Source organism: Leptodactylus fuscus, chromosome 2 (genome assembly GCF_031893055.1).
Source record: "Leptodactylus fuscus isolate aLepFus1 chromosome 2, aLepFus1.hap2, whole genome shotgun sequence".
Lineage (NCBI taxonomy): Eukaryota > Metazoa > Chordata > Amphibia > Anura > Leptodactylidae > Leptodactylus > Leptodactylus fuscus.
The window spans coordinates 138,766,070-138,902,482 of NC_134266.1; the positions used below are offsets into that span (position 1 = coordinate 138,766,070).

Genomic DNA, 136,413 nt, shown 5'->3' on the forward strand with positions numbered 1-136,413 from the left:
TTATGGTTAGATGCTAGTGCAGTGAGATCCCAGGAGTCGTATGATGCCTGAGACAGTCTTAGGCAAATGACTAAGGAGGCTTGCCAGTAGCTGGGCCCAATAGTTTGTTTTTTATAGGTATTCTGCAATACAGTTGTATTGCAGTCTATGGAACAAGCAATTTAATCATTGCAAGTTTAACCCCTTAGCGACCTTTGACGTACTATTACCTCATGGGCGTACCATGAGGTAATACTACATCAAGGCAATTGAGCGGGTGTAATCAGAACCGGGTGATAGCTGTCACTGACAGCTATTATCCATTTCCAGAACCTCTGGTCGGTTCTTTTACTGATCGGAGGTTTTAACACTTTGTTTGCGATGGTCAAACATGACACCGTAAACAAAGGATTTTGCGCTGTTAAATTCAATCTGCACAGCTCACTTCCTGTTATGCACTGGAGACACATGCATGCTGTGTCTCACATTGCATAATACAGGATTATATAAAAAACTTTGTTAGTCAGTAGTTGATACCTTTTTAATGGCTAACTAATAATGACAGATTACAACGTTTCGGAACACTCGGTTCCTTTATCAAGTAAATTTAAAACCATTTCTGAAGGATGCATATTTATATACAAAAAGGGCACATAGGCATAGAATTCCAGGAGGAAGGGGGGTAGAGGGTTGTTAGTAATTGGTAGAAACAATGTAAGCATTCTAGGTTCTTATCAGGTCTCAGGTCAGTGATTCCTGTAAAATGACATAAAACGATGTGTATTTGATAATGTGCACCAAATGTTCCACTGAAAATCTGTATGTTGGAGAGACCGGACAGCAGCTTAGAATGCGTATGAATTCACTTCGCCATACAATTATAGAAGAAAGACTGGACCTTCCCGTATCAAAACATTTCTGCAATAATGATCATATCACCGATCACATGAAAATTTTGGCTTTAAGAGTGAATTTCAAATCAAAGAAAGAACAACACATTTATGAGTGTAAATTTATGACCCTGCTTCAAACACTGGAGAGGGGGCTAAATTTGTCACATGGTTTTGTCATTTTACAGAAATCACTGACCTGAGAACTGATAAGAACCTAGAATGTTTACATTGTTTCTACCAATTACTAACAACCCTCTACCCCCCCCCCCCTTCCTCCTGTAAAATGTATTCAAGTTGTAGGCACCCAAAAATGGTGTCATTACAAAATGCATCACATCCCGCAAACAACAAGCCCTTATATGGCCACGTCACCAGAAAAATAAAGGAAATATAGCCTCTAGCAATGTGAGGACAAAAAAAAAATTGCCAAATTATTAGAACACAACTGGCTGCGTCAGGAAAGGAATATATAAGCTGTGCGAGCGGATATTGGCAGACACCCCAGATACAGCCTATGAGCGAAAAGACACCAGAAGTGACCCCGAGAGTGACTCCACTAATCCAGCGCTCTACAAAAACATGGCCCCCGGAAAGTCCCTCTAAATCTGTACCCCAAAAGCTAAAAAGCGCAGTGTCCCTTCCCTTCCGAGCCCTGCTGTGTGCCAGAGCAGCAGTTTACACCACATATATAATTTTTTTGCCCCTCGGGATGGCCCACTTAATAGTTTTAGGAGTCCAGGTCTCTGACAACACAAAGTGGGTGCAACATATTGGGCACCGAAATGGCATATTTCTTAAAATGCTTCCCAAAAATTAAAATTTTTAAAGTCTCAAAATGATAATACTCCTTGATACATCCTTGATGGGTGTAGTTTCTAAAATGGGGTCACTTTTGAGGGGTTTCTATTGTATTGATACTTTAGGGGCTCAGCAAATGCAACATGGCACCTCAAAACTATTCCAGGAAAATTTGCCCTCCAAAAGCCAAATAGTGCTCTTTCCATTCTGAGCCCCACCATGCTCCCATACAGCAGATTATGGCCACATATGGAGTATTGCTGTGTTCAGGAAAAATTGTGTAACAAACTGTGGGGGGCTTTTAATTCTTTAACGACTTGCAAAAATTAAAAAATATGGCACTAAATGGACAATTTATTGGCAAAAAAAGTAATTTTTCATTTTGACGTCCCAATGTTAATAAAATCTGTGAAACAGCTGTGAGGTCAAAATGCTCACTCTACCCCTAGATAAATTCTATGAGGGGTGTAGTTTCCAAAATGGGGTCACTTATAGGGGGTTTCCACTGTATTGGTACTTTAGGGGCTCTGCAAATGAGACATGTCTGCAAATCTTCCCTCCAAAAGCCAAATAGCGCTCTTTCCATTCTGAGCCCCGCCATGTACCCATACAGCAGATTATGACCACATATGGGGGATTTCCGTGTTCAGGAGAAATTGTCTAACAAACTGGGGGGGCCTTTTTCTTCTTTAACCCCTGGTGCAAATGAAAACTTTGGGGATAAAGTGATATTTTAGTCGTTTTTTATTTACACATTCCAATGTTAGTAAAAATCTGTGAAACGGCTGTAGGGTCAAAATGCTGACTATACTCCCTTGATGAATTCTGTGAGAGGTGTAATTTCTAAAATGGGGTCACTTTTTGGGGGGTTTCCATTGTTTTGGCACTCTAAGGACTCTGCAAATGAGTCATGGCGCATTAAAACTATTCCAGCACAATCTGCTTTTCATACCCCCAGTGTCGCTCCCTCCCTTTCGTGTACTGCCGTCTGCCCAAAAATCAGTTTACACCCACATGTGGGGGATTTCTGTGCACGGGAGAAATTTCATGATAAACTGCCAGATGCATTTTCTCCTTTAACACCTGGATCGTATATGCCGCGTGATTTTAAATAACGTGGTGTATACGATCCAGGCTCCCATTGAAATCAATGGGAGCTTTTACGGCACTCAAAATCTCACACTCCGTATACTTGCCGGGTCACGCGGCACGTTACTCTGTGTGAATGGACCCTTAGGCTGTCTCTTAGGGGTTAAACCTCTTGGTGGTGGTGGTGGGGGGGGAATCCAATAAGGATGCAGAGTGGACTGGCTGTTGATGCTCAGTATAACTTTAACGGTCACCAGTTATTAGAGGGCTTTTTTCTTCTTCTGTTGACAGAGCTATGTAGGGGCTCTTTATTTGCAGGGAGGCCTTCACCGTAGAGGATAACAGACACTATATTTTTGGATAGTACAGATTTATATGCACATGGGAGTTCCCAAAATGTTTTGTTTGTATTTTTTTTTTATTTTTTTTAATCAAAAGGTGGCTTAACTTATATTTTATACTTTTTATTTGTAACTTTTTTTTCTTTTGATACTTTCCTACTAATACTAGGTTCACACTAGCGCCCGGAGTCCGTTCTGAGCTTTCCGTCTTCTGCATGCAGAAGACTGAAAGCTGTCAGACCGGGTCCGGCTGTGTGTGCCGGTGAGCGTTTTATGCTCTCCGCCGCGAAAACTTTTTTTTTTTAAACCGGACACAGTACTGCATGTCCGACTCTGTGTCCGATTTTAAAAAAAAAACTGTTTCGCAGCGGAGAGCATAAAACACTCACCGGCGCTCACGGCCGGACATCTTTCCGTCTCCCGCTCAGTTTTGTGCAGGAAACGGAAACCTGCATGAACGGAGACCGGGTGCAGATGTGACCGAGCCCTAAATTGTTCAGCCTCACTTAAGGATAGATATGGCAGCAAAATAAGAAACAACTACCGATGTAGAGGCAATGACCTCCACCACAGCCCCAATGTATGTTTACAACATAAAACTGGTGACAGAACGTTGAAAGAAAAGTAGACCAAAGTTCCAGTTGAGAGGTGTAAGAAGTATATGGAGTACTGTGCCTGCATGTTACACTCGTTTAGTTATCGAATCAAGATGGCGGGCAGAGCATGTGCTGTCGGCTCTGCCTGAACCTGAAGAGGCAGAGCTGACTGCGCACGCGTGGGATTTCGATCCTGAAGATAACGTTGGCTTTTGACATGCGAAGAGGTCAAACGGAGCAGGGGGTTTGATGAAAATACAAATAGGCGGTGTTGTGGGGGCTGATGAAGGGGGAACGCCCCTGTGCTTTCTCAGCTTCATTAACATAAACCAAAAACAGGGAATAACATGAAAATGGCGGGGAGGACAGTGGAAATAAAGGTAGGAGATGAATAGCCTTTATAAAGGCTATTCCTATGTGGTGATGTTAAAACTACAAAAATCCAATGATAGAATCCCCCTTAGCGACCCATGACGTACTATTACTGCATGGGTGGCATGGGGATGTATAATACAGCCAGGACCTGCCACTAACAGCAGCGGTCGGTGCCCGAGCCGATCGCTGCTGTTAACCCTTTACAAACTGCGGTCAAACGCGACCGCAGCGTGTAAACGGTGCAGACGGCACGGGCGCCACCATTTTCCGCCCTCCTGAACGTCACAGCAGGGCGGTGATCGGTTGCTATGACAGCCGGAAGCCTATTGAAGGCTTCCAGGCTTGTCCCTGCATTAGTTCTAATTAGTCTAATAGAAGTGCTGGGATTTTGCTATTCACTGCAATACAGTAGTATTGCAGTGAATAGTATGAGCGATCAGACCCCCTAGGTTTCAAGGTACCTAAGGGGTCTCATCATAAATATAAAAGAAGAAAAAAAAAGTTTTTAAAACTATTAAAAACATTTTTTAAAATATAAAAGTTCAAATCACCCCCCTTTCCCTAGATCAGATATAAAAGTAAATAAAGAACATTAAACATATTAGGTATTCCCGCACTCCAAAATGCCCGAACTATTAAAATATTAAAACATTTATCCCATACTATGAACGGCGTAGCGGCAAAAAAATTAAAAATAGCCAAATAGCGTTTTTTTCAACACTTTGCTTCCTATAAAAAATTGAATAAAAAGTGATCAAACCATCAGATCTTTCCCCAAATGGTATCAATAGAAACGTCATCTTGTCCCGCATAAAAAGACACCGCTACCAGCTCCATACATGGAAATATGAAAAAGTTACAGGTGTCAGAACATGACGACACAAATTTTTCTATTTTGCAAAGTTTTTCATTTTTTAAAAAGTATCATAACATTTCAAATACTATATAAATTTGGTATCACCGTGTTCGTACTGACACGTAGAACACAGGTAACATGTCATTTGTACCAAACAGTGAACGCTGTAAAAATTAAACCCCTTTGAAAATGGCGCAAATGCATTTTTTTGCCAATTGCACCTCATTCTGAATTTTTTTCCAGCTTCCTAGTACATTGCACAGCATATTGAATGGTGCCATTACAAAGTACGATTTGTCCCGCAAACAATAAGCTATCATGTGACTCTGTGAACTGAAAAATTAAAAAGTTATGGCTCTTGAAATGTGAGGAGGGAAAAACGAAAATGCGAAACCAAAAAAATGGCCTGGTCATTAAGGGGTTAAATAGTTTTCCCTCTCTGCAATAGTAATTATTACCTAGGTGTCATTTATTATTGTATTGCCTGTGATGTGGATAGAGGTTTTTCCTGTCACTTTGTTTTATTTATTTATTTTTTACACACTGCGCCTTTTGGGGTACGTTAACATTCCTCCTATGGGAGTCAGTTTTGGCTTGCAATGATGGCATATTGGATGTTTCAAGGACAACACTTGTATTTCTAGAAGGGTTTATATAAAAAATGTTAGTACATAAACTATATGTTCCTACAAACACTACACTACTTTACTGCACAAGCATAACCAAGCACAGAGACTAACCAGAAGGCTGGTGGATGACTACACCTAAGTCAACCATACTGCTCGTCCACAATGACTATATCTAGGAAACGAGTGAATAGAATACATTTTACTCGATATCAAAGCTCAACAAGTCAACACTATGAGACATAAAATGTACTATTCAAGCGCATGAGGAGCGCAAACAAGCGCAAAATCCCTGTCTCGGCCATCTCTATCGTACCCCGCTAGGCGCATTCTCCCCTCTAGGGGTCGGTAGACTTCATGCGCGCGCACGCTACTGACGTCAAAGGGTAAAGGTAAATTCCGTACAAGATGGCGGCCACCAAGCGAGTGCTGTACGTAGGTTAGTAGCAGTGCATGTGACTGAGCGAACCGCACGATATTGGGCTCAGTTTAGACGGACGTGTTGATATAGACTTGCACTGGAAGTTGCTGCTAGCAGCGGTATAGAGAGGACAGAATGGTTTCTCTGCGAGCTGTTCGTAGTCAGGGCTCTACTTACATTACAACTGTTCCCTCTGTATTACAGGCGGCTTGGCTGAGGAGGTGGATGAGAAAATCTTGCACGCAGCGTTCATCCCCTTCGGAGACATCACAGATATTCAGATCCCGCTGGACTATGAAACTGGTGAGTAACAACATCCAGCGAGTGTACTAACCAAGATTGACTTAAAAGGGTTGTCCCATCACAAGGATCCTATCTATACTGCTTGTTAATGTGGATGTAAGACTTTTCCTAAATACACTGCTTTAGCAAAACTACTTTGTTTGTCCACTATCTTACTTTATTCAATTCAAATGTTCCAGCTGTACTGTTTCCAGCTCTTCTCTTGAAATGAATGGCAGCAAGAGTGCACCTGTGTTCACTGCAGCTACATTCACAATGGGGGTAAAACGTCACATCTATTACTATTAGCGGTGGGGTGGTATAATTTTTTATTTTTTTTAAAAGAAAGGGACTGATAAACTCAACATTATAGCAATCCACGATGCTGTGAGTTCCAGTCTGATTGTAGGACTACTGGGAATGTCTCAAATCGTGTATAAGACAGTACCCCCACTTTCTACAAACATGCTAGAACACACAGCATCATAAATTACTATCATCTGATTAAGGGAACAATATATTTATCACACTGCTCAACAGAAAACATCACTTGCAGTTTAGTTTTTAGTCACAGTGGACATACAACTGAAGAAACAGTTATAAATCCGAAGTAAGCTAAATATTCTCCAACTAGGATGTTTTCTGTGATCTGCTATGTTATGCACATCTTCACCTGCTTGTTCGCTCAGCCACTGCACCTCCATGACATTCCCTGCCTCCTGATTGCTCTAAAGCTCGGCTATATAATCGCTGAGAGGGAGAGGTTTGCCATGTACAGACCTGAGCAAGGCTTCAGTGTTTACATACGGCAGGCTCAGGTCTACAGACGCTGGACAAAGGAAATAGAATGCCAGTGGCTATAACAGAAACTATTCAAAAGTGATTCACAATGTCCATAAACCTTAAGGCTGTGTTCACACGGGGTATTTTGGTCAGAATTTTGAAGCAGATTCGGATTGAAATCAAAGGAAGCCAGTCAGTTCTTTTCTCCAGGAGCCGTTTGTTCCGGCTCCCGGAAAAAAAGAAGCGACTTGCTCATTCTTCCCAACTAGGCCCATTCATTCGGGCCTAATCTGGATCGGAGTTGCGGCAACCCGTATTTTGGACTGGAACCTGAGGCGGCCTCCACGTCAAATTCTGGTCCTAAATACCCCATCTGAACTCTGCCTAAGGCTGCTTTCATACGAAGTAACGCTCCGCTCATTCTGACATGTAAACACGTGCACATCACATTGAATGCAATAGGTAAAAAAGCCTCCCATTGAGTTCAATGGGTAGCACACGTAAGACCGAACCCATTGAAGTCAATGGGATTCTGTTTTACTGTGCTCACTGACACGTGTTTACGTGTCAGAATGAGCGGAGCGTTACTCCGTATGAAAGCAGCCTAAGAAGAGGAAGGAAATCTGACCTAGAGATAGCAACACTCAATACAGAGGAATGCACTGATACTAATTTACTAGCGCCATCATATTCTGCTGCACTTTATAGATAGTAAACACTGTCCCATATAGAGCTTCTAATCTAAACTCCCTATAACTATGGCTTTGAAGTTTAGGAGGAAACCCTTTCAAACTCCTTGCAGATGATGATCTTGAGGGCTAGTTCACAGGGGGGCAAAGAGGCTGATTTTGACAGCGGATTTCGCTTCAAAATCAGCCCCTTTACAATAGTGGTCTATGAAGACTGCTAGCAGAAAAAAAAGCTAGCAGTCTACATAGACCACTATTGTAAAGGGGCTGATTTTGAAGCGAAATCCGCTGTCAAAATCAGCCTCTTTGCCCCCGTGTGAACTAGCCCTTACTGGTTTTAAACCCAGGACTTAAAGGGGTTTTCCAGGCATTTTGCCTAACACTTCCTTGAATAAAGAATGGTATCTAAACATTCTCCAAGAGCAATTTCTTCCAACAATCCAAGAACAGTTTGGTGTGAAATTCCAAGCACTGATTAGACAAGAATGGGTTGGCATAAGTCATGATCCGGTCCAAAAAGCTGATATCCATCATGTCAAGGCGAGTTGTAGAAGTAAAAAGGGTCAACGCCATAAATACTGTGTCTTTGCATAAACTTGATGCATTTTCCAATAATAGTTAGAGATTTCATCCATTCTATTGGAGTGAAGACAAGATGAGGGGTAAGCAAGGAAAGCTCCTCTAATTCAGGAAAGAAAGGCAGTAACAAACCACAAAAAAATAGGCATCAATGCCCCATGATGCAGATGAATCCACGTTTCTCTGTCATTTCATTCAGTTTTTTGAGGCTTCTTCTTCATAAGGAAGCGACTTTGGGGCTTTTAACCCATTTGTTAAAATAATTTACTGCTCTACTGTTTTCAAATGAAATGTTCCTTGGCTAGTATTAGTTTACTGTGCATGCACATGTTATCACCGACAGAGTTCTTGACGTCAGAGCAGTGGAACTATGAACTCCCTTTGATCAGGGCATGAGAATGGGAATGGTAGAGCTTCAGTACTTGAGGCAATTACCTTAGTTCACCAACTGCCTAGTTTTCATACAGATTCAAACATGCATGAAGCTGACAATTGTAACAAAGGTATCATATTTACTGCTGTATGGCTAGGTTCATATCTGTGTTTGGGTTTCCACTTCTCCCCCCGAATGGAAACCTAATCCGTATAAAAAAAGCAGTTACCTTAGGAAGCCTGCGGACCCCATAGAATATAATGAGGTCTCTGTGGTTTCCACACGATAAATGCGGAGCGAAAAGTGCTGCTTGCAGTGCTTTTCTCTCCACATATTTCATGTAGAGAGGGGAGCGGATTCCCCAAACGCAGGTGTGAACCGTGCCTTTACATCATCTCTAACCCTATGAAGGCAATTTAATAGAGTTAGGGAGATGTTAAACTTGCTTTAGGGTGAGGCCCGATGTTGAAGCGCAATGTTTTTTTGTTGCAGATTTTGCTGTGATTTTTTGAGCCAAAGCCAGGAGTGGATTGAGCAGAAGGCAGAGATATAAGTACTGTCTATATATTTTCTAATCCTTTTTTAACCATTCTTGGCTTTGGCTCAAAAAAAGCAGCAACTGCAACAAAAAAAGCAGTCTTTCCACATCGTGGGGCCTTAACATTAATGTCGATTGCTGTTATCCACAGACCAGAGCAACAGGCAGCCTATGATAGTGTGAAGTTAATCATACCTGTATTACCCTGAATGCTCCTTGGTTGGCAGTGTATTCTTTTTACTTTTTCCATTTGCTATTTACCGTATGTTTGTTTATTTATTTTATTTATTTACAGAAAAACACAGAGGATTTGCTTTTGTTGAATTTGAGCTTCCAGAGGTTAGTTGAATCACTTTTCCCCCATTTCTCAACCAAATAATTTGAGCTGCTTTTGTATGTGATAAAGCTACCAGGAATTGTTGTATGTAAGTACAACCTTAACTTTTTTTTTTTTTTTTTTTTCTTTCAGGATGCGGCTGCAGCTATTGATAACATGGTATTGTCTGCTTTTTTTTCTTTTTTTTTTTTTTTTTTAACCTTTATTTCTTGAAAGCAGTGTGAGGATTACATGTGTCTCACTGGTGTATTGATATAAACCATATCCACCTATAATGAGTATAATGATTGGCGGACCGGGAGAGGTAAGAAACATAAAAAACACTGTTACTTATCTCTCCACAATCCTGCCAGGCCTCCTTCCTGACGTCCGGGCCTGCGTCCCGGGTCATGTGACGTCCGATGTCATTGAACAAGGACAGCAGCGGAGAAGACCGTGTAGGAGCCGGGGGACAGGTAAGTAACAGTAGTTTTTTATGTTTTTATTCCCCCGGGGTCCGATTATTATACTCTGGGGTCTGAAAAGACCCCAGAGTATAATAATTGTTTATGGGTGTCCAGAGTGGGACATAATACTGTGTGCAGGGGACACTATTGGGGATAATACTGTTTGCAGGGGACACTATTGGGGATAATACTGTGTGCAGTGTCAAAAGTTCACCACGGGGCCCCGCCGTTCCTAGTTACGCCACTGATCTGGATGCTGATAAACATCCGGAAGTCCTTTTGTAAGGACTGTTTAAGATGATCTCTGCAATATCATCTTCAAAATACCAGGAGGATGATAATAGCCCTTACAGATCCAGAGCGATTAGCTGTTAAAAACACTGTCAGGAATTGTGGCTGGCAGATCTCCATTGCCAACAGTGTCATGTGACCAGGAGTCAGATGCCCAGTCCACACAGTTGGCAGTTTCTCCATTCATTCCTATATGACTTGCATCCGTCATAGGAATGAATGGAGTCTACACTTAAGATGTCTCATTTGCAGAGTCTTATTGCTGCTTACCTAACCTGAAAAGAATTGATTATACAGAAATACAGCCACCTTTAAGAAGATTACCTTTACTGCAATTTTATATCATGTGCCTTTCTAATGGGCCAGAAAATACATTTTTATTTTTTTTATTGTGGAGGTTCTACTTTAATACATTTTGTTCGGTTTGTTTATATTTTGTCCCACTTCTGGTGACGCTATCATTAGCATTTCTCAACCCAGTACTAAAATCAATGCATGTATTGTTTTTAGGTTCATATATCTCTATATCCTCTAGGTGGTGCTGTGCTCTTTGTATTTGTGGCTGTGGCATTGATTTATCATTGAAGCTTTCTATTCAGAAAGCCACATAACAAAGTTGAGTTAATCAGCAATTCTCCAAAAGAACTATTTACAAATTGTAGACTTGTTAAATCACTCTTAGGTTAAGGCCAAAAAAACGTAGAGGAAACGCATTGCAGTTTTTCCTGTGTAGTGATTTTCGCAAAGTCAGCAGAGTTGGGGTTTTTTTTTTTTTTTTTTTCCATCTGTGGACTTTCTGCTACAATTATACCTATACAGAAAACACCAGCGTTTCCGTAGGTATAATTGACCTACGCCAATTTGCAAAACTACAGCGGTTTTTGAAAATCACAGCGTGGTCCTTGAGGATATTTGTTTACAATGTGTGGGTGGGATTAGCCATAATCACATCCACTATGCAGCTACTCTAAAACGTTTAAACCAATAATTAACACATAGAAGATGAAGAAAAACAGCAACACTCTTGGATCTCCAAGAAAACCTTCCATCTTAATTTCCAGCTCTTAGCAGGGTAAATATATAGTTTCTCTTGTTTCTTCCAGCCCAGGTTCTCTGAGGATCCGCCATGACCACCCATGTATCTCAGCAATCGCATGTGTAATGACGCAGCAACATCTGTAGGATCACATGACTCATCCTAGCCTACATGACGAGTCCACACTCTGAACGCCCATCCTATACTCTCCACATAATTGGTCTACAGAATGCCAGGATCTGGACAGTGCATTAAGTGTTATAACAGCGCATTCACAGGAATTTGTAGCCCCTTTTAAACACGGTGGTGATAGCCCTCAAGAGTTGTTGAGACATGCGGTTAGATGGATAATGGAAACCAATGCTCCGAGACCCCTTTAGTCTTAATGATTGTAATGATCCAACTGTATTTGTATAATAGATATAACTTTTGTATAGAGTTTTATTAGAAATGTGTTTTAATAAATTCCTGTGAATGTGTTAACATGACAACGGCTAACGCACTGTCCAGATCCTAGCATACTGCAATCTAACTATGGGGTGTGTATGGGAACTATGTTCAGTGCATTGAGCCTTCCTGGAGACTAGGATGTGTCGTGATCCTATGGACATTGCTGTGTCATTACTCACACGACCTCTGAGATTTATGGGTAGTCATGGTGCATCCTCAGAGACCGTGGGCCAGAAGAAGTGTGAGAACGTCAAATGGCCATGCCTGTTATTTGCTGTAAGGTATATATCGATATAGTTACCCTGCTGAGAGCCAGAAATAAGATGAAAAGTTTTCTTGGAGGTACTTGAGTTCTGCTGTTTTTCTTCATCTTCTTTGTGTTAAGTAATTAAAATGTAAGCAGACTTTTAAAGATTTTTATTTTTTTTTCCTAATCATCTTAGAGGTCACAGTTTTTGTTTTTTGCCAGTGGATAAGATCACGACTGCAGGAACTTTCTACCACCCATGGTTTTTTTGTTGTGGCCAGATTGGTCCCTATTATGGCATATTGTGTCACTGCCTAATAACCTGTCTGATAAAGAAGTCATAGCTGAGTTTGACAAATTCTGGCACTTATGATCGTATCCATTGCTAACTGCTGAAGACAAATGACTATTAACACTAAAAGAGAATCTTTAAAACGCTGCAAAATTTTTAATTCCTTATAACCTTAGGCCAAAGACATGACCACATTGAGCGTAAATTAAATTCCTGTTAATCTTGTGCAGCATGCATTATAACTTTTTTGTGTCCTGTTCAAACTAATAACAGTTTTGTTTTTTTTCTCTCAAATATCTAGAATGAATCTGAACTTTTTGGTAGAACCATACGTGTAAATCTTGCAAAACCTATGAGACTAAAAGAAGGATCTTCAAAGGCAGGTGGGTTTCACTAATGTTCAACATATTGTTTTGTACTTTATTTCCATATTTTAATGTAATATTTTTTTGGAATGTAGTTTGGTCGGATGATGACTGGCTGAAAAAATTTTCTGGGAAAACACTGGAGGAGACTGAACAGGCTGAAGGGACAGAAGCTCCCAAACCTGCAGCACAAGAGGTAATGGTCCTCTAGCAGTCATAGCGCAATAACAAAGTACAGCTTTCAGTTATATTAGTTACAAAGTGTTACATAGGGCAACATTTAATGTTTAACTTGTGCATGTGAATTAACTACTAATTTGTCATATTTCTGTCATTTGTTTTATATGTATGCAGGGAGAACCACCTCTTAAAAAAGTACGAGCTAACCCACAGGTCTACATGGATATCAAAATTGGTAACAAGCCTGCTGGACGTATTCGCTTTTTGTTACGAGCAGATGTTGTCCCCATGACAGTAGGTGAGTGTCAAAATCTAATATAGAATTGTTTATCTGCGTGACAAGTAGAGGTGACACAAATATCATGTACTGCACCTGTTCTTACCGCATGAATTGGTAAGGCAAACTAGACAAGATGATTTCAAGTAGGCCTGGGTGAATATGCCTTAAATGAAATTCGAGATTAATCAGAATTGTAGTTCTATTAGGATTACTGGCACTTTTGATCACTCCCCTTTTAAACCGTGCCCTTTTACAGTATGATTAAGTGGCGAACCCTATGAAATGCGTTTGGACCAAACTGAATCTGTTGTTATACTCTGGGGTCTCTTCAGGTAATAAGCAGGAGGCCAGGGTAGGTGAGAAAACATAAATAAGTGTTACTTACCACTATGGAGCGACTCCCTGGTGACTTCGGGGCTTTTGTCTGACGTCGGGGACCTCAAAATGGGGCAGTTGTGACGCTTTGACGCAAGTGTCGCAACACCATATGACATCAGCCAAAATCACTGAACGGAGACGCTCTAGAGCACAAGAGCAGTAAATAACACTTTTTTTTTTTTTTTTTTTTTCTTTTTTTTTTTTTTGTTGTTGTTTCCTAACCTCCCCTGAATTGACACTCCCGAAATAACAGTTTTAGTTCTGTCCAAACGAAACTGCAAATATTGTAATAACCAACATGACCAAAATCACGGCAATGGCAAGTTGCCATTTGTGTACGATGCAGTCTCTTCAGCAGCTGATCAATGGGGTGCTGGTGGCGTACCCTATCAATAGGTATTTTGGCCTTTTAAGTTGGAAAACCCTTTTTAAAGAGGACCTTTCATCAGATTGGGCACAGACAGTGCTATATACTGCTGGAAAGCTGACAGTGCCCTGAATTCAGCGCACTATTGGCTTTCCCGATCTGTGCCCCGGGTAAAGCGCTATCGGTACCGTAGCGCTTTACAGTCAGAAGGGCGTTTCTGACAGTTAGCCAGGGACGCCCTTCTGCCCAGCAGCACCTATCGCGCTGTACTGTGAGAGCCGGGAGGAACGTCCCCTCCCTTTCCTGATAATACTTGTCTATGGATGAGCTGTGTGAGCAGAGGGAGGGGGCGTTCCTCCCCACTCACACTGTACAGCGCAATAGGCGCTGCTGGGCAGAAGGGCGGTCCTGGCTAACTGTCAGAAACGCCCTTCTGACTGTAAAGCGCTACGGTACCAGGACCGATAGCGCTTTACCCGGGGCACAGATCGGGAAAGCCGACAGTCACTGATAGCACTGTCAGCTTTCCAGCAGTATATAGCACTGCCTGTGCCCAATCTGATGAAAGGTCCTCTTTAATCTGGGTTTACATACCTGCTTGAAATCAGTTGGCTCAAGTATTATTTATAGACCATTCAGCTGTTCATTTAACGCTAAGTTTATATTAGCGTTGGACTATCTTTTGTTCTGCTTTGCTGGAGGACCAGAACAAACAGGTAGACTGTTACAACAGTGGACACATACAGAGCCTGACGTACTCCATTAACTAAATGGGATCCATTAGTTGTCCATTCTTTTAAATCTCCAGGACCTAAAAGTTGGCATTGAAGCTTTTTTTTTTTTTTTTTTACGCACACTGCAATAGAGACTCCACGACAGTTGTGAACATAGCCTTGGTGAAAGGTTATATTTTATTTAGAATATATCAGACTCAAGACTGTGCTTATGTATCTTTATTTCTAACTTGCAGAAAATTTCCGCTGCCTTTGTACACACGAAAAGGGCTTTGGCTACAAGGGAAGCAGTTTTCACAGAGTTATCCCACAGTTCATGTGTCAAGGAGGTGATTTCACAAATCACAATGGCACTGGAGGTAAATCCATCTATGGACGGAAATTTGATGATGAGAACTTCATTTTGAAGCACACGGGTCCAGGTAAGTAAACTTGGAAAGAACATCGTAACAATGATGTGGCATAAGTTTTCACTTCTAGATTTATTTATTTTTTTAATTACATGAAATTATTTATAAAATAAAAGAAATAGCCTTTAGTGTTGACATACAAAGTGGCCGGGCTGTCTAAAATGAAATAATCTCTGAGCAGGTTGTAGATGGAGACTGTCTTCTCAATCTGAGGCGATTCTTGGCGATCCATATAGCATCGTTTAAAGGAGATGTCCAGGATTTTTTTTTTTTTTTTTTTTTTTTTTTTTACATTAGCATGGGAAAAGTCTGAAAAGAAAAAAAAAAACATACTTTCCTTTCCCCAGTGGTAGTCTGGTGACTACTTGTGACATCCTGTGTCCTTTACTTGGGCTAAGCGGCCTAAGGAAAGGGACGTCACATCGCAGTGGGGACTTCCGGCAAAACAAGCCAGACCTGACAGCACTGGGAGACTGGAGAATTGAGGACAAGTCCCCCTCCATTAGTGCCAAGGTAATCTGAGCAGTGTGTCAGCGCTACCTGTTTTCACCGAGCAGACAGATTTCTCAGTGAATTGAGCAGTTTATCAGACATGAGTGAGGACTAGTTTCCTCTGGTAAGATATATTAAGTAGTTTCTTTCATTCAACTATTCATTTAAAAAAAAAAATTAATGAAACAGCTATTCTTGAAGACCTCTTACATTCCCAGGAGCTGTGGAACCCCAAAAGTTGCTAATTTTATAAAGGAGTACGCTTTCATTCTATGAACAGAAGTTCAAGAATGCACACTTGTTTTGTTCTTGAGGTGTGATTTCAATTAGGTAGGATTGAAAAGCAGATTAAAAACTTGAACAGCAACATAGTATACGGTATTTTCTGGCGTATAAGACGACTGGGCGTATAAGACGACCCCCAACTTTTCCAGTTAAAATATAGACTTTGGGATGCACCTGCTGTATAAGACTACCTCTCTTCTAATGCACATACAGTAAAAAGTAAAAAAAAACAAAAACATCAGAATTGATTTCGATATGGTAAATTTTAATTCAAAGCTTATGACATGCAGGTACTTAGCAGGAAAAGGCTGGTTGTCATCAAACATATAAACAATAACTTAGCATTACACATTGCCATTCATGTAAGTGGCCTTTCATATAATGTATACACTGCTTGCTTGCAGCTTTCCACTTTGGCTTATAAATGGTGGTCCTGAGTGTGGGACACCCATCTATGATACCTATTAAGCTGGGGTCACATATATCAATTGAGCACAAACCATTCTTTTATGTGGGAGCAGGACATAACTGATGACATTTTGATGCACTTTGTGCACAGGTTTGGCATCCATGGATGGAAAGAGACACCCACAACATGCTGTATTTTTCATTCTGTTGTTAGGAGGCATTCAGGGTCTAAACTAATGTGGTGGATGTCAAAAGAAATACTATAGAAAGAAATAGGATCAGCTCTAATTTCAGATCTCACTCCTGCAGTGAAGCTATGCAAAAAGAGAAAAATGGATGGGCCAGATGGGTGAAGGAGGCGTGGTTTTCTAAGCAAACTTGAAAACACACCACCTTCACCCGTCTGGCCCGCCCCTCCTTCACTGCCTGTGTGGCTTCATTGCAGGAGCGAGATCTGAGAGGCAGTGAAGGAGAGGTGGGCCAGACAGGTGAAGGAGGCGTGTTTTTTTCAGCAAACTTAAAAACACGCCTCCTTCACCCATCTGGCCCGCCCCTCCTTCACTGCCTTTCATATCTCGCTCCTGCAATGAAGCGACACAGGGGAAAAGGAGGGGCGGGCCAGACAGTTGAAGGAGGTGTGTTTTTTCTTGGCACAGCGCTGCTCTCTTTTTGCCATCCCCCAGGCTTTCAGGATGCCTCCAGTAATAGGATACAACGGCCAGAGGGATGTGCTCTGATAGTCCTGGAGACTAGGCCCGGCGTATAAGAGACTCCCGACTTTGGAGAAAATTTTCAGGGGTCAAAAAGTCGTTTTATATGCGGAAAAATACGCTACTTTAGTTCTAGACTGTTCAGCTCTAGATGTACAAGTCTAGGATTAAATGTTTGGTTTCTAACCTTTAATTTCTGTCTTTGTACAGGTTTACTGTCTATGGCAAATTCTGGTCAGAATACAAATGGATCTCAATTCTTCATCACATGCGACAAGACAGACTGGCTTGATGGGAAACATGTTGTGTTTGGAGAGGTGATGGAGGGAATAGATGTTGTACGGCAGATGGAGGTCAGTGTTGCCCAATTTCCTTCACAAATGCTCCTTTATTTATTTGCAATTACGTTTTAAGTATAGAAAACTATATGTTGTAGCCCGTAGCAACCAGTAAAGGCCCAGCTTTATTTCCTCTAGTGCTCTGTAATCAGGCTTGGACTGGCCCAGAGGTAAACAGATGACTCTCTGGTGGGCCCCTAACTCACCCTAGGCATGGCACAGTACACTATTGTACTTCAATCAGACACTCAGATACTCATACAGCATCTGTCGGGTTATGATTCTGTTTAATATGATGGACTCCTTTAAGAAACTGCCAAGTTTATTTTTATATACCGTAGAATTCTTTGCAACAGCCACCTCACTTCTCAGGTATCATGCATATATACTGACGACACAGAATCTACCAGTCACAATAGGGAATTTCACAGCCTGGGTTGGGTTCACACTACCGTTGTTAATGTCCGTTGCTGTAGTCAGTCATAGCCTGAGTGCGATAGAGATTAACTGTAGCAGTGTAATAGACATAGGCTGAGTCTTGGATGCAAATCTTTTCCTTCTGTCAAAAGCTTTCTTCCATCATCTTTCTCTTCTGCCATGTAGTTTTATGTTGGGGTGAGTGTACATGGACACAAGATGGAGAGGGCTCTGTCTGCATCTGCTGGTTAATGTCCATTGCTCTCATCCTGTGACTGATAAGAGCAATGAACATTAACAGAAGTGTGAACCCACCCTTTTCTACTCCTACCTCTTTTGCAATAACCTTTGCACAGGTCAGAACATGCCTAGAAAACTCTCCCATAGAAGTGAAATGGGTCTGCACCAGATATTGTGTTTATGACTTCATGTCTCTTGGAGATGGACCATAAATTATTTTAAGTTGGAATTACAAGATTTTTAGGATTTTTTAAATATAGATGACATGGAAAAATTTTTAAAATTACCAAAAATTTTGTATAAAGTTTCAAAATCTTTCATATTTTCCATGCATTCTATTATTGACCTGTATGTTTTGTTTTGTTTTTTCATTTTGGTAAAGGCTCAAGGGAACAAGGATGGAAAACCAAAACAGAAAATAATCATATCAGACTGTGGTGAATATGTATGATGTATTTGCAAGGATACTCACATCTACCGCACTAACAAGACAAATATTTCAAGACGACTTTACATTCTTCATAAAAACATTTTGTAAATTATTCATTTGTTAAAAATAAATATTTTGTTTTCTAGCTTGGGTTTGTCCAATGATGGATCTTTGTTACAAAAATACAAACTATTGTATTATTGTGTCATATTTAAAGGTTTAGATTAATTCACATTTACCTTTCCCAAAAGTACATTCTTCTCAACACTTGTATTAAAATTCCAAAAACCTGTCAGAAAATGTGACTTTCGTTGCAGATTTTCAGTTTATGGCTCAAGCAACTGTTGCTGGCAGACAACTCTGGTGCACTACATGCATTTTAATCCTTTAGTAATCTACCCTGTTTCTCCAAAAATAAGCCCTACTAAGATAATAAGCCCTAGTTTGATTTTTCCAGGATTTTTGGAGTAGGCTTGAAATAAAAGCCCCACTTCAAAAATAAGCCCTAGTTAGCACCTTCAGTACTAGTTTATGAGGACTGAGAAAGAGAATAGGCATACCGTAGCTCCCAACTGTCCTCGTCAAGTACCCCAGTACCTCCTGCCATAGCAGGGCAGAATCTGCATACCTGCTCCGGATTCCCACTGTCTGCCTTCCAAGTGCCGCCTCCTGAATCCTGCCTTTCGATTGCTACTATGCTGTGGACTTGGCTACCTCCGCAACCAGTCAGATATTCCAGACCATGAAAATCTTTCATGCGAGCTAACAATTCTATCCCTGTGTTCGGTTTTTAATATCCTTACAGTGCAATGAGAGTTTTAGCAGCAGTGCATAAGTAGAGAAAATCTAAAGGTTTCCCCTCCCCCACATTTCTAGGAGACAGATTCAAGAGGTAGGTCTAAGGGCTCAAGGGAACCCTTTGTATAAGGAGGGCATCCGTTATCACTTCAACTTCCTCTCAAAATCCCTGTAGCAGCAAGCATTCCCAGAATATGTGATAGAAGGAGCCCACTGAAGAGCAGCAATACCAGAACGTAGAGTGGTTGGTTGGGTTCAGAAAGTGATGCAGGATTGGAGTGTGATGCCAATGCATCAACAGTTTGTATTGTGTTTCCCGGAAGGTCACACAGGTAGAGGACTTTGAGGCTTGGGACCAAATAACCTCCCATTGCACCGCAGATATAGATTTGCCCATGGCAGCTCCCCAGCAGGAGCAATGGGTTTGTAGGACTCTACCCTCAGGGAGGGCTAAAATTTGGTATATGGTGGAAATCAGTCCCTTCATAGAGGTGCTGACTCTGCCTAGTTTCTCAATTTGAGTATGAATTGTGACTGTTAGGTTGTCATAAAGAGAGTATATAAAATGAATGAGCTGTTGGTAATGCAGCCACCCAGTGTAGAGGTGAGGTAGATAAGCGGCCTGGGCTCCAAGGAGATAGGGTTAATCATATAGGCAAGTCTAACTAAGCATACAGTAGACCAGGCGCGTACCATGGTCATATTCTCTGGGAAGAGGAGGTTGAACAAGAAGCTAAGGGAAACCATCTGCTACATGTGATGCAAATGGATATAGCGAACCTAACAAGGCCCAGTAGAGATAAAGCAAGATGAGGGAAAAGGAGGTAAGAAGGTCCATAAGAGCGTTGGGGTGTATGGGCACAAGTCATAATTTTTCAATTCCAACCCATTTGGTATATGAGAGTAATGCCACCGAAAACTAGATGCAGTGAAGATGGGCTGCCCAATAGTAATGTAGAATGTGAGGGACCAGATACGATGACGTTTAGTGTTCCCTATGAAGTGGAAAATGGCCCTCCTGAAGGCTGTGAAGCTCAGACCTTGGGATTGCTACTGGCAATGTCTCAAAGTAGTATAGTGGTTTTGGCAGTATTGACATCTTGACTGCAGCTACCTGTCCCATGAGAGATATACGGAGGGGACACCATTTTTCCAGATGTGCTCTAAGTTCCCAGAAAAGCTGGGGGTACTTTGCTGCATACAGAGTGAAGTAGGAGGGTGTGATTCTGATCCCCAGGTATAGAATGGAGTGGGTCTTCCACTGGAAGTCATAATTATTCTGGAGGAGGGGGAGAAGATCATGGGGGGATATTAATCAGAAAAGCCTCCGTTTTAGAGGAATTGACTTTAGAAGTAGTCATCTAAGGTACGCATCAAATTGGACAGAGCAGTGTGGGGGAGAGTAAGGTTAAGCAGGACATAATCGGCGAAAAGGGCTACCTTAAATCCTCTATCTTGCACACAAGTACCTTTTCTGTCAAAGTCTCCTCAGATGTGGGCAGCTAACCATTCAATATAGAGCACAAACATGAGAGGAGAAATTAGGTAATCTTGTCGAGTCCCCTTGGAAAGGGGTCCAATGTGGAATGGAGGAGTTTTATTAAGGCAGAAGGGGCTAGTAAAAGATTGGAGATACCGGATCAGAGTAAGAAACGCACCTTAAAACCCAAACTCCTATGGGGTGGCCAGCATAAAGGTCCAGTCAAGGCGATCAAAGGCCTTTTCCGCGTCTAGAGCCAGGAGGAGAGATGGGGGTAGATGAGTGGTTGGCTACCTCGATCAAGTCCACTGTCCTTCTGGTGTTGTCTCCTCCCTGATGACTGGGAACAAAATCCATTTGGTCCTTGTGGACAAGAAAGAGGAATCAAACATTCAAACGGTTAGCCAGGATCTTGTTAAGCAGCTTTAAATCAGAATTTAGAAGAGCTATCTGGCAGCAATTGGAACATTACTGGGGGGCCTTTTAGGTTTAGGGATTAAGGTTATATGGGAGTTTAACATGGATTTTGACATTTGGAAGCCTGCTAGAAAGGAATTAAACAAATCCCGAAGGTGCAACTCTCAAGTCCTCCTGAAATATTTTGTAGAACAGATAGGTGAAACCACCGAGGCTGAGCACCTTGCCGTTTGGAAAGTTTTTCAAGACTCCCAACAACCCTTCTGACGTAACCCTTCTCTTGAGACAATTCAACCCCTCGACAGTTGTCGTGGTAAGTGGCAGACCCGCAGGTAGTCTTCAAACTGAGTCTGATTACCAAGCAAGGGCAAAGCATGATGAGGAGTATATAGTCACTTACCTGAATACCACCCCTGGATACAGCGTTTGGCTCCCTTGGTTGCCACAACCTTTCCTCCCCTAATGTCAGACATAATTAATTACCTGCACTATGGGGGGTGGCTTTACTATAGTCGTGGTGTTGTGGATATAATATATAATATTTCATACACTGTGTAGGTTTAATTCACATGCTGCAATTTCGCAGTGCGTATTTTACCACAAAGTGGGGATGGGATTCACTAGAAGCCTTGGAGTTTTTAGAGGCATAAAAACGCTTCCAAAACAGAACATTATATGCTAGGAAAATAACTGCTTCCAAGATAACCTCTTCAGAAACCTATTCAAAATCTGCCACATTGACATATATAGAAATACTTTAAAAAATAATCTGTTTTTTGTGGATTTCATCACATCACACTCCAACGAAATGCAGAAAAGCCTTTATTCTGCTGGTCGTACAATTATGATAACAAATTTATATAGTTATTTTTATGTTTTACTATTTTTGCACAACCAAATAATTTGTTTCTCCATTTGAGGAGCATAACTTTTTTATTTATCTGTTGTATCTGTCTGAGCATTTATTTTTTTCAAAACACACTGTAGTTCTCATTGAGGGGCACATAAAGATTTTTCACTACTTTTTAATCCATTTTTGGGAAAATGGGATGAGCAAAAAGCAATTTGCAATACTTTTAAGTTGCAATAAGTCGCTGTGCAGTATAACTGATGAGAACTTTATTCTGTAGTTTTATTACACTTTCTATATCTTTTTATGCTTTACTTTTTTGCACAATGAAATTACTTTTAAAAGCGTTATATTTATTTGTTCATGTCATCAGAATTGTGAACAAGACAGAAATTGAGAGACATGAAATGGGGCACGGTCCTGTTTTGCTCTTCAAAATGTCCTTTTACTTTCCAGGTATGAAGCACATTCTACATATTAGCTGTGCTTTATGCCTTTCCTGTATTATATTTCAGTTTGTTATGGAAACTGTGGATGCATATGATTTTGTCCACAGTAAATACGTGTTCATGCTGCTTTGTGTCTTTTTGTTACCGCTTTCCTAACAGGCTGTGTTCTGTATCGATTTCACCTCATGCTTCATGTTGTGTTTACCCAGCTCCTGTATGAATGGTTGTTTTCAGTCACTGCACAGGGTGACCTGCTGAACCAAGTGCTTCTAAATGAAAGCATACAGAACCAGGTAGAAAAAAAACAAGGCGTTTAAATTTCCACTTGGCAGTGCTTTAAGGATTGGTCTTGTTATTCTAGCCCACTTAAACTGCAAACCTTCATGGATTCAGATCACAAACTGACAGAAACACTGGCTCAGATCTTGAGGATGTGAAAATGGACTGATAGCTGAGGAGCAATGACCTGATGACTTGAGGCAAAGAAAATTCCTTCATATAGTAAATACATTTTACTTTTCTCTTTGAAACAGGGAGTGAGTTCAATAAGAAGTAGTCTGTTCCCCTCCTCTATCCATTACTACGTGTAATTTACGTGTAATTCCTTTTACTTGTAATTCTGCCAGGAGTAACTGTAAAATAGCGAACAATGGGGGCAACACGGTGGCTCAATGGTTAGCACTGTAGCCTTGCATCGCTGGAGTCCTTGGGTTCGAATCCCGCCATGAACAACATCTGCAAGGAGTTTGTATGTTCTCCCCATGTTTGCATGAATTTCCTCCCATTCTACAAAGACATATACTGATAGGAGAAAAAAAAAAAGTACATGGTGATCTCTATATGGGGCTCACAATCTACATAAAAAATAATAATAATAATATTAGTGAACAATGAGCATAATATAGGTGATCCAGGATCACTCGACTGCAAATATAGGCCAAATACATGCAGGCATGATACAGCTAAAAAAACAAACAAAAAAAAACAACAAATTTAAAGAGCAGTCTATAAGCACAGTCAGGAAAGCTGCTTTCTTTGTGTGAATTGTATCCCAAATGTAATCACACAAAGCACCATTCTCTGAGCTGATAAAAACATTGCAGACTGATGAATTGTTTAGTTGTATAACCAATAACCTTCTTCCACCCTCACTCCTAGAATTCTATTCCTATGTGTCCCTCTGTACATAAATATGCATCGTTCAGAAATTGTTTTTAGACATACCTGAAGAAGAAGCCGAAAGCTTTGAAACGTTGTAATCTGTCATCATTATTAGTTAGCCATCATAAAAGGAATCAACTACTGAAGATTCAAGTTTTTATTTTTTTTATATTTCCTACCCACTGGCTAACATGGTACAGAAACAAACATTTTCCTTATAGTAACAGGGAGTGAACTTCCAATTAGCTAGAAGGGAGAAACCTAGTGGCAGGAACGTTAGAGAGAAGTTCAGGCAGAAAGCAGAAATATTTTTAATTAAAGTGCATTACATGTTGGTCCAGTAGCACATGATCTATTAAAGAGGACCTTTCACCACTTTTGGGCACATGCAGTGTTATATACTGCTGGAAAGCTGACAGTGCGCTGAATTCAGCGCACTGTCGGCTTTCCCCATCTGTGCCCGGTGTAAAGAGCTTACGGTGCCGGTACCGTAGTGCTCTATGGTCAGAAGGGCGTTTCTGACAGTTAGCCAGGAACGTCCTTTTGCCTCGCGGCGCCAATCACTCTGTGCTGTGGAGCGGGGAGGAACTCCCCCCTCCGGCTCCTGATAATGCTCGTCTATGGACGAGCTGTGTGAGCAGAGGGAGGGGGCGTTCCTCACCGCTCCACAGCACAGCGCGATAGGCGCCGCGAGGCAGAAGGACGTCTCTGGCTAATGGTCAGAAACGCCCTTCTGACCATAGAGCACTACGGTACCGGCACCGTAAGCTCTTTACACCGGGCACAGATCGGGAAAGCCGACAGTGCGCTGAATTCAGCGCACTGTCAGCTTTCCAGCAGTATATAACACTGCATGTGCCCAAAAGTGGTGAAAGGTCCTCTTTAAATGAGAGTAAGTTGTCTGAAAAGTTAGTGACCAATTACGTTTTAACCATGTAACTTGATGGGTTGGCAAGTGACATATAAAAGAAGAATTATTGAAATAGCTTGTAGGTTGGTAAATAGGAACTTCTATTCAGTTTGCTATACTGTATAAGCATAATTGAAATATATAATTCTGAAAATCAAGAAATGTTATAATTTAATTATAAGATGGATAAATGATGAGCATTATATGTATACATTTTCATTATTTGACTATGCTATGTAGCCAGTTTTTTACTCAGGTTGGTGGTTTAACCCTTAAAGGTTTTTCCATCCTTATAGCTATATGTATAGCGTATGCCATAAATACCTGATACCCTCCATGTATGCTTAAGTCTTTCCATTAATTTGTATGAGACTTTCAAACTTGTCTGATTAGACATCCTCTCTATCTACTCCAGTACAAGTGAATGGAGAGAGAGGCAATCTGTCAATTACTTGTGGATTTGGACCTAAAATTACATACAGGAGAACAGATCTCATAAATATTACATTATATGTACAGTGCAGTGTTGTAAAACATGGGCTAATATAGGATAATAATGATGTTTCTAAATAATAATTAAGGATCATAATAAAACCCATTACACATAGTGCTTCATTATATTGGAAATGGCATTTATTCTTTTAAATGATTTATTTAATATAACATTTTAACAAGTGTAACATAAATATATTCAGCAAATCCTCGTGTCAGTGCAGCTACACAGCTTTCATCTTGTTCAGTGACATCCACAAGACTTGACCACCATGTTTCGGTGCTTTTTCAGTATTACGTTGTTATTGTTGTCATAATACAGGACTGATGTTGCTGAGAGTTTGGTGGGAGCACAGCACGCTTTGGGAACACTTTCTGGCTTCATAAGGTGAACCTAAAAAAGAATATAACTGTAACTGTACTATATCTAACAGCATAAACAACTTCAGAAATAAATAGTACACGTGAATATCAGAAACGTTATGGTATATCTTAGTAAGGAGATCCGATTCCTTCACTATGTATTAGGCTGCCCTCCTGCTCATTACATTCATTCCAGTCTCACATAGATCTCTATAAAAATGAGAAATGGAGTATGAGGCTGTTGCCTAACTAGTTAACTTATTGCCCCATTCTGTTCGCTGGTAGCCTGTTGTCTACAATCTTCTTATAGTCACCTGCACCATTCCTTTATGTGAAGTGGTTTATAACTTCAGGTATGCCTTAAGTGTAACAAAGCCTAAACAAAATGGCCAGCTAGCAAACAACACCCAGAGGGTCTTTAGGAAATGTACAACTCCTAAAAAGAGCCATTCTTCTGAGAGACAAGGGTATGATTCAGGAGATTATTTTCAGTTGATTCTTGACTGTTTTCCTTGGCAGAATGTTTGCTAGTTTACATTGGATTCCCTATTACTGCTTATTTCAAAGCTTGCCTTGAGCACTACTCTGTAATATGCCCGACAGAGGGCTTCATGCCGCTGTACCAGTGACTGGCACACATGCTGGTTTGTCTCTTGTGTTGTTACCTTGTAGCCACTTTATTAAATTCAGATTTGCTTGTCCTTGTGGTGAAATGAGATCAGCCTTTCATGTAATAAAGTAGCGGTTCTTTAGGATACTTACAGATTTGGCTGTTTTCATCAGTTCCTTTGCTCTCTCCACATTAAATAAAAATAACAAAAATAAACCCTTGCACACTGCTCTTACTGTTTTACCTGTTTCTATTCATGTTTTATTTTACTTAGTCTGGATAGAAGTTGACTAAGTGGTTACACCACCCCTAAATGAGGCACATCCTGAATGTAACCTTGTATTTGTATGCATGGAGAGAGACAACACACTTTCTGATCTTAAACTGAATAGGAAGTTCTGACCAAGAGGATTAGTCAACCAATGACCACAGTAGAAGTAATAACATTTCAATGGGGAAAGGGTTTGGGCTGCCTCATTTGGTAAGTAGTAACCCTCATCTGACTATTTTTCTTAAGAAACCTGAGACATTTCCTGCAATGACAGCTATCTGTTTCACACAGTTTTGTGACCTTGTAAAACCTATTGCATACATTTGCATCACTACTAGAAAATAACTGTTTTAAAATATTATGTACTTTACTGGTGTGCTTAATGCTTATCTCACATCCCTGTTACTAGAAACAGCCATACTGGTCTGTTGCACATGAGGCATCGTACTTCAGCTCTTGCCTATTTGACGGCAATTCATTTCTGATACAGAGCTGATTATGTCGGACTGTTTCCATTAGACAAGAGGTACATACCTAGGAGTGGCTTTTTGGCTAATTTATCTGCTCATCAAGGTTACCAGTAGAGATGAGCGAACAGTGTTCTATCGAACACATGTTCGATCGGATATCAGGGTGTTCGCCATGTTCGAATCGAATCGAACACCGCGTGGTAAAGTGCGCCAAAATTCGATTCCCCTCCCACCTTCCCTGGCGCCTTTTTTGAACCAATAACAGTGCAGGGGAGGTGGGACAGGAACTACGACACCGGGGGCATTGAAAAAAATTGGAAAAAGTCATTGGCTGCCGAAATCAGGTGACCTCCATTTTAGACGAATAGTGGATTTCAAATCCGGGTCATATGAGAATGTGAACTTTGTGACTATGAGACAGGGATAGATGTACAGGCAGGGATAGCTAGGGAGAACCTTTATTTAGGGGGGAATGTTATTAAAAATAACTTTTTGGGGCTCTATCGGGTGTGTAATTGTGATTTTTGTGAGATAAACTTTTTCCCATAGGGATGCATTGGCCAGCGCTGATTGGCCGAATTCCGTACTCTGGCCAATCAGTGCTGGCCAATGCATTCTATTAGCTTGATGAAGCAGAGTGTGCACAAGGGTTCAAGCGCACCCTCGGTTCTGATGTAGCAGAGCCGAGGCTGCACAAGGGTTCAAGCGCACCCTCGGCTCTGATGTAGGAGAGCCGAGGGTGCACTTGAACCCTTGTGCACCCTCGGCTCTGCTACATCAGAGCCGAGGGTGCGCTTGAACCCTTGTGCACACTCTGCTTCATCAAGCTAATAGAATGCATTGGCCAGCGCTGATTGGCCAATGCATTCTATTAGCCCGATGAAGTAGAGCTGAATGTGTGTGCTAAGCACACACATTCAGCTCTACTTCATGGGGCTAATAGAATGCATTGGCCAGCGCTGATTGGCCAGAGTACGGAATTCGGCCAATCAGCGCTGGCTCTGCTGGAGGAGGCGGAGTCTAAGATCGCTCCACACCAGTCTCCATTCAGGTCCGACCTTAGACTCCGCCTCCTCCAGCAGAGCCAGCGCTGATTGGCCGAATTCCGTACTCTGGCCAATCAGCACTGGCTAATGCATTGTATTGGCGTGATGAAGCAGTGCTGAATGTGTGTGCTTAGCACACACATTCAGCTCTACTTCATCGGGCTAATAGAATGCATTGGCCAATCAGCGCTGGCCAATGCATTCTATTAGCGTGAACTGAGTTTGCACAGGGGTTCTAGTGCACCCTCGGCTCTGCTACATCAGATTGCTACATCTGATGTAGCAGTGCCGAGTGTGCATCAGATGTGTAGTTGAACAAAACTGACTCAGCACTGCTAAGTCTCTGCATTCGCATAGGAATGCATTGGCCAGCCTTCGGCCAATCAGCGCTGGCTCTGCCGGAGGAGGCGGAGTCTAAGGTCGGACCTGAATGGAGACTGGTGTGGAGCGATCTTAGACTCCGCCTCCTCCAGCAGAGCCAGCGCTGATTGGTCGAGTTCCGTACTCTGGCCAATCAGCACTGGCCAATGCATTTCTATGGGGAAAAGTTATCTTGCGAAAATCGCAAACTGACAGGGATTTCCATGAAATAAAGTGACTTTTATGCCCCCAGACATGCTTCCCCTGCTGTCCCAGTGTCATTCCAGGGTGTTGGTATCATTTCCTGGGGTGTCATAGTGGACTTGGTGACCCTCCAGACACGGATTTGGGTTTCCCCCTTAACGAGTTTATGTTCCCCATAGACTATAATGGGGTTCGAAACCCATTCGAACACTCGAACAGTGAGCGGCTGTTCGAATCGAATTTCGAACCTCGAACATTTTAGTGTTCGCTCATCTCTAGTTACCAGTAATGATTGATACATTAAATGTTGGCTCTATAGTCTTCAATAATTACTTATATAAACATTACTAGCTGGTACCCGCGACTTCGTCTGCGGTGATTGTAGCAGTAGGTATATACAGGCATGGGTAAGGTTTTCGTAGTTTGTATAAGGGATGGGATATGAAATGTAACTTTGTATCTTGTTTTTGCTGTAATTTAGAGAATACGTGAGACTTTTGTGTTGAAGTTAATTTGTATTTGAGCTGCTATACGGTGTTGTGAGAAACTTTACATAGTGACTTTGGGACAGAAGTATTTGAAGTTAAACCCTTCCCGTCGATGGCATTTTTTGATTTTGGTTTTTCATTTTTGACTCCCCTCCTTCTAAACCCCATAACTTTTTTATTTCTCCGCTCCCAGAGCCATATGAGGTCTTAATTTTTCTTGGGACAAATTTTTCTTCATGATGCCGCCATTAATTATTCTATATAATGTACTGGGAAGCAGGGAAAAAATTCTGAATGGGGTGGATTTGACAAAAAAATGCATTTCTGCGACTTTCTTAGGGGCTTTGGTTTTACGGCGTTCACTATGCAACCAAAATGACCTGTCCCCTGTATTCTGTGTTTCGTTACGATTCCGGGGATACCAAATTTATATTGTTTTATTTACATTTTGACCCCTTAAAAAAATCCAAAACTGTGTTAAAACATTTTTTTTTTGAAAAGTCGTCATATTCAGACAGCCGTAACTTTTTTATACGTCCGTGTACGGGGATGTATAGGGCGTCTTTTTTTGCGGGGTCGGCTGTACTTTGTAGTTCTACCATTTTCGGGAAATGTTATTGCTTTGATCACTTTTTATTCAAATTTTTATCAGAATCAAAAGAGTGAAAAAACGGCGGTTTAGCACTTTTGACCATTTTTCCCACTACGGCGTTTACCGAACAGGAAAAATATTTGTATAGCTTTGTAGAGCGGGCGATTTCAGACACAGGGATACCTAACATGTATGTGTTTCACAGTTTTTAACTACTTTTATATATGTGTTCTAGGGAAAGGGGGGTGATTTGAATTTTTAATCCTTTTTATTTGTTTTTATTTTTTTTTTACTTTTTTTTAAACTTTTTTTTTTTGCATTTATTAGACTTCCTAGGGGTATTGACATGGGTGGGCTTGCTATGGTCCAAAGTGTGTGAGATTGCAGAGATGGTGGTGTGAGTTTGGGTTTTGTGGGGGTCCTGGCACAAACGTATGTGCGCTATTGTGACGAAAAGTAGCCTATTGCGCAATCGGGTGTATTAACTATGTTTGTGGAAAATTTCAGCCAAATCGGTCGAGCGGGTTTTGCGTGATTGAGGAACAAACATCCAAACATCCAAACATCCAAACACACAAACCCACGAACATCCAAACTCACAAACTTTCACATTTATAATATTAATAGGATATATCTATTGTCAGGGTTTGGGGTTGCTAGGTGGGGTGCCACAGACACAAAGACACAAGTCCAGTTTCCTTAGTCCAAAACAAAGGTAGAGTTTATTTTCACTCAAAAAGGTAGTGCAGCAACAAAAGGAAACAATACGAAAATAAATACCTGCCCGGCTAGGCTCTAACTAAACATAGAATAGGTGACCTCACCTAGAATAACAGAAATCAAAAAGCCAGTAGAATCATTCAGGACACAGCTCCCAAAAATATGACCTCTCTGTTGGCTCTATAGCCAAGCTCTGCTCAAAGTCTGCTGCTAGAGCTGACTGCCCCCCTCCCGCTCCTGATAATGCTCGTCTATGGACGAGCTGTGTGAGCAGAGGGAGGGGGGCGTTCCTCCCCGCTCCACAGTACAGCGCGATAGGCGCCGCGAGGTAGAAGGACGTCTCTGGCTAATGGTCAGAAACGCCCTTCTGACCATAGAGCACTACGGTACCGGCACCGTAAGCTCTTTACACCGGGCACAGATCGGGAAAGCCGATTCAGCGCACTGTCAGCTTTCCAGCAGTATATAACACTGCATGTGCCCAAAAGTGGTGAAAGGTCCTCTTTAAGCTCCCTTGACGAACAGACTCTATGCAGCTGAGTCGCTGCCAGAACATCCCCAAAGTGTGGACTGGAGGAGGGTGGAATAGGAGCGTATAAGCCACGTTATTTTGCGGCCGTGATGTTCTCCCCATCACTGCTCCCACACAATATAATGGCCCCGTCACTGTTCCCCATACATTATGGGGGACCAGTGAATTGGTCATGAAATATTTGGCCCTGACAACCCCTTAAAAGAGGTTGTCTATAAACTGGAGTGATGACTGTGGTGGCCACCAGGGGGGTGTAAAAATAAAAAAAAATACATAAAAAAAAGCATTCTCACCTGTCCTCAGCACCCCATTGTCCCCTGCCTGTGTCTGTTTGGTCTCATGGCCTTATTTCTGGAAATCCTGTACGTAATTGGTCTCAGTGGTCACATGAGGTGCAAGACTGCCAGCAAGGAGGTGCCAGCACGAGACTGAATGGACACTACCGGCGGACAACGGAGCGCCAAGGACAGATGAGTATTCTTTTTTATTTATTTGTTTTTTATTTTACACCACCCGCCTGGCACATGAGTTGCTCCAATTCCTGGACAACCACTTTAAACGATGTATCCATCTTTCTAATATTGGTGGCCTGTACTTAGGATAGGCCGTCAATATTACATCTGTGAAGATACAACAACCAGGGCCTCTGCAGATCAGCTTTTCCAGGACACTGCAGCTACAGGTAATGGTAACATTTCTAGGAGCCATGTTGTTCACTTGCCATACAAGGTGTAGCAGTAGGTTTAGGTAGTAGTGCACATGGTATAGTGCGTGAGCAGCATGGCTCCCGACATGTTTTTACCTATAGCCGTCGTGTCTCGGTACCGCTGATCTGCAGGGTCTTTGCAGTGGGCCCCTAGAAGCAATTCCACTGGTGGGCCCTGGACATCCCAGTCCAACCCTGCTTGCAACTATTTAGCATATGGGTAGTCATGCAGAATCTGGTCTTGTAATGGCATTTTTATGATTTGCTTCCTGTTCTCATATTTCCTAATAGCTCAGTGTCTTATTAGGTTGATTTTCAAGTGAAAGGTCACTGGTTCAAATTGAGGATTATCCATGAAGAAGATTTCTCAAGGAAAAAGAAACAGCACCATCCAACTCATTGATAGCAGTCTCTCGGCCAAGATAATTGACAAACTGCGTCATGTGAGTGCCATGATACCTGGAAGAATCTGAGACGAAGTCCATACATTCAAAAGCCAAGACGTGAAAGTCCAGGCAAAATATCGGAGTCAACACATCAGCTTATCACAAACACAACCAACATGGCAGTGAGAGTGGTTCGTATGCTTCATAATAGTGTGATCACAGACGTCCATGTAAGCTCCATGCAACACACGTTACACAAGTCTGGAATGGTTGCCCCAAAAAAAGATGAAGAAGGCTTGACTTCAATATTGTCATTAGCGTTGGCTTGAGTTTCCAAAAACGTATGAAAGGTGAACAGCAAAAGATTGTAAACATGCGATTTGGAGCGATGAGACGAAAGTCAATAGACTGGGCTCTTATGGGTGCAAATGGGTAGAGAAGAAACAATGGAAAAGGGGGCGAACGGATTGAGAAGTTGAAGAATCCTGATGAATCCTGATGATATGGGGTTGTTTCACAGCCAAAGGCATTGTATACTTGTTCAGGATCAATAGTGGTCTCAATGCTGAGCTATGTGTGAGTATGCTACAAGATGAGTTACTTCATACACTTGAGTACTATGGGTATGAAAAGGACGACATAGTGTTAGAGCAGGACAATGACCCGAAGCTTATGTTGAGGTTAGCAAAGAAATGGTTCAGTGTAAATGAGGTAGAGGTGCTGGATTGGCCCCCTAGACCTTGACCCAATCAAACTCTTGTCGGTAGAGTTGAAGAAAAAGCTGTATTCGTACCCAAGTACAAATCAACCAGTATGCACCAGCATCTGTGGTCAGATTTTGGTCGAGACATGCTTGAAGGATCTAGGCAGTGTTTAAAACCAAGGTTTTTATTTGTAGTATACAAGAAGAAAAAGATTTTTCCACCACCAGGAGTAAAACAGTAACAACACAGTTAGGCTGCATTCACACAGAGTAACGCCAGGCGTCACTTGTGTGTAATTTGTGTGTCTTTTACGGCCGTCATAAAACGTTTACATAGAGTTCTATAGGAAAAGACGGCCGTCATTTACAGCCGTCATTTACGGCCGTCTTTTCCTATAGAACTCTATGTAAACGTTTTATGACGGCTGTAAAAGACACACAACTTACACACAAGTGACGCCTGGCGTTACTCTGTGTGAATGCAGCCTAACATGACAAGAATCTGCATAGCTTAGCTTATCATATGCTAAAAATTTGCAAGTCAAATTTATGTATGAGATAGTCAAGATGATTGTCTGTAAAATGATGGTAGTCTCACGTTCGAAGCTGTAGTGGATGGTGAGATATGGAGACGGAAAGTCAAAAGTTTAAAACATGTTACCCTTTTGCTCGTCAGTGTAATATCTACTGAGGTACTTCATAGCGTCTTTACATAAAACAGTTAAAGCCTGCCCACCAGCTTGATGAAGAATAAAGGAAGTGACAAAAAAAGAGACAGTAGGCAAACTGGTGAGAGAGGGAGAAGGGAAACACCCTTTAATGGCTTTTAAGTATTGAATTATTGTTGTTATTGTTTGCATGTTGTTATGGACTGTGTTTGTTGTTGACGTATCATGTGATTTGTGTTGTATTACATGATCTTTCTTGTTTATTTATTGTGATTGCTGAATATTGGGGTATTGCTGTGGGTGGTTTGGACTACTTATATGTCTTGTTATGATTGTAAAGTTACTATTTGTTTTATCAGCTCTGCACTAATCACTTTATTCTGTATAAAAAACAAAAAAAACTTTGCAAGTCTTCAGTAGGTGATACCTTTTTTAATGGCTAACTCATAATGATGACAGAATATGACGTTTCGAAGCTTTCCTCTGAGCTTCTTCTTCAGATATAACTAAAAAACACTTTCTAGAGGCTGCATATTTATGTACAACAGGACACATAGGGATAGGATTACAGGAGGGAGGGGGGAAGAGGCTTATTACTATATACTTATAACAACAAACAATCAATTGCCAGATCCCCCAGTTCTTATCTTAATGGCTGTCTTAATGATGTGTATAAAAAGACATAAACCCACGTGAGATGTTCATCCCATTGTCCAACGTCTGGAATAGGGTCATGGCCTTATATATCTGAAGAAGAAGCTCAGAGGAAAGCTTTGAAACGTCATATTCTGTCATCATTATGAGTTAGCCATTAAAAAAGGTATCACCTACTGAAGACTTGCAAAGTATTTTTTGTTTTTTATATTTTATAACCACTGGCTAACACGGTACCAAAACAAACTTTATTCTGTATATGATATACTTTTTCTTTTAATCTAAACGCATTGTTTCGCATGAAATGGCAAAGTGGTCATAGCTGTGTAAGAGGCTGACTTGCTTTGAAACCTGTAAGCTGATACTTGAGCACATGTACTTTTAGTTTTAATATGAAGAAATATGGTTGTGATTTTAATTGTGCTTTATATAGGACTTTGCCATTTCAAGTGGAGCCTTCCTTTACCCTACTATTGGAAGGGATTTGTCCATACATTGCATTTTTGGAATACCGAAGTCTATACCAACACTAATTAGGAAGATTTGCATCATGAGGGTAAGCAGTATTAGGGCACATGTATGAAGACTGCTGTTATCAATGTCAGTCTTCATAGCCCCATTGCTATATATGGCAAGGTGCACCCTCCACTGAGCCATACATCTGGAGGGAAATGGACACCAGCTCATTGCTTGCATAAATTTTAGGCATCATTTAGTGTAGGAGGAGCGTAAGTTAACTCAAACAATTTGCAGTGGCACACTGTTCACATCACATTGTTCATCTCTCTTTGGATATCCTAAATGTCAGGATGTATGCTCAAGTTGTGGGAATGGAGGACCACTTTGCACTGAGCCTACCAATGTATTAAAATGGCCCTGCCAGTGAGTGGTCCTAACAGTTACTGACAGTTATGTCTGTATGTATAGTCTGTGAGAAGGTGACAGGCACAGTACTGAAATCATACTGTATTAGCCCCAGGTTCCTGACTTATGTGTGGTCCAGGGTGGATCTTGAATAGGCTGCAGCCCAGGTGAGGGTCATAGGCTCATTACTGGGTTAGAAAAGGGCTACAGATCCTGTAGTCCAGAGCAGGATGCTCTGTGGCTGGTAATAAGCCACACATACAGATAGTAATTTCTGTAAGTTATTCGCTCAGACGAGCAGGTTTTGTTTTCCTTTTTGCCTGAAGTTAAGGCTCTACTTTATTTTTGTTTTTTCTGTGCCTGATGTAAGGTTTATTTATTTTGTTGTTTTCTTAAAATAAACCAGTTTTGCTGCATATTTTGTGTCCCTGTCTTGACTGTTTGGGTCCACACCACTGCTTCTACCAAGCTAACCCCCACAAGTCACAGAGGGGAGGCTGTCGTTCACTGTTAGCACTTCCCATTGGACTCTCTTACTTCTTCTAAACATAAAGAGAAATCAATAAATGAAAAGTTATACTGAACACTTTCCCACAAAACTATCTCAATCTCCTCAGCTCCCCTTCCCTTGCTCTATGCCCCAACATGGTGACTGCAGGTTAGACTGCATTTTCATGGTGACAGTTTCCCTATAAATTACATTATTTGGTCAAATTTCTGCAAATTAATATTAAACCTGGTGAGAAAGCCGTATGTGAGACTAATATTGTAGTCTGACATACAGAATGTTAAACCCTTTATCAGTGATACTAGGTACCAGTTATTTGGTGTAGATTTTCATGGGAGTCTAGACACTCTGGAGTATCTGTGATTTTATATAAAAGAGCCATTCACCTCTATTCATCTCTTTTCAGAGTTAAGATATTTTGTCTGAATCTTGTCAGAATTTCTCACCAGGAGGATTCACTCAGAAACCTGGCAGGACAGTCTAGTAGTTAAAAAATGCAATTGGCATCAGCCTCGTAGAATTTTTTGCCGTCCTCCGGATCATGACTATAGAGTTATAGCTTGGAAGGTTGGTCTTGATGGACCTGTGTCTTCATCCAACCTTATGTACTTAGGGTTGTCCAGGATGAAATAAAAATTAAACCCTAAACTAAACCTCTCACCCACTTAACTTCTAATTTACTTATATTAAAAAAATAAATAAATCCATAATTATCCATGTCCCTGGGGCAGTCATGTGACTGACCCAGGCACACTTTCTGATAATCCGGTGATGGTCTGTTTCCCCATTTCCGAAATGAAACATTACCATTACAACTCCACCCTCATCTCCAGAGAGGCAGAGAGAGGTCTCCAGCCTGCACTCAGTGAAAGAAAAGGGGGAGCCGACTGTCAGAGAGGAAGACGTGTAAGTATGATGCGGTGGGGGAGTGGGCTGAGTTAGTTGGGAAAGGCTATTAGTGGGCAGGGAGGGGGTGTAATGGAGTGACAGCGGAGGAAAGGCAGTGAGAGGGAGGTAGTGTGGAAGCTACACAGCAGGAAGCTACACCAAGTAAACAAATGCAGAGGATGCCAAGAGCTCCCAGAGACACCCAGAAATCACTCAAAACACTGCTAAAAGTATATGGGTGTACTTATTAATTCATTACTAGCAGTAACCGACATTTAAAAAAATATATATATACATATTTTTATTTTTTTTTTGCCCGAAAAAGCCTTTAACTATTATTTCTAGGCTACTATGGCTGGCCTGGCCTCCGAATAGCTATAAATCAAACAGATATATTAAAAAAAAAAGGGAAAAAAACCCTTTTAATAACATTAAGTAGAAATACTTACTAGTGATTGTAAGATGGCGTGGTTGGTGGCATTCATACAGGAATCAAGAGGAAATGAACATTCTCCTTCACAGTAAAATGCTGAGTACCCCTGTGGAGCTATTACCCAATCCTACAGAAGTAAGAACATAAATGAGTCACAGCATTTACTGTACATATTGTAACGTAGGAGAGTTAACCAAGTAAGGATGGTGTGTGGAGTGCTCTGGATATATGGGTTGCTTCAAGTAGGGTCCAAATCCAAATCACATATATAACAGAAATGAAGTACTCCTTGATATTCTGTTGAAACTATATTTTAATCCAAGTTGTTCACAGGTATATCAGCATACAAGCATAACGTTTCGGCCTGCTTGACCTTCATCAGATGCTCATATGTGAGGAAAATTGGTGCGTCGTATACCCAGCATGCCTACCTTATTGCGGACAAGAGAGGCATATGGCTTCCAGTACACAGCGACGGGACACTCCACTGCCACGCCAGTTCATGAATTTACATTTACAATTTCATGAGTTTACATTTGTTATTTTTGTATTACATAGCAATGGGGGGCTGCTAAAATTGACCAATTGCTTTACTATAACGGTCAAGTCTTCCAAGTCTTCCAATGACAATCTGAGCCAAACAACCAACTAAAATGCTTAAACCGTTATTATAGTTATTATCCATGACAAATCATTTACTATTTATTCCACATTTTAAGACTGAACTTTCTGTTCTACCCGATGATTAAGATATACTTTATTTTACAAAACACTGCTACAACCTTTATCAGCTAAAATAATCTGTTGTTAAAGTATTCCTGTAGTTAGGCTAAAGTTTAATCCATCTGTAAATGTTCAGAAAACTATATGATACAAATGCGTCTATAGTCAGCAAATACCGGAAGTGTATGGTGTGGGAAGCTACAGTACTGGCTCTTCCTCAGTACCTGCATAAAGCGCAAGGTGTAAGAATAAAGAAGAGAGGAGGGGTAGTATGCTACACTTATCACCCTCCTTAATCCTCTACTTTGGCCTTTGTTTAAAAGTGATGCTGCGAGAGGGGAAGGAGAGATATATAAGAGGCAGTAGCTATATGAGAAGACAGATAACATAGGTCATAAAACCATAGATAGGAACGAATACTTACCAGCCAACCTAAATCGCGAAAGCTGACATATAACTCGTGTCTTTTACACACTTGTCTGCCATCAGGAACATGAACATGATCTAAAATGAGATATCAAATGTAGTCTATATATAAAAAATTATAAATATGTACATTACATAGTCATAAGTGCTGGGAAATGTAGATGTGTATGTATATACACACGTCCCAATGCCATGCTGCACTTTAAGACTGGGCTTCCTAGGGCCCACCAGTAAAGTTAAATCTGGGGGCCAAGTATACAGCTACCTGCAAATATTACCTGGCACTTGTTCACAAATTCCTGAAGTGCTGACAATATAAAAAAAAATTTTCGGTAGTAGCTTGCTGCCTCGCCCTTGCCTCTGGTTGTTTCTGTCCTGGGGTTTAGTCAGTAGCCTGCTGCTTGGCTCCTTAGGGCCTTCTTAGCTTTGTGAGCTGAGGATATGTGCTCACGTAGCAACAAACCTTAAGCAGCTGCAAGATAATTAGGGCCCCCAAAGAGTTATCGATAACATAGGGCCTGACCCTGCACTTAGATGTTATCTCAGTTGCCCAATGTGTTATATAAAAATAGCATATAAAAATAAACTGGGCAGTTTCTTAAGTCTATCCAGTTTACTATACGGAATCATAGCCGGACTGAGATTCTCTATGATGAGTATCTGAGCGAAGTATAGTAAAGTGTACTGTGCCATGCCAAGGCGAGCTAGGGCCCACCTGGCTCAGGGGCCCAATGGGGGTTCACCTATTTACCTGTGGGTCAGTCCGAGCCTGCATACAAACACACCATGGTGCCTATAATTTTGACTTGGTCTCCAAATTGTAATTGGAAATAATTTAAAGCCGTTTCCATGTGTAATATAATCACAATAACCCACATAAATACCCTTTACCAGAAGTAGCATAAAAATACAACATATAGAAAATAAACAGAACAATGAATATTATGCTGAAGTGCTCTTCATAATGTTGTATACTCAAACATATATACAATGCTGCTCACATCCAACATTGAATGTAACAACTGTTTTGGATGGAAGGACCTTTGTATATTTTTCTTGCCTTAGCTAGAGTATTGGATGCACAATATTTATGCTGCTTTAGTTATGGAAACATACAAAACATTATCTCAAACCATCTGAAAACTTTTTTCCCACAATAAAAATGTTGATAGACTATAAAAATAAAGAGTCTTGATGAATATAATCATATAAGCAGGAAGTTGTCTCGCTGACATTGATGATTGAGCCAAAGCTAAGAGTGGCTGCAAAAGGAATGGGGAATATATAGGAAGTTCTTATACATCTCCCTTCTGCTAAATCCTCTCCTGGCCTTCACTCAAAGAAACGCTGCAAATCTGCAACAAAAAAAGCTGCATTTCCGCAATGTGGGGCCTCAGTCTGATGCTAAGGCTCTATGTAGCAGGCTGCATCAACAAATCACTGTTGGGGAAACCGCGGCGGCAACGTGTGACGGTTTCATTTCACAGCGCCTTTCAAAGAAAGTCTGTTTCCGTTTTACCTATAGGGAACCCGCCGGCGTTTCTGGAAGTATAATTGACATGCTGCGATTTACAAAACTGCAAGAGTTGCGGAAATTGCAGTATTTCTGAAGTGCGTATTTTTCCTGCAATATCTGGATGGGATTTGCTAGAATTCCATCCTCTTTGTAGTGACTGTAAAACGATGAGGTTTTTGTCCAGTATTTCCACCACGTGGAGCCCCAGCCTAAATTGTTGTAACATAAAGCACTGATGTTTTAAATACACAAACATATGATAGCTTTCATTTCAATAAAAAATATAATACAGTGGGGAAGATCTGTTGTTGAAAACGCACTGGAGCGTTGTGGAAATTTGCTTGCAAAAAGCTTTCTCGCTGAGACCATATGTTGCAAAAATGCTGAATTTTAGGGTACTGCAGAAATACAGAATAAAACGCAGTATCCCATCATAGCAAATGAGATTTTATCTCATCCACACAACCGCAGCATGTTAATTCTATCTACAGAATCAGTGTTTTCCCCATAGACTTCTATAGCTAGCAAGAGCAAAAATAAAAAATGCAGAAGAAGAAGAAGTTGTATTTACAGCAACCAATCACAATGTATTTAGAGAATTTAAGAGCGCTATAAAAAATGAAAGCTGTGCTGTGATTGGTTACTCTTTTTTTTTTTTTTTAGATACTTTTATAAATCTCCCCCAATACGTTTCTTCCATTCAAGTCTTACCAAATACACCAGGTAGTTTGTTGGGATGTGGAAGATCGCTGTGTTTTTTCTGTTGCCTTTTTTTTAGTTGTTTAATTGCTCTTGTTGATCTGATCTGATTCTTACTTGCCCGAAAAAATGTAACCATGAATGGCTGTTTGGAACGAGGTGCCCGTCTTCCTAAGATGCCTGCCAAGCTTGGATCAATGCTCTGTCCTGTTACGTTAACACATATCACAGTACAATATTAGGTTATGTGCTTTCCATTTAGAAAAGTGTTTTTATTACATTCACCCCAATGTAAAAAACACAAAAGTGAACCACACTGACTTGATGTCCAAAGGACCTGCTCATCTTAGCACAGGACATGCAGTACTACAATGTATGGCAGAGAGCCACTACTAGATATTTAGTGCATGCATAGTACTAAAGGTTTTTAACAACTGAGTGGATCTTTCATTAAATTACACATATTGCAGATACTGACTGTATGTTCAATTGTACGTTGAATATGATTTTAAAGGGGTATTCCCATGTACATAATCAGATCTATATTTGTAGATAATTAAAAGTTAAACATTTTTGCAAATATAAGTAATTAAAAATTCTGCAGAGTTTTAAAGATTTTCTCCAACCATCTTAGTGGTGACAGTCTGTTGTCTTGATCGGTTGCCAATGGTTACGACCACTAATGCAGAAACTTTCTGTGGTCTGGGACTTGTCAGGAACTCAGCTATGATTTTCTTATTGTAGCCGGGTTATCAGGCAGAGACACTACATGTATCAGAAGATATCCCGGCCACAATAAGGAAATCATGGCTGATTCTCTGACCTTAGAAAGTTTCTGCATTGGTGGTCGTAACCATTGGCAACCGATCAAGACAACAGACTGTCACCACTAAGAAAATTAGAGAACTAATGCAGAATTTTTAATTACTTATATTTGCAAAAATGTTTAACTTTCAATTATCTACAAATTTAAAAATAATTATGCAGATGGGAATACCCCTTTAAGTTAAAATGGCCAAGGAAAAAACATTCTACTTTGAAAATATTATAACTGGAGCCCATTTTATCATTGTATTAACACAACATAATATCAAACTTTGTTTCTGTTCACATTATGTTGGGGCTTATACACTACAGATTTGTGTGGGATCAACTCTCATTACAATTGTATTTGTCAAGTTTTTTTTTATATTATGTTGGAGGCTATTTGGAATGTTGTTTAATTATAATTTATTAAGGGAATTGAGTTACTATTCTTTAAAAATATATATCTGTCTCTAAAGTCTCTCCATAGCTTTAACTAAGTGTTGCTAAACAGAGTTTGTATTGTATACACACTGGACATGAATACAGTGACATGCCGAGGCTGCTCCTTAGCCTGCTTCTACTCTCCCTTCCACCTGATCACTAAGGGTCCATTCACATGGAGTTTTTTGGCAAGGAGTTTGGCGCTGAAAATCCACATGGAAAAAAAGTCTCCCATTGACTTCAATGGCTTCCTTTTTTCATTAGCGGGAAAAGGAACCCATTGAAGTCAATGGGAAGCTTTATTCCATGTGGATTTTCAGCACCACAATACTCGCTAAAAAACTCCATGTGAATGGATCCTAACAGCACAGGTTCTCTCTCTCTTCCTGACTGTTCCTCACTGGGTAGATAGTGAATGGGTAAAGGGATACGAATGAAAGAGAGAACCTGTGCTGTGAACCAATGCCATAAGAGCAGGCAGCAATTGTTAGGCTGGGGCAGTGAATTATATATATAAAAAAATATGTAGAAATTACTATAATGTGTAAAAACCAGGGAGAGTAGAGGTAGACTTAGGAGTCTATCAATGTGTGTGAATCTAGCTTTATAGTATGGAAAGTATACTGTATACTGAATATTGACTTTCCTTAGCAATGTTCACTTAGAACCAGTTTTTCTAATAACTATGGAGCATTCACACTATCGTTGAATGTCCATTCTATAAGGTCCGTTAAAAAAAATTTAAGGTCCGTTACCATCTGTTAGCCATAGACTTTAATGTTAAAAAAATACGGATGCTTGATGTCCATTATTTTGAATGGACACAAATATCCTGCACTCTGTATTATTATGTTCGTTAAAATAAAGGATATTTCACAGATTTGGTGAAAACGGAGACTAACGGACAATCAATGGGATTTTAATGGGTTTCTGACAGATTTGTTAGTGACCATTGTTAACACTGTGTAATGGATGCTAGCAGCGGGCACTAACTAACGGTAGTGTGAACGCTCCCTAAATTATCATTAATAAAAAACAATTTCAAAACATATGTTAACCAGTTGTAATCCACACCAATGACCAATGGTCTATTGACATACAGTTGACTAATAGCAGTCAATGGACATTTAAGCATATACCTGGATACCTGGGATTGAGTAGAACTTTAAAAGTTATTACTAGAGATGAGTGAGTAGTATTCGATCGAATACCTCCCCGCCATAGATATGCGTGTAAGCAGCCGAACACCAAGGGGTTAAACACATCAAATATTCGATGTGCTTAACCCCTTGGTGTTCGGCCGCGTACACGCATACCTATGGCAGGGAGGTATTCTATCGAATACTACTTGCTCATCTCTAGTTATTACCCCTTCAAAAGTTAAAAAAAAACAAAAAACACTCACAACAATAAATATCACAAATGACAATATTTCATGTGAGAGATATTGACTGTCTCATAGTGCTTTTTTTTTTTTCTTTACTATAGAATGATCACAAAGGGAAAATGGACCTGGTCATTTGGCTTTATTAAAGGGAATTATCAGTCAAGAGTTGGTAGAAAAGTTTGGGTTAAAGGAATGAAATCAGTTCTGTAAAGTAGAGATTTATATGAACTGTACCAAATAAAAAGCCAAGATGACATCAACCCATCTCTACATGTGTATTGAAAGACAACATGCAATTTTCACGTAAGCAGTCATTCTTAGTATTTAACCTCACCATCATCATTCTCCACATAAAGGCGCAGTCCTGAATTAAATTTTGTGTTAAGCAACCAGTGGTTACTGGCTGGTGTCACATCAAAGACCAGCCATCCTTCATCCCCAGCCTGTATGCTCTCGTGGTCCAGCAAAGTTAACTCAGACTGTCTATAAAAGAGAGAGTTATACATTAATAATACATACAGTATATTGTAGATATGTTACACTGCATTATTGTATTTATGTAATATAGCAGTTATACTTCACCTCGTACAAAAAGGGCCTACAACCTAGTGCATCTGAGTGTTATAAGTAAAATAAAATAATATACCGGTTTGCATGTTCTCGATGTATCTCATAGATGCTGATATGAAGGGTTCTGTTTATCTGCCGTGAAAAACTGCGAGTCTTGAAAAGACGAAACTCAGCTGCTGTCACAGACTCTCCAGTTGGAATTTGAGTCATGTCAAACTTGAACTCTTTCCAGTATGGCTTCTGATGGAAGATATCTCTGTCATTTTCAACTGCAAATATAGAAAATATAACTTTCTTATTCACTTGTTAATGTGATTCTTCAGCCAACTGCTTCTCCCCATGACCAGATATTGTATGATATAGGATGATTTATCCAAATAAATCACATACATACTGTACTGACCATAGACATCTATCTATCTATCTATCTATCTATCTATCTATCTATCTATCTATCTATCTATCTATCTATCTAATCTATCTGTACTTCAATGACTTATTTGAACCTTCTTATATTTTATGGTTTCAGACATAGATGTATATGGAAGCAGTTCAAGGACCTTCATCGGTGTGTTTTGTTTTTTAAAGTGTACATCCAGCAACTTTATATAAACGAATAATGCTGGTGAATAGAAGAAGCTTTATACTATATCTTATTAAAGAAATTCTCCCTTCTCCACTTATTAAGCTCCTCTCCTCTTCCTTATCCCTTTATTAGACTGTTCTTTTAACATAACTCTATGGAGAGGGGATGAGGAGGAGAAGGCTGATGATTCATTTATTGCCTTATTCTGAGCAGTGAAAGCCTCTTGTCTTAAAGCAGTGTTAAAGAGCTCCCTGACTGACCAGAGTGTAGCAGCTGCAGTTATTTCTATGTCTTTTCCAGCAGTCTCCTTCTCCCAATCCCTTCTTCGTAGACTAATATGTAAAAATTAACTCCATGTAAAAAACGGAAAAGGAAACCGTATGGTAAGATTTATGAATTTTTAATGTCTTAACAAAAGGGAGAATAGTATTTATGTCAGGCAGCGCCGCACCTCCCATGAGGCGACCGCTCCAGGCGGCGCTATGCCAGGGCCCCAGAGAAGGTGGCATTTTTGCTTACCTAAGCCAGTCCAGGACAAGCTGTCCTGGACTGGCTTAGCACCGAGTGGTGGATTGGGGAGGCCGCTGGAGCAGCTCTGCTCCAGCGGCCTCCCCTCACGCTCAGGCAGAGAGCAGGTCCTCTCTGTGCCTGCTCTCTGCCTGCGAATGCCGCTAAGCCCCGCCCTTCACTTAGCCCCACCCTTCGCTTAGCCCCACCCCTCCTCGGGGGGGGGGGGCTTTCTGTCGTTCGCCTCGGGCAGCGAAAGGGGCATGGAGCAAAATACACCGATGTGCAATAACGTAACATTTAGAAATTCTGACTTTCAGGTTCCATATCTCACCATTTGCTACAGCTTTGAACGTGAGACTACCATCATTTTATAGACAATCACCTTGGCTATCTTATGCATAAATTTGAGTTGCAATTATTTAGAATATGAAAAGTTAGGCAGATTCTTGTCATGTATGAAATTAATATGGAATAGTATGTATGGAATTAAAAAGTATGTATGTCATCAGTATACAGTCCTATATGATTCTCTCTCAAGTCAATAGAAATATCATGGTAAATAGGATTCTGCTGACTGAGGTGTCATTTTACCGAGGATTGTCAGCACCCAGTGCAAGCGCCAGGGCCAACATCCTGATACCATCACAGACAGAGCTCCCAGGCTTGTCTTTCATTATTTTCTATTGCAGGCTACTCTATGAAGCCTGCAATAGAACTTCCGTGTTTTTGCATGCATTAGCATTGTAATGCATTGCATTAGTGATCAGACCCCCTGGAATTTAATAAATGCAAAAAAAAATGAAAAAAAAAATACTAGTTCAAATCACCTTTCCCTAGAACAGTGATTTTCAACCTTTTTTGAGCCGCGGCACACTTTTTACTCTTAAAAAATCCCGGGGCACACCACCAACCAAAATGGCACAAAATGACACTAAAACAGTACATATTATACATATAGTTAATAATATAGATTCTAAATGTTTGATTCTTTGGTTGAAATAAACTGCAGCCAAATCTGCAACAAAAACGCCGCGTTTATGCAACGTGGGGCCTCAGCCTTACGCCTCCTGCATACAAGTGGCACGCATGTGGTTTTCACTGATATAAACATTAAAAATTAATTGACAGGGCCACAAATGCAGACAGATATAGGGTATATATAGGACAGATATAGGGTACGTATAGGACAGATATAGGGTACGTATAGGACAGATATAGGACCTGCTCTATAATTTTCAGCTCTTTAATTTGCCCCAGATACACAGCCACAAAAAGAATGGCTGTATATATGGGTCCTTAGAAATGTATAGGTCTGTACTTTTATCCACAGTTGTGTATAAAAAGTCTGGCCATGTGCATTACAGGTTACAACTCTATGTGCCTCATATTAATAGCAGTGAACCCCATCATGTCCCTCACATTAACCCCCTGTGTGCTTTACATAAGGGATACTGATATGTGAGACATATGGAGGTAATAATTAAGTAAATATCTTGATTATATAGTACCCCCATATGTCACACATGTTATTAACTCTTATGTGAGCCACACAGGGGTTAATATGAGGGACATGATGGGGTTAATTGCTATTAATGTGAGGCACATGGAGTTACTAAAACTAAAGTAATAACCCCAAATGCCTGACATTCATAAGAATAGTTACTAACCTGGTGTTGTTTTTGCTTTCACTTTGTTCCCCGGAGCTTCCTCTCTTCCTCTCCTATTCAGAGCTGCAGACGGCAGGAGCTCCTCACGTGTAGCAGCAGGGCCCTTATCCTGTACAGTGAGAGGCTCATCTCTGATTGGTGGGCAGGGAGAGAAGGGGGCGTGTCCTACACCTCAGCTCTAGCAGAGCTGTGAAGGGACGCTCCGTCTACATTTACAAGTACACGAACGTCGGGGACTGGCTGCTGTGCCTGCAAAATAGGTCTCCCATGCCAATCTTGGCACGCATTTGAACTTTCCCCGCGGCACACTGGTTGAAAATCACTGCCCTAGAACATATATAAAAGTACTTAAATACTGTGAAACACCTACACATTAGGTATCCCTGTCCAGAAAATGCCCAGTCTACAAATCTATTAAAAAAAAATTCCCGTACGGTAAACGGGACACAAATACTGCCAGAAAAGAGAAAGTTATTCTAAATACTAAATACACGAATAGAGATGAGCGAACACTAAAATGTTCGAGGTTCGAAATTCGATTCGAACAGCCGCTCACTGTTCGAGTGTTCAAACGTGTTTCGAACCCCATTATAGTCTATGGGGAACATATACTCGTTAAGAGGGAAACCCAAATCCATGTCTGGAGGGTCACCAAGTCCACTATGACACCCCAGGAAATGATGCCAACACCTCTGGAATACAACTGGGACAGCAAGGGAAGCATGTCTGGGGGCATCTAACACACCAAAGACCCTCTATTACCCCACTATCACAGCCTAACAAATACACACTTTACACATTCAAAAAAACCTCTATCAAAGTGGGAAAATACCTGGAAACCTTTACTCCCCAAATGGATGGACACAAACCCCAATTTAAGCTCAACAAACAGTAACAACCACCCCTTTAAACCATGACAACCACAGATGGAATAGGCAATGGGAAATCCTTTAGTCCTCACCCACAACTGTCATTGTGTGTGTGTGTGTGTGTGTGTGTGTGTGTGTGTGTGTGTGTGTGTGTGATGTGGTAAGACCTTCCAAAATTGACTTTTCTAGCCCTTAACATGAGCCCTTCCAAACAAAGTTACAGGACCTTAAGCTGAGCTACCAGCAGAGATTGAGGCCCTTGGCATGAGTAGAGCCTTGCACCAGCAGTGTTTTTGGCCCTTAGGGTGAGTTGAGCCTTGTACCAGCGTGTGTCCCTTAACATCAGGCGGGCCCTAAGTTCTGCACTTTGCACAAAAGTTCAACATAAAGTAGGCTGCATGTTACAAACCTTAGTAGGCCTGAGAACCAGGAACAGGTCTTGCAATGGCTGTCGGATAACGCTTACAGCACATTGTCCACCAGCCAGTCAGCCTCTACCTCCTCTCCTCCTCTTACCCAACAGTCTTGTCCTCCTTCCACCCAAAATTCCCAATCTTCCCAGAACAATAACCCCAACTGTCCCTGCTCCCCAGAGCTGTTCTCCCTTCCTTTGACTGTACCGCAACCTGCCCCTCCATTTCGCGATTCCACGGACCTAACAGACGAGTATCTGTGTCCAGATGCTCAAACGCTAGAGTCTCCTCCATCTCCGGTCGATTTGGTGGCGGATGACCAGCAACCCACCCTCATCGACGACGATGAGACGCAGTTGCTGTCAGGGTAGCCAGTTGACATGCGCATTGTGCAGGAGGAGGAGGCGAGACAGGAGTTGGAAGAGGAGGTGGACGACGAGGACACCGACCCCACCTGGACAAGGCGGATGTCAAGCTGGGAAAGTAGTGTGGATGTTGAGGCAGGTGCAGCACCAAAAAGGGTAGCTAGAGGCAGAGACATGTCCAGAGGCAGAGGTCAGCTGCTTTGCCGAAGCCAGGCCAGACCCGGAATGTCCGAAGATGTTCCCTTTTGTACCCAGCCCAGAAAAACTCCCCCATCGAGGGCACGTTTCTCGAAGGTGTAGAGTTTTTTCAAGGAATGCGCCGAGGACAGATATAGTGTCGTCTACACAATTTGCCTCTCGAAATCGAGTAGGGGCCCTGAGAAGAGCAACCTGTCCACCACTTTAATGCACCGTCATTTGGAATCCAAGCACTGGAATCAGTGGCAGGCAGCAACGGCAGGACAAATGTCACCCGCCGTTCATGCCACTGCCTCTGCTCACAGTGCTGGTGATGCACTCCAGAGGACGAGCCAGGACATCACTTCATCTGCCTCCGCCACTTTGTTGACTTCTCCCTCATCCTCCCCTGTTTCTGTCTTATCTCCTTCTCCTGCACCATCAAAGGCACCATCAGGCGCTTCTTTACAACAACCCACCATCTCTCAGACATTGGAGCGCCGGCAGAAATACACCGCTAACCACCCACCCACGCAAGCCTTGAACGCCAACATCGCTAAACTGCTGGCCCAGGAGATGTTGGCGTTCCGGTTTGTTGAAACTCCAGCCTTCCTGGACCTGATGGCAACTGTGGCACCTCGCTATGCCGTCCCTAGCCGTCACTACTTCTCCCGGTGTGGCGTCCCCGCCTTGCACCAGCACGTGTCACTCAACATCAGGTAGGCCCTTAGTTCCGCGCTTTGTTGGGGTGATGTTTAGGGGCGAAAGCAGTGTAGATGTGGAGGGAAGCTAATTCAACAAAAAAACAGGGTAGAAGCAGATGCATAAACTGGGGTGATGTTTAGGGGCGAAAGCAGTGTAGATGTGGAGGGAAGCTAAGCAGCAAAAACAGTGGGTAGAAGCAAAGACATGCAAAACTCTACCCTGTTGGAAGCCTTATTCCTAGGTCTGGAACACGTTAATGGCCCCCCTGGACAAATTACTGCCACTCAGGGGCCTAGTGTCACCAGGAGGGACAAGTATAGGCGCATGTTGTGGGAATACCTGGCCGACACCAGCTCTGTCCTCTCCGATCCCTCTGTGCTCTACAGCCTACACTTATTTTCTCATCTTTTTTTCTGCACTGCACATCTCTTGCCTACTTCCTTTGGGATCTTAGAAGTGGTGGTCCACTTCCACAGATGGTAACTTCAGTGCTGGAGTTGTCAATAGACAGTGTAACGGGACTAGCTGAGGGATCGCTGTCTTAACCACTTTTTGGCACAAAATTAACTTCCAAAGCCAAGTATGGTGCAAGTATATGATGCAAGGACACCTACACACCTATCTCTGACACATTGGGGAGTTCACCCTCATGCGCCCTTTTGGCCTGCACCATCATGCGCCTTTTCCCAGCCACTCCACATCTCCCAAGCTTTTCATTGCAGGCAGAAGTACAACACAACCCACCCCCATGCCCAAGCCTTTAACAGCCTCATCGATAAACTGCTGGCCCTGGAGATGTTGGTGTTTGTTTATGCTTATGGATACCCAGGCCTTCCGTCAGCAGATGGCAGCTGGGGCACCTCCCTATGCTGGGCCTAGCCGTTACTACTTCTCTTGGTGTGCTGTCCCTGCCTTGCGCCTGCATGTGTCCCATAACATGAGTCGGGCGCAGAGCTCTGCGCTTTGCTGCAAGGTCCACTTGACCACCGACACATGGACAAGCGCCTGTGGTCAGGGATGCTGCAGTGCTTATCTTTAATGACAGGCAGGGTGAATGTGGTGGAGTCTGGCCCGGGGTGCAAACTGAGGTACCCTATCTCCTCTCCCAGGCCAAAATTCATGGCAGGAGTAGACTGAAACCCTACGACGCTGCAACCTCCACCCCAGCTACTAGCGGCAAACGCTGTAACACTGGCGTGGGGAGATGTCAGCAGGCCGTGCTGAAGCTGATCAGCTTGGGGGACAGACAGCACAGTGCCTCCGAGGTCAGGGATGCCATCCTGGCTGAGATGGCATTTTTTTTTCCCTGCTACACCTGGGGCCTGGCATTTTTGCGCCTGTGATAATGGCTGGAACCTGGTAGCAGATCTGGAGCTTGCCAGACTCAAACACGGTCCACACATGACCCACATTTTCAACTTGTTGGTGCCATGTTTCTTTGAAACCTACACCATTGTGCCTGATATACAGGTCAAAGTGGGGCCATTTTTGTAAGTGAGAACTAGCCTCTGCTAGGCAGAAAACATTCAGAGCACACTCCTCTCATCTTCGCACCGTTGGCTGGCGGAGGAAGACGAGGGGGTTGGAGTGGCATCTGATGTCCCTGTCCCACATGAGGCTAGAGGGTGCACTTCAGTGCATCCTATTGCTTCATCACAAATGGTGTGAAGGGGAGTGGAAAATGGAGGAAATGGAGAGTGACCCTTACAGTTGGGGCCAGCAAAGGCATGCCAAGTAACACACTGGCACACATGGCTGACTTCATCTTGGGTTGCTTTTCAAGAGTCTAACGCATATTTCACATCATGGAGAACAAATAATACTGGATTTTTACAAGCCTCGAACCACGGTCTAGGTCTAATGTCTGTTCCTTTCTTATATTAGGGGAGAGGGAAAAAAATTACTTCAGTGATGCATTTAGCGTACATAGACTGACTATTAATGTGTATCCCACTTAGTGTTGTTAGGGTTACACACCGTCACAACCTGGCTAAAGCTTCTATAGCTGTTAATAAAGTCAACATAACTTTACGGTATCAAAAAAGACAGCTGGTACCGACAGAGAGCAAGACAAATGTCAACCAAAGCTGTGAGCTCTGAACACCCACAGTGACTTTGGCGTCATCATCATTATAAGGGAGCGGGTGGTAATAAATAACTTGGCAGTGCCTAAAACCCAAAAAGCTTATACAACTATATTTACATTAAGATACACAAATGACACTTTTTAGTAGCATGTCATGAGACAAGCTGATAAGATCTTCCTTTGTGCAGTGCTATTTGAAAGTTAATAGCTGCCTTCATTTTAATTCTGGAGAAGGTGCAGACATTAGATTTAGAACATGTTGTCTTTATTGTCCAAATCCTCTATATAGGTAATGTGTTTTTCGGGCCGAGCTGTCTGGGAACGAGCTGGTGCAGCACTGACAACCTGGGTGAATATGGCAAGAGCCTGAGATGTAGGGTGAATGAATCCCCAAATTATTTGGGGAATTTCCACTCAGAAACTGGCACTATATGGCAGTAGCAAGACTTGAGTGTATTTGTAACCCCAATATATTCTTTGAATTCCCAGTCAGAAACTGGCACTATATGGCAGTGGCAGGACTTGAAGGTATTTGTAACCCCAATATATTCTTTGAATTCCCAGTCAGAAACTGGCACTATATGGCAGTGGCAGGACTTGAGTGTATTTGTAACCCCAATATATTCTTTGAATTCCCCGTCAGAAACTGGCACTATATGGCAGTGGCAGGACTTGAGTGTATTTGTAACCCCAATATATTCTTTGAATTCCCAGTCAGAAACTGGCACTATATGTCAGTGGCAGGACTTGAGTGTATTTGTAACCCCAATATATTCTTTGAATTCCCAGTCAGAAACTGGCACTATATGGCAGTGGCAGGACTTGAGTGTATTTGTAACCCCAATATATTCTTTGAATTCCCAGTCAGAAACTGGCACTATATAGCAGTGGCAGGACTTGAGTGTATTTGTAACCCCAATATATTCTTTGAATTCCCAGTCAGAAACTGGCACTATATGGCAGTGGCAGGACTTGAAGGTATTTGTAACCCCAATATATTCTTTGAATTCCCAGTCAGACAATGGCACTATATGGCAGTAGCAAAAATAGTGGGTGTATATAGCCCCAATTCTATTGCTAGGGGACTTGCAGGGTATTTCTGAGGTGAAGGTGGGGGGGCACACCGTTGGAACGGGGATTTGGGGTGTATATATGGGGTATACGGGAATACACTGTCAGTGTATTCCATTCAGGATCCGGGGAAAGCTGGGTTGCGGCGATTGAGCCCGTCAGTGCCACGTTACACTGACAAGCTTCTCCCTGGAATTGAAGAGATATGTAACCCCAATATATTCTTTGAATTCCCAGTCAGACAATGGCACTATATGGCAGTAGCAAAAATAGTGGGTGTATATAGCCCTAATTCTATTGCTAGAGGACTTCCAGTGTATTTCTGGGGTGAAGGTGGGGGGGCACACCGTTGGAACGGGGATCGGGGGTATATATAGGGTATACGGGAATACACTGTCAGTGTATTCCATTCAGGATGCTGGGAAAGCTGGTTTGCGGCGATTGAGCCCGTCAGTGCCATGTTACACTGACAAGCTTCTCCCTGGAATTTAGCTCTTATAAGAGCTGTTGGTTGTCTTCTCCTTCCTATCCTTGCCTGTCCCTGCCTACCCAGAATCTAAGCCCTAGCTAAATGGACGGAAACCTCCGTCCCCGGTGAATTGCAAGCTCAGAATAACGCGAAGCTGGGCGGCGCTGTTCTTTTAAATCAGAGGTCACATGTTATCGGCATCCAATGGGTTTTTCCTACTTTTTTCAACGTCACCGGTGTCGTAGTTCCTGTCCCACCTACCCTGCGCTGTTATTGGAGCAAAAAAGGCGCCAGGGAAGGTGGGAGGGGAATCGAGTAATGGCGCACTTTACCACGCGGTGTTCGATTCGATTCGAACATGCTGAACAGCCTAATATCCGATCGAACATAAGTTCGATAGAACACTGTTCGCTCATCTCTATACACGAAGTCCAATACTAGCATTATAAGTCCTTGTGCAGTAAGCTAGCCCATAGTGGTAGTTTATGGCAGCCAGAATTATATCATTTTTCTCAACAGGAGAGCAGAACTCTCCAATACAGATATATTAAGAACAGAAGTGTATGTCTGGCGTGTAGGGCCCATGTTAAGCTTTGCTAGGGGGTCCAATAATAAGGTTATTATTAGTAAGAAGTTTAGTAGAAATGAGCAGGAATGAAACAGAAATTGACGTCCCGGATGGCATAAAGCTTTAATCTTTCACTGACTGGCGGCATCACTTTTTACTCTCTCATGCTATAGAAACAGATACACCACAGAATGTGTGAAATTTTTATCAGTCATCAATGTGACCTCTTTATTAAAAACACAGGAAGGCCAGAAAGTAGTCGTATTATTTGCTCCTCAAGTTCTACTCTTGAATATCACACAGCGGCAGGATCATAAATGTATAGCACACATATGGCATTTATTACACTGCGGTGATTCTCACAGAAGTATAGAGAATGGAGGAATTTAATAAGCAAGGTAATGGTATATGGGAAAAGTCAAGCAAAACATTAGTGTAAAGGCTTTTGTCAATTCTACACATTTTCTATGGTTTCCTCAGCAATGTGTGGCAAAGGTTTCAAAGGCTAATCCCACCATTTAATAATGTTTGTAAAAGTAATCTCTCATCGATTCATAGCTGAATTGTCCGAGGCCTGTAGAGCCATTTCCTCTACTCAAGCCCTGGGTGGTTATGAAGACACTATGGTGGACCTCAACATATCTGCACTGTGCAAGCGGCCACAAGGAGTCTCCAGGAAATCCTATTAATATTATAAATGTGAAAGTTTGTGAGTTTGGATGTTTGAGGGTTTGTGTGTTTGGATGTTTGGATGTTTGTTCCTCAATCACGCAAAACCCGCTCGACCGATTTGGCTGAAATTTTCCACAAACATAGTTAATACACCCGATTGCGCAATAGGCTACTTTTCGTCACAATAGCGCACATACGTTTGTGCCAGGACCCCCACAAAACCCAAACTCACACCACCATCTCTGCAATCTCTCACACTTTGGACCATAGCAAGCCACAAAATTCCTATTGCCCTCTGAAGCCTCGCCCCTAACCCCACACAATCTCAGATACATATACTTTACCACTTTGCCCCTCCCCATAACGATACTCCAGGAGGCGCTCTTTAACGCTCCGGAGCAGCCATGTTTGCCGACCCCCACCGCTCTGACAATCCGCGACACCGCCCACCCATGTCAATACCCCTAGGAAGTCTAATAAATGCAAAAAAAAAAAGTTTAAAAAAAAGTAAAAAAAAATAAAAACAAATAAAAAGGATTAAAAATTCAAATCACCCCCCTTTCCCTAGAACACATATATAAAAGTAGTTAAAAACTGTGAAACACATACATGTTAGGTATCCCTGTGTCTGAAATCGCCCGCTCTACAAAGCTATACAAATATTTTTCCTGTTCGGTAAACGCCGTAGCGGGAAAAATGGTCAAAAGTGCTAAACCGCCGTTTTTTCACTCTTTTGATTCTGATAAAAATTTGAATAAAAAGTGATCAAAGCAATAACTTTTCCCGAAAATGGTAGAACTACAAAGTACACCCGACCCCGCAAAAAAAGACGCCCTATACATCCCCGTACACGGACGTATAAAAAAGTTACGGCTGTCTGAATATGACGACTTTTCAAAAAAAAAAATGTTTTAACACAGTTTTGGATTTTTTTAAGGGGTCAAAATGTAAATAAAACAATATAAATTTGGTATCCCCGGAATCGTAGCGAAACACAGAATACAGGGGACAGGTCATTTTGGTTGCATAGTGAACGCCGTAAAACCAAAGCCCCTAAGAAAGTCGCAGAAATGCATTTTTTTGTCAAATCCACCCCATTCAGAATTTTTTCCCTGCTTCCCAGTACATTATATAGAATAATTAATGGCGGCATCATGAAGAAAAATTTGTCCCAAGAAAAATTAAGACCTCATATGGCTCTGGGAGCGGAGAAATAAAAAAGTTATGGGGTTTAGAAGGAGGGGAGTCAAAAATGAAAAACCAAAATCAAAAAATGCCATCGACGGGAAGGGTTTAACTTCAAATACTTCTGTCCCAAAGTCACTATGTAAAGTTTCTCACAACACCGTATATATAGCAGCTCAAATACAAATTAACTTCAACACAAAAGTCTCACGTATTCTCTAAATTACAGCAAAAACAAGATACAAAGTTACATTTCATATCCCATCCCTTATACACACTACGAAAACCTTACCCATGCCTGTATATACCTACTGCTACAATCACCGCAGACGAAGTCGCGGGTACCAGCTAGTACACAATAATTTCAGATAGAAATTATAGCAACAGTCAATGAGGTTCTTCAAAAATAGTGTATCAATTCCCATATCACATTAAAAGTAACCACATTGTCTTGTCAGGACCATTGCTATTTCTTTAGTCTTGCAGTATAATCATTTGTTTTTAGATGGTACACCATTCTTTTTCCCTTATTTGTCCCCAGAGATTCCCAGCAGCACCCTTTGTTCACATCTCCTCCCAGAGCCAGCAGCATGTCTCCTCTTCTTAATCCTCACACATGTCAATGTATTAACTATAATTTCAATGTGTTTAATTTTTGCTACTTTTATTTTTAGACCCCCTTGGGTCTTGAACGCCACCCAGAGGGTCGATCCCTAATACAATGCACTGCAATACATTGGTAAATTGCTAAGGTTCTATTACATGCTGCCTACACATTATATTGTATAGAGGGCCACTATGGGATACTATACTGTGTAGAGGGGTCATAATGGGACATTATACTGTATGGAGATCACTGAAGCTGGTTGTATGTCCCCAGTTTCTGTTAACCACTCCGAATGCACCAGGGACTCAGTGATGTATCTCAGTCAGGTGGCTTCACTGCTGAGTGATGTTCATGTGCAGTGATATTCATTGCTTAAGTTGTGAAATTTTTTTAGGAGGAACTCTGGAATAATTACCCCCCCCCCCCCAGACCCTGACTGACCCCTTCTTGCATTCCTACACACACTGTTATGCCCCATAGTGGCCCCCGCATAAAATATTAGGCTCAATAGTGGCCCATGCACAGTATTATGACCGCCCTTGAACAATTATTATACTCTGAGGACTTTGTAAGACCCCAGAGTATAATTATCGGAGACCCAGGGGAGGATACAAACATAAAAAATACTGCTACTTACCTCCCCCTGGCTCTGGCGCACTCCCCGCAGATGTCAGCCATCTTCAATGATGTACAAAACGCCATGTGAGCAGGGGCTTGTGTCGTGACGCATAAAGATGCAAGCTCCGGTCCATGTGATGTCTGGGATGTCACCAAGTAGGCCTGAAGCCTTCTGGGACATTATACTGTATTGAGGGGACGCTATGGGATATTATACAGTCTGGAGGTCACTTTGGGACAGTATAGAGTGTGTAAAAGGGGTATTATACTGTGTGGGAACCAGGAAAGGGGGCTTAAGTCAAAAGTTTGCTATGGAGCCCCGTCTTTGTTAGTTATGCCCTTGCAGTGTCCAATATGCTAATCAGGCTCCCCGCTGACAGGTGGGCAGTCCCAGGCTGTATGGTCCAATCAGGACCACCCAATGACAATAGAGTGTGTAATTAGCATATTGGGTGCTGGAAAAAACAGCAGTGATTGCTATGGAATGGTTTGGGTTACAGAAATAATTGTATCAGCAGTAGAATCTTTTGATCAACACCGATTGAGGAATAGAAAGAATTAGAATCAATGGAGGTGGTGAAAAGGTCCTCTTTAAATAGGGAAATACAGACTCCTGAGACTCAATACAAAGCTGCTCTGGGTTGGCTAACACCCACCAGCTCCCACATTGGCAGGGAATACAGGTAATAAACAGTCTCTGCTTTTGGGATGCCTGCTTGCCACTACCCTACAACAACATGATCGCCATTCGGAGGCAGATTTTGCAATATTATTTTATTATCCTTGCAGGGTTCAGCCTCATTCACACTTATGTTTTTAATATGATCCTATTGATTTTTAATGTATTCCTTAAAATGCTCAGTTTTTTAGGAACAGGTCATGACTCCATGGAAAAAAATAGGAAAATCCTATTTTGGTCCATTTTGATGCTTCATCATAGGGGTCGGTCCAGGAAAAGATTAGGCAGCACATGGAGACAGCCTCAGCTATTTTAAAAAGTCCCATACAAGTAAGGGCATGTTCACACCTGCTCCCAGTCTCTGCTTTGCAGGTTTCCATCTTCTGCCAGAGAAAGCGGCAGTCAGTTTTCAAACCCATTCACTTGATTGGGTTTGAAACGTGTCCGCCTGTGAGTGTCTTCTGCATCTCTGCGGCGTAACCGTAAAACGGTTTCGCCACGGAGACCAGAAAACTGTTTCTCGGGCAGAAGACGTAAACCCACAAAGCGGAGACCGGGCGCAGGTGTGAACCCGCCCTAAAGAGAGACCTATGCATACACGGCCTTCTTTCTTAAGGATGGGCCATCAATGGATTAAAGGGGTATTCCCACGTCGCATACTCACCCGTCTTCTTTCTGTGAAATCTTCTGTCTTCCGGCTTTGTTGCGTCATTGGTGGGCGGGGTCACATATGCAAAGCCAAGCAGCGAGATGCCGCTGGACCTGCGTGCACGCTCATAGACCAGTCTAGCCTTCACAATGCGAATACAGACCCGACAGGGTGCCGGGTCTGTATTCGCATTGTGAAGGCTAGACTGGTCTATGAGCGTGCACGCAGGGCCGTCGGCATCTCGCCGCTTGGCTTTGCATATGTGGCCCTGGAGCGGAATAGCAGCATCGCTTCTGCCGCTGCTGGCTTCATGCAGGGCAGAAGCATAGCGATGTTGCTGGCTTCACCTGTGCCGGCGTCTAACCCTGTATTGGCGGCCCCTTCCCCCCAAAGGGTAAACTACCCCCCCCCCCTCCAGGCTCGCTCCCGTGCACTTAGCCCCTCCTCCCTCCCCCCTGAGAGCAGGCAGATACATCACTCGACTCATGAGCAGCTAGGTCAGGGCTGTGGCCACAAAAAAAATGAATAAAGTAATATAGTGGACAAACAAAGGAGTTTTGCTGAAGCAGTGTATTTAGGAAAAGTCTTACATCCACATTAACAAGCATTATAGATAGGATCCTTGTGATGGGACAACCCCTTTAATCCCTTAAAAATCCCATAATATATTTGTTCCCATTACATACTATACGTGTACAGAGTTATAAAAGTGTAATGTCATCATCTTTGTGATGAGAATCTTCAAATGTTTCTTTTACATAAGAGAAGCTGCGGATGTGGAGAAGTCTTGTGGCTCTCTGCTGGCATTGTGAAGTGGACAGCTGCATGGTGACAGGATGGAAATGATTATGTCTTATGATCATGCCTTTTAATCTTCTATGACAAAACATTAAATTTCACAATTTACCTCTATATAAATAGTAGTTCTTCATCTGCAAGATGTGATATATTTTCTGTACATTTCTACTGTTCGGTACCCCAGTATATAAATATTTGCTTTTCAAGGCAATATATAAAAGTAGTTCTGTGATCTTGGGGTATAAAATGTGAATAGAAGTAATCTAGGACAAATTATGGTAATTGGTAGAACCTAAACAGAAGTACCCAATGTTCAGACGCCCTGAGGCTATTTCCTCCCACGTGAATAAAGTAATGAGTTTACTTTTCAAGATCTCTTAATGTGGTTTTAATATATAAATCGTTGCCAAATGTTGACATATGGAGGAGCTAACTGTATATGTGAGGAAGATGAAAAGAGCATATGCACAGTCTAAATAATGCTATTTGACTGCACAGATCTGAATACAACGTTCCTCCTGAAAACTTAGCTTTTAGTTATATCTACTAGGAGCAGCGTATACTGACAGACACACTTTTCATAGTAAAGTTGTAAAATTAAAAAATATTTCATACTTATTGTGGGTTCAAGAGAAAATGAAGGAAAAGAGTTAGGTATTTGTATGTAAGATAGGTGATAAGTTGTTCTCATTGGACATGACAAGTTTACTTAAAGGGGTTGTCCCATCTCAAGGATCCTATATATACTGGTAGCTTATGTAAATTGAAGACTTTTCCTAAATATATTGCTGTAGAAATTCTGCTTTGTTTGCCTGCTATGTGACCTTATTCCTCCTTTTGTTTATACAGTGTTGCTATAACCACGGACCTTATAGGACAAGTGCCATCACTTTTGCTAATAGAGCAGAGTCTGTCATCTCTCTATGTAAACACACAGATAACACTGAGTCCATTCTGTACAAGCATCTGCATGTTATCTCTTATATTTAAGTGTTGTAAGACTTCTCTGGCTCATTTAGCAAGAGGGAGGGGGAGGGAAATACAGGAAGTGAGATGAAAACACAGCAGGAAGAACGCTGAAACACTAAGATGGGAAAACCCTTTTATGTGAGACATATAGGAACCCCAATGAGGACACATGGGAGCACCAGTATGAAGCGCAGTCATGATCGGTGGTGGTCTTAGTAGTCAGAACCGCACCTATCAGCATTTTATTCTCTATTCTGTGGATAGTTGATAAAAATTGTTTGTGGCATAAGCCCTTTAACATACAATATATAACTCATACTAACTATGATTTTTGATCTGTTGTCCAGAAATAATAATTAGGTTGGCTACCCTGCCAGAATAGCATTTGAACAGTATTTATTTTTTTACTGAAAATTTGGTTTATTTGACAGACTAAAAAAGCCACATTTTGGCCGTGGGTCCTTGGGCACTTCCCAAAAGGTCAGGTACCCTCTGCTCATGAGCTTGACAATGAACCATGTTGTGACCAATCGAAGATGTTAAAAAATAATTGACCTGACAAGTGTATCAATAGCTGAGACATTCACTTGTTTTGCCAATAAGTAGTTCCCATATGGATTCTCTCACTAGTAGGTGCCCATACCTCACATTTATTTAAATGAAGACTCATAATACAGTATATGCATGGTAATCTTCTCTCCAATGCCATGGAGTAGGAGAATTATTGTTGGAAGGAGGGAAAGGCAAAGCAACTTCCATATTCCTATGTCATAAAAGATAATTATGGGAAAACCCCATAAGCAGTTTTGGGATCTTGAAATAATAAAACATCTCTCATGAACCACAAGAACATCACAGAAGGTTATGAGTAAGCACATAATGGTAATGTTTTGTCCTGAGGAATCATTTTTACAAAGGGAGAATAAAGTAAAAATCTTAGTTTATAACCAGTATATTGAAATTTAATGTGTTTGCTCCAATATTGAAATATATTATCTCTTAAGAAGTTTACATAACCTCTTAATGTATATGTTTATGTTATATCTTAAAACTCAAAGTTTATTATAAGAATAATGTATAGGTTCTTATGTATGTCTTAAAGATACTAGTTTTAGATATACCGTAAGTGATCATCAACCTGCAACCTCTGCCCCAAAACTCAAACTGCAGAGTCTCAATGTATTCCTATGAGAGGCAGATTCTGCTTGTCTTCTCTGCCTAATGCTTGTGATAGGTTTTTCTAGAAATTTCCCCACTGTGGGACTATTAAAGGATTATTTTATCTTATCTTCTATGTTAGCTCTTACAAGCAGTGGGATTGTGAAGCTGCATTTCATATAAATACACTGGAGATTCTGCACTCAGCACTTGTAGATAGCAGCGACTAGTAGTGTATGTGAAGGTACTGCAGTTATAAAACTTTATAACTTGAAGCTCCGTGGCCCCAATGCAAAATATGTAATGGGGCTGCCACATACACTGATGAGCAAAAGGTTAACAATGTTTTGAACGTTTGACTTTCAGGCTCCATATCTCACCATCCACTACCATTTTGAACGTAAGACTGCTATCCTTTTATAGACAAAGATAAATTTGAATTGCAACTATTTAGAATATGATTAGTTATGTGGATTTGTGTTATGTAACAGCATTGTTACTGTTTTGCTCCCAAAAACCTAAATTTTAATTATTTTGTTAGTACATTGTACAGTAAATCCACCTTTGGCTTTGAACACTGCCTGAATAATTCTATGCATGCTGTCGATCAGATTCAAGTAAATTTGATTCCAGGTTTCTTCTACATATTTCTAATGTGCATGCTGGTCGACTCACTTGGGTACAAATACAGTTTTTTCTTCAACTCTACCCACAAGTGTTCAAGTGGGTTGAAGCCTGGGGACTGTGGGGGCCAAACCAGCACCTATAGTTCATTGTCATTGAACCACATGCAACATCCCAACACTGACTTTATCCATCTGCTGTGATCCTTTAGATCCTTTAGGTCTTTAGATCAGAAGTCATTGACATGCTTAGGGCTTGTTCACACATAAATTACGTGTGGCTTATTTTGGTCCTGAAAAAAACGCTTCCTAATTAGGAAGCGTTTTTTGGACCTTGCCGCGCTTTTGGAGGTTTTTTGGAGCGTTTTTTTGTAAAAACCGCTTCAAAAAACGCCAGGCGGTTTTTCCCCTACCGTAAAGTAAATGGGCCGCAAAAAAGCGGCACATTTTTTTCCGCGTGTTTATTTTGAAAAAAAGCGACACTTTTTTTGCAAAAAAACGTGCGGGAAAAAAACGTGCGTTTTTCGCCTCCCTTTTACTTCTATTACTTTCTTCAGGCGAAAAACTACTAGCAGAAAAAAAAAGCTAGCGGTCTACATGTCAAAATAAGCCTCTTTGCCCCCGTGTGAACTAGCCCTTAGCGATGTGGTTGATGGTATGGAATTCCAACATATGTAACTCCCAGGTAACGCTATTACTTAAAATGGAGATTAGGTATAAATTCTGCAAGTGAACTGCTACTTATTATCTAATGGAATGTGGAGTCTAAGGCACCTATCAATTTACATCATTTTAAGAAAAAAATGCTGACAATATTAGTGTATTTGCAATTTTAAAATGTAATGAGGACTTGTGTGTTGCAAAAAAGTCACCCACAAAGACCGCTTTACGGGGGCACGTGCAGCAATAAGTAGTTTAGTGACAATTTACACTATCAGTGTACCTACTACCTGCTACTAGCTTGCCAGCTGAAAAATCTGGACTATCTTCCAAAACTGAACATGAAGTAGAAGTTGTTCTTCTTTTTCCCCTCACAGTTATCCACTCAACTGTGGCTGTGGTTTTCTGTATGCAGTAATCATATACTGCTGCTCAACCAAAGCTCCAGCATATACAACAGTGCCAGTCAATATACTCTTCTTCTTACAACCATGAAATGAGGGAGGGGAGAGTAAGCAATGGCATGCCCAGGTGAAGTTGGGGGTGGGAAATAGTCCAGTGTGGAGGAACTAATGGAGGTGGATGGGGCCCTTCTGGTGTTGAAACTGGGCCTGCTCTCCATCCATGACATGATGTCAATAGTAGTACTAGAAAGCACCAAACCTTGCTATACTGTGGCATCTCATGCTCAAGACATTGATCCAGTGGGCCATAACAGCTATGATTTATCCTGTCTATAATTGCTGCTCCATGTGGATAGGTATTCTCCATTGAGGCTTTATGCTGCTATCAGTTGTTAAAAAGCAGTAGATTGTACCTAAGTTAACTTGACCAGGTGGGAGTTGCAGACCATCTGGATGACTGGGTATACACTGCTCTTTACTGGACACACATTCCTTTATGGATAATGACTGACATTGGCGACTAGGAGAAGGAGCAGATGGAGATAATAATGAATAATGATGATAACTATGTGTGGTGTGCCTACAATGACGATCATGGGAAGAAAGATTACAATGGTCTTTCTCAGTTAGTGCCACTGCCAATTTCATTTTGCCAAATGAGCTGGTGACGCTTTCATGTGAATACGGAGAGACCTAGTTTTCTGACGAAGCTAAGAGGGGCAAAACATTTTTTGGGGCTCATGGTGGAGGTCCCATCGTATCTCTACTATTGTGTACTGCAGTTGTATATAACTTAAGTATATGCTCTGATGATTGTAATGACTAGCTTTTTACTTCTGATGTATGTCCATGCTGAATGCGCAAGTATACTCTTACTTTTTGGGTGATTATTTTTTGGCAGCTTATTATGCATTACACTGCTTTAATGGATTCCTTTTATTATGGATATAATACATTAGCATCCTACTAATCCTATCCTACTAATATTATAAATGTGAAAGTTTGTGTGTTTGGATGTTTGTTACTGAATCACGCAAAAACTGCTGAATGGATTTGAATGTAATTTGGCACATAGACAGTTTGTTACCTCGATTAAAATATAGGCTACTTTTTATCCCAAATGACATGTCTTCACGACTGTTATGAATTTATGTTCACATACTATATTAAACAGCTCGTGCAGCAGCTTATCTCAGCTTCTGATAAAGCCAGGGGCTGTTATCTCTCTAACAGCTAACCCTCAGTCCATTCTGTACATGCATTTGCATATTATCTGATCAGCTCCAGGCAATATGCTGATACACTGGATGGGAAAACACCTTTAATCCAAATTGTCAGTTTGCTACTTTTAAACATGCCGGGAAAAATTCTAAATTGCAAAGTTCTATACCAATGACAGCTATGAAGGTAGCCAGAAGTCATAGAGTTCTCCTCAGGCAGAGCAGACAGGGATCATCGGCGTCAACAATATGCTCATTATATGGTGTCCCAGCGAGCTGCTGAGATGCCTGAACAATCACGGGAACAGCGCAAGGAATGAGTTCAGCGGAAGGACAGCTTAACATCTGCCGAAACGCCGGAGCAGGCGGATCATCGATGCCAACAACACGTTGATTATATTGCGTCCCAGCGAGCCGCTGTGATGTCGGAACAATCGCGGGCACAGCGTAAGGAACTAATTTAGCGGCACGCCAGCTTGACAGCTACAAAATGCCGGAGCAGACGGATTATCAACGCCAACAACACGCTTATTATATGGCTTCCCAGGGAACAGCTGAGTTGCTTAAACAATCATGGGCACAGCTCGAGGAATGAGTTCAGCGGCAGGCCAGCTTGACAGCTGCCGAAACACCGGAGCAGGCAAACCATCAACGTCAGCAATTTGCGGATCAACGATGCCAACAACACGCAGACGAAGTTGTGGGCAGAGGCTAGTATAATATATATTTTCATTACATCATTACAATTATGTTATGTATACCTAACTATTGCTTGCAATTGTAAGCTTTTTACAACTGAGTGCTCTTTATGATGTAGTGATGTATGATGTAGTGAGATAAAACACACTTCCCTATCTCCACTATTAATGTGTTCCAGTTTGCAACATCTTATATAGCTATATGACATCAGCAGTGTAAGATATCCACCTACCATTGTCTATTGGCTGAGAGGCTGATGCTAGAATGTCTCGTGTCTCTTCTGCTTTTTCTGCTCAATACATGTGGCAACAGCCATTTTTGTTTGTCTGATATGAATTGGCAATTGTTTATTCAAAAAACAGTTTGGAGCATTCAGGCTTGACCTGACTACCTGAGTGTGTAACTGATGTACTATTTTTATTTTTTGTTACGTATTGTTTTATACTTCAATAAAACAAATGAAAATAAAAGTTACTATTCACCCTGTAATGGATCTTTACTAGAGATGAGCGAACACTAAAATGTTCGAGGTTCGAAATTCGATTCGAACAGCCGCTCACTGTTCGAGTGTTCGAATGGGTTTCGAACCCCATTATAGTCTATGGGGAACATAAACTCGTTAAGGGGGAAACCCAAATTCGTGTCTGGAGGGTCACCAAGTCCACTATGACACCCCAGGAAATGATACCAACACCCTGGAATGACACTGGGACAGCAGGGGAAGCATGTCTGGGGGCATAAAAGTCACTTTATTTCATGGAAATCCCTGTCAGTTTGCGATTTTCGCAAGCTAACTTTTCCCCATAGAAATGCATTGGCCAGTGCTGATTGGCCAGAGTACGGAACTCGACCAATCAGCGCTGGCTCTGCTGGAGGAGGCGGAGTCTAAGATAGCTCCACACCAGTCTCCATTCAGGTCCGACCTTAGACTCCGCCTCCTCCGGCAGAGCCAGCGCTGATTGGCCGAAGGCTGGCCAATGCATTCCTATGCGAATGCAGACTTAGCAGTGCTGAGTCAGTTTTGCTCAACTACACATCTGATGCACACTCGGCACTGCTACATCAGATGTAGCAATCTGATGTAGCAGAGCCGAGGGTGCACTAGAACCCCTGTGCAAACTCAGTTCACGCTAATAGAATGCATTGGCCAGCGCTGATTGGCCAATGCATTCTATTAGCCCGATGAAGTAGAGCTGAATGTGTGTGCTAAGCACACACATTCAGCACTGCTTCATCAAGCCAATACAATGCATTAGCCAGTGCTGATTGGCCAGAGTACGGAATTCGGCCAATCAGCGCTGGCTCTGCTGGAGGAGGCGGAGTCTAAGGTCGGACCTGAATGGAGACTGGTGTGGAGCGATCTTAGACTCCGCCTCCTCCAGCAGAGCCAGCGCTGATTGGCCGAATTCTGTACTCTGGCCAATCAGCACTGGCTAATGCATTGTATTGGCGTGATGAAGCAGTGCTGAATGTGTGTGCTTAGCACACACATTCAGCTCTACTTCATCGGGCTAATAGAATGCATTGGCCAGCGCTGATTGGCCGAATTCCGTACTCTGGCCAATCAGTGCTGGCCAATGCATTCTATTAGCTTGATGAAGCAGAGTGTGCACAAGGGTTCAAGCGCACCCTCGGCTCTGATGTAGCAGAGCCGAGGCTGCACAAGGGTTCAAGCGCACCCTCGGCTCTGATGTAGGAGAGCCGAGGGTGCACTTGAACCCTTGTGCAGCCTCGGCTCTGCTACATCAGAGCCGAGGGTGCGCTTGAACCCTTGTGCACACTCTGCTTCATCAAGCTAATAGAATGCATTGGCCAGCGTTGATTGGCCAATGTATTCTATTAGCCTGATGAAGTAGAGCTGAATGTGTGTGCTAAGCACACACATTCAGCTCTACTTCATCGGGCTAATAGAATGCATTGGCCAGCGCTGATTGGCCAGAGTACGGAACTCGACCAATCAGCGCTGGCTCTGCTGGAGGAGGCGGAGTCTAAGGTCGGACCTGAATGGAGACTGGTGTGGAGCGATCTTAGACTCCGCCTCCTCCAGCAGAGCCAGCGCTGATTGGCCGAATTCCGTACTCTGGCCAATCAGCACTGGCTAATGCATTGTATTGGCGTGATGAAGCAGTGCTGAATGTGTGTGCTTAGCACACACATTCAGCTCTACTTCATCGGGCTAATAGAATGCATTGGCCAGCGCTGATTGGCCGAATTCCGTACTCTGGCCAATCAGTGCTGGCCAATGCATTCTATTAGCTTGATGAAGCAGAGTGTGCACAAGGGTTCAAGCGCACCCTCGGCTCTGATGTAGCAGAGCCGAGGCTGCACAAGGGTTCAAGCGCACCCTCGGCTCTGATGTAGGAGAGCCGAGGGTGCACTTGAACCCTTGTGCAGCCTCGGCTCTGCTACATCAGAGCCGAGGGTGCGCTTGAACCCTTGTGCACACTCTGCTTCATCAAGCTAATAGAATGCATTGGCCAGCGTTGATTGGCCAATGTATTCTATTAGCCTGATGAAGTAGAGCTGAATGTGTGTGCTAAGCACACACATTCAGCTCTACTTCATCGGGCTAATAGAATGCATTGGCCAGCGCTGATTGGCCAGAGTACGGAACTCGACCAATCAGCGCTGGCTCTGCTGGAGGAGGCGGAGTCTAAGATCGCTCCACACCAGTCTCCATTCAGGTCCGACCTTAGACTCCGCCTCCTCCAGCAGAGCCAGCGCTGATTGGCCGAATTCCGTACTCTGGCCAATCAGCACTGGCTAATGCATTGTATTGGCTTGATGAAGCAGTGCTGAATGTGTGTGCTTAGCACACACATTCAGCTCTACTTCATCGGGCTAATAGAATGCATTGGCCAATCAGCGCTGGCCAATGCATTCTATTAGCGTGAACTGAGTTTGCACAGGGGTTCTAGTGCACCCTCGGCTCTGCTACATCAGATTGCTACATCTGATGTAGCAGTGCCGAGTGTGCATCAGATGTGTAGTTGAGCAAAACTGACTCAGCACTGCTAAGTCTCTGCATTCGCATAGGAATGCATTGGCCAGCCTTCGGCCAATCAGCGCTGGCTCTGCCGGAGGAGGCGGAGTCTAAGGTCGGACCTGAATGGAGACTGGTGTGGAGCGATCTTAGACTCCGCCTCCTCCAGCAGAGCCAGCGCTGATTGGTCGAGTTCCGTACTCTGGCCAATCAGCGCTGGCCAATGCATTCTATTAGCCCGATGAAGTAGAGCTGAATGTGTGTGCTTAGCACACACATTCAGCTCTACTTCATCAGGCTAATAGAATACATTGGCCAATCAGCGCTGGCCAATGCATTCTATTAGCTTGATGAAGCAGAGTGTGCACAAGGGTTCAAGCGCACCCTCGGCTCTGATGTAGCAGAGCTGAGGGTGCACAAGGGTTCAAGTGCACCCTCGGCTCTCCTACATCAGAGCCGAGGGTGCGCTTGAACCCTTGTGCAGCCTCGGCTCTGCTACATCAGAGCCGAGGGTGCGCTTGAACCCTTGTGCACACTCTGCTTCATCAAGCTAATAGAATGCATTGGCCAGCACTGATTGGCCAGAGTACGGAATTCGGCCAATCAGCGCTGGCCAATGCATCCCTATGGGAAAAAGTTTATCTCACAAAAATCACAATTACACACCCGATAGAGCCCCAAAAAGTTATTTTTAATAACATTCCCCCCTAAATAAAGGTTATCCCTAGCTATCCCTGCCTGTACAGCTATCCCTGTCTCATAGTCACAAAGTTCACATTCTCATATGACCCGGATTTGAAATCCACTATTCGTCTAAAATGGAGGTCACCTGATTTCGGCAGCCAATGACTTTTTCCAATTTTTTTCAATGCCCCCAGTGTCGTAGTTCCTGTCCCACCTCCCCTGCGCTGTTATTGGTGCAAAAAAGGCGCCAGGGAAGGTGGGAGGGGAATCGAATTTTGGCGCACTTTACCACGTGGTGTTCGATTCGATTCGAACATTGCGAACACCCTGATATCCGATCGAACATGTGTTCGATAGAACACTGTTCGCTCATCTCTAATCTTTACTGGGATAGACATTTATAGCATCATAACCCTACTGAAGCCGAGAATGGGCCTGTCCAAAGCACTTGTAGGTTTCTGCATCTTCAATGTGTGCAGTATTTCAATATATGCTTACTCCCCACCCCCCCTCCAAAAAAAAAGATCTGTTTATAACTGGAAGTGATAGTGTTCCCAAGCAACTGGACACCCACTGATCTTAATGTTCATAGTACATCCTGATAATAAAATATATACCCGCTTTAATGTCTTAGTTGAAAAGCTTTTACCAAAGTAAATGCAATAGCTCAACACATGAAAACTTTTAGCTAAAACAGTTTCTGTAACCTAAGAATGATTATTAAAAGGCAGCAGGACATTACTAAAACCAAAACACAAACCACTACACTAAACCACTTTTCTTTATATACACGGATAAAAGTATTACTGGCATATGAGTACATAGTGGTCAGGCTTAAAGGGGAATGATTCATGACTGAAGCCATTTCAAGTTAGTGGGAACATCTGCTATATGTACGTGTGCAGTGACTACAAAACAGCACATTAATGCAATTGTATTTATATAGAAATAAATCTATATGTATGTGTGGGGGACCGGAAAAAAAGGGGTCATATACTGTGTGGGGGCAAGAGAAAGGGAGGTCATATACTGTGTGTGTGTGTGTGGGTGGGGGGGGGTGATGGGGGGAAGTGTCATGTACTGTGTCTGGGTGAGAAAAATGTGATTTTTTTTTTTCATCTGAAGATAGCTGTGTTGGGTTTCTTTTTTTTTTTTTTTTTTTTTTTTTGGGGGGGTGGGGGTGGGTTCCCTTCTATAGTTTGCCACAGGTATCAAAAAAGCTACTTTCAACCCTGCCCGAGATCCAGACTTAAGCGTAACTGTTACTTCTGCAGTCCCTTTGGTCTTGCTGCTTGATACAATCTGATATATTCTGACTATTGCAGATATTGAAGCTTAGGTTGTGCTGCATTACGACATAGATGCTACTCAAAGTATTGATCAACAAAATATACAAAATACAGACCTATTACACCAATGGGCTGATAACTGATAACAAGGCACGGCTAGCCAACTTCAGAATATTGGGTCTACCTGAAAAAGTCCAGGACTCTAAACTCTTAAAAAATGGGTCTGCCAGCCTCTTACATAAATGGAATAATAACTGTTCAGCACTTCCACTGTTGGATATTTGTTGTTGAGTAAAGTTACCGTTGTTGCAGTGGAGCCATGCGGTTTTCTTTACGTCATTATTGCTAAGTACACATTATGCCATGTAAATGTATACCATTCTATAATGAGTGCATATAGGCAACTAAGTATTGTTGTTGGATAACACATTATGCCCTTACAGTTAGGTATGTTAAAGTATTAAGAATTGTGTTTATTGTCAAAGGTTTATAATGTTAATGTAAGGCAATAGCTTTGTGGCAGCTAAAGCAGTGATGTGCAACTGTTGGGCCGCATGTACACATGTGAGTGCATGGTGATGTCAGAGCTACATAATAGGGAGGTACACTCGCTGAGCAAGAAATATTTAAATTAGGAACCTCCCCTCCTTCTGCTCACAGTGCTCGTCCATAGACGAGTATTATCAGGAGGGGAGGGGGCGTTCCTCCCCGCTCACACACTACAGCGTGATAGACGCTGCTGGGAAGAAGGACGTTCCTGACAGACTGTGAAGAGCTACTGTACCGGCACCACTAGCTCTTCACCAGGGGCACAGATTGTGAAAGCCCAAACCCATGAAAGGTCCTCTTTAATCGTAGCAGGCTTTGGGCCTATATGGTAATATCCCAAACCACGTGACGTCTGGACATTACCATATAGGCCCGAAGCCTGCTAGGATTAACACTGTTTATTATGTTCCCTCCCCTCCCCTGGGGCTCTGATTATTATACTTGGGGGTCTGGAAAGACCCCCCCCAAGTATAATAATAGCGGCAGTGGGATTGTGGCCTGGTCCAGGCCTGTTCACTGCCGGCCTCCGCGGCTTATAGTACAAGGGGAAGCGGGGGCATCATGAACATGTCCGGGGAGGTTGGTAAATAGAGATACTCCAGCAGGTAGTAGCCTATTGTAAAACAAAAAAAAAAAATGTTATTATGCTTACTGATCTCGCTGCTGCTCCCGCTGCCTCCGTGATCCTCTTCTCTCAGCAGTCATCACGTCGCCTACGCTAATACGTAGACGTCTGAACCAGCACAAGGAGAGCAGCTCTCCTTGCGCTGGTTCGAAGAAAAAAAAGAGTAAAACCGTAGCAGGTAAAAGCCCGCGTTACACACGTGGTGGATTCACTCCACGCTGTGTATCACAAGTATCACAACCATACCCCAGCAGGGAAGCTTCTGCTCCTGATCCCTGCTCCTGACTTTGTGTCTGTACATTGTGTGTTTCTGTAACACTTGAGAAAGGGGAATCCCCCGAAACGCTGTATGTAGCGTCGTGTTTTTAAGAAAAGCGGAATAAAGAACGTATTTTATCTCAAGAGAGTAGCGCAGTTTATCCTCGCATCCATCGGTCTTTCTTCTTCAAATTCTCCACAGAAGGCACCTTTGGCCTGAAGGTTAGAAGAAAGCGAAGCTGCACCCTATCTTCAAAAAAAGAAGTAAAGGGGTACTCAGATGAAAAGGCCTGCAGCTCGCCAACCCTCTTTCCCGATGTAATGGCGTGGAGAAAAACGGTTTTATACGTTAGACCACCTGTCCTAACACACAGGACAGAAAAAAAAACACGCAAGGGGGAGGGCTCTAGGTCTACTTATAGGGAGCTAGGCTGCATTTTATTATGCTAATTAAAAATTCCGCCTGTCCTATTAGCACACAGGGACAGAAAATACCCCATAAGGGGCCACACGGTGGCTCAGTGGTTAGCACTGTAGCCTTGCAGTGCTGGAGTCCTGGTGTTCAAATCCCGCCAAGGGCAAAAAAACATCTGCAAGGAGTTTGTATGTTCTCCCCATGTTTGCATGGATTTCCATCCCATATTCCAAAGACATACTGATAGGAAAAAATGTATATTGTGAGCTCTATGTGGGGCTCACAATCTACATTTAAAAAAAAAAAAAAAAAAAAGAAAATACCCTGTATGTTGTGCTGCTGTTGGGGACGTAAGGGAATGTCCGTTACAATGCAGCGCACCAGGAAAAAGATGGAAATAAATGGTGTAATATGGTGGATGGGAAAGGTTTTCCTTCTAACCTTAGTAGACGTGAGAAAGAAATGTGGACTGACCTCAAAGTCAATGGCAATATGGTAATTAAAATGGCTGATAACAGGGAAGGTAGTTGTCATGAACGAAGGAGACGACAGGGCAGATGATAAATCTATAGGAGCTCAGATCATGACCCTACACAAAGGCCTTGTTAATTTGGGACTTATTCATCCTCCTTAATTACTCAATTTCCCATAGTAGCGAGTCTAGTGAGGATCGCTCCTCTCCGACATCTGGACTTCCATCATTGACCTTTCTCTCCTGCTTAGTGCCCTCAGTATGGTGATGATATTATACGCAGCCCCTGAGTAATGGCGGCAGCCCCTGAATAATGGGGGGGTCGCTCTGTAAAGTACACTTTATCTCCCAGGTTATTTCCGATGCCATTACCCTGCTTGCCACTTCTTAAAGGGGTCTCCCATGTACAGAACTATTTTTAAATTTGTAGATAAGTAAAAAAGTTAAAAAAAATTTGCAACTAGAAGTAATTAAACATTTTGCAAAGTTTTAAAGATTTTCTCTAAATATCTTAGGGTCACAGTCTTGTTGTCTTGATCAGATGCCAGAGGATACGACCATGAATGCAGGAGCTTTCTAAAATCAGAAGATCAGCCATGATTTCGTTATTGTGGTCGGGTTATCTTCTCATACATGTAGTGCCCTCCTGATAACCAGCCATAATGTTCTTATTGTGGTCAGGTTATCTTCTCATACATGTAGTGTCCTCCTCATAACCAGCCATGATGTCCTTATTGTGGTTGGGGTATCTTCTCATACATGTAGTGTTCTCCTGATAACCATCCATGATGTCGTTATTGTGGTTGGGTTATCTTCTCATACATGTAGTGTCCCCTCCTGATAACCAGCCATGATGTCCTTATTGTGGTCAGGTTATCTTCTCATACATGTAGTGCCCCCTCCTGATAACCAGGAGGACACAGGAGGACACAGGGGGCGGAGTCTATAAGGATACATGGCAATATATAATAGACCCATCATATTGCCCTTATGCAGTAATAGCCCCCTCTTATTGCCCCTATGCAGTAATAGTCCCCTCTTATTGCCGCTGCGCATCAATAGTCCCCGCTTATTGCCGCTACACAGTGATAGTCCCCTCTTATTGCGCCTACATAGTAATAGTCCCCTCTTATTGCCCCTATGTAGTAATAGTCCTCTCTTATTGCCTCTACGCAGTAATAGTCCCCTCTTATTGCGCCTACGCGTTAATAGTCCCCTCTTATTGCCCCTACGTAGTAATAGTCCCCTCTTATTGCCCCTTTGCAGTGATAGTCCCATCTTATTGCCCCTACGCAGTATTAGTCCTCTCTTATTGCCCCTACGCAGTAATAGTCCCCACTTATTTCCCCTACACAGTAATAGTCCCCTCTTATTGCCCTTACGTAGTAATAGCTCCCTCTTTTTGCCCCTACGCAGGAATAATCCTCTCGTATTGCCCCTACACAGTAATAGCTCCCTCTTATTGCCCCTATGCAGGAATAATCCCCTCTTATTGCCCCTACGCAGGAATAATCCTCTCTTATTGCCCCTACGCAGTAATAGTCCTCTCTTATTGCCCCTACAAAGTAATATTCCCCTCTTATTTCCCCCACACAGAAATAGTTCCCTCTTATTTCCCCTACACAGTAATAGCTCCCTCTTATTGTCCCTACTTAGTAATAGCCCCCTCTTATTGCCCCTATGCAGTAATAATCCCCTCTTATTGCCCCTACGCAGTAATAGTCCCCTCTTATTGCCCCTATGCAGTAATAGTCCCATCTTATTGCCCCTACGCAGTAATAGTCCTCTCTTATTGCCCCTACACAATAATAGTCCTCTCTTATCACTCCTACACAGTAATAGTCCCCACTAATTTTCCCTACATAGTAATAGTCCCCTCTTATTGCCCCTACGCAGTAATAGCCTCCTCTTATTCCGCCTACACAGAAATAGTCCCCTCTTATTGCCCCTACGCAGTAATAGTCCTCTCTTATTGCCCCTACGCAGTAATATTTCCCTCTTATTTCCCCTACACAGAAATAGTCCCCTCTTATTTCCCCTACACAGTAATAGCTCCCTCTTATTGTCCCTACGTAGTAATAGCCCCCTCTTATTGCCCCTACACAGTAATAATCCACTCTTATTGCCCCTACGCAGTAATAGTCCCATCTTATTGCCTCTACGCAGTAATAGTCCTCTCTTATTGCCCCTACACAGTAATAGTCCTCTCTTATTGCTCCTACAGAGTAATAGTCCTCTCTTATTGCCCCTACGCAGTAATAGTCCTCTCTTATTGCCCCTGCGCAGTAATAGTCCCCACTTATTTCCCCTACATAGTAATAGTCCCCTCTTATTGCCCCTACGTAGTAATAGCTCCCTCTTATTGCCCCTACGCAAGAATAATCCTCTCTTATTGCCCCTATGCAGTAATAGTCCTCTCTTATTGCCCCTATGCAGTAATATTCCCCTCTTATTTGCCCTACACAGTCATAGCTCCCTCTTATTGCCCCTACGTAGTAATAGTCTTCTCTTATTGCCCCTACGCAGTAATAGCCCCCTCTTATTGCTCCTACGCAGTAATAGTCCCCTCTTATTGCCCCTATGCAGTAATAGTCCCATCTTATTGCTTCTACGCAGTAATAGTCCCCTCTTATTGCCCCTATGCAGTAATAGTCCCATCTTATTGAACCTACGCAGTAATAGTCAGATAACCTGACCAGAATAAGGACATCATGGCTAGTTCTCAGGATGACACTACATGTATGAGAAGATAACCTGACCAGAATAAGGACATCATGGCTGGTTATCAGGAGAACACTACATGTATGAGAAGATAACCCAACCACAATAAGGACATCATGGCTGGTTATCAGGAGGACACTACATGTATGAGAAGATAACCCAACCACAATAAGGACATCATGGCTGGTTATCAGAAAGGGACACAACATGTATGAGAAAATAACCTGACTACAATAAGGACATCATGACTGGGTATCAGGTGGACACTACATGTACGAGAAGATAACCTGACCACAATAAGGACATCATGGCTGGATATCAGGAGGACACTACATGTATGAGAAGATAACCTGACAACATTGAGGACATCATGGCTGGTTATCAGGAGGAAACACTGCATGTAAGAGAAGATTACCTGACCACAATAAGGACATCATGGTTGGTTATCAGGAGGGACACTACATATATGAGAAGATAACCTGACTACCGTATTTTCCGGACTATAAGGCGCACATAAAATACTTCGATTTCCTCAGAAATCGAAAGTGCGCCTTATAGTCCGGTGCGCCTTATATAAGGCTTGAAGCAGAGGCACGCGAGGAGTTAAGCGGCGGCACGCGAGGAGTTAAGCGGCGGCCGCCGGCAAAGTCTCCATGCCGCTTCCATACAGTGCAATGGGAGCGCACTATTCAAATAGTATTCGTTCATCTCTAACTATTTGAATAGCGCGCTCTCATTGTAATGTATGGAAGCGGCATGCAGACTTTGCCGGCGGCCGCTGCTTAAAGAGATTCTACTAGAGATGAGCGAGTACTGTTCGGATCAGCCGATCCGAACAGTACTCGCTCAACTCTAGATTCTACCATTAAAAGAACCTCTTCCCCCTAACCACGTCGGAATACCCTTAAAAGACTATTCTTCTCTTACCTTTCCCATAGCCAGCGCCGCCTTCTCCCTGAGCTGTGTTCGCGCCTTCCGTGTCGTCTTCTTTGGGCCTCATGGATGACGCATGCGCAGTCGGCTCTGGCTGCGAGAGCCTGTTAGAGCCGACTGCGCATGCGTCATCCATGAGGCCCAAAGAAGACAGAGACGGAGCTGCGGAAGAAGGCGGCGCTGGCTATGGTAAAAAGGTAAGGAGATTATTCCGACGTGATCAAGAAGGAAGTTCTTTTAAAGGTAGAATCCCTTTAACTCCTCGTGTGCCGAGCGCTTCCATTCATTTCAATGGAAGCGTGCCATTGAAATGAATAGAAGCGGCTGGCACGCGGGGGGTTAAGCGGCCGCCGGCAAAGTCTGCCGGCCGCCGCTTTCAATCATATAAGGCGCACCGGACAGCGCTGCGCCTTGTAGTCCGGTGCGCCTTATATATGGACCTAGGCAGGACTATAAGGCGCTCATGGGTAATGCGCCTTATAGTCCGCAAAATACGGTACAATAAGGACATCATGGGTGGTTACCAGGAGGACACTTCATGTATGAGAAGATAACCTGACCACAATAAGGACATTATGGCTGATTATCAGGAGGACACTACATGTATGAGAAGATATCCCGGTCACAATAAGGACATCATGTCTGGTTATCAGGAGGGGGCACTACATGTATGAGAAGATAACCTGACCATAATAAGGACATCATGGCTGGTTATCAGGAGGGGGCACTACATGTATGAGAAGATAACCTGACCATAATAAGGACATCATGGCTGGTTATCAGGAGGGGGCACTACATGTATGAGAAGATAACCTGACCACAATAAGAACATTATGGCTGGTTATCAGGAGGGGACACTGCATGTAAGAGAAGATAACCTGACCACAATAAGGACATCATGGTGGTTATCAGGAGGACACTACATGTATGAGAAGATAAACCCACCACAATAACGAAATCATGGCTGATCTGATTTTTGAAAGTTCCTGCATTCATGGTCGTATCCGCTGGCAACCGATCAAGACAAGACTGTGACCCTAAGATATTTAGAGAAAATCTTTAAAACTCTGCAAAATATTTAATTACTTCCAGTTGCAAAAATGTTTAACTTTTACTTATCTACAAAATTAAAAATAGTTCTGCACATGGGAGAACCCTTTAAGAAGTGGCAAGCAGGGTGATGGCATCGGAAATAACCTGGGAGATAAAGTGTCCTTTACAGAGCGACCCCTCCCCCCATTATTCAGGGGCTGCAGCCAACATAGGTAAGTCGTGTGTGATGCTGTGTATAATAACGTCACCATACTGAGGGCACTAAGCATGAGAGAAAGGTCAATGATGGAAGTCCAGATGTCGGAGATCAGCGATCTTCACTAGACTCGCTATATGCTGTTACAGCAGGGGTATTGCTGAAGTAATGATTCTTGTTCATATTGTATCATTCATGCTTGATTGTTTGACTTTCATACAGTGTGTTTCATATCTTGTGCAATGCTGGTGCATAGACATTGATAACGTGTGAAGGGCTCTTTAAGTAGTTTTCTCCCATAATTCTCTGTTTCTGTTACTCCTCCCTTCTTGTTGCATCTTCTTCCTGGATATGTGTTATTCAGTCTGTAACCACTGAGCAACCATCTTGTAGAACTGAGAAAGGAATTGTGTTTTGACCGTATGGCATATCATCTCTCAAGGTAAAGACAAATAAACTACCTGAAGCAACTCCATTGCATCTCTCCACATGCAACCTGGGAACGCAGGGAATGAAATGTCAGCGCGTTCTGCTATCTGCCATTAGCTTACATACGGGAATTACAATCTCACATCTTCAGAGATTTCTCTAACATGCATCTGTGGCAGAATAGTCAAAACACAGCTTTCTAGTTAAAACAAGCTATATCTGCAGCTCCTGCAGGATCTACAGACAGCCTGCAAGCAAGCACAGTGAGAATACAGCATAATCTGCAGCACGCCACACAGCCTGCAGGTGAGCTCAAAGCTGTCCTCCATCTTGAGCACATGTTCTCCTCACCACAGTGAAATAAGGGGCAGCGCCATCTTTATTGACATTTTCCACACAAAGGCACCATGTCCACAAGGAGCTATGTGGATTCCCCTGTCACTGCATCTGGGACAGTGCATCCTGCTATCAGGGACTCAGATGTGCAGGAAACAGACTCCATGTTTCAGGATGTACAAATTGAGCGATTAAAACGTGTCAGTAAACCCACGCAAAAGATTAGAGAGAACTTTGAAATAACTAAAGAAGAGTTCTGTGATAATCTTGATGAATTATGGCGAAGAACTGAACACTATATAGCAGCGCTCTCACGCCATGACAGTGACGCAGCAAAATTGGTCACCACACTAAACCGCTTATCTGCCGCCTATGAACGCCATCAGCGACTGTCTGCAAAATACGTCACATTCCTGAGTAACGCTGATTTTGATGATGCTATAGCAGAGCTAACTGAGAGGGAGAACCTATTCCAAACGAAAGATGCCGCAGTGAAAAACGCCAGAGATAAGGCAGAACTCCGCATCGCACACCTACAAGAAGTAAGGTCCCATCGGTCTACTTCATCCAAACATACGCTGTCATCCTCCAGATCCTCTCGTTCCAGAAGGTCAGCATTACACGATAAGCTTATTGAGATCCGTGCTGACGCAGAGGAGGCCAGTGTCAGACGGTCCTTTGCTGAGAAGGAAGCAGAAATGGCGCAAAGGCAAGCAGAGGCAAAAGCTGAAATGGCGAAGAAGGAAGCAGAAATGGCGCAAAGGCAAGCAGAGGCAAAAGCTGAAATGGCGAAGAAGGAAGCAGAAATGGCGCAAAGGCAAGCAGAGGCAAAAGCTGAAATGGCGAAGAAGGAAGCAGAAATGGCGCAAAGGCAAGCAGAGACAGAAGCTCAACTAAAAATTCTCCAAATGGAAAGGGAGGAAGCAGCTGCCTTAGCCAAGCTAAAGGTTCTTGAACAAGCATTAGATCAAGACGCCGACCTAGACTGCTCCATCCCTGCAGAAGTGGAAGACCCAGCTGACCGCACTGCCAATTATGTGCTGAAGCAATCATCTCCTGCACCGCCTGCTAAGTTACATGCACCAGCACCACTCCAAACCGACTACATGGCTGTACCTGTGAAGCATCAGATGATGCCACCTATCCAGAGCAAGGTAATTTCCAGCATCACACATGCAGATCCTCCAGAAACTAAACCACAGCTCAACCCTTATGCTACATCATTTCACCCCGATTCATCTCGACCCCATATGCCAGAGAATTTATACGTCCCAGGGATATCACAAGTTAATCTGGTGACACAAGGTGGGAGATCAGACATGTCGGACTTTGCCAGATATATGATACGCAGGGAGCTGATAAACAATAGTCTCTCAAAGTTCGATGACCATGCTGAGAATTATAGAGCCTGGAAATCCACCTTTGAAGCAGTGATCAGTGATCTTAACCTCACCGCCAAAGAAAAACTTGACTTGCTTGTTAACTGGTTAGGCCCAGATTCTGCAGAACGTATAAAGACATTGAGAGCAGTTCATGCGGGCCACTCAGAGGAAGGTCTTGCTGCGGCATGGGAGAGACTTGAACAGACTTATGGCAGTTCTGAAGCTATAGAAAGTGCCTTATTTAAGAGACTTCATATGTTCCCAAAAATCACCAACAAGGACAGCCGCAAGCTTCAAGATCTGAGCGACCTACTAAAGGAATTAGAGTTAGCCAAAATGGACCCACGTCTGTCAGGTCTGAGTTACCTTGACACATCTCATGGTGTTAATCCAGTGGTATCCAAACTACCATATGGCATGCAAGAAAAATGGGCCGACCTAGGTTCCAGATACAAAAGAGACCACAATGTGTCCTTCCCTCCTTTCTCTTATTTTTCCAGATTTATCAGTGACCAAGCTCGGAAAAAGAATGATCCCAGCTTTGACTTCACAGAATCCTCTCTACCAGCTTCATCATCATGTTCAAGGTATGAAACAAGCAAACGTAGAGACTTAAGGGGAACAGTATCTGTTAGGAAGACAGATGTCCCAATCACTGCACCCTGCACCACCAAACAGGACACTCCTGTCCTTAAAGATAAAGACCCTAATAGTACGTGCCCTATCCACAAAAGGCCTCATCCCCTGAAAGAGTGTAGAGGACTTAGGGCAAAGACTTTGCAAGAACGCAGAGACATGCTCAAGGAGCTAGGAGTGTGTTACAAGTGTTGTGCTTCTTCAAAACATTTTGCTAAGGACTGTAAGGCTGTCATCAAGTGTACTGAATGCAGTAGCGACAAACATGTCGCAGCCATGCATCCTACTTCTTCATCTGACAACTCACATCCTCAAGCAGCATCTAAAGCCGTCACTGCGCATGGCGGGGAGCCATCGGCTCAAGTTTCAGCTACTACCACTGTCTCCTCCTCCTGCATGGAAGTATGTGGCAAGGATAATGGTCCCAAGTGCTGTGCCAAGGTGTGCTTGGTGAATGTCTACCCAGAAGGGCAATCTGAAAAGGCCATAAGGATGTATGCCATAATAGACGAACAAAGCAACAGGTCTCTAGCAAAGCCTAAGTTCTTCGAGATCTTCGGTATAGAAGGAGAAGCAATACCATACACTCTTAACACTTGTTCTGGTCGCATAGAGACTTCTGGCAGGAGAGCCACTGGATACGTTATCTCTCCAATTAACAGGAATATTCACATATCCCTACCAACGTTAATTGAATGTGACCAGATGCCTGATGATAGGGAAGAAATTCCTACGCCGGAAGCTGCATCGCATCATTCCCACTTGAGACACCTGGCTAAGGAGATTCCTCCTATGGATGTGAATGCTGACATCCTGCTCTTGCTCGGAAGAGACATTCTCAGAGTACATAAGGTACGCCAACAATGCAATGGTCCACATGATGCCCCATATGCACAAAGACTTGACTTAGGTTGGGTAATCATTGGCAATGTATGTCAGGATAAGAGTCTCATGTCATCTCAAGTGAACTCCTTTAAAACCTTTGTGCTCAACAATGGACGCACAACCTACTTTAAGCCATGCCTTCATCACTATGAGGCAAAGGAACATCTTCCTAACTTAAAAAGGGCACCAGACATCGTCCCTACACCTTATGACGACTTAGGAGCCACAGTGTTTCACATAACACAAGACGACAACAGAGTAGCTTTATCCATGGAAGATAAAGACTTTATCAAAATAATGGACAGTGAATGCTTCAAGGATCAATCTAACCATTGGGTTGCACCCTTACCCTTTCGGACTGGGAGGGCCAGACTTCCTGACAACCGGGAACAAGCATTATCTAGATTCATCTCCTTGCAACGTACGCTGAGAAACAAGCCTGAGATGAGAGATCACTTTGTGGCATTCATGGAAAGGATATTCCGTAACAATCACGCAGAGCCAGCTCCACCTCTGCAAGAGCATGAAGAATGCTGGTATCTTCCTTCCTTTGGAGTATATCACCCACGAAAACCCAAGCAGATCAGGGTGGTATTCGACTCAAGTGCCAAACATCATGGCGTATCTCTGAATGACGTTCTCCTCATGGGTCCAAACCTGACCAACAACCTGGTAGGGGTGCTAATGAGATTCAGAAAGGAGCCAGTTGCCATTACAGCTGACATTGAGCAAATGTTCCATTGTTTTATTGTACGAGAAGACCACCGGAATTACCTGAGGTTTCTGTGGCACAGAGACAGTGATACCAACAAGGAAATGATTGAATACCGCATGAGAGTGCACGTGTTCGGCAACAGTCCTTCACCTGCGGTTGCAACATATGGCCTACGAAGGACTGCTTCTGATGGTGAATCAGAATTTGGAAAGGATGCTCGTCACTTTGTTGAAAAAGACTTCTACGTGGACGACGCACTCAAGTCCTTGCCCACTGCTGAGGAAGCCATAGACTTGCTGAGAAGGACTCAAGGTATGCTGTCCAGAGCCTGTCTGAGGTTGCATAAAATAGCCTCCAACAGTATTGCTGTCATGAAAGCTTTCCAGCCCAGCGATCATGCCACAGAATTCAGAGACTTAAACCTAGGCATAGACGATCCTCCGGTGCAGAGAAGTCTGGGTTTGAGATGGGACTTGTTAAACGATTCTCTTGGCTTCCAGGTTAATTGTGCAGACAAGCCGTTCACTAAGCGTGGAGTTCTCTCAGTGGTGAATAGCCTGTATGATCCACTGGGATTTGTAGCACCATTGACTGTACAGGGCAAATTCCTACTTAGGCAGCTCTCAGAGACAATTGAGGACTGGGATGCTCCACTGCCACATGACAAGCAGCCAAAGTGGGAGTCCTGGAAAGAATCCCTACATGCCTTGGACAGAACTCACATACCACGTTGCTACACTCCAGCATCTCTCACCACAAGCCAGAGAAGGGAAGTCCACATATTCTCGGATGCATCGACTGAGGCTATCGCAGCTGTTGCCTACTTGAAGGTAATCGACAACCGCACTAAAGCTCATGTTGGATTTCTGTTTGGGAAAGCTAAACTAGCCCCTAAACCTGAACATACGATCCCGAGGCTTGAACTTTGTGGCGCTGTACTGGCTGTAGAGATCGCAGATTTTATACAGTATGAGCTGGACATTCATGTGGACGATGTTCAATTCTATACAGACAGCAAGGTTGTCCTGGGTTACATAAACAACCAGACAAAACGCTTCTACGTCTATGTTAGTAACCGCGTTGAAAGGATTAGGAAATCCTCTAAACCTGAGCAGTGGCACTATGTTCCATCTCATCTCAACCCTGCAGATTGTGCCACCAGACCATCATCGGTCAGTGCCTTTGCTAAATCCTCTTGGTTAACAGGTCCAGAATTCTTGCTGAACGAAGGAAAAGAAACATCTGGTCAAGACGTCTTCAATCTTCAAGATCCTGACAATGATCCTGAGATTCGTCCTGAAGTGAGTACCCTCATCACCAGGTCTGTAAGGAGGTCCGGCCTTGACTGTCACCGCTTTGAACGCTTTTCTAGATGGCTGAAGCTTGTACGCACCATCGCAAGGTTAGTTCACATTGCACAGTGTTTTCACACCAAGAACGATAACTCTGAATGTCATGGTTGGCACATCTGTCACAAGCCCCTCTCTGCAGAAGACATTACACTAAGTGAGATGTTAGTGATACGTAATGTACAGCAGAGGGCCTTTCACATGGAACTGAAATGTCTCCGTGACAAACTGGACATTCCTAAAAGCAGCCCTATTGTCAACTTAAAGCCAGTGATTGACGAACATGGTATGCTAAGGGTAGGTGGTCGCCTGAACAAGGCCGAGTTAGAGACATTTGAAAAGAATCCTCTCATTATTCCTGCTCACCACCATGTTACTACATTGCTCATACGGCATTATCATGAGAAAGTCAAGCATCAGGGCAGACATTTCACTGAGGGAGCTTTAAGAGCTGCAGGCCTGTGGATAGTAGGTGCAAAAAGGCAGATTGCTCGATTAATTCACTACTGTGTGCTATGTCGCAAGTCTAGAGGAAAGTTGCAGCAACAGCAAATGTCTGACTTGCCAGCTGACAGGACCAGCACTGAGCCACCATTTACCTACGTTGGTCTGGATGTTTTTGGGCCATGGACAGTCTCTGCTCGTAGAACCAGAGGTGGTCATGCTGAGAGCAAACGATGGGCAGTGTTATTTACATGCATGAGTGTACGCGCCATACACATTGAAGTTATAGAATCCATGGACACTTCGAGTTTTATCAATGCTTTAAGACGTTTTCTTGCCATCAGAGGACCAGTAAAGCAATTGAGATCCGACTGTGGAACCAACTTCACAGGAGCTTGCAGAGAACTGCAAATCAACTCTGAGCCAGTTCAGAACTACTTGGCCGACAACGGTTGTACATGGATCTTTAACCCTCCTCATGCATCTCATATGGGCGGATCATGGGAAAGGATGATAGGCATTACCCGTAAAATACTGGACTGTATGCTTATGGACTCAAACTCCTCTAGGCTCACCCATGAGACTTTAACTACCTTCCTAACCGAGGTCTCCGCTATTGTCAATTCTAGACCTCTTGTTCCCGTATCTGTGGACCCGGATTCTCCTGCTATTCTTACTCCAGCGACTCTCCTCACTCAGAAGCTCGGATCTGTTCCTAGTCCACCTGAAGAACTTTCATCTGGAAACATCTATCGGAAACAGTGGAAACACGTTCAGCATCTGGCCAATTGCTTCTGGAGCAGATGGAAAAAGGAGTATTTGGCTCTTCTTCAAGGACGAAGAAAGTGGCAGCAGGTTAAACCTAACTTACAGGTGGGAGATGTCGTTTTGATGAAGGACCAGAAAGTGGAAAGAAATGCATGGCCTATGGGACTCATCTCAAAAATCTTTCCCAGCGAGGATGGTAGAGTCCGTAAGGTGGAAGTAACCATCACACGACAAGGTGACTCCAAGACATTCATCAGACCTGTATCTGAGACTGTCCTCCTGTTACCTGTCGAGGAATGAGTCAAGCAAAGAACATTGCAAGTACATTGACTCAGTTGACTCGTCACTGGACTATCCCAGGAACAGCGATATACCGTGCATTTGACGCATTCAATATTTTCAACTGTTCCTGAATACATGTTCACAGTTATTGTTATTTTTCCTTGTTTTTGCATTTTGTCTTTCAGGGTTCCAGAATATACCAGATGGACATTTATGTTAAGTAGTGAAATCCAAGGATTTCAGACGGGGAGTATGCTGTTACAGCAGGGGTATTGCTGAAGTAATGATTCTTGTTCATATTGTATCATTCATGCTTGATTGTTTGACTTTCATACAGTGTGTTTCATATCTTGTGCAATGCTGGTGCATAGACATTGATAACGTGTGAAGGGCTCTTTAAGTAGTTTTCTCCCATAATTCTCTGTTTCTGTTACTCCTCCCTTCTTGTTGCATCTTCTTCCTGGATATGTGTTATTCAGTCTGTAACCACTGAGCAACCATCTTGTAGAACTGAGAAAGGAATTGTGTTTTGACCGTATGGCATATCATCTCTCAAGGTAAAGACAAATAAACTACCTGAAGCAACTCCATTGCATCTCTCCACATGCAACCTGGGAACGCAGGGAATGAAATGTCAGCGCGTTCTGCTATCTGCCATTAGCTTACATACGGGAATTACAATCTCACATCTTCAGAGATTTCTCTAACATGCATCTGTGGCAGAATACGCTACTATGGGAAATCGAGTAATTAAGGAGGATGAATAAGTCCCAAATTAACAAGGCCTTTGTGTAGGGTCATGATCTGAGCTCCTATAGATTTATCATCTGCCCTGTCGTCTCCTTCGTTCATGACAACTACCTTCCCTGTTATCAGCCATTTTAATTACCATATTGCCATTGACTTTGAGGTCAGTCCACATTTCTTTCTCACGTCTACTAAGGTTAGAAGGAAGACCTTTCCCACCCACCATATTACACCATTTATTTCCATCTTTTTCCTGGTGCGCTGCTTTGTAACGGACATTCCCTTACGTCCCCAACAGCAGCACAACATACAGGGTATTTTCTGCCCCTGTGTGCTAATAGGACAGGCGGAATTTTTAATTAGCATAATAAAATGCAGCCTAGCTCCCTATAAGTAGACCTAGAGCCCTCCCCCTTGCGTGTTTTTTTTTCTGTCTTGTGTGTTAGGACAGGTGGTCTAACATATAAAACCGTTTTTCTCCTCGCCATTACATCGGGAAAGAGGGTTGGTGAGCTGCAGGCCTTTTTTATCTGAGTACCCCTATACTTCTTTTTTCGAAGATAGGGTGCAGCTTTGCTTTCTTCTAACCTTCAGGCCAAAGATGCCTTCTGTGGAGAATTTTTCTCAGTTTGTGGTTCTACCAGCACCGCACCTCTAATGAGGCAAGGTGAGGTGCCCGCCTCAGGCGGCGCTCCGGAGGGGGGCGGTAGCCCGGATGATTTTTTTTTTCTTTTACTTTTTTTTCTTTGAACCAGCGCAAGATCTAATTTCTCATCCTCCTCTATTTCTTCCTGTATGTCACATTGCCCATCTGGACCCCAATAGCCCTAGTGCAAGATGTGGGAGCTGTTGTTCTTGCTTTACCTGTTGTTATATGAATGTGAGCATGTCCCCGAATATAAATATCAGAGATGATGCAGCACTTCTCCCTAGTGACAAATCAAAGAGCCTATCAGTACCCATATACAGTATAACAGCTCTCGCCACTGCCCCATCAAGTATTAAGGGCCCCTTGGCAATACACTGACCCACAGTACTGCCACTTGTCGCAAACTGTAATGTCACATCCCAAGCCTAAAGGTGGAAAGTGGTTTTGACACAAAGTATCAGAAGGTGTTTGCATGACATTTGGCTACAAGCCAGTCATCAAGCCACAAGCATTACTATTACTTCATGCCACCATGCTGGTGCATAACAAGATGGCAATGGAGGATCAAATAAAGTCCCACTTTAAATTAGATGCAATGATAACTTGAGATTGGTCAGGAAACCAAGTGGGCAACACTATGAAGGGACCTTTACAAAGGAATGTCACCCTGGTCGTACTGCCAGGATTATGGTGTGGTGTGGCACAATGTATGGTAGCTGGAATCTACTCTTTATTTCACTTGTACTAGCAGCTCAGAATTAAATTGCTTTGGCTGGGGAACCAATGGTACAGCCATTTCTCTATAGTGTCCCAGAAGCTGTTTTTAAACAGGACAACACCATTGCCTGCTGGTCGTGCTACTGCAAGCAGCCTGCGTGGCCTACACGTGTTACCATAGCCTGTGTCTCCAGACTTATTTCCAAGCAAACACCTCTGGGATGTTATTGGTTGGCAATTGCAAACGGAGCTGTCAGAAGCCAATCTTGATGATTTGTGTACTGAAGTGTATTCAGTGTGGCATATCATTCCTTAGACAACCATTAATAATGTCATTGATTGCATACAAAGGTGTGTATGTGTCTGTGCTTGTGAGTAAGTGGTGCCCATACTTATCTCTGAATAAATCAAGGTCTGAATATTTTTCTCTGATATTTACACAATTAAAATGTATCGATTCCATAATTCCAAGACTTTTCCTTCTTGGTGTTGCAATTGCAATATTGAAGTGTGTAAATTGATATTGAAGTTGATTAATTGATATTAATTAGAGATGAGCGAGTAGTACTACAGTATTCGAAATACTCGTACTCGAATACCACTCGTTATTCGAATGTAAAAGTTTGATGCAGAACCAGCATTGATTGGCCGAGTGCTATACAGTCGGCCAATCAACGCTGGTTCTTCTCCTATCTTTAGAAGTCTTCTCCGTGCAGCTTCCCTGCAGCGTCTTCCGGCTCTGAATTCACTCTGCCAGGCATCGGGCCTGGGCAGAGCCGACTGCGCCTGTCCGCTTGTAGTGCACTACAGTATAATTTGATCGAATGTTGCCTACCCCTGAAACGAGCATTTTCCCCCCATAGACTATAATAGGGGTCGATATTCGATTCGAGTAGTCGAATATTGAGGGGCTACTCAAAACGAATATCAAACCTCGAACATTTTACTGTTCGCTCATCTCTAATATTAATGTTATGTATAGAAAATATAAAATCTATCTACTTATAATATCATTATGATTAACAAATGTTCGCTTCAACAAAATGGTTTTAGTCTTCTGTTTTTCATTTCATAAACTGAGTATTTTATAGATTTTGTATTAATGGATTTTTAATGTTGTTCAATATAAAAATGTCATGTGTGAAATATAATCCTGTAAATTGACATCTTCCAATATCATTTGAAAATAAATCTAAATCCTATTTACTAAACTAACAATAAAATATAGATGTGACAGTCATTTGAAGTTAGAATTTGCTGTGAGTCTGTGAGTAAATCACACGAAAGACATCAGGTGTGTATATGCAGGCTAAGGGGGCATTCACACGGAGGAAGTTGGCGCTGATTCTGGCACTATAACTCGCAGCAGAATCAGAGCTGAAAGAAAGACACCCATTGACTTCAACAGGTTCCATTTTCCACGTGGAACCCATTGAAATCAATGGGACAAAAAGCCTCCCATTTATTTCAATGTGTTGCGCGCGGAAAACGGAACCCATTAAAGTCAATGGGAGTATTTTTTTCAGCGCTGATTCTGCCGCGAGTTATAGTGCCAGAATCAGCGCCAACTTCCTCCGTGTGAATGCCCCCTAAGACAATAGGGGGAACTTCTGCTTGAGGGCGACATGACTGTGCCAGATATGGATCTTAAAGGCCTCTGACATATGAAAAGGCAAGAAAACTTTTCATTTGTCGCACTTTGTTCCTAGTTTAAAGCTAGTTGTTTAATGGTTCTTCTGTACTGAAGATTCCTCCCACACAATGCCAGCAAAATGTATTTTCACTAAAATGTTGCCCGGATTTCATTGTAAGTGTACTGTGCCGGCTCTTCCCTACTATAAATGACACATTGTCTGTAATTACTAGTCCGGCCTCACATTTTTTCAGACACCAAATTAAAAAGGAGCTTTACAGTGATGAACCACATCACATGTGAGGAGGCCAAAAATAAGTCGACAAAATGTGTTGAGCAGCATGCCAGGAACTGCAGACCATAAATAGCACTGATTTATATAGGTTAACAAGTGATGCTTGCACCACCTTAGAGGTAAACTTCATACATAATGTAATCCAGAATCACAGCCTCACAGAATCCATAGAACATATACTGATCATGCAGTCCTATATGGTATCTATAATAGATAAACAAAGATTGAATGTGTCCTGTAAGACAGCCTTCCACTGCTGTCGAGATTCCATTATGATAGGGTCCATTGAAAAAAACAAGGACAATAAACAGACGTTAATGGATGCTAAAGTGTCTATTTTTTAGCCTTAAACAGATCCGTTAAAAATATATGGAAAACGAACACAAAGTTATCACTTAACATCCGCTTTGTGCATTATACCGTACTTTAGTCCCTTCTTTTTGTTTTTTGTTGCTGATCAGGCTTCAGATGAAGTTTAAAAGAATTGCACAGCAGAAATGACGTGGTGCTTCTGGGTTTACCCAATCACATGAGCCTGTATGACACGTAGTGTATTCCAGCCTGGATCCAGACCTGCACTGATAACTGGAGAAGTTCTCTTACTACCTGCGCATAACAATTTCCAACTTTGACAAACTTCTTTAGAGGCTGTCATCTAGGCTCCGGAGGCAGGACACCCACTTACACACCCGTCAGCGCTTGAGATATAAATATATATATATATATATATATATATATATATATACAGTCCTATGAAAAAGTTTGGGCACCCCTATTAATCTTAATCATTTTTAGTTCTAAATATTTTGGTGTTTGCAGCAGCCATTTCAGTTTGATATATCTAATAACTGATGGACACAGTAATATTTCAGGATTGAAATGAGGTTTATTGTACTAACAGAAAATGTGCAATATGCATTAAACCAAAATTTGACCAGTGCAAAAGTATGGGCACCTCAACAGAAAAGTGACATTAATATTTAGTAGATCCTCCTTTTGCAAAGATAACATCCTCTAGTCGCTTCCTGTAGCTTTTAATCAGTTCCTGGATCCTGGATGAAGGGATTTTGGACCATTCCTCTTTACAAAACAATTCAAGTTCAGTTAAGTTAGATGGTCGCCGAGCATGGACAGCCCGCTCTCAAATCATCCCACAGATGTTCAATGATATTCAGGTCTGGGGACTGGGATGGCCATTTCAGAACATTGTACTTGTTCCTCTGCATGAATGCCTGAGTCGATTTGGAGCGGTGTTTTTGGATCATTGTCTTGCTGAAATATCTATCCCCGGCGTAACTTCAACTTCGTCACTGATTCTTGAACATTATTCTCAAGAATCTGCTGATACTGAGTGGAATCCATGCGGCCCTCAACTTTAACAAGATTCCCGGTGTCGGCATTGGCCACACAGCCCCAAAGCATGATGGAACTTCCACCAAATTTTACAGTGGGTAGCAAGTGTTTTTCTTGGAATGCTGTTTTTTTTTTGGACGCCATGCATAACGCCTTTTTGTATGACCAAACAACTCAATCTTTGTTTCAACAGTCCACAGGCTTGTCCAAATGTGCTTTTACATACCTAAGGGGGCTCTGTTTGTGGCATGGTTGCAGAAACAGCTTCTTTCTCATCAATCTCCCATACAGCTTCTCCTTGTGCAAAGTGTGCTGTATTGTTGACCGATGCACAGTGACACCATCTGCAGCAAGATGATGCTGCAGCTCTTTGGAGGTGGTCTGTGGATTGTCCTTGACTGTTCTCACTATTCTTCTTCTCTGCCTTTCTGATATTTTTCTTGGCCTGCCACTTCTGGGCTTAACAAGAACTGTCCCTGTGGTCTTCCATTTCCTTACTATGTTCCTCACAGTTGAAACTGACAGGTTAAATCTCTGAGACAACTTTTTGTATTCTGCCCATGAACAACTATGTTGAACAATCTTTGTTTTCAGATCATTTGAGAGCGGGCTGCCCATGCTCGGTGACCATCAAACTTAACTGAACTTGAATTGTTTTGTAAAGAGGAATGGTCCAAAATACCTTCATCCAGGATCCAGGAACTGATTAAAAGCTACAGGAAGCGACTAGAGGCTGTTATCTCTGCAAAAGGAGGATCTACTAAATATTAATGTCACTTTTCTGTTGAGGTGCCCATACTTTTGCATCGGTCAAATTTTGGTTTAATGCATATTGCACATTTTCTGTTAGTACAATAAACCTCATTTCAATCCTGAAATATTACTGTGTCCATCAGTTATTAGATATATCAAACTGAAATGGCTGCTGCAAACACCAAAATATTTAGAACTAAAAATGATTAAAATTAATAGGGGTGCCCAAACTTTTTCATAGGACTGTATATATATATATATATATATATATATATATATATATATATATATATATATATATATATATATATATATATATATATATAGTGAGAAAGTGAATGGTGTGGTTTGGGAGAACAGGTATGTTCCAGCCAGGCAGCTGCAGGGTGTATGGTAAAAACAGGGGTGATCCTGTTCCTTTCACCGCCCGAGGCTAACTGCAGAAAGCCGCCCCCCCCGCCGGGAGGAGGGGGCGGATCGGGGGTGTGGCCGGCGGATCGGGGCGTGGTCGAATGAAGGGGGCGGGGCTTAGCCACTTTCGCCGGCAGAGAGTAGGCCCGGAGACTGCCTGCTCTCTGCCTGAGCGTGAGGGGAGGCTGCTGGAGCAGCGCTGCTCCAGCGGCCTCCCCAAACCACCGCTCGGTGATAAGCCAGTCCAGGACGGCTTGTCCTGGACTGGCTTAGGTTAGCAAAAATGCCGCCCTCCCCGAGGCCCTGGCATAGTGCCGCCTGAAGCGCTCGCTTCAGGTCGCCTCATGGGAGGTGCGGCACTGGGTAAAAACCCACAGCATGTAGGTCAGGTGACTAATTAAGGCCTGATATAGGCTGTGTACTAGGTGTGGCACTACACTGAGAAAACTGTCCTGTGTGAACTGTACCTGTCAACACGGTAACTGCATGCTACCCATTTAAGATAAGATAATCCTTTAATAGTCCCACAGTGGGGAAATTTCAGTATGTTACAGCAGCAGAGTAATACAGATACAGGATAATAAACATTAAATAGCCAGGAGTCTGGTAGCCAAGCTCTTGTAGAGAGAGGGAACATTTGGTTGTAGTTAGTTCTCAGACGAGAAGGTTTTGTTATCTTTGCGCCTTTGTAATTGTCTAATGCACTTGCAAATGAATAATAATAATTAGTGTTGAGCGAGTAGTATTTGATCAAATACCTCGCCGGCATGGGCATGCATGTAATCGGCCAAACACCAAAGGGGTTAAACGCATCGAATATTCGAAGCGATTGAATACTACTTGCTCAACACTAATAATAATGAATAATAAATAGCAAATTTGAGTGAGATCCAGTCTCTGTGTATGTTTCCTGCACTGCTACTAAGCAGTAATTTATTATTTTATTAATTTATGTATATATTTTTTTATTAACCCCTTCCCGCCGATGGCATTTTTTGATTTTCGTTTTTGACTTCCCTCCTTCTAAACCCCATAACTTTTTTATTTCTCTGCTCCCAGAGCCATATGAGATCTTTGCAGGACAAATTTTTTTTCATGATGCCACCATTAATTATTCTGTATAATGTACTGGGAAGCAGGGAAAAAACTCAGAATTGGATAGATTTGAAGAAAAAATGCATTTCTGCGACTTTCTTACGGGCTTTGGTTTTACGGCGTTCACTGTGCAGCAAAAATGACATGTCCCCTTTATTCTGTGTTTTGTTATGATTCCAGGGATTCCAAATTTATATGGTTTTATTTACATTTTAACCCCTTAAAAAAAATACAAAACTGTGTTAAAAAATTTTTTTCTAAAAGTCGCCATATTCTGACAGCCGTAAGTTTTTTATACGTCCGTGTACGGGGATGCATAGGGCGTCTTTTTTTGCGGGGCCAAGTGTACTTTTTAGTTCTACCAATTTCTAGAAATGCTATTGCTTTGATCACTTTTTATTCAAATTTTTATCAGAATCAAAACAGTGTAAAAACGGCGGTTTGGCAGTTTTGACTACTTTTCCCACTACCGCGTTTACCGTACAGGAAAAATATTTTTATAGATTTGTAGAGCCGGCGATTTCAGACACAGGGATGTATGTGTTTCACAGTATTTAACTACTTTTATATGTGTTCTAGGGAAAGGGGGGTGATCTGAATTTTTAATACTTTTAAAAAAAAATTATATTTTTTTACTTTTTTTTTTGCATTTATTAGACCCCCTAGGGGTCTTGAACCCCAGGGAGTCTGATCACCAATGCAATGCATTACAATGCTAATGCATTGCAATGTACCAGCACTTCTATTACAGGTTATGTAGCATAGCCTGCTATAGAAGCAATGTAATGACAAGCCAGGGAGCCTTCACGAGCTTTCTCCAGGTGCCAGCGATTACCAGGAAAATGGCGGCGCCCATGCGCAGCCAGGAAAATGGCAACTCAGTCAGCTTTGACCGAGGTGCCGGAAGAGCACTGCGGATGTCGGGAAAGGGTTAATCTTGAAATATGTAATCATTATTTTAAATAGTTTGTTCTTTTATTAAACAGTGTTATTTTCTTAATGATTGTATTATTCCTTTTTTTAATGTATCCCAAATTTTACATTTGTGTTAATTAATTTATTTTTTTTCAAAGGTTTCTGGCAACAGGTAAAAGCTTCTCCTCAATAAACTTCCAGTTCCACAAATAAACAATCTCCTATCTCATCTATGATACTTGCCAGGTCCTGTGGGATTTACTTCATGGCAAATTTATTCCACATCCAACAACAGAACAATGACATTTGCAGACAAGTTCTAGGATGAGACGCAATTTCCAGATTGTGTACAGAAGGTGCAGTTTATTGAATGGACATCTGCATATAGAAGCCTGCAAACTACAAAGTTTTTTTTTTCTATTATGCTGATGGTCATTGCTGATGCCCAATATCAATTTGCGGCTGTGGACATTAGGGCATATGGCCACACCAACGACTCCAGACTTTTTAAGCCCTCTGCATTGGGATGGAGACCATACTCTGGAAATTTTGGATTGCCAACGCCAAAGGCATTTCCTGGGACAGATGGACCTCCTATGCCGTTTATAGTTGTTGGCGATGAGGCCTTCCAGATGTGTCTTTGCCTCAGCTTGTCTTATATACATGGTTTCATTGGTTTCAATGGTGGTGTAAGTGGAGGGTTATTATGTCTGCTAAAATAACAGACTTCTGATGGATTCGGTGAAAATGGACACTAATGGACAGCATTATCAAATTGCATTGAGGTCCATGGGATTTTTAATGGATTTCTGATGGATGTTAACGTTTTCTAACAGATGCGAACAATGGGCACTAACAATGGTAGTGTGAATGCACCCTTAGGCTAGTTCACACTACCACTAGCGGAAAATTCCACTAGTGGGGGAAAAAAGCTAGCAGAACCCATTGAAATCAATGGGAGGCTATTTTTTCATCGTGGAAAATTCCACACTAAATTCCTCACCATTTTCCTCCATGTGAATGGACCCCAAGGATAATGCAGAACTCAAATGCACATATCCATATTTAGATTTGTAGGCAATTAAAAATGTAATATTTTTGCAAATATGAATAACAGTTGCTGAGTTTTCTCCAAACATATCAGTCTTGACATTTTTTTTGTCAGTTTTCAATGTATATGACTATGAATGCAGGAACTTTCTATGATCAGGGATTTATCAGAAACCAAGCCCTGCTTTCCTTACTGTGGACAGTTTATCAGACAGGGACACTACATGCCCAAGAAGATAACCCAGACATAATAAGGAAATCATGGCTGAGTTTTTGTCAAGTCTCAAAACGTAGAACGTTCCACATTCATGATTGTATCTTTTGACAAACTACCACAATAAAAGACTATCATCACTAAACTGGTTAGATAAAATCCTTAAAACTCAGCAAAATGTATTTGCTTATGTTTTGTAAAAACTAGTTATGTTTGTAGAAAAACCACCTTGAGGTCGAGTCCCACAGTGCAAAAGCAACATGATTTGGCAACGGTAAAAACGCTGTGGCAAAAACAGTGTTTTACAGTACGTACAAGGTGGATGGTATTCTGGCTAATCCTGTCCACACATTGCAGAAAAATATCCGCAGTGGAAATGCTGCAATTTCTTTTTAAATGTAGATTGAGAGCCCAGTATCAGTATGTCTTTGTAGAATGTGAGGAAATCCACGCAAACACAGGGAGAACATACAAACTTATTGCAGATGTTGTTCCTGGCAGGATTCAAACTCAGGACTCCAGCGCTGCAAGGCTGCAGTGCTAACCACTGAGCCACTGTGTTGCCCCTCATGCTGCAATTTCAAAAACCATTGTGCTTTTGTAAATTCTACCTACAGAAACGCTGGTGTTTTATGTAAAAGGATAGAAAATCTGCAGAGGAAAACTCTTGTGAAAGCTCTGTGTATAAAAAACCCTTTATGTGTTTTTTTTGCTACTGCTCTGTTTGCCTTTGACCCCCTATGAGGGGTCTTTGCCTTAAAGGGGTTAACCAGGATAAATTCCTGGCTAAGTCCCCCATGCCCCCCCTCCAACTTTTTAATATATATATATACAGTCCTATGAAAAAGTTTGGGCACCCCTATTAATCTTAATCATTTTTTGTTCTAAATATTTTGGTGTTTGCAACAGCCATTTCAGTTTGATATATCTAATAACTGATGGACACAGTAATATTTCAGGATTGAAATGAGGTTTATTGTACTAACAGAAAATGTGCAATATGCATTAAACCAAAATTTGACCGGTGCAAAAGTATGGGCACCCTTATCATTTTATTGATTTGAATTCCCCTAACTACTTTTTACTGACTTACTGAAGCACAAAATTGGTTTTGTAACCTCAGTGAGCTTTGAACTTCATAGCCAGATGTATCCAATCATAAGAAAAGGTATTTAAGGTGGCCAATTGCAAGTTGATCTCCTATTTGAATCTCCTCTGAAGAGTGGCATCATGGGCTACTCAAAACAACTCTCAAATGATCTGAAAACAAAGATTGTTCAACATAGTTGTTCAGGGGAAGGATACAAAAAGTTGTCTCAGAGATTTAACCTGTCAGTTTCCACTGTGAGGAACATAGTAAGGAAATGGACGCGCTCTTCCCACGGCAGACTGCCTTTTCCTTGTTTGGCGCAGGATATACACATCTACAGCGGGCTTGGCTTGGTTTCAGCGGAGGTAAGGTCCCCCTAGAGGACGAGCAACTACATCATTGAGTTCTCTGTTTGTACCTATCTTTAGTATTATATATTGTATTGATTGCAGGTAGCTGTGAGCCTCCATTGCTTGGACATTGGTCCTACTTACTCTTGGTTCTACTACAAGACAGGTGACATTTTTATGTTCATCTCTTCTTTATTACCCATTATCATTTCACTATATCCTAGCACAATATTTACCTTGACTTAGGTGCATTTCATAGATATTTTCTGAACGTACCAAATCAGAAGACAAGGAATAGTCAAATAAAAGCCGGGTATACAATAACCAATACACAGACTGAAAGACACACAGACAGGATATCTGACAGAGCAGGAGACCAGGAAACACTAAGTGAATGGCTGGCAAGGATCCATGCCTGGGTGGGGTTTAAATAACAGCAGAGAAAACACACCCACAACACCTATGATGACTAATGGCATGGAGTACTGAGAGCAAGGAAAAGATTTAACCTTTAATCACCTAAGCACAACCAATAGAACTCTTAACACGTCTCCCGGGGAGGCGCCGCGCAGCAAGGAGACCGCGGCGACTCTGTATCCTGACAGTAGTATTCGATCAAATACCTCCCTTTGCATAGTTATTGGTGTACTCGGTCGAATACCACACGGTAAACATTCGATTCCCCTCCCACCTTCCCTGGCGCTTTTTTTTTTACAATAACTATGCGGCAGAGGTATTCAATTGAATATACTAGCTCATCTCTAGTACTTACCATCTCCTCTGGATCTGGACCCGACAAGTCATCTAGGGAAAGCTGTCTCCTCTTCTTCAGTGTGCCAGCTCCTAGTGCCTGGGAAACTGGCACACAATACTTACCTACCTTCTCTAGCTTCTAGTCCGGAGCTGTGACATCGGTCCGGCTCATTTAAAAAAAGGAGGAACAGGAAAACAGTATGATGTGGTGGGTTGGACTGTTAATTAGTTGGGAAAGGCTAGTAACGGGCCACCTTGCTAGGGAGACGGAGGGGGGTGTAAGGGAATGAGTATGAGAGGGAAGAGGAAGAAGCAAAGCATTATGGTAGTTGTAGGATAGAAGCAGAGGAAGCTACACCATGTAAACAAATGCTGAAGATGCCTGGAGCTCCCAGAGAAACACAGAAATCACTCAAAACACTGCTAAAGGTATTTGGGAGTACTCGTTAACCCATTAATAGCACTAACAGACCTTTTTTTTTTTAAAAAAAAAAGTAAAATAAATTAAATAATTTTTGCATGGAAAACCCGCTACATTCACAACTATATCCTGGTTTACAGCAGAAATCACAAGACAATGCTGAACCTGTCTCATGACAGACACCAACAGCACCCAATGCAGAACTCTGTTTTCTATCAAGTGTTATGGATATAGAGGCTGTGTTAATATGAACACTGCCTATATCTTCATCTTAATATCTTAAACAATACATTTTGTATTACATTGGATATCCTTAGGTAATGGTCTCACATTTAGGGTGCATTCACACAACCAAGTTTCAGCTATGAAACTCAGTCCATGTGTTGGCTGGATTTACCAGCCTGCACCTTATGCCAGGAGAGGGACTACTAGCAGTATATTTATGCATCTAAGAATTCCTGCCTCTCAGCGACATATGTCCCATACAGATATCTGTACTTCTAGGAGCCCCTCTTTCAGCATATGGTCACGGCTGAAACTCTGTTGTGTGAATGTGGTCTTAGGCTGGTAGTAGTGTACTGGTTTGTGCTTTAGTTTTTATGTTACAAGTGAACAAAAGTTAAGCATCATGTGGTTTCCACAGCCTGCCATATTATTGAAGTTGACCAGGTTCTTCCTTGCCTAGTCACAACACAGTACTATGTAATATATGGTTAGGTTAACATCCGCATGTCACTTTTCTGGATATAAACCCGAAAAAGGACAGTGGTTGCTGGACTGTCATATTACAGACCCCCCCAGTGTCTGCTGAATTTAATGGGGTTCGTATGGTTTTCATCATGGTGTGTTTCCGTTTACCTAGAGAAAACCCTGTCAACCTACCCTAAACCGCATATCATAAAGCATACCACCTCAGATTGCTTAAGGTAACCTCAAAGTAAGTTCAGTTTACTTTATTGGTCTGCACAGTCAACAGAGCATCTCTAAAAAGTAATGTGTATTTACCGTGGCCTCTGAGCGTATTTGTGCACTACAATGTCAAGAATAGCTGTGAAATACATCCAGTATATATGGAGTTTATTATGATGATTTCAAACATTGTAATCCTTAACCTGGTGGTGACTTACCATTTTACCTAAGCAATGGAGAGGTGACAACTTATGGTAATAAATGTGACAATGATCACTGTAGGCTGTTACATTTATAAGTGAATGTGACTGGAGCTCGTAGTGTATAAACCTCTTTAGGCTAAGGCCCCACGGGACATCCCACAGCAATAAGGTGCTACGGGAAAAATCTCGGCGGGAACGTATCGCGGTTCTTCCTGCAGCGCTTTAGACAGAAAGTATGCAGAGATTTCCCCTACAGGCTTTCAGTTACAATTATACATATGAGGAAACCGCTGGCATTTCCGTAGGTAAAATTGACATGCTGTGATTTCCAAAACCGTGTCAGTTTTGGAAATAGCTGCATCTCCGCACTGTGGATTTTCCTGCAAAGTGGGCATGGGATTCTCTAGAATCCCATCCATTTTGCCCTTACTATAAACCACAGTGGGCAAATCGCGGTGTTTCCATCACGTGGGGCCCCGGCCTTACAGTGATTTTCCTTAGCACAGAACGAAGCGACAACACCATAGCAATTCTGTTACAGTAGATGCAGTAACCTTGTAAATAGTAAGAAAAACACTTGAAGTCCAGTAAGATGTTCTTACTACAGCCCCCACTCCTGAGCTGCTGTTACATTAACCAGTGCCTTTGTGCATACCATCTATGATCAAATACATCGCCAAGAAGAATATTTTTTTTCAGATTTCTCCCAGTATCTTTCCAGTTTTTCAACACTTGCTCAGGAAGAATGTGGGTGGGTGGATTGTGGTAACCTGTTCTTTAGCGTAACCAGAGTCACCACAAGAAAATTATAGACTTAAAATGCCAAAATATGCTGCTTGGGTTTCTATTTGCATAAGAAACTCAGGTAAATATAACACATTGGCTCTTGGTCATTTTCTATTTCTGGCAGAAAGTACATTTACAATAGTCCTTGGGAACAGCAAGTTACTATGGTATCAATATTATACTATGTGAAACAATATATTCATATACTGTAACTTACTACAGTAGATCACATATAGATTTATAACTTATTTTCTGGATTAATTATGAGGGAACCACTGAAGATTTATTTTGTTTCGGGTTCGGGTGGCTCCTGTCTCACTGACTGGTGGCAGTGGCAACATGTGTGGCAGTGCAACAGGGCATAATATGATGGTTCTGGTCACAGTGGCAGTGGGTGGCAGTTGCCTGTGGGTCCAGTTGGTGCTGTGAGCTGAATAATTTCTGATTAATCATCTCCCAGATACTGTCCTGGGCCTGGCTGCTGATTCCGATTCTGATTTTACCCCTCCTGACACATGGAGCTGTGGCATTGGCAGAGGGAGTGGAGTGTGGACTAGGAGCAGACAGATGCCAGCTGGGTACACACTTGTAGTGGTCTCCCTAAATGCTATGGTAAACTGAGAATACAGTCTATCCTGATAAGATTCAATTTTTTCATCCCTTTGGGAAGCAGGGAAGAATTCCTCCATTTTGTCATTTTTGTCATCCAGTACTCATACCTCTGCTTGATGGTAAAATATGCTTGTTGCTGTGTAAGCATACACCCTGCTAGTCAGTTGTCATTGTCATCATCTTGGAAGATATAAAGATCAGAGAGAAATAATGGCAGCTAGGTATCCTCCTTTGAGGTTGAGCATATGCCATCACTTGGAGAAACGCAGTGGAATCCACTAAGTTGTATGGCAGTGACTGCACCACCAGCAGCATGACCAGGCATGAGTTAAGTTGCAGAACTGCCAGATGACTGAACACATATTGCCGTCTCCTGGACACACATTCCCTTATGGATAACTGACATTGGCATGGAAGAGGAGGAGTAGAAGAAATAGTTGGTGATTATGATGTTACAATGACCATGTGCTAGGTGTAGATGTAGTCTGCCTACAAGAAAGATTACGGGGAACAGGAGTTAAACAGTCTTGATCAGTTCCCCAGACGGTGTAACTGCCAATGCCAAGTCTATTTTACCAAATACGTATGTATCATGTGAGTATATAGGATGTCCTTCCTACATTTGTTCCTGCACAGCCAATGCTAAGTTCCTTCTTATAGATCCTGTACATCACTATGGATTTATCATTTATCAATGTACAAAAAAAATCCCACAAAGAAGATGACCGTGTGTAGTTTCTGCCACCAACACCAGCAGCATTGGAATCATGTCCCACCACCCCACCCCACCCCAGGACTTCCCCTTCATCTGCCCCATGCAGACTTTTTGGATGTTGGGACTGCGCAATATCTGGAATCCTGGAACTATCATCAATAATGTCATCATATTACCTGCTTTTTTTGACACATCATGGCCATGCTCACCCTCAAAATTCCACCTGCAGATTTTAACCATGCTCCTCTACCAGAACAACTACTAGTACAAGTACCACACCGCATGCCACTACTACTTCCAACACCAACAATCTTCCTCCTCTGTCTGCACAGAATGATAACTGTTTTCATCCATCTTACCAATTCGAGGATGAAGACTAAAGAAACAGATTTCTCAGCACTACCAGGCATCTGTGTCAGTGAAGAATATAAGGGAGACACCGCTGACAGTCCAGAAAGACCCTGCAATAAATGATGCATTATGGAGGAAGAGGAGGAACACAGAAGAGACCAGAAGACGCTCACGGGCGCTCATGGTCAGACACTGAATGTCGGGTTTCCGTCTCCTGTCGGCAGAAGACGGAAACCCACAAAGTGGAGATCGGGCGCTGGTGTGAACCCGCCCTAAGTCTGTATTATAACAGAAATGCAGCAATCTCAGGCTCAAGCAGCAGTAGCTATGCCTCACTCCTATTTATTGATTTCTATTACTAACCTGTGCAGTAAGATGACTCACAGATGTACTCTTATATCCATCTTTACTGAAACACCTCATGACGACATATGCAGATCCTTATATAGCATATATGACATCAGCACTGCATGGTGTACACCTCCCAATGTTTATTGACTGAGAGTGTGTCAGGTAGTACTAAAACATCATTGTGCGTCACAAGACACATGTCTCTTCTGTATTTTCCCTGCACTAAAGTGGCAGCCACTTTAGTTCGCCTGAGACAAATCGCCATTTGTTTGGCTTTGTTAAAAGCTGAACAATTTGGAATATCTGGGTTTAAACCCAGCTTGTGAGCAAGCGGTTCGCCCATCTCTATTTTGGACCTGTGGAAAGTGATCCATTATGCACTTAGAGAACTGGACAATTGGGGGCAACAGGTATAGAGCAATGAAAAGGTCAATGTCTGTATCCCTGATAGTCTACAGGAGTTATAGGGTTAATGCCTGCATCCCTGGTGGTCTAGGGCAGTGAAAGAGTTAATGTCTGCATTCCTGAGGGTCTAGAGCAGTGAACATAAAATGCTATTAATGTATCTGCATAGAGGTTGAAGGTACACTTTTTTTTACAGACAGCTCAAAATCACCTGCTTCCCTACATCTAGTCACTGTCACATGGTAAAACGCCATATGGATTTATACATCTGGTATTGTACTCAATAAAGACATTGTGCTCAGTAAGATCGAACACTATGACCGTCTGTCTGAGAGCAAGGGAAGTAGTGCAGTGTCAGACTATGCCTTTATTATATTATTTATTATTATATTAATGTTTAATGCTGGAGTTGTTTTTATTTCGGTGTCTAGTAACTATTATATGTTGTGCAGAAAGAGCATTAAGGAGAACTGTGTACCTTTAAGAAGCATCCAATCTTCCAGCGCTTAAGAAAAATACCAATACACTATTATTAATCCAGTAAAGCCATGGTCTGCCATGTTTATGACAATTTCTGTATTTTTTCCTAAAACCTTACATAATAAAATTTGACTTAGTTCCTGAACTGGCAGTGTTAAGGTTGACCAAACACATTAGGTTAGTTTTGTCCTATTCCATTGATTTTGAAGAACTGGGCAGATGGATTTCAACATGTCTGATCAATTTGTTCTTAAGGGAGATATGCCACTGCCAACAACTTATTCCTCTCTCTACATTCAGAAGACATGCACACTGGGCAGAGCTAAGCATATGGGGGTATGGGAAAATGCTATTTGGTGTAACCAGTTTAAGGCTAGAATATATTGTTCACAAATTTACACTATTCATGAGGCTATTCTCTAATAAACATATCCCACCTACAATATGGGGATACTTTAAAAAATATATATTCAATAATAATTTTAGAGAAATTGAGTGAGGTTTCTATGATTAATGTTTTACTATCACAAAAGTATATGATATGGAACATGAATTTACGCCCATCCATAATGTACGTTCATCATAGGAATACTGTATGTGCAATTTTCAACACTACAGCTATATAAACTAGTACAAATGCAATAGTATAATAATAATAATAATGATATGGCTAAAATTAAATCACATTAATTCAAATCATTTGAAAAGTATATGAAATATATTCACAATTGTTGTCATTTGTGTATTTTTGACATTTATGTGACAATTCACATCCACAGATAACGGAGATTGAAAACTTATAAAACTTTACAACTAATTGATAATTCTAAAATAATCTCTGGTCATATTTATATACTGATGACCAGCGAAGACCAGAACATTTCAAGATTGTGAATAGTTGCAAGTCATATATATATTAGAAATAAACTAGATATTAAATATAGTGTAAAGGAAAAGGTAGTCCTTACCCATATTGACAAAACTCATGACAGTATCAGCCTCACTGATGACTGCTCCCAGTGGAGGACTTTGTGTGCTCAGTGTAGTGAACAGTGGCCTTGATATCCCTTGCCCTCCATCATCCTCTTCCTCACTACACATAGCATGATAGAGATCCAACATGAACAAGGGTGCTGATGACGGGAACTGGCCTCCATTAGCAGGTCTGGGTCTCCCAGGTAACCCCAAGATGGATAGTATCTCTCTCTGCATCTCACGCTTCTCTCTGCCACTTAATTTCCTCTGAATAAAACTTGATCTCAGATGATTTTTTACAAAACTTCCATTAGTAAAATGGCACAAAAATCCAGCAATACAAAGTATAGTCCAAATATAGTGTAAAACGCCAGGCATCTTAGCAGATGAAAGGACTGTCAGCTATATAAAATAAATAAATTATCATCCCCGAAACAGGGAGATGAACAGGGGGAACAGTTCAGTCTATGATCGAAAGTCTTCTCGTCTTCAGCTTTGCTGTCTGGATACTTCTCATAAACTATCCCCACTATACTTTTAGTTGCAGGAAATCTGCAAGTGCTAGATCTGAACTTTCCTCCAGTAACAGGTAAATTTCGCTTCCCTTAAAAAAAGAGTATGTATGCTTAAGGAGAGAGAGAATTCCTGGCAGAGCTGGATTTAATTTCCTTGAGTGATTACCAGTTCTTAAGCCTTTTGCCTGTTCCAAGCAGACCAGCAGAAACCTCCTTCCTGCAATGGGCTCTAGAGGTCTCCAGTTCTCACTCCTTGCTCTGTTTCTTGGCAAATTAAATTATAGGTGTTAACTTGCAATCTACCCAGGGAATGATTGGTTAAGCATTTGGTCAACATGTTTTTTTCATTCATGATGAGATCTGATTATTTCTTAAGTGAACGCTACTTGTGAGGAATATTCATCACGCAAAATGAGTCTTTTCTATGTACTTTATTGCACATTCTCTGAGGATGGTATTCAGTATACATGAAATTCATTTCATTCAGTAATACATATACAGCCAGTTTTGTTTAGAAAGAGATGATATTTAACATGTTTTCATATATTTCTATTTTTGAAACCAATTTCAGTTACGTAAAACTTATATTTTCAGCTATAAAATTATTACATATTGCCATGCTTCATTTGTTGTGGGTAAGGGTTAAGGAGGTTTTTTCTGGCCAATAATACTAGTTTCATACTGATGATCTATTCATAAGATAGATCGTCTAATCTGTAGGGGTTCGTTACCCAGACCCTGCCCAAATCAGCTGTTCTGGCAGTCTCCAGGTGCTGGAAGCTGCTGAAGTGGACAGGTAACAGAGGCCGTCTGCTCCTATCTATGTAATAGTAGCAGAGCTGCAGCACTGTACCCTGTATAGCTGTTGTTTGGGGGACCTGCAGTTCCTATTATTTGGATATGCCTCCCATCCACCGCAGCAGCTTCTACTGGCACCTGGAGGCTGCCAACACAGCTAATCTGTGTGGTGGACTGGGTGTCAAACCCCAATAGACTAGATACTGATGACCTTTTCTGTGGATAGCTCATCAATATGAAACGTACATTAGGGACCAGAAAATCCCTTTAGGCTGAGGCGCCACAAAAATGAAAAATAGTTTTTAGACCTTAATAAGCACATGTACCAAACTGACGTGTCTGGTCCTGAATCAAAGAAAATGGCCTGAAGTGGTTAAAGGGATTCTACCATTAAAACCTTTTTTTTGTGGATAAGACGTCGGAATAGCCTTTAGAAAGGCTATTCGTCTCTTACCTTTAGACGTGGTCTCCGCTGCGCCGTTCCTTAGAAATACCGGTTTTTACTGGTATGCAAATTAGTTCTCTTGCAGCAATGAGGGCGGGCCACAGCGCTCAAACAGTAATGGGGGCGTCGCCACCACTGCCAGAGAAGTGTCTCCAACCTCCGCCTCCTTCTTTGTCCGCAGCGTCATCTGCAATGTCTTCTTCCAGCGCAGGCTCATAACTTCTAGGCCTTGGGCAGAGCAGACTGCGCAGGCGCACAGGTCACGGGAAAATGGCCGCTTGCACAGTATTGTTAGCGGCCATTTTCCCGTGGCCTGTGCGCCTGCGCAGTCTGCTCTGCTAGAAGTTACAAGCCTGCACCGGAAGAAGACATTGAAGATGATGCGGTGGACGAAGAAGGAGGCGGCGCTGGAGACACTTCTCTGGCAGCGGTGGGGACAGCCCCATCACTGTTTGAGCGCTGTGGCCAGCCCTCATCGCTGCAAGAGAACTCATTAGCATACCGGTAAAAAACGGTATTTCTAAAGAATGGTGCAGCAGAGACCACGTCTACAGGTAAGAGACGAATAGCCTTTCTAAAGGCTATTCCGACGTCTTATCCACAAAAAAAGGTTTTAAATGGTAGAATCCCTTTTGCTGCATTGTTTGGGTCAAAGTTAGGAGTAGCTTGAAAAGGAATGGAAAATATAAAGGAAGCTCTTAGGTGTTTCCCTTCTAATAATTCCACTTCTGCCTGAGCTTACCAAGGCACCATTTTGCTGGAGATCACAGGCACCTGGATTAAGATCCAGGGCTGAAGTCCAATTGGCTTGATGACCGGGAACCTATTGAAGCTTCCCAGACTTGACTGCCATTCATTTCCATACAATATTCATGTGTGCATCACTCTCCTTAGCTTGCAGATGGGTGCCCACCAATTTAAACAGAAGCTTGTTCTAAAGGTTGGACAGCGGTCCAGGTAGTTGAACTTGCTTGTTAGGCTCCGTTCTCACGAAGTAACGCGCTGCTCATTTAGACACGTAAACACGTGTCAGAGTGAGACACATCAAAACAGATCCCATTGACTTCAATGGGTGCTGGCTTACGCATGCTACACATTGAAATCAATAGGAGGCTTTTGTTTACGTGTCTAAATGAGCGTCGTGTTACTCCGTGAGAACGGAGCCTTAGTTTCATTTTATTCCATGTTATCAGATGTAGATATTGTTAGACCAAGGAGCCGAGAGCAACATTTCAGGCTGCGAGAGCCCTTCCTCAGGCATTAGAATCTGAATAAGAAGGCGTGATGGCTGCTGTATATCTAGCAGAAATATATTTCTTGTGGGGCCCATAAGAACTGATCTTGGTAAGGATCCTGGTTTGGTTCTAGTAAAAGCCTGCTCTCTTTTTCAGCAGCTACACAATCTAGTCCTTGCAGAGCTAGGTCGGCATCTGGTTAAAGAACCATGCAACAAGAAAAGTATGTTTGGGTTGACAGCTTAAATTATTTCCCCAATTAAACTGAGTATCAGTAAAACCATTTACATTTAGAGACATTTTCTTCTAAGATGGGAATAATTTATCATAAATTCAAATTTTTCAGTAGTATCAAAATAAATACCGGCTATTTTCCTTATGAGTCATCAAGGAAGAAAGAAGAGGCTCAACCGGGATTCTGTTCTAGAGGTAAATTGTTTATTTATAAAGTACAACATGTTTTGGGCACTTACTGACACATTTGTAACAAACATGACAATTTATAAGGAAGGAGAGGTGACATTAACCCCTGAGAGCATGGCCAAAAAAACACCTTAAGGCCCCATTTTTCAAAAATGAAATGTGTCACTTTAAGTGGCTATAACTTTGAAATGCTATAACATACCCAAATGATTATGAGATTGTTTTTTCATGACACATTGTACATCATGTTAGTAGTAAACATTGATCAATTTTTTTTGCATTTATTTTGATGGAAATTTGGATAATCTCGCAATTTTCAAAATGTGTAATGCCCCACTGTCACAAACCAAATGCAGTATGGACACAGATAATTAGTTCTAGAAACCAGGCACCCCTGCACACCATGGTAAATAGTGCTGAGGGTCCGGCGCCCCTCGAACTGAGATGAAGCTAACCTCCAGAGGTTTTCACCAGAGCCCCTGACGGTGGATATGGTCTTCTTCCTTCGACCAGAGTAGCAGCCGCCCAGAGAGCACAGGATGCACAGTGTACTACAAGTACTAACAGGTCCAGAAATCCGAAACCACTCACCTGAGCACGTGCAGAGGCTGAAGGTGGATCAGAAGCAGTAGAAGATGCAGTAGCAAGCAAGTTCCAGGTGGTGGCAAAAGGTCAATATTCCCGTAGTTGTACAGTTCAGTCAGGCACAAGAGGTAGCACACAGTGGCGTAACTACGGCCGTAGCAGCCGACGCAGCTACCACAGGGCCCGGGACATTAGGGGCCCGGTGACAGCCGCTACCGCTGCTATCATTATACTCGGGGGTCTTTTCGGACCCCCGAGTATAATGATCGGCGGCCCAGGAGAGGTAAGAAACATAAAAAACACTGTTACTTACCTCTCCACGATCCGGGCAGGCTTCAGCCTAGTCGTCTGACGTCTCATGACCCCGGCCTGTGTCCCGGGTCATGTGTCGTCTGGCGTCATTGAAGATGGACTACTTTGGAGGCCGACAGCGTAGGAGCCAGGAGATAGGTGAGTAACAGAGGTTTTTTATGTTTTTCTCCCCTGGGTCTCCAAATATTATACTCTGGGGTCTGAAAAGACCCCAAAGTATAATAATTGTTTATGGGTGTCCACAGTGGGGCATAATACTGTGCAGGGGCCACTATGGGGGGATAATACTGTGTGGAGGGGCCACTATTGGGGATAATAATATGTGCAGGGGCCACTATGGGGGATAATACTGTGTGGAGGGGCCACTGAGGGACATAATAGTGTGTGCAGGGGCCATTATGGGGTATAATACTGTGTGCAGGGGCCACTATGGGGTATAATACTGTGTGCAGGGGCCACTATGGGGCATAATAAAGCGCGCAGGAATGCGTAGGAGTGGGTCGGTCGAGGTCTTCGGGGTCGGTGCCGGTCAGGGGGGGGCCATGTCAAAAGTTTGCCACGGGGCCCTGCCATTCCTAGTTACGCCACTGGTAGTACAGAGAGATGAAACAAAAGAATAGTTAGGAGGCCGGTTCGGTATCAAGAGATCAATGCAGTACAAAATCGGAGCTCAACAAGTAGCGGTCTAGAAGGCAAGCGCTGGTCACAACAAGAGGGAGCGGAGGTACAGAATCGGCAGGCAAAAATCAAAGTCAGGGAGCAGGAGCCAGAAGATAAAACACCAACAGTAAACAAGTAACACAGATCCAGAAGCTAACACCCAGAGAAAGTGAATGGACAGTGGAGCAGAAGCGGCAGAGTTATGCAGAAATAGCTTCAGGAGTGAAAGACAGTTAACTCTTGAGAGACGACTGCACTGCTGTCACATGTAGGGAAAGGAGTGAGCTTATACGGTGGCTCAGTGGTTAGCACTGCTGCCTTGCAGTGTTGGAGTCCTGGTGTTCAAATCCTGCCAAGGGATTAAAACAACATGGAAATGAAAATTAGATATTTAATTTTTTCTCCAATAGTACATTCATTCAGCTTTAAAAATTTACAAGCGTTTAAAGGAAAAAATGCATCTCGCAATTTGTTATGCAATGTCTCCTGAGCACGGAAATACCCCACTAGTGGATGCAAACTACTGTTTGGGCGCGTGATTGTGTGCCAGAGGAAAGAGCAAAACTGGGCATATGAAAGCACATATTGCTGCAAAAGTTTCCAGGTTCCATTTCTTATTACAGAGCCCCTAAAGTAGCAGTACAGGTGTAACCTCCCAAAAGTGAACACATTTTTGGAAACTACACCCCCTGAGGAATTTATCAAGGGGTATGGTGATTATTTTGATCCTACAATTGTTTCACAGCTTTTAACATTGGGACCTGAAAAAATTACTAAAACGTCACTTTTTCCACAAATTTTTCATTTTCACAAGCGGAGAAAAAGCATACACACCATACACTATGTGATCAAAAGTATCCAGACACCTCCAAAAAACATGTTTCATAGTAGGTGCATTGTGCTGCCACCTACTGCCAGGTACTCCATAGCAGTGACCTCAGTAGACATTAGACATCGTGAGAGAGCAGAATGGGGCGCTCCGCGGAACTCATGGACTTCGAACGTGGTCAGGTGATTGGGTGCCACACATCACGCAGGTCAATGCCAAACAATGCCTCGCTTGGTGTAAGGAGCGTAAAACATTGGATGATTGAACAGTAGAAAAACATTGTGTCGAGTGACGAATCACAGTACACAATGTGGCGATCCGATGGCAGGGTGTATGGTGAATGCCCAGTGAAAGTCATCTGCCAGCGTGTGTAATGCCAACAGTAAAATTCAGAGGCGGTGGTGTTATGGTGTGGTCGTGTTTTTCATGGAGGAAGCTTGCACCCCTTGTTGTTTTGTGTGGCACTATCACAGCACAGGCCTACATTGATGTTTTAAACACCTTCTTGCTTCCCACTGTTGAAGAGCAATTCAGGGATGGCGATTGCATCTTTCAACACGATCAAGCACCGGTTCATACTGCACGGCCTGTGGCGGAGTGGTTACACGACAATAACATCTCTGTAATGGACTGGCCTGCACAGAGTCCTGACTTGTATCCTATAGAACACCTTTGGGATGTTTTAGAACGCCGACTTTGTGCCAGGCCTCACCGACCTACATCGATACCTCTCCTCAGTGCAGCACTCCGTGAAGAATGGGCTGCCATTCCCCAAGAAACCTTCCAGCCCTTGATTGAATGTATGCGAGAGTGGAAGCTGTCATCAAGGCTAAGGGTGGGCCAGCACCATATTGAATTCCAGCATTACCGATGGAGGGCGCCACGAACTTCAATACCTCCCATTTATTCTAGATCTCTGCTTGCTGTCATTCACTCTGCTTACTTCCAGGGGATATAAATCAGTCCATGGTCATGTGATGGGCACACAGGCTTACAGCTTGTTTACAACAAGACAACAATGGTACCGCGCTCTAGTTTTTTTTGTGGTACTACATGTGGTAGGGTTCTCTAACCCAAACCACGGCACACACAGATGCTTGTATCCACTGATCCACCAGACAGCAGATTGAGAGAGTACATATGTACCTTATCCTTTACAACAATACTCCATAATATCAAATTTGGCTTGAGAAAGATCCACTACAGTCCGAAACATTCCCTTTTTGATCTAACAACTACTTTTCTCATGTTTGTTTATCTGGTGGATATCTTTCATATACTGAAGCCCTATTGGCAAATAAACTGTACCTTGGAATTGCTAGAAGCATCTGTGTGAGCCTTGGTTTCCTTCTAAACACAGCTTGTATAGAGTCACAGGTCAGTAATCAGACATCTGTTAACTGTGCAACTGTCTCCATCACATGACTCTGGATTGGTTTTTTATCCACTGGAAGTAAACAAGAAATGACAGGAAGCAGAGATCTAGAAAGCAGAGAGGAAATAATACAGAAACGTTTACAAACAATAACATTTATTTGCAGAAACTGGACAACCCCTTTAATATCAGTTTGTGCCACAAAGAACTGATGCTCATGCTTTGCTAAACACTTTTCTAATGTGCCTGGACAATGGTGTGTGGTCGTGATGAGTCTTAAAAAGCACCAGGTATATTACTAGTGTGTTTCATAGTTTGTTGCCCCAAAGTAAAGGAAAGGCCAGACCCAGTCATAGCCTTGGTGTATGCAAACATGATACAACCAGGAGGGATGGGAAAGTTCCCAGAGGAGGGAGTATTTCTGGCAGAAGTTGCTAGGGGAAGGGGTTATTAGGAGGACAAACTAACGGCCCCAGAACATTTCTATAGTGGTGGGTGAAGAGTTGGATCATACAGTCCCTACCTTATGGCTGCCATCTCTAAGCTCCAGGGGGAGGTTCATGTCTGCTGTGATTCTGACTGGTTGCAGCAGGTCAAAGGTATCTGTGGACTTTGACCTGTAACCAGTGATGGAGTCCTGCTTGATGTCTTCCTGGCTGCCTGCTCAAACCAATCATTCATGGTGGACACCTCTCTTGGACCATCTCAGACCTGGTTTTACAATAAGTAATTAATAAGTAATATGAAAACGTGACGTGTTTTCTGATGCATTTTTTTTTACATGTGTAAAAAATGTCATTGAAGTCAATGGGAGTCTTATTTTTATACGTGTATTCTTTATACGTGTATTCTGTCAAAATGAGCGTGTGTTTACTCCGTGTAAATGGACCCTTATGCTGTTTTATGTTGTCCCAGTTCCCATCAGGAATTTGGTTTCAGCGCACCAATACACTGGTGGTGTCAGAAAAACTGAGAAAGGAAGTTTCACTAGGCTGAATGGCAGGAACAGTTACGGTCCCACCAATTCCTAACCTGTTTAGACATTCCCAAGAAAGAACCAAATAAATTTGATTTAATTCATAATTTTTCATATCCAAAGGGGGAAGCGGGATGGCATAAGTCCAGAGATGAGTTCAGCAGTCTATACTTCCTTTGGTATGGTGGTAGAGTGGATTCGCTCTTGTGGCAAAGATGCTCTCGTAGCCAAAACTGATGTGGAGGCGGCATTTTGCCTCCTCCCTGTGCATTCAGAGATTTTCCGCATGCTGGAGATCAAAGCCTTTACATCTTAACCAGGAAGTTAGAATAGGCATTTCTGGACATAAGAGAGTATGTTTTCTTTTTGGTAAACGTGTAAAAAAGAGAAAGTTAAAACATAGGCTCACCAATCTTCAGGGTGCACGGCTGAATGATCCCGGACTCCAGGGAGAGACGAAAGATCGAGCAGTAGAAAAAATATTCCAGTCCGCACAGCCAGCTATGATTAAGGGGTATAGCATACCCAGAAACGCGTCAGCCAGTTCAGAGGTTTTTATATGCACTTTTTGTGTTTATCACTGTTATATATAATTTTTTATATTGGATTTACTCATTTTTATATGGACAATTAAAGGTCAGTTTTTAAATAAATCTCAGGAGTGCGGACTGGAATATTTTTTCTACTGCTCGATGTTTTCTTTTTATCAAGAAGCTTATCATTTTTTACATTGTGACTTTGAATTGAAAACACTTAGTAATTGTGGGGACATCCTTAGTGGCCTCAGCAAAATCAGCTTTCAATATGTTTGTTTCTAATACTTATTACTTACCATGATGAAATGTAGGAACTTGTTTACATAAGTCTTAACCCCTTCCTGACATCTGCAGTATCATTACAGTTGTGGGGTATTTAAAGATGGTGGCTGCTATGCTGCTATATTGTAAAGCAGAGACCCAGTGCTAATGCTCGCAATCTGAATTCACTCTGATCATGGGCACTGCTTTTTCCTATAGCCCTTCAGAGTAAAAGAAAAGAAGTACCTGTACCGGTGCAGGATGGCTCTCACACAGTGAGATTGAAGGAGCCATCATGTTTCCTTGACAGTCAGAAGCTTAATGAAGGCTCCCAGGCTTGTCATTGTACTACAGCTATTGAGACAGGTCTATGAGCAGCCTCAGTAGTAATGTAGTAAATCTCCCACAGACTTCAATACAGTATCAAAAGATTGCACGTTCAAGCCCCCTGGTGGGATAATGAAATAGTCTAGAAAAGTTTTTAAATATATATATATATATATATATATATATATATATATATATATATATATATGCAATTTAAAAAAAAAAAATTCAAATCACCCCCTTCTTTAGTTTTCATAAAATCAAAAATAAACACATCAAATTATACATCTCATGTCCAAAAATGCCCGGTCTACAAACATAGAAATCAGACATTCCCCTAAATGGTATAACTAAAAAGTACATCTGGGCTTGCAAAAAACCCCACACACCTTATGCATCCGGAAATATTAAAAAAAAAAAAAAAGTTATAAGTTTTAGAATATGGCAACTCCAATAACTTTTTTTTTTTCTTGCAAAGTTTTGGATTTTTTTTTAAAGGGGTTAAAACGTAATAAAAATATAAATTTAGTATCCCTGGAATTGTATTGACCCATAAAATATAGCTAACTTGTTATTTGGGTTGCACAGTGAACTCATAAAAACAAAGCCCATAAGAATGACACAAAGTTTTTTTTCCCAGTTCCACCCCATTCTGAATTTTTTCCCCCACTTCCCAGTACATTGTATGGCATATTAAATGGTATAATTACAAAATACAATTTGTCCTCCAAACATTAAGTCCTCATATGCTCTGTGAACAGCAATATAACAAAGGTATGGGGTTTGAAAGTTGGGGAGTCAGAAATGAAAAATGCCTGCAGTGGGAAGGGGCTAACAAACAAATATTTGTATTTATGGCACCTAAAAAGCATCAAAATAGTCAAAAATATAGAGAAAATATTTACATGATTTTTATACTTACCTTTGAGTTATCCTACGCAAGGCAATGTAGCATATATCAAATCTGAGCAAAACACAACAGTGCCACCATATGGCTATGGAATGAAAGACTTGTTCATAAATAATTTCAAAAAGTAAAATTTAGGATACAGTTATCATTCCTATTTAATACTATCTTGCTTTAGGTCACAGTTTTTAGTTTTCCAGCAAACACATGACTTACTTTTTGCACTGGATCAGTGTAAGGCCTCGTTCACATCTGCGTATGGGTTTCCGTTTGGGGAGTCCGCTTGGGGACCCTCTGAACATAAACTTAGTCTGCATAAAAAAAGCGGTTACCTTAGGAAACCCACATACCCCATAGACTATTTTTTAAGCGAAGAGAGGAACGGAATGACCTGAACACATTTATGAACTGGGCCTAAGTACACCTTTCAAACCCATTTTACAATGTATCTAGCTAATCTTGTATTGATTCTTACATACTGCATTTGATTAGTATTTTTTGAGAAAAACATCTTTGTTGCGATTTGGAAATGAAGTAGTTAGCGCACTTGGGAAGTTCCTACCTCTCCCAATGCACTGCTCTTGCAGCTCTGGGCCCTCCCTTCTTATACTTGTTCAGACAGTACATTGGAAGTAGATCCTCCCACTGCTCTGATGTCATGCATCCTTGTTAGCAAATCAGTTCCCACTGCGCTGGTGGTGCAGGCCTGAGTGGGGAGGGGTTGGAGCTGCAAGAGTAGTGCTCTGGTGCAGTAGGATCGTGCCCAGTGGAACATCAATGCATCAATTGTAACCAATATCAAAGTTGTTTACCGTAAACTATACTAAATGCACCTACATAAGAAAGGCATGCTGGTTATCAATGTAATGTAATCTGTGACACTCTGGAAGCAGTTTAATAGATATGGGAAAGGTAACAGTAACAAAACAGATGAGCATACCTCACAACAAAGGACAGAAAGACGGACAAAATGTGGGCGCGTTATGCTAATTTAGCCCCACCCATATCTAAATTGACTCCGCTCATTCCCATCCATTTCTCTTTGGGTACACCCTACACCCCACATCTCCCCCCATACACTGTGCATCCATGCACCCCAAATCTCCTTCCCCACAGTACACCCATACACCCCACATCTCCCCCCACAGTATGCCTTACATCCCACAAACCTTGCCCCCCACACAGAACACTCATGCACCCCACATCTCTCCCCTCACACAGTACACCTATGTTTCCCACATCTCTCTCCTCACACAGTACACCTATGTTTCCCACATCTCTCTCCTCACACAGTACACCTATGTTTCCCACATCTCTCCCCTCACACAGTACACCCATGCACCCCACATCCCCCCCCCCCCGACAGTACACTCATGCACAGTGGCGTAACTATCACGGAGGCAGCAGAGGCAGCTGCCACAGGGCCCGGGACATCAGGGGCCCGGTGACAGCTGCTACCGCTGCTATCATTATTCTCGGAGGTCTTTTCGGACCCCTGAGTATAATGATCGGGGCCCCCTGTTGGTGGAATACTTTCCACCAACAGGGGGCCCCGAAGCTGCAGCAACGGCTGAGACACAGGAGCTGCAGGTCTGGCTCCTCTCAGCGCTTCAGGACGCTCCCCCTCTCTCCCCCCTCCCTTTCTCTGCCTGTCCTCTGCCCACCAATGAGAGGGCTGAGGAGAGCCCAGGAGGCGGGGCTTATCCCTGCCGAGCTCCTGCCGTCCTGCACACCAGAAGAGAGGAAGAAGAAGCTGCTGCAGGAAACTGAAACTGAAGATACACAGGTACGTACTGGGATTACTATACTTAGTAATGTCAGGCATTGGGGTGATTACTTTTGTTTTAGTAACTCCATGTGCCTCATATTAATAGCAGTTAACCCCATCATGTCCCTCACATTAACCCCTGTGTGCCTCACCATAAGAGTTACTGATATGTGAGACATATGGGGGTAATAGTAATGAAGATACTTTATTATTACCTCCATGTCTCTCACATATCAGTAACTCTTATGGTGAGGCACACAGGGGTTAATGTGAGGGACATGATGGGGTTAACTGCTATTTATATGAGGCACATGGAGTTGCTAAATTGTAATGCACATAACCAGATTTTTTATCCACAATTGTCCTGGTATAGCGGTGACGTGACAGTATTTAGTCCTGTAGGGGCCACTATGGGACATAATACTGTGTGCAGGGGCCACTATGGGACATAATACTGTGTGCAGGGGCCACTATGGGGCATAATATTGTGTGCAGGGGCCACTATGGGGTATAATACTGTGTGCAGGGGCCACTATGGGGGATAATATTGTGTGCAGGGGTCACTATGGGACATAATACTGTGTGCAGGGGCCACTATGGGACATAATACTGTGTGCAGGGGCCACTATTGGTCATAATACTGTGTGCAGGGGCCTCTAAGGGACATAATACTGTGTGCAGGGGACACTATTGGTCATAATAGAGCGCGCAGGAATGCGTAGGAGGGACTCGGTCGAGACCTTCGGTGTCGGGGGGGCCCCATATCAAAAGTTCGCCACAGGGCCCCGCCATTCCTAGTTACGCCACTGCTCATGCATCCCACATCTCTCACACACACACACACACACACACACACACACACACACTATACCCTACACCCCACATCTCTCCGTGTTCATACACTACAGGACCTTCTTACAAGTAAAAACACACTTACCCAGTCACATGACTAGAGAATACCATGTGACCGTCTGACGTCAGAAGGTCCTTATCGAGTATAGTACTTAGCCTTTATCTAGGGATAAGAGCCAGTGGATCAGGTCAAAGTATGTTTAAAAGCAAAACACTTCAGGGGCATAGCGGGACAAGTCATAAGCCGCCTGGGATGGCGGGACAGCAGTGTAAAATCAGGAATGTCCTGCCGGATCCGGGACAGTTGGGAGCTATGGATGAGGTTCGATAAAAACACAGGTTCATCAAGTCCAACCTATAACCCTACACTGTTGATCCAAGGAAGATAAAGAAAAGAAATCATGAGGCTGTTGCCAATTGCCCCATATCAGGGAAAAAACATTCCTTCTTGATTTCAAATCCAGCAATCCATAAATCCCTGGATCAAATTGTTTTTACCAAAAATCTAAAATCATAACCTGCAATTTTTTTCCATTCAAGAAAGGCACCCAGGAACTTTTTGAACTCGCACAGTGAATTCCATAGCGTTACTGCTCTTACAGTAAAAAATCCTCAACTATGATTCTGGTGAAATATTCTTTCTACGCATAAAAAGTCTCCTTGTCACTGTCACTGGTCTAGGTGTAAAGAAAAATCATTAGAAAGGTCTTTGTCCTGTCCCTTCATGTATTTGCACATTGTGATTATGTCACCCCACAGCTATATCTTTTTCTAAACTGAATAACCCCATTTATTAATCTGTCATTGTATTCCAGTCCAGTTTCCAGTTATACTTTGTATAGGGGCCACTATGGGACATAATACTGTATGGTAGGGCTACTGTGAGACATTACACTGTATGGAGACTGCTATGGAACATTATACTGTGTGCAGGGGCCACTGTAGGACATAATATTGTGTGGAGGAGCCATTATAGGTCATAATACTGTGTAGAGGCTGCTATGGAACATTATAATGTGTGCAGGGGCCACTGTAGGACATAATATTGTGTGGAGGAGCCATTATAGATCATAATACTGTGTAGAAGCTGCTATGGAACATTATAATGTGTGCAGGGGCCACTATAGGACATAATACTGTGTGGAGGGGTCACTATAGGTCAAAATATTGTGTGGAGGGGCTGCTATGGAACATTATACTGTGTGGACGGTCCACTATATGACATTATACTGTGTGGAGGGCCACTATGGGACATTATACTTTGAGGAGGGGTCGCTATGGGACATTATACTGGGTGAAGGGGTCACTTTGGGACATTAGTGTGTGCAAATGGGGTGTTGTACTGTGTTGGGGCCAGAGAAGGGGGTGCTAAGCTGGGGGGGTTGCTATGGAGCTGAGTATTTGCTAGTTAAGCCCCTGAGCATAACTATGTTTTTCTCATGAGCATCTATGTGTCTTTTGATGCAGCCTATAATTTTCTTTGCCTTGGAAGCAGCTGCCTGGCACTGATAGCTAAAGGTAAGCTTACTGTACCAAAATCTCCAATTCTTTTTCAGTGGCAGTCTTACCCAGTAATTTACTATTAAGTACTTAATAATTCATTTTATTTTGTACGACAAAGATGTATAACCTTACATTTGTCTGCTTTAAAGTTAATTTGCCAAGTCTCCACCCATGTTTCCAACTTTCCTAGACCCCAGTGTAATATTCTACTATTCTCCTTATTTTTGACTACTTTACAGAGTTTATATGGAGACCCTGTTTTGTAAACCCCCTACCAGGTCAATAGTAAACATATTAAAAGGAGAAAACTCAATACTGACCCCTGTGGCACCTCACTTTTGACAGTGATCCAGTCTTTATTTACCAATAACAAGTATTTCCCATTAACAAGAGCCCCCAGTTTCTTATCACTGAGCCACCAGTGAACCCAAATGCATATGTTTCTCCACAGTCACAACATTCTCATTTTGTATACCAACCTTTTTATGTGGGGTGTTATAATTTGCACTACCCATTTCCATCCTAGAACAGACTTCTTCATAGAAGCTGATTAGACAAGTTTAACAGGACGGATGATTCATAAATCCATACTGATACAGTGCTGTGAGGTTATTTTCACTGAGATACTCCAGGATAGCATCTCTTAGAAAGTTTTAAAATATTTTAGCCACCACAGAGACTAGACTTACAGGTCAATATTTCCACGATCACTTTTTTTTTTTAATGTAGATTGGGAGCCCCACATAGAGCTCACAATGTACTCCTTGCAGATGTTTTTTTTTGCCCTTGGTGGGATTTGAACACCAGGACTCCAGCACTGCAAGGCTGCAGTGCTAACCACTGAGCCAACGTGTGGCCCCCTGCCATAATCACTTTTGTGACCCCTTTTTGTGTATTGGCACATCGTTTACTATATACCAGTCTTGAGGGATAGAACCTGTTTCCATTAAACATGAGTCCTTAAATATTTGATATAGATAGTAGACTCCTTTTAATAATCATCTGTGTACAGTATATAAATCCAAAACTGATGAAAATATAAAATATGTGGCTCAGGTATAATAAGCAATATACGGATATCTTAAAGTAGCTCCCAGCTACTTTAACCTGCTCCCATGGTGCTATAGCTGCCAGTAGCAGAATAAAAACAAAACCCCAGACATGCCTAAAAAATGCATAGCACTTTTATTCTTCATTCAAATGCGGATCATGGGGCACAGGAGAGAGTGTTTTTCAGGAATTGAGCACTGCTGCATCATCAAAAAAACATGCCCATCATGCATTTAGCTGCCCCCCCCCCCCCCCCCGGGCAGTGGGAGAATCAACTCACATGGGCATGTTTAGTGATGATGCAGCAGTGCTCAGTGCCTGAAGAAAACTCCCCCGTGCTCCAAGATCCTCATTTGAATAAAGAGTAAAAGTGTTTTTTCTCCCTAGGGCTTTGAAATATAAGAAAGGTATGGTTTTAATTCTGCTAACAGCATCTACAACCCCATGGGAGCAGTTTAAAGTAGTTGGGGTAATGATAGACTCCCTTTAAGGTTCTTCCAGGTATATTACTTGGTGCTGAACGATCTTTATAAAAAGATCATTCTCTGCTTGGCTAAACACATGACACAAACACAAGACTACACTATTTACTCAGACAAAAAATGAGTAACAAAGTGATCCTTTTATCATGTCTTAAGTGATGAAAACATTTGCTTCACAGAAGTACAGCCAAAGCCAAGCGTGCAGAGCATCTAACAATACCTAAACAACTTTCTCTTTCATCGCCAAAGTAGGAGCCCTGATGTGTATGTTAGTACATCATTCTCCAAGCCAGAATGTTTACACATCCATTGACACATTGATGTTTACTCAGCGCTGTTTTTCTATTTGCTTATTACAGAATGACTGTAGAATGAATTCATTTTTCTCATGTTCATGTGTCCATCTATTTGTTTTCCTGATATGTACCTAACTCATTAACGGAGACTATTCAACTGGGTTTTCCTGAAAGATTATGTGGTGTGGTTTTTTTTTTTGTATTTAGCATATGCTGCATACAGGCTCTTAGGACCTGTTCTGACAAGGAAAGTAATTCTATATTCTATTATATGTTTAACTGTATTGCAGATATATGAAAGTTATTATATATAAAATATCAGAGCGAAAGGATACACTTATTGGAGAAACTGTATAGAGGCATACAGGTTCCCATATGTTATCATGCAGCACATTTGCACACAGATGTTGTAGCTGGGCCTCTACATTCTGCACATTTGTAGACTACTGAAGCTATATTCCCAGATGGTCCCATAAATGCTCACTTGGCAATAAATCTGATGACCGGACAGGCCAAAGAAGTGTTGATATCTGGAGAAGACTTTCCTAGGAAACCCTTGCTGTGTGCTGTCGATAATTATCCTGCTGCCAGTTGAAAGTCCCACCATGAGAGGCAACACGTGTGGCTGCAGGATATCCTATACAACTATGAAGTGTTCCTTGTTTCACAATTAGGGGTCACCAACTATCTTATATATTGGCTCCCCCAATCATCACACCAGCAGTTGGGGCTGTGTGTCAATCCACAGCAAAGGCAGGACTGAAGTGCTCACCACAAGGCTCTGTACTCAAACCTGAGCATTGTCAGGTCCCAAACAGAGTCTGGATTTGTTCGTAAATTGATGATATGATTCCAGTCTGTAGCAGTCCAGGTTTGTTATTTACAAAACCCTGCCAATGAAAGTGATGGTGGCCAACTGTCAATGGCAAGATATGTAATGGACACCAGATTTCCTTCTGCTAAGCTCCAGGAAATGGTCCAGACAATGACATAGGGGTGTAATGATGGTGCCACCTAAGTCAAGATGGAGGACAAGGAATCTGTGGGAGGTGCTCTTATTTGCAGTTGGTGATTAGTCTGGGTTTTCCGGAGCCTGCTTTCTGCTTACATGTGCCCTCACATGACCACTGCTCTCAGCACCTCCTAACAGCTAGGTCAAAACAACCATCCTGCTTCTCCCAGTCCAATAATGTGCAGATTCTCTAAGTCTGTCAACTGGGAAAATGTACATTGCAGATGCATGTGATCTTTCACCAAGAGATATTATGCCCAAAATTAGCCTATGAGAGTCTTTTTATAGGACAGTGGGGGAAGCACTTTTTATTAGTCTATGTACAGTATGTAGTCTCAGAGTTTGGGGCAGCCCATAGACTGTTGCATTTCTGTTTCCTCACCAGGAAACCATATCCAATAATGAGGCTTTTTGGCCAAAAACAAAAGGGGATCTTTTTTTTTAATGTAGATTGTGAGCCCCACATAGAGCTCACAATGTACATTTTTTTCCCTATCAGTATGTCTTTTTTGGAATATGGGACGGAAATCCATGCAAACATGGGGAGAACATACAAACTCCTTGCAGATGTTTTTTTGCCCTTGGTGGGATTTGAGCACCAGGACTCCAGCGCTGCAGGGCTAACCACTGAGCCATCGTGTGGCCCCCAACAAAAGGGGATCTTTTAACACAAGATGTATTTCCATGGGCATTTATTAATTAAAAAGAAAATATCATACTACCATATGCATATAGGAACATATCCGCTAAAGAAGGACAACATTAGACATTTACTGAACAACAAAAGAAATCCATATAATAATCATTTCTAGTCCAAACTAATGTAATTGGACTGTAAAAACAATTAAAGAAATAAGAAGAAATTGAAGACTATTTACAAAGACAAAAGTAACCAAAAACCTAACTACTAGATAAATCTGTAAATCTTATACACATCTGGGACATCAAAACAAAGATTGGGATGAAATAACCCCTGACCTAGAACAATAAGCTATATATAAGCTATATTGCACCTTATTTAATTTAATAACAGTGACAACAGCTGAAGAAGGAAATTTCTAACAAATCTTGGAATTATGGTTTACGTATATGAAGAATCTGAATCTTCATTTGCATATTCCGCATGAAATTGAGCGCTGCCTATGATTTTTACAATCTTCAATTCACTACTACTGTTGTACATTGTGGTCTATTTCACCATTTCCAAGATTCTGAGCAGAAATTTGATTGCTTGGATGACACTTGCAGAACACAAGATTATTGCTCATCTTTTTCAATCTAAGAGAGTATATAATAGGATTTCCCATTGAATTCAGAGTAATCATCATAGCACTGAGGTTCCGGAACACAAACATACTTGACTTTAACTCTTCTGGGCAAACTGTGTAGATTACATCCCACATAACTCCACCAAAGAAAGGTGCATAGGACACCACAGCGAGGATCCAAATAAAAATACAGGTTTTGGCAACTTGTATTTCAGCAGATTTATAGGTCCCATCATGTTGCCCATGTGCCGTCATACAAAGTTTCTGCTTTCTTAGTATCAAAATAATTCCAATATAGGATGCAAGAGGAAAGAAAAACGCAACAATGCAATTAGGTATAGTGATAAAAAGCAAATAGTCAATACAGAAAGGTCCATATAGAGTAGATACATTTCCGTTCTTTTTCAAACAGTCCCATCCTAATAAAGGCAGACAGCCAAGAATAATAGCTGCTGTCCAAATAAGAAACACTGTTGACAAAATCTGGTTCCTGGTTACTCTATATTTCAATTTTGTGCTTCCAGATACAGTCATATAACGCTCTATGCCAATACTTACTAGGTTGTATACTGTAGACAATATGGATATGACATAAGAAACATAGGCAATAAGAATCTTCCAGGTACCAATTATAGTACTGTTTGGTTCTGTTAAAAATTGCAGTGAGATCCAGAAGCCAGATAAGCTCACCATCAGATCCGATATAGCCAGATTGCAAAAAAGTATAAAAATACATTTTGTATGCTCCCTTGAAAATGTTATAGTAATAATCACAGCAAAGTTAAATATGGCAGACACTACATTTGTGAGCATTTGCGAAATCCCTAGTGCAAGAACCATATTTGGACTCCATATATCTGAGCTATTCAGTTCTTCCCCAGTGCAGTTTAGAATGACATTCATGGTGTTCCTGCAATGTGTCTATTGCTTCAATATGCGTTAGTCCAAAGAAATCATAGCCATTCTCTAGGTAAAATGACTCCTCTCAATGCAATTTTCTCATCTTAAACATCATACTTTGCACAAATTAAAGATTAACTTCATGTATTTGCTATCTTGTAAATAGCCCTGAACCTCAGAGTTGCTAAGCTGTGTGCAGAAACCAGATATGATCTTCTTGTAATTTTCCACATTTGACCTTATCTAGGCTATGAGAGTGCCTGGTACATAATAGCAGGAAATTACTGTTTGCAAAGCATCAAACCTAGTAATAATAATAAGAGGTCTAATTAAAAGTGCACGTTTGAGAAAGAAATCTGTAACTAACTGTATGTGGCTTCAGTGTATCCATCCTTGTCACCTGGCATTAGCTATTTCGTGTTTGATTTCTGAAGACAGAGAGTGCACATATCATGACGGCAAACTATTATGCAGAATACAAAAATATTGCTGCACACACAAAAAATGTTTTTAAAGGGGTGCAAGTGATTTATTAACAGAAAGAAGTTCTGTGGTTACAATCGTTGTGCCGTTGGACATAGGACAAAAAATCACATTGCAGAGATAGATCAATAATGCTTTGACGTTTCGGTCGTTTAGACCTCCATCAGAATTGATCTCTAACTGGAGTGCCATGTAGTAATGTCCGTCCAGGGCATTGGACATTACTGGGCACTGGACGGACATTACTACATGGCACTCCAGTTAGAGATCAATTCTGATGAAGGTCTAAACGACCGAAACGTCAAAGCATTATTGATCTATCTCTACAATGTGATTTTTGTCCTATGTCCAACAGCCAAAAGTATTGGCACCCTCAGCCTAATACTTGGTAGCACAACCTTTAGACAAAATAACTGCAAACAACTGCTTCCGGTAACCATCAATGAGTTTCTTACAATACTCTGCTGGAATTTTAGACCATTCTTCTTTGGAAAACTGCTCCAGGTCCCTGAGATGTGAAGGGTGCCTTCTCCAAACTGCCATTTTGAGATCTCTCCACAGGTGTTCTATGGGATTCAGGTCTGGACTCATTGCTGGCCACTTTAGAAGTCTCCAGTGCTTTCTCTCAAATCATTTTCTAGTGCTTTTTGAAGTGTGTTTTGGGTCATTGTCCTGCTGGAAGACCCATGACCTCTGAGGGAGACCCAGCTTTCTCACACTGGGCCCTACATTATGCTGCAAAATTTGGTGGTAGTCTTCAGACTTCATAATGCCATGCACACGGTCAAGCAGTCCAGTGCCAGAGGCAGCAAAGCAACCCCAAAACATCAGGGAACCTCCGCCATGTTTGACTGTAGGGACCGTGTTCTTTTCTTTGAAGGCCTCTTTTATTTTCCTATAAACTCTATGTTGATGCCTTTTCCCAAAAAGCTCTACTTTTGTCTCATCTGACCAGAGAACATTCTTCCAAAACGTTTTTGGCTTTCTCAGGTAAGTTTTGGCAAACTCCAGCCTGGCTTTTTTATGTCTCTGGGTAAGAAGTGGGGTCTTCCTGGGTATCGTACCATACAGTCCCTTTTCATTCAGACACCGACGGATAGTACGGGTTGACACTGTTGTACCCTCGGACTGCAGGGCAGCTTGAACTTGTTTGGAAGTTAGTCGAGGTTCTTTATCCACCATCCACACAATCTCGTCAATTTTTCTTTTCCGTCCACATCTAGGGAGGTTAGCCACAGTGCAATGAGCTTTAAACTTCTTGATGACACTGCGCACAGTAGACACAGGAACACTCAGGTCTTTGGAGATGGACTTGTAGGCTTGAGATTGTGCATGCTTCCTCACAATTTTGCTTCTCAAGTCCTCAGACAGTTCTTTGGTCTTCTTTCTTTTCTCCATGCTCAATGTGGTACACACAAGGACACAGGACAGAGGTTGAGTCAACTTTAATCCATTTCAACTGGCTGAAAGTGTGATTTAGTTATTGCCACCACCTGTTAGGTGCCTCAGGTAAGTAACAGGTGCTGTTAATTACACAAATTAGAGAAGCATCACATGATTTTTCAAACAATGACAATACTTTTGTCCACCCCTTTTTTATGTTTTCTGTGGAATTATATCCAATTTGGCTTTTTTACAATTCTTTTTGTGGTTTTCCATTGAAGACAAATTAAATTAAGATGATAATACCAAAGAATTTGTGATTGCAATCATTTTCTGGAAGAAAATGAGTATTATCTTACAGAATTGCAGGGGTGCCAATACTTTTGGCCAACACTGTATGTTTTTCTTTTTTTTTTAGCAAACAGCCAGGAGTGTATGGAGCAAGAAGGAAAAGTATAACAGCTTCCAATACACTTCCCATTCCTTTTGAAACCATTTTGACTCGAAAAAACCTGTAGCAAAATCTGCAACCAGCATACATCTTGGCCCCGTTGAGGAGAAGACCTGGCTCCTGCAGGCACCCGGACCACCGACAGCAAACGCTCCTCCAACACGCAGCCACAGCCAACCGCACCAGGTCCACCAGAGCATCAAGATCCACCATAACTGCAAGTAGCAGCACAGTCCCTGTCACGACCACAACTGTCCGGTGACTAACTTAAACTGACCCTAGACTCACCCCTGCTCACTTCTGCATGTTATCATCAGTTAGTGCGCTTGTACTATTGGTGACTCTCACTATGAGCGATCTTGTTGTTACAATGTGTTCTTACAATGCTTTGATCATATGCCATTGTGCAGGTGTATTCTGTATATGGTAGTGCTCTATTCTGCTGCACGTTGTACACATGTGTTAGTTTTTCCTAAGCATTAAATTCTCTCGAGATGCTCTCCATTTCTCCCATTACACATTTTATCAGACAAAAAAAGTGCAGCAAATTATCCTATCTTTTTGGATTTATTGACCTTTAAATAGGGGCATGACATATAAAAAGGAATACAGCATGTTAAATGGGGGAATGGCATGAAAAATTTCAGCAAGCTGCATAAGCTTGTCAATGAAGGGTTAAACAATAGTATTATGTGACAGAACATTTGTTTGTATTTGTCTCTCAAACAAGCTAACTTCATGACTCAGCCAAGAGCCCCTGGTTTATTTATTGCTGGATTTTGTATAACCGTGGAACCAAGAACATGGATTTGTTTATTATGTTGTCTTATCTGTAAAATGATATAAAAGGCTGTACCCTGTTATAATAATAATTTGAGACATTTATACATATCCTCCAACTTTGTATGTATGTGTTCTCTGAGTTTGCCATCTTTGTTTGCTTCATTAATTCGGTTTTCACAGAAGGTATACATCAGGATATGGCCTGCACATCAAATTGTTATGACAGATCATGGTGAGAAAACGTCAGAATTCAGCATTCCTTGGACCTTTTAGCTGGTGAGAAAGATTAATTCTTAGAATAACTGAGTTTCACTCATGAGGCAGTTTCCCTAGGTTTCTTGGTAAGGCTCTATGGGCTTTCTAAGAATCTATTGTTACCTTCTGTTGAAAATGTAGTAACCACATTATATTGTGCCAAAATCATTTTACAAGCCGGCATATTCATTTTCCTGGGAAAAGGAGTTGCACTTAAAATTGAAAGTCAAGGATGTTGAAAGCATTCTTGAGAAGTCTCACTGTATTTCTCCATGAATTCGCATACAGGGAAATCAATTTAAAGAGGACCTTTCATCAGATTGGGCATATGCAGTTTTATATACTGCTGAAAAGCTGACAGTGCGCTGAATTCAGCGCACTATCGGCTTTCCCGATCTGTGCCCTGTGTAAAGCGCTATCGGTCCCGATACCGTAGGGCTTTACAGTCAGAAGGGCGTTTCTGACACTTAGCCAGGGATGCCCTTCTGCCCAGCAGCGCCTATCGCGCTGTACAGTGTGAGCGGGGAGGAACACCCCCTCCCTCTGCTCACACAGCTCGTCCATAGACAATTTTGTCAGGAGAGGGAGGGGGGAGTTACTCCCCACTCCACAGTACAGCGCGATAGGCGCTGCTGGGCAGAAGGGCATCCCTGGCTAAGTGTCAGAAACGCCCTTCTGACTGTAAAGCCCTACGGTATCGGGACCGATAGCGCTTTACACCGGGCACAGATCGGGAAAGCCGATAGTGTGCTGAATTCAGTGCACTGTCAGCTTTCCAGCAGTATATATAACTGCATGTGCCCAATCTGATGAAAGGTCCTCTTTAAGCTGCAATAATAAATGTTGGAGATGCTTATCACAACTAGGCTCTTACCTACATCTATGGTGGAACTGCCCTCTCATCCGATCTTTCTGGTCCTCTGTTCCAGTCCGTAACCAAATCCTCCTTCAGAATCACCCCATCCATGATCTTCCTGGCCTTACCCATGCTCATCCCAGGAAAGACAAACTCATCTTCTACCTTCTAGCTGCTGCAAAACTGATTATCCCGACTTTCTGACTCCAAAAGGAGCCTCCACTGATCTCGATATGGGAGGACAAGGTTTGTCAAATGGCACGATTTGAGGAACGCTTGAGCTGGTTGTCTAGAACCCATGAGCAATTTGATAAGATCTAGTCCCCCTGGCTCATAAGGAAATAATTACTTCTCTATTTGCCAAATAGTTTTGTTTTTTTTTTGTTCTTCTTCTGCTGGATTTCTGTAAGGGAATCGCTAGGACAGCAATTCCCAGTAACTGTTTAAACCCTGGGACGGGGCACAAGAGACAGTGAGCCCTAAGCTGAAGCCCCCAACTTTCCCCTCCTATTGCCAGACCCTATCCTAGGTAATAGGTGGCAACCACGAAGACGTTCCCTCCCTGAATATGTGAAACACAAAACGCAGACAAGATGAACAACAATGGAAGGTCAGCTAGCCAAGGGTCAGTAACAGTTGAGCGATGCAGTGCCAAATCGGAGTCAAAAGAATAGTCAATGAGGAAAGCCAAAGGTCAAGGATAATAGTGTAAGCAAAACAGGGACAGTAAGAGCAAGTATGCACACGGCAATAGCAAGCACTGGTGTGAATGAGAGCCAAGGTTAAATAGGGAGGAAGAACCCACCCATGGAGTTGACAGGAAAGCAGCTGTCAATCACAGGGCAAGGCCAGATTAACATTAGAGGAGCAGAGACAAACAAGGGCAGAAGACGGGTGTGGTGCAAATACAATCACAGCACTAGAGCCGTGTTCACACAGTGCGACCAAAAACTTTAATCCATGAACCAAACTGCACACGCCTCCTGCGCCGCAGCACGCGAGCAGAGGGTGGCGCAGAGACCCGAACAGGCAGAGATGTTACAATTTCCCTCTTCTTTCTACCTGCTTTCTTCCTGACTCCCACTTTTTCTTATACCATTTCCATAACTTTTTGTGGTAAATTGGTCTTTATTGTACTTGATTTGTTCACTGTGTTCTTTACTTATTGTGCGAACCTTTTTGTTCTATATTTTTGGAGCTGTTTTGTATTATTATGTTTGCAATTTGTTTGAAAACTCCAATAAAACATATGAATTTTTTTTAAAAAGTATTAACCATGCTTATATGAGGGACAGAGATAGACTCTGCCCCATAAAGCTTTGCTGTGAGCAAGAAAAACTGAATAGTGTCTGTGCCCAACTCTCAGCAGAATTCCCCTGTATGTTTTATTAAAGGGACTGAAAGAGACAGGCCAATAATTGGCAGTGTCATTAGACTTTGCCCTGAGCACTATACAGAAAATACACACATAATGAAGAATTAACGACAGTATATCTATGTGCTGTTTGTTGTGTGACTGTTGTATAGGATAGTTCTGACTGCCAGTTTAGTAGATGGTGAAAGTGCTCATTGGAGCTTTCGCTTATACTTTGTAAATCCTGACAATGACAGAAGGTAGATTTACTTATACAGGGTGTTAAGTGGTGTAGCGATTAGATCCTATTTTAAGAGATTCCCCAGATTTGTGATGTAGCAACTGGGGCTTTTATAATCTATCTCCCCTTGATCAAATGAATGCCTAATCCAGAATCTTATGTACACATGTTTGTAAAAGAAAATCCATTATTTCAGTGCTGACTATGTGGATAAGATATACCTCACATACTTGGTTTGAAATGTCTTTTTGTTTATAATGTGCATTTCTCTTATTGTATGTTACTGAATGAATGATATGATTTGCAAGAAAGAGTATAATGAAGTTGTGTATACAGTCTAAAAATCCTGTGTCTGTCAGGGCTAGTTCACACGGGGGCAAGGAGGCGGATTTTGACAGCGGATTTCGCCTCAAAATCCACCTCCATACAATGGTGGTCTATGGAGACTACTAGCGTTCTTTTTTCCACTAGCCCACTAGTGGAAAAAAGAAGCGAGCTGCCCTTTCTTCAGGTGGATTCCGTGGCTCGCTGAGCCGCGGCTTCCGTCTGGCGGCAACAACCTCCGAAGTCAGCCTATTCATTTGAGCCGACTCCGGAGGGGGAAGCCGCGACCGCGACAGTTGTGGCAGGCAGGTTTTGACCCGAGAGTGACGCGGCTCCCCGCGTCACTCTCGGTGCCAAAATCCACCCCGCCGCCGCCCGTGTGAACAAGCCCTTAAAGATCTTACTAGCTGTTGCATGCAGGATGGATTGGGAGATCAAGTGGCCATGATGTGGATTGACTTTGACTCCATATGTTATAGTCTCCAATTTCTCCTGTCTTTTGCACAGATTAAGATAATTTACTAATTACATTGAGTTGTTTGTAATACTGGAGCTCTAGAACACTAAACTTACTTGCATGTAAATTACCTGAATGAGCTACTGGCACTGTAATGTAAACTTTACCTATGAATAGTGTACAACACAACAATACTCAATTAGTTTCTTTTAGTTTGATTTGCTGGGCCATGTTGTTCTAAACTAGAATGATAATTCACAAAGGAGAAATAAAGCACAGTTGTGTATATGGTAAAGAACACACAGAAAGGAACACCATTGTCTTTGAAGAAGTTTGAATGTTTATTACTTATAGCATGTCCCCCTGAATTCACAAAAAGGGGAATTGGCAATGAATGTTGCAAATGAAGGAGATTGATCTGATCTGACTTCTGAACATGATTGTTTAGATTTGATAAATCAAGAGACTGTTGGATTCTTTCATGTAACTGATTTACCAATATCTGATGCAGATTTTGAGCTTTTAGTAGATGGATTAAGACACCATTCTGATAGACAATTCTACAGAAGATATTCTGTAATGATCTTCCATGAGGTGATACAATCAGAACCACCCCCTCTACACTTGTCTGCACAGAAGGTGGAGTTGAAGGCACTCACATGTAAAGTGGCAAAAGGTAAACTGCTAATATATAAAATAATTTTAGGTATGTTATTGGGATTGTACATGACTATGTCCCTATTTGGAAAAATAGGTCATTCTTGACCTCTTCAGAAAAATCTAGAAAGAATGCTGAATGGTTTCAAACTTGAAATCAATTTTTCTGAACATGGCTATAATAAAGGTAAAGAATACATAAATACTGACAAAGAATAAGCAAAAGAAAACCAAAGAGCTGTAAAAAAAAGGCAGCCAGAGAGACTATGGGGAGGTGCCAGTAAAAAAAACCTGCCCAACTATATTCCAGCATAAATCTAGATCTCACTCCAATATCAAGCTTGAAAAAAACAATGGGTCAATCAAAGAGCTGTGTTAAGCCCTAATGGGATGTGGTGGGAGAGTAATAATGTTTGCCTCGTACCCTCTTCCAATGATGGCCCACCTAGCCCATAGATTAACACACGTGTCAAAAACGGTTATGTGTGAATTTATTGATTGATTTTGGATAGCTCCAGGATTAAACACTGGCTGCTAGACATGTGCAATCCTTTATAAATTGTGCCAGACCTAATCTCAATAAAACAGGTCCACAAATCCCACCAACAGTATCAATTAAAACTACTTCAAAGTCACTGTACCCATTGCAGAGGCTGCAGATAGATTATATACAAATTTCTAAGGTGGGTATATAATAATATGACCTGGTATGTGTTGATTGGTTCTCAGGATAGTCAGAAGGCTTACCATTATGAAGTTCTACTTCAGCGACTACTGCCAGTAGTTAAAGAAGTCATCTAATGGTATGGTTTTCCAAAAGTCATTGAGAGTGACAGGGGAACCCATTTCAAAGAGGACATATTGGAGTAAATTATAAAGACATTCAGTAAGCCTTTCACACACCTTACCATCCTCAAAGATGTGTAAAAGTAGAAAGATTAAAAGGCACTTTGAAGCTAAAGATATAGAAAGCAATAGAAGAAACTGGTACAACCTGAGTAGAGTGTCTCCCTTTAGCCTTGTACTCATTCAGACATACAACTAATAGGAAGACAAGGCTTTCACCATTTAAAGTGTTATTAGGGAATGTCCCAAAAGCAGGCCTCAGCATGGGAACATGACTTCTTATAGGCAGCCTTTACAGACCAGATTAAATAACATACATAAAGATGTATAATCTTCTATTCCAGATCCAAAATTTGATAACGTGTTACATAATTTGAGGTCAAGAGATTGGGTGGTTCTGAGAAGACATGTGAGGAGGAGTCTCAATCCAAGGATTGATGGGCCATACTACGTACAACTGACCACTGTTACGTCTGTAAAACTGGTAAGTAGAGCAACGTAAGTTTACACCAGCCACTTAAAAAAGGTGCTGGATCTGGAAACTAATTCTCATGATGTGACCCCTGGTAGGGTTGATCCTGACGTTGCACTGGTGGGGATGTTGATTTGGGACAATAAATTTAGAAAACATCATGAAGAAATGATAAAACAACGTAAGACTTTCCAGTCTGATTTGAGATAGCTATACACTCACAACCCTGTGGCCGCTAAGACTATGCCTTTACTAGTTTTGAAGAAGAAATGTTCCAGCCACAGTGCTGGAATATCCCTAATGTTAAGTTTCCCAATCAAAAGGTACAGGTTAAATTATGGAATAAGACTCTGATGCTTATCCCCTCAGCTGGATGGGTAGAAAATCCCTGGTGGCAGGTGAACCTGACAGAAGAAAAGGGTAACTTGTTTGATCATAAGGAAGAACTAGGGGTATGGTTCAAAAAGCGAATAAGGTCATCTATATTGGGACAGGTACCCATAGAAGACCTCAAAGTAAGCTTCTCTTCATAAGGATCTAACAAACATGGGGAAAAGGAATGTGATTTTGCATTTTGTTCCCTAAGAACTGTGCATAACAAGACATGGCCCAGAGCAGTGATGTCGAACCTTTTAGAGACCGAGTGCCCAAATTGCAACCCAAAACCCACTAATTTATCACAAAGTGCCAACATGGCAATTTAACCTTAATAATGTGCGGATCCACAATTGCACACAATTACAGACCTGCAAAATATGGTCATACGAATGGGGCTTTATAGAGCTTTCTGCTCCACTGTGACCCCCACACAATCCAATCTGCTTCACAGTAACCCCCACACAGTACAATCAGCTCCACAGTGGCCCACACACAGTATAATCTGCTGCACAGTGGTCTCCACATAGTACAATTTGCTCCATGGTGGCCCCCACAAAGTATAATCTGTTCCATGGATGGGTGCCCAAAGAGAGGGCTCTGAGTGCCACTTCTGGCACCCGTGCCATAGGTTCACCATCACGGGCCTAGAGCATGTCACTTCCTAACAGGTAATATTAATCAATGTACAAACTAGGAGTAAGAACACAAATGGATGACTTGAATTCTGAACAATATGGAGATAATAGATGTGACCCTTTCTCATATTATAGCTAACAACACTAACAATTAATGGTGCCATTTCTCCAACTCCACCAGTTGATGCTCTTGGATGAGGGTCATAAATGGATACCCATCAAGACCAGAGACACATGCATACTGACAAGTTTGTTTTCCGCCACATTCATTGTACCTCATGATGTGGTTGATATAAATAGTACAGTATTGTAAGCGGTCATTTTCTCATGGCCTGTGGTATGCACAGTCTGTTCTGCCCAAGGCCTGAGGCCTAGAAGTTATAAGCCACCACCAGAAATAGAGGATGAAGAGGACGCTGCTGACGAAGATGGAGCCGGCGCTGGAGAGAGTTCTCTCGCAGAATTGGGGACGCCCCCAGTGCTGTTTGAGCGCTGGGGCCCACCCCCAGTGCTGTGAGAGAACTCATTTGCATACCGAAAATAATCGGGATTCCTATGGAACAGCAGCGTGGAGAAGACAATGGTTTATATGATAGGATCCCTTTAAAGTTTCTGCTGGTTGGATACTCAGGGCAATACTGTATGCTTGTGAGCTGGGTTTTAGGCCTTTAATATAAATACCTAGTGATGCCACAGGACTATATTATGGTCTATAACATTCTCCTGTTAAGTGATAGGGGTTACTGACTGGTAGAAGAAATTATGTGAACAGAATTTTAAATGTAAGTATAGTAAGAAATTGTATGATTTCCTATTCTACAAATTAATTTTTTAAAAAAACATCTAAACAGACAGATAGCACTTTTATAATATGTTTGCCTTTTTACACACAAAATGATTTTATGTCACATAGATTTTTTTCTGGATAAGGGGGCGTTCACACTACCGTCGGTGTCCGACAGGTAGTGTCCGCTCCTAGTGTCCGCTCAAAATCTGTCATGGACATTAGGAGCGGACACTAGCTGTGTCCGTGACACCTGTCATTCATTTCAATGGGCATCGGATGCGTTGTTTTGCACTCCGTGCCCGTCCTTCCCTGTCCGCAAGTGACATGCAGGGTTCTTCTGTCCGCTTGAGAAGTCGGACATCTTCACTTGCGGACAGGGAAGGACGGGCACGGAGTGCAAAACAACGCACCCGATGCCCATTGAAATGAATGACAGGTGTCACGGACACAGCTAGTGTCCGCTCCTAATGTCCGTGACAGATTTTGAGCGGACACTAGGAGCGGACACTACCTGTCGGACACCGACAGTAGTGTGAACGCCCCCTAACAAGTTAACACAATTTTTTGCTATAAATATTTATGAAAGGAAAACTCATGTGTGTAAATAAAAAAAAAAAAACAGTTTGGGGGTTGTAATAATACATGAGAAAACAGAAGCTGAGGGCTGTAATAATAGAAACTGCCTCTAGAGGTCCCTCGAAGAAAACAAAAGGGAATAATGATACAAATGATTTTCTGAAATGATATACACAGAAATCTATATTGCATCAAGGGGATATGTGTAGGATATACTACACCTTCAATACAGTATTGCCCCTTAAGAAAGCAGCTTTTTAAGCCTTAAGGACAGAGATGTTTCTTTGTTCAAGATTTTTTATTTTTCGGGGTTCCAAAATCCATATTTTATTGGTCCTGAATGGAAGTCCTTTATACTTCTCTCATGGTTTTTACATTGGAGTAAATGCAGACAGAGGAGGATCTATCTGTATCAGTCATTCCAGCAAGGTTATAGTCCATTGCGAGAGAAACAGGATGTCTTGACAAAAATGTAAATGTTAGCAAATAACTTACTGACAGCTTTATTGTGAAGTGCTGTTGTCTGCTCTGTTGTGCTCTCTGCTCCTCTGATACACACAGTGGAGGGAATTTACTAAAAAGGTGTACCAGTTTTCTGAAACAATAATGGCACGTTTTTGGCGCAAAGCTGTTTGCGCCAAAAATGAAATATCGATAACAGCATCAAACTAGTAATCCATTTTCCAATAGGCACACCCCTTTTGGACAAGAGCCAGGGCCAGCGATCCATTGCCATGACTAGGAAATACTTGTATTATAAGTTGCTCTAGGCAGCCTGCAATTTAAAAGGCATTGCAATGCATTACTGTTTCAGTGCATTATATTATGTTTAATCAATTGTTATTAACACCACAAAACCCATGACAAAAATTTTTTTTAAAAAAAAGGAAGGAGAATCAGACATGTAACTGAAGACAAATAGGAGAGGAGAAGGACAAAGGATATGGGGACACACAGAAGGGAACAGGAATGAGGGGCTCAGGAGGGCTAAGGGAACAACAGAGCCAGGATGCCAGTCTCCCAGAAAACAGTCAATAGAATATCTTTGAATTCAGTGCCTTGTATTAGTGATTAGATCCTCTGGGTTCAAGACTTTGAATGTATCAAAAAAAGACATAAATAAAAAGTATTAAAAATTCAAATCCCCCCCTTCACTAGAAAACATATAAAATGACATACATAAATCTCTTTGCCTGAAAATGTCAGTCTACAAACTTAGAAAAATAATTTTCCCATACAGTCAACTGTGTAGCTGGAAAAAAAAAGTCTAAAGGGCTGAACTGTCTTCTTTTTTTTGCAGCTTCTCTCTCTATTGGAGATGAGTGAGTAGTGAAATATTCGAAAATCGAAATTCGATTCGAGTAGACTTCAACATTCGACTATTAGTTCGAATGTCAAATCTCATTGCAATCTATGGGAAAAACATGCTCGTTTCAGGGAAACCAAAATTCGACCAATTGGAGTCACCAAGTCCACAATGACACCTCAAGAAATGATGCCAACACCTCTGGAATGCAACTGGGACAGCAGAGGAAGCATGCCTGGGTGCATCTCACACGCCCAAGTCCCAGTATTATTATTATTATTATTATTACTGCTGCTACTGATTTAGCCAGCCAATGACTGTATACGTTTTTTTTCCTATACCTACATTGTCCTAGTTCCTGTCCCACCTCCCCTGCATAGTTATTGGTGTAAAAAAAAAGCGCCAGGGAAGGTGGGAGGGGAATCAAATTCTTACTGCATTTACTGTGTGGTATACAACCGAGTACGAGTACTTTGAATAATGTAGTATTCGATCGAATACCTACTCTCTATAAAAATGCATTAAAAAAATAAAAAATTGGATAAAAAGTAAAGAGATAGATAGATAGATAGTACAAAATAATAAATTGTACCATTATGAAGAACAATTTGCTCTGCAAACATTAAGCCCTAATATGACTCTGTGAATGAAAAAGATTTTAAAAAGTTATAGGACTTGGAAGGTGGGGAGTCAAAAACAAAAATTCAAAAATGTCACTAGCAGGAAGGGGTTAATGAAAGGAAATCAATATAGAGGTTTGATCATATAAGAAGTTATATCAAAATACATAGTATACATAGTCAGTGCAGATGGGTAAGTACCCCCACCTTCTTTCCCTCTAGGACCAGTCATAGGTAGTAATGAAGCAGCTAATTAGCCTAATTGATGGTATAAGAATCCTAACTACTTCCTTGTGTTTTAACTGGATGATTTTTTTTTTTCTTAGTTAAGTTGGGAGGGTATGCTGTGCTGCCTTGAACTAAAAGAAAGCTAAATTTCAGATAAAACCCAATTTTGTATTTCTTGCGCAGCAATACAGATGGGATTTCCTGAGCTACCTATTCTGGTGGAGATCATAATTTGGAAACTGTATTTAGTACTGCTGTGCCAAAGGCTGGACCCTAACAGTGGATGACCAGACGATAATGCTTGATGAAGGAGGAGGAAAAGCTCCAGGAAGCAGCATTACAAATAGGATATATACTTGTGCATTTTCAGTCCATGAGGTTGCTATGTAGAATGTGCCTTTGGTGTAGTCGACAATGAGATATTTGCAAATCTGTAAAATTTGGCAAAGTTCTGAATAGAACCTCATTTGGCAGAATTCTTAGATATGGACTTTTTGAAGATTAGGCCTGTAGTTTTCCCAGCCTCTTACCAGATGTAATTGCTACTAGAAAAGCTGCTTTACATGATAACAATTTAAGGTCTATGTCTTGAATAGGTTCAAATGGATGAGATGTCAAGGCATTGTGAACAGTAGATAAATCCCAGACAGGAGGTTCAACCTCTGGCCTTATGTTCCTGATATTTTTGAAGAATCTTGATAGTAAGGGATGGCCAGAAATTTCCCTTCTGTCATAGCATTAATTGCTGTCATGTGTACTTTAAGAGTATTAAATTTAAGACCTTTTTGAAAACCAATTGCAGGAGTTGCAGAATGCCCAGTATTTCTACTAAATGGAATATTGAATCATTGAGGCAGGAAGAGAGTTTAGGCCGTATTTTATGGTACATCTTATTTGTAGCGTCCTTAGGTGCTGCCAATAAAGTACAGATTACTGACGTAGATAATCCTCTATCTCTCAATCTTGACCCTTCACAAACAAGCCGAGAGATGGAGTTTTCTCAGTTCTGGATGGAACAAGCCTCTCTGAATTAGAAGATCTGGATACTTGGGAAGAGTCCAATGCTTCTACAATAGCTTGCTAGACTTAGAGCAGCTCATACTTACTCAGAGGAGCCTCTAGGTGTGTATAAACGCTATCTGAGATCCTCAGAACTAGCCTGGTAATCTTATTTGGAGTGAAAATAAAAAAGCCTATCATAAAGAAAAACAAGGACAAATAAAAACAAGTAGTAAGAAAGAAGGGTTCTTATACCATCAATTATCCTATTTAACTGTTTCAATGCTACCTTGGGCCGGTGCCAGAGAGAAAGAAGATGAGGCTACCCATATGAGATGCTGTAGAATGAATGAGAAAAAGGATTTGTTTATTCATTAACCTTTACAGTTTAGAATATGATATGAAAAGTTTTGAAACATTTCTTTTTCATCACTTTGTAATACAAATGTGTATGTATGCTTACACAAATATATCATGCACAACACTATACATAAATTAACATGGGAAAAAGTAATGCGCTTAATGTGGTCATATCAAAAGGAAAAGTTTCAAAGAATGAAGGGGTCTCAGGTTACATTACTTTAGGAGAAATATTTTGGGTTCTATTTATGGGAGAGCAGAACAACAGAATTTATCATTCAAAGACACATGTAAGTTTAAGAAGATTGAAGAATCCGTAGTAAATGCTACTTGGTTGTAAAAAGATTAGAAAACAAGTGTATATATACTTAATGTATATGTGACATGCTTTTACCCCATGATATTTTAAATAAATTAATAAAGAAGATGGTTATCATATCTCATATAAACACACTGATATTTAATTAGTAAGTAATCCTATCCTATCCTATCCTATCCTACTAATATTATAAATGTGAAAGTTTGTGTGTTTGGATGTTTGTTCCTCAATCACGCAAAAATGGCTGGACGGAAAATTTCGCACATAGATAATTTGTAACCTCGATTAAAACATAGGCTACTTTTTATCCCGGTAAATGACATGGCTGCATGACTAAGTAAGGGGGTTTTCCAGGCAAAAAAAGTTTGTTTTTTCCAAAAAAAAAATCTGTTACTGCTATTAGTGGGTTAATTAATCCATCCAAATACCCTTAGCAGTGTTTTGAGTGATTTCTGGGTGTCTCTGGGAGCTCCTGGCATCCTCTGCATTTGCTTACAGATGCAGCTTCCTGCTATGTAGCACTCACACTAGCTCACGCTCACCTCAGCCCCTCCTCTTTCCCTCCCTCCCATAACCCCCTCCCTTTTTCTCTAGCTATCCCGCCCACTACTAGCCGTTCCCAACTAACACTCCCCACCGCATCATACTTACCTCTTTTCTTTCCAATCTTCCTCCTTAGCAATGGCCCCTCCTTTTCTTTTCTGATTTTGCCAGCGCGCGCCAGTGCTGCTCTGTGCTCTGCAGCTGATGATCCATCTCTACTACGCAGGCGTGGGAACTGCTCAGTAGAGGTGGATTTTTGGCTGCAGAACACACAGCAGCGCTGTGACCATTGCAGGCACCAGCAGTCAGAAAAGAGGGAAGAGCTGTCCTGCACAAGGAAGTCTGGAAGGAAGAGAGTTAAAGGGGTATTCCCACCTCACATACTCAGCAGTCTTTACTGCTGTAAAATCTTCTTTCTTCCTGGTTTCTTGCATCATTTGATGGGCGGGGTTTCACAGGCAACCTGCCGTTTAGCTCCACCCCCAAATTTGCGTGTGGCTCCGCCCGCCCACATTGGACTATGAAGTACAGGCAGCAGCAACTCCATTCTGTGTGTATACAGAGACTGCCTGTCTCTGCCATAATGAACACAATTGAATTAGCTAGCCTGATAACTGGGAGAACAGAAGAAATGAAAGCAGCTCCTCTATCTGAGTGCAGGAACTAGGTCACGTGGTGTAGACACAGGATTAGCTAAATACACAGGCTCGCTCCCTGCACTTAGCCCCTCCTCCCTCCCCCCTGAGAGCAGCAGATACATCATTTGACTCAGGAGCAG

The 136,413-nt window shown here is 42.1% G+C and overlaps 2 protein-coding genes across 2 annotated transcripts; one reads left to right on the plus strand and one right to left on the minus strand.

Annotated features, from left to right (window-relative positions):
- Positions 1-5,949: 5,949 nt before the first annotated feature.
- PPIE (peptidylprolyl isomerase E) lies at positions 5,950-18,497 on the plus strand. The gene is made up of 10 exons (XM_075262761.1): positions 5,950-5,992; positions 6,179-6,277; positions 9,514-9,557; positions 9,688-9,714; positions 12,619-12,700; positions 12,778-12,878; positions 13,037-13,160; positions 14,858-15,043; positions 17,137-17,279; positions 18,304-18,497. Exons 1-10 carry the CDS (start codon positions 5,962-5,964, stop codon positions 18,370-18,372), a joined length of 906 nt encoding a protein of 301 aa, XP_075118862.1. The 5' UTR covers positions 5,950-5,961; the 3' UTR covers positions 18,373-18,497.
- A 6,553-nt stretch (positions 18,498-25,050) lies between these two features.
- LOC142195199 (bone morphogenetic protein 8A-like) lies at positions 25,051-101,547 on the minus strand. The gene is made up of 7 exons (XM_075264789.1): positions 101,001-101,547; positions 43,020-43,212; positions 42,708-42,856; positions 39,751-39,945; positions 37,522-37,601; positions 36,391-36,501; positions 25,051-25,302 (listed from the first exon to the last, which is right to left on the minus strand). The coding sequence occupies exons 1-7, from the start codon at positions 101,383-101,385 to the stop codon at positions 25,153-25,155; spliced, it is 1,263 nt and encodes a 420-aa protein (XP_075120890.1). The 5' UTR covers positions 101,386-101,547; the 3' UTR covers positions 25,051-25,152.
- Positions 101,548-136,413: the final 34,866 nt, after the last annotated feature.

What these genes read in the sequence shown, in the direction of transcription:
- LOC142195199 (XM_075264789.1), bottom strand. Translation starts at nt 101,385, where the DNA reads ATGCCTGGCGTTTTACACTATATTTGGACTATACTTTGTATTGCTGGA. An exon ending in CAAACTACCTGGTGTATTTG is followed by an intron (nt 37,602 to 39,750) that starts GTAAGACTTGAA and finishes ATCTCATTTTAG; the next exon opens with ATCATGTTCATGTTCCTGAT. An exon ending in TTCGCGATTTAGGTTGGCTG is followed by an intron (nt 36,502 to 37,521) that starts GTAAGTATTCGT and finishes TTACTTCTGTAG; the next exon opens with GATTGGGTAATAGCTCCACA.
- PPIE (XM_075262761.1), top strand. Translation starts at nt 5,962, where the DNA reads ATGGCGGCCACCAAGCGAGTGCTGTACGTAG. An exon ending in CCAAACCTGCAGCACAAGAG is followed by an intron (nt 12,879 to 13,036) that starts GTAATGGTCCTC and finishes ATATGTATGCAG; the next exon opens with GGAGAACCACCTCTTAAAAA. An exon ending in ATGTTGTACGGCAGATGGAG is followed by an intron (nt 17,280 to 18,303) that starts GTCAGTGTTGCC and finishes ATTTTGGTAAAG; the next exon opens with GCTCAAGGGAACAAGGATGG.